Source organism: Salmo trutta, chromosome 14, assembly GCF_901001165.1.
Source record: "Salmo trutta chromosome 14, fSalTru1.1, whole genome shotgun sequence".
Taxonomy (NCBI): Eukaryota; Metazoa; Chordata; class Actinopteri; order Salmoniformes; family Salmonidae; genus Salmo; species Salmo trutta.
The window spans coordinates 32,359,339-32,481,234 of NC_042970.1; the positions used below are offsets into that span (position 1 = coordinate 32,359,339).

Sequence of the window (121,896 nt, forward strand, 5' to 3'; positions counted from 1 at the left end):
TCACTGTATATAACATGTGGACTGTGTGACATTCACATACACATATCAGAGAGGGGAGTGATATCTCTCCTTAAGTCTCTTTTATTTCAGATCCCGCTGTGCAATCTATCCCTGGCCTTCTCAACCTTTATGCTTTCATCTCCATCATATTTATAAGGCTGCAACCGGGAGCTGCAGAGACAAACCCCAGGCTGTTGCCGTTAACTCTATCCCTCCTATCTGCTTCACAGTGTTGAGACCCATCCCTCCATCTGCTCTACAGAGTTGAGACCCATCCTTTCCCTCTCCTCCACAGAGTTGAGACCCATCCCTGCCATCTGCTCCATAGAGTTGAGACCCATCCATTCCCTGTGCTCCACAGAGTTGAGACCCATCCTTTCCCTCTGCTCCACAGAGTTGAGACCCATCCCTCCCATCTGCTCCACAGAGTTGAGACCCATCCCTCCCATCTGCTCCATAGAGTTGAAACCTATTCCTCCCATCTGCTCCATAGAGTTGAGACCCATCCCTCCCATCTGCTCCATAGAGTTGAGACCCATCCCTCCCATCTGCTCCATAGAGTTGAGACCCATCCCTCCCATCTGCTCCACAGAGTTGAGACCCATCCCTCCCATCTGCTCCATAGAGTTGAGACCCATCCCTCCCATCTGCTCCATAGAGTTAGGACCCATCCCTCCCATCTGCTCCATAGAGTTGAGACCCATCCATCCCCATCTGCTCCATAGAGTTGAGACCCATCCCTCCCATCTGCTCCATAGAGTTGAGACCCATCCCTCCCATCTGCTCCATAGAGTTGAGACCCATCCCTCCCATCTGCTCCATAGAGTTGAGACCCATCCCTCCCATCTGCTCCATAGAGTTGAGACCCATCCCTCCCATCTGCTCCATAGAGTTGAGACCCATCCCTCCCATCTGCTCCATAGAGTTGAGACCCATCCCTCCCATCTGCTCCATAGAGTTGAGACCCATCCTTTCCCTGTGCTCTACAGAGTTGAGACCCATCCATCCCCTGTGCTCCACAGATTTGAGACCCATCCCTCCCATCTGCTCCACAGAGTTGAGACCCATCCCTCCCATCTGCTCCATAGAGTTGAGCCCCATCCTTTCCCAATGCTCCACAGAGTTGAGACCCATCCTTTCCCTGTGCTCCATAGAGTTGTGACCCATCCCTCCCATCTGCTCCACAGAGTTGAGACCCATCCATTCCCTGTGCTCTACAGAGTTGACACCCATCCTTTCCCTCTGCTCCAGACTCCTTAATCCCCTCTGCATTTGCTCCTCTGAGACCCCTTGTCTAAATTCATCTGACTCGTGTCGGGTTAGTAAGTGCATGCCAGGTGAGTGCATGCCAGGGTTTAACACTACAGGAAATACAGTTTTACTGCCTATACATCGAAATATCAGCTAACATACAGCTTGATAGGAATACTATCTTCTCTGACCTGCCGACTTTGCAGGGGATTTGATTGGTGTCTCCATAAAAGTGTTTTTGACTGATTCACTGAGAGGCCCAAAGCAGTACCTATATTTTAGAGTAACAGCATGACTCTAAATTGTGATAGAATAGATTGCCTCCCTGGAGATGATGTTGACCTTATCACCTACCCAGGTGACTGGTGATGATGTAGCTCAAAATGTTCTAGGTCATGAACACAGATTTGGAGCTAACAAAACCCTGGGATTACCAATAGTCTGAAGAAGGAGAATCTGTTGCTAATTTCAATGTTTGAAGTTTGCTAAATCATTCTTGCCTTTCATGTATTCTTGCTACTGTGATCCAGTGGTGGAAAAAGTACCCATTTGTCATACTTGAGTAAAAGTAAAGTACCTTAATAGAAAATGACTTGCATAAAAGTGAAAGTCACCCAGTAGAATACTACTTGAGTAAATGTCTAAAAGCGTTTGGTTTTAAAAATGCTTACAGTGCGTTCAGAAAGTATTCAGACGCCTACCCTTTTTCCACATTTTGTTACGTTACAGCCTTATTCTAAAAATGATTAAATAATTTTTTTTCCTCATCGATCTACACACAATACCCCATAACGAGAAAGTGAAAACAGTTTTTTAGAAAATTTTGCAAATGTACAGTTGAAGTCAGAGGTTTACATTCACCTTAGCCAAATACGTTTAAACTCAGTTTTTCACAATTCCTGACATTTAATCCTAGTAAAAATTCCCTGTTTTAGGTCATTTAGGATCACCACATTATTTTAAGAATGTGAAATGTCAGAGTAATAATAAAGAGAATGAATTATTTCAGCTTATTTCTTTCATCACATTCCCAGTGGGTCAGAAGTTTACATACACTCAAGTAGCATTGCCTTTAAATTGTTTATCTTGGGTCAAACGTTTCGGGTAGCCTTCCACAAGCTTCCCACAATAAGGTGGGTGAATTTTGGCCCATTCCGCCTGACAGAGCTGGTGTAACTGAATCAGGTTTGTAGGTCTCCTTGCTCGCACACACTTTTTCAGTTCTACAAATTTTCTATGGGCTTAAGGTCAGGGCTTTGTGATTGCCACTCCAATACCTTGACTTTGTTGTCCTTAAGCCATTTTGCCACAACTTTGGAAGTATGCTTGGGGTCATTGTCCATTTGGAAGACCCATTTGCGACCAAGCTTTAACATCCTGACTGATGTCTTAAGATGTTGCTTCAATATAGCCACATAATTTTCCTGCCTCATGATGCCATCTATTTTGTGAAGTGCACCAGTCCCTCCTGCATCTAAGCACCACCACAACATGATGCTGCTACCCCCATGCTTCACGGTTGAGATGGTGTTTTTTGGCTTGCATGCCTCCCCCTTTTTCCTCCAAACATAACGATGGTCATTATGGCCAAACAGTTCTATTTTTGTTTCATCAGACCAGAAGACATTTCTCCAAAAAGTACGATCTTTGTCCCCATGTGCAGTTGCAAACCGTAGTCTGGCTTTTTTTATGGCGGTTTTGGAGCAGTGGCTTCTTCCTTACTGAGCAGCCTTTCAGGTTGTGTCGATATAGGACTCGTTTTACTGTGGATATAAATACTTTTTGTTGTTGCCCCCAGCATCTTCACAAGGTCCTTTGCTGTTGTTCTGGGATTATTTTGCACTTTTTGCACCAAAGTACGTTCATCTCTAGGAGACAGAACGCGTCTCCTTCCTGAGCGGTATGACGGCTGCGTGGTCCCATGGTGTTTATACTTGCGTACTATTGTTTGTACAGATGAATGTGGGACCTTCAGGAGTTTGGAAATTGCTCCCAAGGATGAACCAGAATTGTAGAGGTCTACAATTTTTCTTCTAAGGTCTTGGCTGATTTCTTTTGATTTTCCCATGATGTCAAGCAAAGAGGCACTGAGTTTGAAGGTAGGCCTTGAAATACATCCACAGGTACACCGCCAATTGACTCAAATTATATCAATTAGCCTATCAGAAGCTTCCAAAGCCATGACATCATTTTCTGGAATTTTCCAAGCTGTTTAAAGGCACAGTCAACTTTGTGTATGTACATTTTTGACCCACTGGAATTGTGATACAGGGAATTATAAGTGAAATAATCTGTCTGTAAACAATTGTTGGGAAAATCACTTGTGTCATGCACGAAGTAGATGTCCTAACCGACTTGCCAAAACTATAGTTTGTTAACAATAAATTTGGGGAGTGGTTGAATTTTTTTTTGAATGACTCCAACCTAAGTGTACAATTGTTGGGAAAATCACTTGTGTCATGCACAAAGTAGATGTCCTAACCGACTTGCCAAAACTATAGTTTGTTAACAATAAATTTGGGGAGTGGTTGATTTTTTTTTTTAATGACTCCAACCTAAGTGTATGTAAACTTCCGACTTCAACTGTAGGTCCTGGATGGCAGGAAGCTTGGTCCCAGTGATGTACTGGGCCGTACGCACTACCCTCTGTAACGCCTTACGGTCGGATGCCGAGCAGTTGCCATACCAGGCGGTGATGCAACCTGTCAGGATGCTGTCGATGGTGCAGCTGTCTAACCTTTTGAGGATCTAGGGACCCATGCAAAATCTTTTCAGTCTCCCGGGGGGAAAATGTGTTGTCGTGCCCTCTTCATGATTGTCTTGGTGTGTTTGGACCATGATAGTTTGTTGGTGATGTGGACACCAATGAACTTAACTGTCCGATAAAGCTCCGTCGATATGAATGGGGGCATGTTCGGCCCTCCTTTTCCTGTAGTCCACGATCAGCTCTTTTGTCTTGCTCACGTTGAGGGAGAGGTTGTTGTCCTGGCACCACACTGCCAGGTCTCTGACCACCTCCCTATAGGCTGTCTCATTGTTGTCGATGATCATTCCTACCACTGTTGTGTCGTCAGCAGACTTAATGATGGTGTTTGAGTTGTGCTTGGACACGCAGTAATGGGTGAACAAGGAGTACAGGAGGGGACTAAGCATGCACCCCTGAGGGACCCCCGTGTTGAGGATCAGCATGGCAGATGTGTTGTTGCCTACCCTTACCACCTGGGGGCGGCCTATCAGGAAGCCCAGGATCCAGTTGCAGAGGGAGGTGTTTAGTCCCAGGGTCCTTAGCATAGTGATGAGCTTTGTGGGCACTATGGTGTTGAACACTGAGCTGTAGTGAATGAACAGCATTCTCACATAGGTGTTCCTTTTGTCCAGGTGGGAAAGGGCAGTGTGGAGTACGATTGAGATTGCGTCATCTGTGGATCTGTTGGGGCGGTATGCGAATTGGAGTGGGTCTAGAGTTTCCGGGATGATGGTGTTGATGTGAGCCATGACCAGCCTTTCAAAGCACTTCTTAGCTATCGATGTGGGTGCTATCTTAGTCCTGTATTGACACTTTGCCTGTTTGATGGTTCGTTTGAGGGCATAGTGGGATTTCTTATAAGTGTCAGGATTAGTGTTCTGCTCCTTGAAAGTTGCAGTTCTAGCCTTTAGCTCTGTGTGGATTTTGCCTGTAATCCATGGCTTCTGGTTGGGATATGTACGTACGGTCACTGTGGGGACGACGTCGTCAATGTACTTATTGATGAAGCCAGTGACTGAGGTGGTATACTCCGTAATGCCTTTGGATGAATCCCGGAACGTATTTCAGTCTGTGCTAGCAAAACAGTCCTGCTGCTTAGCATCTACATCATCTGTCCATTTCCGTATTGAGCAAGTCACTGGTACTTCCTGCTTTAGTATTTGCTTGTAGGCAGGAATCAGGAGGATAGAATTATGGTCAGATTTGCCAAATGGAGGGCGAGGGAGAGTCTCTGTATGTCGAGTAAAGGTGGTCTAGATTTTTTCCCCCTCTGGTTGCACGTGACATGCTGGTAGAAATGAGGTAAAATGGATTTAAGTTTGCCTGCATTAAAGTCCCCGGCCACTAGGAGCACCGCTTCTGAATTAGTATTTTCTTGTTTGCTTATGGCCTTATACAGCTTGTTGAATGCGATCTTAGTACCAGCATCGGTTTGTGGTGATAAATAGACAGCTCAGAGAAATATAGATGAAAACTCTCTTGGTAGATTGTGTGGTCTACAGCTTATCATGAGGTACTCTTCCTTAGGCGAGCAATACCTCGAGACTTCCTTAATATTAGACATCATGCACTAGCTGTTATTGATAAATAGACATACACCCCCACCCTTTGTTTTACCAGACGGAGCTGTTCTGTCCTGCCGATGCACTGAAAACCCAGCCAGTTGTATATTATCTGATTCGTCGTTCAGCCACGACTCGGTGAAACATATGATATTACAGTTTTAATATCCCGTTGGTAGGATAATCTTGAATGGAGATCATCCAGTTGATTCTCCAGAGATTGCACATTGACCAATAGAATGGATGGTAGAGGCGGGTTACACCTTCAACGACAAATTCTCACAGTGCACTCCAACCTCCATCCCATGTATTTCCGTCTTTTCTTCATTGACGAAAAAATCTTCGTCCAGTTTGAGGTGAGTAATTGCTGTTCTGATGTCCAGAAGCTCTTTTCGGTCATAAGAGACGGTAGCAGCAACATTACGTACAAACTAAGTTACGAACAATGCGAAAAAACACACAAAATAGCCCCATTTGGTTAGGAGCTCGTAAAATGGCAGCCATCCCCTCCAGCGGCATTATCAGTTCATTTTCTTGTTTTTATCTATTTATGGATCACCAGAGGCACTCGGACATCATTAACAAACGAAGCAGTTGTGTTTGTGAGTCCGCCAAATCAGCAGCGGTAGGGATGACCAGGGATGTTCTCTTGATATGTGTGTAAATTGGACCAGTTTCCTGTCCTTCTAAGCATTCAAAATGTACCAGGTACTTTTGGGAGTCAGGGAAAATTTATGGTGAAGTAAAAGTTGTCAAAAATATAAATAGTAAAGGACAGATACCCCAAAAACTTCTTAAGTAGTACTTTAAAGTATTTTTACTTAAGTACGTTACACCACTGCTGTGCTGACCAAGTATGAATTATGCACTCTGATGGTTGAATGAAACAGTGTTTGTAAATGAGAAATTATGAATAATATTAAAGGACTTCAAAGGTAGATTCTGTTATTGAGAGGTTTATTAAGTTTCCCCAGAAATCATATTCTGAAACTGTCAATCACTATACATGACGTTGCCAAGATTGTACATTTCCAAGTACCATTTTTTCAGGTTTTATTCCCATTTATCAACCGTTATGAGAGAGTTGAATTATACATACTAATTGTAACCAACTTATCTTGTCAATCATAAAATCTTGGCAATAGCTAAATATCTCACCTATGAACAATCTGATATGTTTATTCCATCAAGAACATGTGGACATCTTGAGCTTGCCTGATCTGACCCGAATATTGGCTTATTTGTATTGGGTCTCTTGTAATTACATTGTAGTACACCACTACTGATGACTGAAACAAAGTCAAAGGAGAGAGGATTGGGGGACAGTAGTAATTGCAGGAATAGAAAAACATATTTATTCTTATGCAACAGTCTAACTTAATCAGTTCTTAGAGGTTAAGAGGGTCAACATAGATAAGCCTGCTTGTATTGATAATTGTTTTACTAGAATTCAGTCATATGAAACTAAAATGTAATGTTTGAGCTGTATGGTGGGTGGGGTCTCTAGATCTGTCCAATTAACCTTGCTAATTAGATTGATGGCATACATAGCTATACCTTTAATAATTGTTATACCTGGTACCAACCAGACTGACAACATAGTGGGCTAAGATATGATCAATTATTGACTCCTACGACCTACACTAGACTGTTACAACCATGACTAATTGAATCTGTGCAAAGAATATTCATGCATTTATTCATTCATCCGAGTAGTAACAACACTGCCATCAAGTGGAGTCTTGCAAATGGCAGGGATTGAAAGATTTCATATGAACTCGCAAAGTGTCAGGTCTAGGATCAGTTTACCTTTCCAGAAACAATTAGGAAACGACGCAAGATCTGACCTTAGATCAGTTTGTAGGGTCAATCATCCTCCCCCTCAGTGTGCCCTTGATTTTGGGATGCCTTGAAGAATATTTGCTTGACATTTTTTTCTCATCACCAAAGACCCCAACCAATGAATCAATCACAAATGTCCCTTTGACGTCTAATCAGTCACGTGGATTTTGCTCATCAGTGCGCACGTGGCTGTTTTACAGTTAACTAGCTACTTTCTGTCATCAGAATTCTAATAGAAGGTATAGTTGTTAAACTAGCTAGCTATATAGTCTCCGATTGAATTGCATTTCGAATAAATGTTTTGTTAATATTTGATCAGTCTTATATCAGATGTTATAATAGGTAATGTACCCATTTTGATGATAACAAAGTGATGTGATCCAAGCTAACATATTAAGCTAGGTATCTAGGTAGGTAACATTAGCTAGCTAGGTTAGGTAGTAACTGAGTTAACGCATGGTAGCAGAACCCTGCAATTTACATGTCAGACCGAGTTTTACTAGCCACAGAATCCAGACCAGAGAAGTGGCTTTAACATGTGAGAAAGAAACCCATGTTGATTTCTGAAGGTTCGTTAGGTAGCTAGCTAACAAGCCTGTCTGTAGTCGAACACTTCACGTCTTAAAACAGAACGGAAACTTTGTTATCTTTTTTCCTTCTGTGATTTCATTAGGGAGAGATGATGCCTCTGTGCTCACCCTCTTGGAAAGACAAATGGAGAACAAAGTTTCAGGTCTGTTTCTACAGAAAATAACATAATTCGTTTGGAAGAAACAGCTCTGCAGGGTAAAACTTAACTTTAACAAATTGTTGTTTATTGGTGTTTTTCAAATTGTGATGTCTGATACATTGGGAAGATACAAATCACTGAACCTCATGCTTGTTCTGAAGACAATTTGAAGGTATTGTTTGACTTGAGTGACTAATAATGCAGACATCTTTTTTACTTGTATTTTTGACTAGGGTGTCTGATATGGACAGCAACAACAGAGAGAAGGTGAAGTTTGACTGGCTACGGACAACACTCGGCTCGCCTACAAAATTCCGCAAGAGCAATGGTGAAACACCCGAGCCCACCCGCTGGAGTGTGTCGCCCAGTGAGGTTTTGACTTCCCCTGATCTGGACGTGTCGGCTGGTCTGGGAGAGCTGGAGGACATCTCCCTAGACACACCCAAGAGAAAGGAGGTCACCTCGCAAGACGACCCCAGCGGGAGCAACCTCTTCACAGGGAAAATCAAGGGGCTCAGGAATCTCTCCAGAAAATGTCTGAAAGATCTCACTCCCTCCGAGTCCAAGGTAAATCATGACTGTGGACTCTGCTAAGCAATTCAATGCACGGACCATTGCTCTGTTCTCCGAAATGTCATCTTTCTTTGCCTCCTCTCCTACATGAACTCAGATGGCCAGTGTTACATGTTATTTACTGGTGTTGCTTCCATTGGATATATGTATGTCAATTTTGTTTTTTCCTTAGGCGGTACTCAAGGACACAACATCCCAGTCAGAAAACCGTGTCGCCTCACCTACACCTTCAGCCTGTGGTCTGAAGAGGAAAGACCGGACACCACAGGAGGGGTCGAAGGCCATCTACCTGAAGGCTTTGACCGCTGCTATCAGGGGAAGAGGAGAGAAGCAATCCCCGGCCAAAGCGACCGCCGAGATAAGCCCTTCTTTTGCCAAGAAGTCATCCACAAAAAAGAACCAGTCTTTGGACACAGCCAACGACGACATGCCCAGTTTAGAACCAGACGACTGCATGGCTCTTGACTTGGACTGCTGCTCAGCCCAGTCAGAGAACGAGTCAGAGGACATGGCTCCCCTCGAGGGCGGAGACTACTATTTCCGCCCAATGGTGTTTGAGGAAACGGGGACACAGGATGAGAACACGGGTCTCAAAAAAGACACAAGGGTGAGTCACAGGAAAAAAGGTTCCAAAGGTTGTTTAGCAGGAATTGACATGTTTAGTATGGATAATTGGTTGGGGGGGTGAAGATGAATATTTTGTTCCGGAACCTATATTATTATTCAATAGCGATATCTCCCTATTCTCTCCTTTTCCATCTCAGAGTGTGGTGCTGAAAAGGGATGACTCCCCTGATTGGTCAGATGTTGAGGACCCTGTGGTGGTGGAGACCTTCTCCCAGGAGGAGTCTCCATCGCATTCCAATGCCAAGGTGGAGCCCAAGAGAGAGGTCAGCAGCAGTGACTCCTCCTTACCTGCTCTGGACTACATTCCTAACTCTCTACTTTACTTCACGAAGCCTCAAACATACCACCCAGACACCTGGAAACTCAACTTTCCTGCTGTGAATGCTCAGAGTGGTAGCATTACAGCGCCTTCTCTCACCTCCCCCTCTACAAACAGACTGAATGATGTTGTTCAGCCACCCAGTGAGAGCCCAGCTCAGCCCTTCCCTCAGTCATGGAGGACGGTGTTAATTTCCTCCAAGCAAATCCCCCCAGAGAAGCCGAACAGTGCACAGCCACCTCCCCCCGGGACACCCAGGACTGGCATGGGGGGCATCGGTGCCCCGCACTCCCCCAGCAGTGTCTCCTCCTCCCCAGACCCCTTTGCTCTGTGGGTGCCTGCTATTCGCTCCAGCAACACTTCGCCTGCTACACACAAAATCCACCCCCTGTTCTCCAGTCCCTACCGCCTCTGTGAACAGACCTTCCGAAGGTACTCTGACGGAGGCCCCTCCTTTCCCTCTTCCTCCCCCTCCAGGTGCTATGACAACAGCACCACCACCAGGAGAATGTCAGTGGGGGTGGAGCCTATCTGGGCATGCGACCTCTCCCAGCGGAGGGCGAGCCAACATGGCTTCGTGGACACCCACTGCCACCTGGACATGCTGTGGGGCAAGCTGGGCTTCCGGGGCACCTTTGCCCGCTTCCGCAGCCTGCACCAGAGCAGCTTCCCGACGGATTTTCACGGCTGCATCGCCGACTTCTGCAACCCTCGGATCATGGTGCGGGAAGCGCTGTGGGAGGGCCTGCTGGCGGAGGAGCTGGTCTGGGGGGCGTTCGGGTGCCACCCCCACTTCGCCAAGGAGTACTCTGAGGCCCACGAGCGTAGTATTCTAATGGCCATGCGACACCCTAAAGCTATAGCCTTTGGCGAGATCGGCCTGGACTACTCCCACAAGAACTCCACCAACACATGCAGGCAGAAAGAGGTATGGTCAGAGCTTCATTTTCTCCCTCTCATTCAACTGACCCATTTGAAGTAGTTAATAAGCTGCTACTTGGTTGAGGTAGTGATGGTGTGTTTGGCGCCCCCTGTAGGTGTTTGAACGTCAGCTGAAACTGGCTGTGGCTATGAACAAGCCTCTGGTGATCCACTGCAGGGACGCAGACGATGACCTGCTGCTCATCATGAAGAAGTGTGTGCCCCAGGACTACAAAATCCACAGGTCAGTGTCTACATGTGTGTGACTGTGTGATACTGTTCATGGGGGAATTCCACAGTAACAGAATTACAATTTGACTGTTTTTTTTGTTTCACTTTTAAAATGTGTGCTGAACAAAAACCATTGATTTCAAAGTTTAACAATCCATACAAGTCTATAGATGGGTGAGCATCAGAAAAACGATGCGCACGCTTCAGTGGGGCAGAAGCCTGTGTAGTGATTCTGGATGGCCAGATGGCTATCAACAATGACAAGAAGCTGCCATGTAGGTTTCTTGTTCTTGATGTCTTGTTTTGACAGATGTCACGTCCATGCTAATATGGCAAAACAATTTGCTAGCTAGATGAGCAACAACTAGCAATGTATTTGAGAAGTGCTCATTCCGCAAATGTATGTTTTCAATAAACACTGGAGACTATCTATAGTTTACATGTTGTCAACAGTCTTAAGCCAACCTCGTCTGTTTTGCCCCATGTCGGTTTTGTTGCTAAACAACCAACCCGTCTATACACAAGGACTACTTTGAACAACTTCCACAGAAAAATTTGCAAAAACAAATTTAGTAGAAGAACTGTGCAGATGATAACTTTGCTAACAGAATTATGGTAAAATCTCCTTCAGTGTTTTATGCGACCACCTTTTCCAAAAACTTAAATATCTGCTTTGTGTTTTAACTACAGTAAGTGAAGTGGATTTACATCATAGGTCCCTGATCTGTACTACACAGAAATGCATATGAATTTCATTCTCCATGTTTCACAAGTTTGGATATTGCAGCACAGTAGAGTAAGAGTACGGTAGAGTGGATTACAGTATAATTTAGTACATTACAATATACTGTACTCTACTTTTTACTGTATTGTACTAATGTATTGGATTGTACTCTACTGTGCTCTCACTGTACTATGCTGTCCAAACTTGTGAAACATATCTATGATAGGTTCAGATTTGGTCCGGTCCATCTGTGGACGTTAACATTAACGTCAGGGTGGACTGACCAAATTTCAACTACTTTTCAATGTCAATGGTCGACCGGTGTCAGTCAGTGCTCAGTGGGTGAGGATGCTGGTAACAATAAATGGAGAAAGAGGGGGCTCATGGGTAGGTGTCGGTAAGAGCTGGGGGAGGTGACATTCACTGGAGAGGGAGTGGTTGTCGAGACAGACGGTTTTAACACCTGGTTTAACACGAAGCAGCCACAAACCAAACAGTTATGAGCTGAACATAACAGTAGGCCAGTGGAAAGGAAAACAGTAGCAGGTGACACAACTTGTGGTTTGTGGCTGCTATGATTTCCCATTGTAGCCAATTCAGTTTCTGTAATTCCATTACTGTTTTGGTAATTCTGTTACTAATTTTGTAACAGAATGACGAGTTTTAATCACGTAATAATTTATAAGAGAATTTGAAATCAGTAAAATCACTAACTAATTGGTAGGTCTACCATTACTTGTTATAAGTCTGAACTTTCATTATCTTCCCTCATGAGGGAGAGAAATAAGAAAATATCTTAAAGAGATTCTCCAGTACTTTTGTATTCTTTTTAGCCAGTAGTTCTGAAAGTAGCGCCCACGAGCCAAAAGTGGTCCCTGAAAAAAATCATATGTGCACCGTGTCATTGCTCTCGTTCTCGATCTACTGTGTGTGATTCTTGCTAGCTGTCACTCAAATGGCGAGGGGCTGGAACTCAAATTGCTAGGGACTGGTCCACATGGGGGGGAAATGTAGGGGAAGTGGTGCAACACAGCTTCCAGAAAACAGTCGCTTTCAAACTAAGGATTTTGTGGCTAATTGAGGTAAGTCAGTAATTCTGCTCATAGATTATGCATGCATGAACTACACATTGTGGCATCCAGCCTAAAGCAGGAGGTAAAAAAAATCTATACTTACTAGTCGCCAAAGTACTGGAGCATGTCTTAAAACATTTGTTTTTGGTAACAGAATCACAAGGCAATGTTTCTTAAACTTAGACTTACATTTGCCTTTCTTTTCCACAGACACTGTTTCACCAACAGTTACCCGGTGATCGAGCCCTTCCTGAAGGAGTTTCCCAACCTGTGTGTGGGCTTCACAGCTCTCATCACCTACCCCAGGGCATACGAGGCCCGTGACGCGATCCGCAAGATCCCCCTCGACCGCATCCTCCTGGAGACAGACGCACCCTATTTCCTGCCCCGACAGGTACACACAAACACCACACGACAACACACATTTGGGAGGTTCGACGGGCACCGATTCACAAGCTAGGCGTATAGAGGTGAAAGTTTAAGGCTGACAGTGCATGTATGTAAATCGTTTCTGTTTTCTGTGTACCGGTAGGTTAGTAAAGATGTCTGTAGGTTTGCCCACCCAGGCATGGGTATTCACACCCTGCGTGAGATCAGCCTTCTGAAGGGAGAAAGCATCACCACGGTGCTCGCCACGATCCGACGCAACACCACCCAGCTCTACGGCATATGACCACCACCACGACAGGGAAGGTCACCACGGAGGCCATGACTACCACCCTTGTAGGCATGGAAAGTACAAGGTGTAGCTGTCGTAGTGACCTGACACACACTCGGTCTCCTCAAACATAGGCAGCCTCATGGAGGAGAGAATTGTGTTATCGACGGTTCACATTAAATAGTAATTGTAAATCAATATATAGAAAAAATCAACTATGTTTTCCAAACTGGTTTTGTTTGCAGCCTGTGGCATTTAACGTCTGAAAATATATTTTTGGTAGTTAACGCATTGCAGACAAATGTATATAAGAGAAAAAAGGATGTAGTTGTCAAGCTTTGTTTTAGCTGGCCCCAAGCCCTTGCATATTTTTAGGAGTTAAGTCTGAAACAGAGGCTAGCAGGCTTTAGGAGCATGAAATGCTCAGTTTGAGCATCACTCTGTTTTAAAAGATCCCAATGGTTCCAGCAACTATGATCTCACCCTGAACATAAGGCTCCATATGCGTTGACTGGAATCCAAATCTTTATTTTATTTTTACATATATATTTTTTATTAGATTTGATGGAAGCTTTAATTTGTTTAATTTTGGTGTTTGTAATCATTTAACTCTACCTTTTTGTTCTGCATTTCTTTTCCTTCTGTCTGCATGTTGTTTTGCTGACTTGTGAAATGGTTTGGTTTTGATTTAGCCAATGTAGAAGCCTTCCTTCCCTTCCTGGTTCCTTCCTCACTATCAAAGGCTGTTATGTACTCAATTAAAAGCTTATTTTTACTTTCTCATGGTTTTTCTGTGAATTGATACATGAGCACATTGGTCCTTTGAATACAGCTCTTTCTCTCCAGCGCCCCTCATTACATTCCTCTCCTGTCAAGAACATGGAGTCTGCTGCATTAGGCCAATTTACTCTCAACAGGTAAATACCTCTGAGGGTGCTGGTGTATTCAGTGGTTGGTAATGGTAGAACAAGCCTGTTATGTGCAAAGGCATTTTTTTTTTAAAGGTTAATACTTTACTCTTGAACTTATACCTTAGTTCCACGGGTGTCACTTCAGTCAGTGTTTATGTGTATTTTGATGGGAAGGAATTGTGTATGCTTCAAGTCTGATACACTATAAGGAAAGATGTTAAGCATGTAAATGGGTTGCAGGGGTTTGTATAGACTAGAGGGAAACTGAGTAGAATGTCCGTAAAGGGCCTTGTCTTATACAGATTTCTGTAGTGTTTTGTATGGGGGGGAACCAGGCTAAACTTCTCCGGCGTTAGGGAGAAATAAGGTTTATTTCCAGATTTAATTGAGACATGAAGTGGCTGAGTGGCTTATCCATTAGCAACTTCCTGTGAGCAGTCAGAGATGGGTTAAGAAAGAGAGTTTAGCTTCAGCACATCCATTTGAGAATGATTGACAGGAGCACCCAGTGACACATCCAGAGAGACACTACCATCACACCAGATCAAGGTGGAAAAGCGGCTAGGACAATGGGTTCAATGTGTGAATGGTACCTCTACTGAACCCAGAGAAACTCATGATTTTGAGTTATTCATAGACACGTCTCCCATGTAATTGTTTTGTGTTCTACTTGAGCCTGTTGTATATAGGTCCGGATATGCGAGTACACTCTTGTAGGAAGGGCAGCCTGGAGTTGCAGAGAGACGAGGCCTTCTAATACAACCTAATAAAACACGTGGCCCACAGTGCACTGCCAGAGGTGCCGTAGTTCCCCAAGTCTGAGTAGAAGCTGTTTCAGCTGACCTGAAACAGATATTAAACAAGACACTAAGAGAGGAGGGTTCTTTCCTTCAATGAATACATGATCATAATTTAGCATGTTTCACAGGGTTATGTCAAGCGTCCTATTCACTGCACTGTGACTAATCTGACCAGAACAAATGAGTTATACTTGCAGGAAACAGCTGAGGGGACTTATAAGAATAATTATTTCTGGCAGATTTAGTGAGCTCGATGGGCTGTTTCATATTCTCCTGACGCTCAAATTCAGATTTTTTTGCCATTATGAGCCGCGACCTAAGAAAGTCTGGTTACTAGAGAACTCTGAAGATTAAGATGAGAGATCTGTTCAAAGACCCAAAATGACCCAGGGAGTAATGAAGCAGTGTTATTTTATTCATCTTTTACAATTCAAACGATGTTCACACAGTAAATCAGGTATAAGACAAATCGGGAAAAGAAAGTTGGAGAACAGGAAATGGGAGGTTCTTTGTATTCCGTGTCTATGCCAAGTTGTGATCATTCTGAAACACAAAAACATGATTTTAAACAATGCTGCTCTGGAACATTTAACGCACTCTGCTGTCTGTCTGATGGTTTAGATTTGACAGATGACTGTTCTTTGGCTCCAAATATGGTTCATTCCAAATATGTGCTAATGAGTTGTTATAGCTACCATCATGAACAGACAGTGTATCTCTATCCAGTGGCAACCTGTCATTCAGGGCAGGTGGCTCTGAGCCCCACCTGTTTAGCAAAAAAATGAATATACACTACCGTTCAAGCAATTTTTTTGTCCATTAAAATAACATCAAATTTATCAGAAATACAGTGTAGACAGTTAATTTTGTAAATGACTTGTAGCTCGAAACAGAGGCCCATTATCAGCAACCATCACTCCTGTGTTCCAATGGCATGTTGCATTAGTTAATCCAAGTTTATCATTTTAAAAGGCTAATTGATCATTAGAAAACCCTTTTGCAATTATGTTAGCACAGCTGAAAACTGTTGTTCTGATTAAAGAAGCAATAAAACTGGCCTTTAGACTAATTGAGCATCTGGAGCATCAGCATTTGTGGGTTCGGTTACAGGCTCAAAATGTCCAGAAACAAAGAACTATCTTCTGAAACTCGTCAGTCTATTATTTTTCTGAGAAATTAAGGCTATTCCATGTGAGAAATTTCCAAGAAACTGAAGATCTCGGTCAATGCTGTATACTACTCCCTTCACAGAACAGTGCAAACTGGCTTTAACCAGAATAGAAAGAGGAGTGGGAGGCCCCGGTGCACAACTGAGCAAGAGGACAAGTACATTACAGTGTCTAGTTTGAGAAACAGATGCCTCACAAGTCCTCAACTGGCAGCTTCATTAAATAGTACCCGCAAAACACCAGTCTCAACATCAACAGTGAAGAGGCAATTCCGGGATGCTGGCCTTCGAGGCAGAGATGCAAAGAAAAAGCCATATCTCAGACTGGCCAATAAAAATAAAAGATTAAGATGGGCAAAAGAACACAGACACTGGACAATTGTTCTGAATTCTGTTGCTGTACATTTTAAAAGTACTGAACAGATAGTTATATTGACTACGTCTGTCTTAGCTCGCTCATTAATGTCTTACTCGAAATTACGCATTACCTCTTATCCGTTCCCTTGTATAATAGTATGTACATCTCAATTGTCAGTAGAAACCACATTTGTTTAAGCAAGTCAGCCATATCAACTGTTTTTAAAAAATATGTAGCAAATGAGGCTGAATGAACTGTTTCGCTGACAGACAAGGCTCAGCTGATAACCAGGTGTAGCAGTGGTAAGGCGTTGGGACTGCTGTTGGGACTCTGCTATTGGGACAGCTTTATGTAGGCACTAACAGTTTGTGGGCACCGTTTGTCACCGTTATAGTGCAATTAATATCTTGTTTAGTGTTGTGTAGTGGCTTTGCTGGTATGCATTAAATAAAAAGTTGAGTTTGCCCCACCAAGATTTACAGGCTAAAATCGCCACTGTCTCTATCCAACTAGAGTAGTAGTGCTGTATGTAAGTTCAAATGTCATCGCATGGCACCTGCAGTGGCAGTGTCTCCCAGGACATCCTGCAGGATCTTCTGCAGCACGGCACCATACTCCTGGAACTCCTCCTCACTCATGGTGATGCCCATCTCAAAAGGAGCCTTGATCTGAGAACAGGGAGAGCTGATCAGTATCCAAATTAAACCTAGCCCTTAACATCCCTTGGCATGTTATGTAGTTTTGAAAGCAATAGATAGGGATAAGCAATATGTTAATAAAGCCATTTTAGACCCTTTTTTTAATTTCACCTTTATTTAACCAGGTAGGCTAGTTGAGAACAAGTTCTCATTTACAACTGTGACCTGGCCAAGATAAAGCAAAGCAGTGCAACACGAACAACAAACAGAGTTACACATGGAATAAACAAACGTACAGTCAATAACACAATAGAATTTTAAAAAAGAAAGTCTATATACAGTGTGTGCAAATGGCGTGAGGAGGTAAGGCAATAAATAGGCCATAGTAGCAAGTAATTACAATTCAGCAAATTAACACTGGAGTGATAGATGTGCAGATGATGATGTGCAAGTAGAAATACTGGTGTACAAAAGAGCAGAAAAGTAAATAAAAACAATATGGGGATGAGGTAGGTAGATTGGATGGGCTATTTACAGATGGGCTATGGACAGCTGCAGCGATCGGTTAGCTGCTCGGATAGCTGATGTTTAAAGTTAGTGAGGGAAATATAATTCTCCAGGTTCAGTGATTTTTGCAATTCGTTCCAGTCACTGGCAGCAGAGAACTGGAAGGAAAGGCAGCCAAGGGAGGTGTTGGCTTTGGGGATGATCAGTGAGATATACCTGCAGGAGCGCGTGCTACGGGTGGGTGTTGTTATCGTGACCAGTGAGCTGAGATAAGGCGGAGCTTTACCTAGCAAAGACTTATAGATGACCTATTTTTAAGAGGTAAATCTTTGTGTCACTTACTGTATTGTGTTTGTCTTCCTGGTGAAGGGGACCCTCAAACAGCTCAGCAAAGCTTTCAATGTCTCGCCGACCAACTCGAGGGGGCTTCCCTTTACCCTGCAGGGCCAGGCCACGACAGTGAGTCACACACTACCTTATTCACACATTTACTATAACATTACTCACACACATTTTACACACAATTCATAGACCTTACTCACAAATACACACGTCTGCTACACCTTACCTGTCTTACCTGTGGTTTCTGGGAGGGGCTGAGGAAGCTGGACCCTCCACTGACTGACTTGGCCCACAGAGCCAGAGTACACAGCATCAGTATCATGAGACCTGTGTTTCTCTTCAGTAGCATGATGAATGGCTGTCTGAGCTTCGTGGAGAGAACTCACCAAATACAAAGTAACAACATTTTAAAGCACTGTATATTGTGATGCTTTTACCCAAAGCATTCCTATGGCACAATGTAAATTACATTTAGCTTGTGTTTAAATTAATCGAGATACCAAACCTAAATATAATCTCCTCTGACATCTTATTTATTGAAAATGAATTGTTATACTCACCAGATATACCTTTGACATTGATATGGTTGGACTATGGCCTCTTTCCACCTTATATACCTATTCTGATGTTTACCTCTGAGACATTTGGAATCCAAACACATATTTGCTTCCATGTTTGCACATTAAAGCAAATACAGTCATGGTTGATGGAAATGGCAATAGATGGATTGTTCAAATGTTTGAATAGATAAAAGAACAAGAATAGCACAGTTGCAACCTGATAACAGAAATGTTCTGGCTGATTATCACCTTTAATCATACTATTATGATGACACCACACTGTCATGTGGGCTTTAGACCCTTTTAGAATGTGTACCCATACCTGAGCAACTGTTTGCTGGTCCATCAACAGAAACATTCTGCATTTCCTGAGTCTACAATAGACATATTCACTGTCCTATGTACTGAAATATGCCAAGAACACATTATCTCAACTTTCAGTTATTCCGTTCTTTGTCAGCTGTAATTGGCAGAATGTTGTGCATCATTATAAGCATCGAAATTGTATATTTATGTTAATAAGATAATATATATATATTTGATCTTTAACTGCATTGTTGGAAAAGAACCAGTAAGTAAGCATTTCACTGTTAGTCTGCGCCTGTTGTTTACAAAGCATGTGACAAATAACATTTGATTTGATACCTGAGACATAGTAAAAGAACAATCTCTGTCTATACTTGCAGTCTGATATACATATACATATATTACATAACTGCATGTTCAAGAGCCTAAATCCATTATAACCAGAAACGAATTATGCCAACATTGAAAGCATCAATATTTGTTTTAAAGACTGCCAGTTGCTTACTCCACACCGCTAGGTGGCAGTCCTGAATCTACTTAGCTAGCTACCCCTAAAATATCACGTGACCCAAACAACATGGCTGCTTCGGAGTTGTAGATTGGTTGCCTTTCGCTAGCTAGCTGACTTTGAGCTAATATATCGAAATCTAACAACCATGGATAAAAAGAAAAAGCAATATGCAGTGACTGCTTCATCGTTGACTTGTTTACAATAATTCATATTGTGACATTTTCTGTCAGCAGTGTGTAAACCAAAGCTAGCTGGTTAGATAACGCCGGTAACTTATCTAGCCAGCACGCTAACACATAGCAAGCTAGGATACTGTACTATACTCTTTTCTCAGCAGCTGGTTGATCTCAAAGCTGAACTCTACAGGAAACAAGAGCAATTCAAACATGAAAAATGCCAAGATGCTGGGACTAGTGCCAAATCCCCCAAAAGCAAGGTATACATTGAACTTTGTACAATACAGAGACACGTAATCAACCTACTTCGCCTCCATAACGTCCATTGGGTTATTGTCACTGTGTAGAAACGTAATGTATGGATCAAACAGAATGAGGGTGTTTAAGCTCAGGCACAGAAAGATGTGGAACAGGTGGCAGAGGAAGAGAACAACCTTGACAAAGCAAAGTGATTACAAAGTGATGTACTTCACACCAACAACATATTTTATACACCATCACTGCCTTCTATTAGAGCTCATTGCTGTTTGCCATGTCTCTCTTTATCCACAGCTGCAAGCTAGAAGAGAAAGCTAAACTGTATGCGCAGATGACCAAAGGAGACTTTCCTGGTATAGTTTTGTAATTCGTTACACTGGTCAATTAATGCTGTCATATTCTGTATGTAAGGTTGACATGTGAAGGCCCTGCATAGACCATATGTATTTCTCACATTGGAATTACAGTCCTCTTTTCTATTGTGTCAGATGAGGAGACACAGGGACTTTTCCTGGTGGATTTGACCCAGAATCATGCCCAATGAGAGAGCAAGAGAACCCCTCCCCCAACCCACCCCCTGAGAACCCAGGCAAGGAGTGGTAATGTCTGCACAGCACATGAAGCCCCAAACTACTGTATCTCTCATCTATAGCAGAGGCAGAGTATTGGACTGTAGATGTCATTGAGTGGTCGAGGGTTAGAAATTGAAGAAGCCGTTGTCTGATTCCTCCTTAGGGTGGACGATCTTGGAGATGCATGAAGAAAGACCTACCAGGGTTCAAGAAAATGGACCAAGACTTTCAGGGAAAAGGTTATATTTTACTCTGATCAAACATGGAAGTGAATGTAAGTTTGTTCATAGAAGAAGATGTTAGTGACAATACTGTTCTGAGCTTCTTTTTTTAATGTTTGTACTCAGACGTGACCCGGCTGAGAAGGACCGACTGTCAGAGGACATGCGTAGAGAGCTGCAGAGGCAAGCCTGGGAGAGGGAGGAGGCCATGAACAGGCCTGTGGGACGAATCCACAACGAGGACATCAGGGAGCAAGGTTGGCATGGCACTGGTTTCATAAATACAGTAATCAAACTGTGTTTACTGTACTTTTTGAACCAAACCCTGAGAGGTGTGTTCTCTGCAGATTGACTTGTCTCTTCTCTGATCTCTCGCCTCTTCCTCCATCTCTCACACTGCTACTTTTCCTCCCTGTTCTCTGTGTCTGTCCATGTCAGAGGCCCGTGAGCTGGGTGTGGGCTACTTTGCATTTTCTCAGGACCAGGAGCAGCGCAGGAAACAGAGACATGCTCAGACACCAGGTGAGTTACTCTCAGCCTCCGCAACCCCTGAGATTAGGATCTTCTTATATTACTTATCAGTTCATTTAAATGACCGAGTTTGAAGCAGATTGTCGACGTTAATTCAATTTTTTATTTAGATTAATTATCTTTCTCCTTTTCTCTCCCTCTCTTTCTCTCAGATGACAGACCAGCGCAGTAAGAGGGAGCAGTTGAAGGAGAAGAGGAAGGCTCTGCTGAACGCTCAGTTGGCCAAGGTGAGGCAAAGGAAGATGAAGACTAAGCTGGACGGAACACAGGACGACCAGGGAGCTGGACACAACCAAGGTTAGAGGAACCTCCCACAATAATACAGCACTGGGGACAATGATACCTGATCACGCTAGATTGTATGGCTATGACTGTATACTGCTCTATGTATATACTTTGGAGTGTAGTGACTACAGGTTTAACCAAGGACTGCTCGCTGTAATCAAGGCCTGTCAGATCATCTCTGGTAATTTCCTCCAGTGAGACACTAAAGAGTGTTATGCTGCCTGGAGGGTTAGATCATTAACTAACTGTCTTCTCTTTTTTCAATGACAACACTCCTTTCCTAGTGGACTAGTTTGGCGAGTGGACGAGTCGGTGGCAGGATGATAGGGAGTCAGAGTTCACTCCTCCCTCTGTGTACTTCAGCGACGATAAGAGACAGGGCTACGGGAAATGGGCCAAACGGGAGCAGGACAAACCCAAAATGGCCTTCAAGTGGTCAGAGGGGCAGCGTGGAGGGCATAAGGAGCCACCCCAGGCCAAGCCCAAAAGTTGTTCTTTTCCCCAGCCCCAGTCAAGTACCCCTGTACCCTCTCAACCCACACCATCCCCTGGTCAGCCCCAAAAATTACCTCCAGCCCCTCAGTGCCCCCGTCAACCCCCACCTCAGTACCCTCCCAACAGCCCCAACCCCAAAACACACCACCCCCACCAACACACCCTCAGTTTGCTTCCCTATTTCAGTCCCAATTTGCACCTCCACCCTTTCACCTTCAGTATCTTTCTCCACCTCAACTTCAGTATGCAGCCCCACCTTACTGCCCATCTCAGTACCCCCCCCACACAGCCCCAAACTCAGCCCCAGTGCCCCCCTCAGCCCCAGCTCCCTTCCCAGAGCCTGGATGACATGCTGTCCTTCAACAAGAACTCTGCTAGATACTCACAGACCGGCCTCGCATAGGTGACACACACACACACCTGTATTAAACTAACCCAAACACACAAACAACGTCGATGTGTGTTAGACTATAGTGACATTACCATGATCTTTAAACCCCTCATAGGGCACCAAAGAGAAGGACCCATTTTCCTAATCTGATCTTGGATTTAGACTGGTGATCTTGTTCATGTGTGGTGATTGTGTGTTTTGAGTGACAGGACAATACCGAGGATCAGCCACGATGCAATAGGTGTTTTCTGGGTAAGTACAGGCATTGAGACGTCTCTGGAAGCTTGTCATTATATTCAAACATGCAATTAATTACCTGTTATCATTTAAATGGATCTATGGAATATATATTCAGGGTTGGACATAGCTTTAAGTGAGGAAGGTTTGACTGACATGCTCTAGATGGCGCTGTGCCCATTTACCATTGTTTTATGAGCCACCAGACTCCGTGTAGGTGTGTTCAGAATGTGTAATGTTGAATGTTTTAAATGTTTTTCAATCCAACTGAGTACTCACTGGCCTGGCATGAACTCCTCTGGTCCATTTCATGCGCTTAACAAGGAGGCAGGTGTGTTTGTCCCATCAGGAAGACAGGTCAGGGAAATGACGTGGAAAATGTTTAGCTTCTTCAAACAGTGAATGAAAGGGAACTTTAATATTTCTCATCATTAGATTGTATTAAAGAGTTATTTATGCCATGTGAGTTTATTATTTATACATATACACACAAACACAGATAATCACAATCATATAAACTTTACCAACAAGGCTTGGTAAGCAAGCCAATGTTTACATTTTGTACCACTTATTCCATGTTTAAACCGTTTTGAATGCACCTCTGAAGTACTGTAGATCAGGTAAAATCACCACTGTTTTTCCTTTTGCAAATAACTTTTTTTCCCCTCCAACTTTTCATATTTTTATATATCTCACCACTAAAAGGCAGTGTAATATGTGCTTACTGCTTACACGTAATTCCTTTAATTTCAGTATGCCAATATGAATTATGAGGACAATTATTTTAATACCCTAAAAATATATTTTACATTTCAATCATTAATTTAATTAAATGTTATCGATGCAAATGGTTCCATATCATTTCAGTATTCATTGAAATTGTGTTGTTACAATAAAAATAATCATATTGCAGTAGCAGGTAGGCCGCTGATGACATCATCATGTAACAGGACTTTCTTCAATGATGGGTGCATTCGTAAATTCGCTCTGCCTGTGTACTCCGATTTCAGAGCACTCTCGTCTGAGTGTGCCAGAGCGTGGACTTAACTGATGAATTGACGAACGCTCAACACCCGTTGAATATGGCCGGTGTCAGTAAGCGTCAACAAAAAAGTGTAATTAAATTGTTGCCAGCAGCACAGGTACAGTCACAACGCTCTGGATAACAGCCTAAACAGCTCTGCTAGGGCGAGTAAAATGGTCAGAGTGATGTGTTCTGTAAATTATAGCCAACGTTAGCCAGTTAGCTTGGGTGCTTGACCGCCGTTGTGAGGTCAGAACGCTCGGATCAACACTACTCCTCGGCCAGCCCAGTGTGCGTTCTGAACGCACCCAAAAGCGAAGCGGTACAACGGCACAGTGCGCGTTCTGGCACTCCAGAGTGAATTTAAGAACGCACCCAACATCACAAAAGTTGTCTCAAATATGATAAGTAAAGTACAGATACCCCAAAACACTACTTAAGTATTACTTTAAACTATTTTTTTACTGAAATACTTTACACCACTGCAAATAAATGGCTTTTGTCTTAATATTGTGCTGTGTTGTTTCAACAAACGAGGGAGCAACATGGCGCCAAGACCAAGAAAGGGGGTGAAAAAAGACCATGCAGGAGGTAGAGAGAAGTTTGTTGGAAGGCCCAAGGAGGAGCATGCCCAAGAAGACCAAGAGAGAGTTTAGTTTATTAGCATCCCCATAAGCTTCTGCACTTTTTTAAAACCTTTTATTTAACTAGGCAAGTCAGTTAAGAACAAATTCTTATTTTCAATGATAGCCTAGGAACAGTGGGTTAACTGCCTTGTTCAAGGGCAGAATGACAGATTTTTACCTTGTCAGCTTGGGGATTCAATCTTGCAACCTTTCGGTTACTAGTCCAACGCTCTAACCACTAGACTACCTGCCGCCCCACATGCAGCAGCAACTCTTCCAGAGGGTCCACATAAAACATACATAACAGACATAAGATATGACATTAAATTCAAAGTAAAAGTTGTACTATTTACACACTATTCATATTCTTATATACAGTACAGTTAAATGAGATTTAGAAAGAGGAGAGGCGCTTTGATACAATTGGTTGTTTTTTAAAGCTAAACTTGCTTTAAAAAACATTAACCTCTGGTGGCAGAGCATTCCATTCCAACTGAGTGACGCATTAAATCTGTTTTTGGTTTGGGTACAGTGAAGAAACCCATTGTGGCGTGTCTGGTTGGGTATATATGTCTGAAGTGTATGCAAATCTACTGAACAAAAATATAAACAACAATTTCAACGTTTCTCCACACAAAAGGGCTTTATTACAGACAAAATACTCCCCAGCATCCCCCCCTCCCCCGATGATCCCGCAGGTGAAGAAGCTGTCTGTTGAGGTCCTAGGTTGGCGTGGTTACACGTGGTCTGCGGTTGTGAGACTGGTTGGACGTACTAACAAATTCTCTAAAACGACAGAGGCAGCTTATGGTAGAGAAATTAACATTCAATTTTCTGGAAACAGTTCTGGTGGACATTCCTGCAGTCAGCGTGCCAATTGCACACTCCCTCAACTTTAGACATCTGTGGCATTGTTTGCGTGACAAAGCAACACATTTTAGAGTGACCGTTTATTGTCCCCCAGCCCAAGGTGCACCTGTGTAATGATCATGCTTTTTAATCAGCTTCTTGATATGCCACACCTGTCAGGTGGATGGATTATCTTGACAAAGAATAAAATGCTCACTAACATGGATGTAAACAAATTTGTGAGAAATAAGCCTTTTGTGTGTATGGAACATTTCTGTAATCTTATTTCCAGCACATGTTGCATTTGTATTTTTGTTCTATATATATATATATATATATATATATATATCAATCAAAATGTCTTACCTGCATGTGACTGTAGGATTTGGAAAAAGTCAAGTTTTGGTGCTTCGGAAAAAGACATGTCCTCTTAAAACTGCTTTAGGACAGTTCGAAATTTACTCGGGTTGGAGTGCTTGTCCAAAAGAGTGAAATTTATGTTCAACATTTTGCAGGTTTTTCTATATAATGTCTTCCATATAGCCACATTTCCTCATCTGCTTGCATGCACCTCCCCTATAAAGGTGTTTTGGTCCCTCCCTTATGCACTACTCTTTACCAGTCAATTATCTATCCTGTCCTCTATCCATAGTGACAATAGTGGTAGGTGGATGTTTCTCCAGATCTGCAGGATGCAAACTAGCAATCATATCACACACAAAGTCATTCAATTCTGCACAAATGTTCTATATAAATCCAAAAGGCCAGGTCTGTCATTGCGCATGAAAGAACAATGAAGACATGCAGCTTTAAAAGGTCCTCAATTGATCTTGTTTAGGGACAATACAATTATCACAAAAGCCCTGTTATTTGAATTTCATTCCATTTGGATTTGTTGTTGGTCTCCTCTGGACAGATTATAGAAAGGCACAGTAGCTGCCCAGTCTGGCTGTATTTTCACTTCTGATGTGCTGTCTGTTGCCAATCATCATTCTCACAAATCGTCCTCTATAGTGTGGCCACATAGGCCTATGCTCCCAGCATGCCCAGTTATTCAGGAAAGCTTAACACATGTTCTGCCTCCTTTCCGATCCAAGTGGCTATTCCTAGACCTAGAACCTAACGCTTCAATATAGACTAAATATTTGTCATTTAACTTTTAAAATGAATGATCTTTTATGTGTGGCATAAACACAACTAACCACAATGTTTTAATCTGATTACTGGTAGGCTACTTAAAAAGTGTCCTGCAGGCTACCTGCAGATCTTCACCCACTGCGCAATGGCCATTCCATTCATGGAAAGGGACAACTGTTACAAAACACCAAAAAGTTTAATAACATTCAAAGATTGTAAAACGTTCGATACTGAGTAGGGAGGGATGTATTTTGTCAAGATTGACATTACTTGATTGTGGTGTTGAAAACTCAAACCGTGATAAGCGCTCAAAGTAATCGGTATGCAGTTATATGTTGCTTATTGTTGTGTGTGATGCATTGCCACAGAAACCTGTTGGTGGAAAATTTGTTGCATATATTTTATATAATTATAAATATAGCATCAAAATGTTGAAAATCTCATTTCCCCCTAGCTGATCATTGCCTTTAGCCGGCTCTGATTGTAGTGTAATCAAATCAAACTTTATTTGTCACATGCACCGAATACAACGAGTGGTCTCCTTACTCCTTACCGTGAAATGCTTACTACAAGCCCTTAACCAAAAATAACAATGATAATAAAAAGTAACACAGTAACATAACAATAACGAGGCAATATACAGGGGGTACCGAGTCAGTGAGCGGGGGTACAGGTTAGTGGAGGTAATTTGTACATGAGGCAGGCAGGGAGAGTGAGCTTGACCGTAGGGGCTGGCAAACCCTCAACCTACTGGCCCGTTAGCCCTGCATGGCATTGACTATGCCACAAAACTATGCTGAAGTGGTGAAATCAATATCCACATATATAAACACAGGGTTCTTACAGTTGTTATTTATGGTAGTACATTTTTGTTGAGGCTGGTGTTTATATAATTTTACAGTACAAGGAGGGTTTTTAACGTTGGAGAGAGGGATACATTTATTTTATGACACCTCGACTTGGACCAGCACCACTGGTAGATAGATGTCTGTTGCTAGGCCTGTTAGGCCTCTCTGTTAGGCCTCACCTGTTAGGCCTCTCTGTTAGGCCTCACCTGTTAGGCCTCTCTGTTAGGCCTCACCTGTTAGGCCTCTCTGAAATGTTGTTTCTCTTTAATGTCTACTTATGGGCAGACAGCCCAGAGGTTCGAACACCTGCAGCATTCCTGTGGATATACTTTTTGGTTTCAAGTATTACCACCATTCATGACACCAGCTATTCTGTTGTTGTTATACAGTATTGTACATTTTCTGTTTTGTCTGAGATTTTATGTTTTGTGTTTCTGATGTTCATGGCTGCTACTTTCAAAGATTGACCTAATGACACAGACCTCCAGCCATCAATGGATGGTCTCTCAGAGAATATCATGAAACGTGGTTTTTATGTTGACTCATAACCGCCCATTAATAAATCATGACTCACCGTTTAACGTGTTCTAGAACTCTTTTCATTGTTACCAACATGTCCCTGTTGAAGAGCCATGGAGAGGGTTAGATCATTGAGGTTTCTGCATTATATCAACCCAGAGCATATCGGACTGCTTTTCTCCACCGTATCTCCCGATTCCTATCGCAAGCTCTAAACCTTTACTCTGGATCATCGCAGTTAGCTAGCTGCTATCCGAGAGGCTACTCCTGGCTAACGTCTCTGTCCCGAAGCAAGCACCAGTTAGCCTGGAGCTAGCCTCGAGCTAGGCCCATTCTCCTGGCTAGCCGAAGAGATCTATCAAGCAATTCCTGGGCTTCAATTGCCTCTTTTGCCAGTTGGCCTGGACCCTTTTCTGTCGACACAGAACCCCGCCAATCTATCACGACTGGTCTACCGACGTAACCGTCTGAGGGGGTTTCTGTCCCGAAACAAGCACAAGTTAGCCTGGAGTTAGCCTCGAGCTAGGCCCATCCTCCGGCTAGCTGAAGAACTCCATCAGATAAACGCTGGGCTTCAATACCTATTTGCCAATTGTCCTGGACCCTTTGCTGCCGAAACGGGGCCCCGTTAGGACATCTACTTTTGTGCATGACACAAGTAATTTTTACAACAATTGTTTACAGACAGATTATTTCACTTATAATTCACTTCATCACAATTCCAGTGGGTCAGAAGTTTACATACACTAAGTTGACTGTGCCTTTGAACAGCTTAGAAAATTCAAGAAAATGATGTCATGGCTTTAGAAGCTTCTGATAGGCTAATTGACATCATTTGAGTCAATTGGAGGTGTACCTGTGGATGTATTTCAAGGCATACTTTCAAACTCAGTGCCTCTTTGCTTGACATCATGGGAAAATCAAAATAAATCAGCCAAGACCTCAGAGAAAAAAATGGTAGACCTCCACAAGTCTGGTTCATCCTTGGGAGCAATTTCCAAACGCCTGAAGTTACCACGTTCATCTTTACAAACAATAGTACACAAGTATAACACCATGGGATCATGCAGCCGTCATACCGCTCAGGAAGGCGACGCGTTCTCTCTCCTAGAGATGAACGTACTTTGGTGCGAAAAGTGCAAATCAATCCCAGAACAACAGCAAAGGACCTTGTAAAGATGCTGGAGGAAACAGGTATAAAAGTATCTATATCCACAGTAAAACAAGTCCTATATCGACATAACCTGAAAGGCCACTCAGCAAGGAAGAAGCCACTGCTCCAAAACCGCCATAAAAAAACAGACTACAGTTTGCAACTGCACATGGGGACAAAGATTGTACTTTTTGGAGAAATGTTCTCTGGTCTGATGAAGCAGAAATGTTTGGCCATAATGACTATCGTTATGTTTGGAGGAAAAAGGGGGAGGCTTGCAAGCTGAAGAACACCATCCCAACCATGAAGCAGGGGGGTGGCAGCATCATGTTGTGGGGGTGCTTTGCTGCTGGAGGGACTGGTGCACGTCATAAAATAGATGGCATCATGAGGAAGGAAAATTATGTGGATATATTGAAGCAACATCTCAAGACATCAGTCAGGAAGTAAAGCTTGGTCGCAAATGGGTCTTCCAAAGGGACAATGACCCCAAGCATACTTCCAAAGTTGTGGCAAAATGGCTTAAGGACAACAAAGTCAAGGTATTGGAGTGGCCGTCACAAAACCCTGACCTCAATCCTATCAAAAATGTATGGGCAGAACTGAAAAACCCTGTGCAAGCAAGGTGGCCTACAAACCTGACTCAGTTACACCAGCTCTGTCAGGAGGAATGGCCCAAAATTCACCCAACTTATTGTGGGAAGCTTGTGGAAGGCAACCCGAAACATTTGACACAAGTTATGCAATTTAAAGGCAATGCTACCAAATACTAATTGAGTGTATGTACATTTCTGACCCACTGGGAATGTGATGAAAGAAATAAAAGCTGAAATAAATCATTCTCTATACTCTTATTCTGACATTTCACATTCTTAAAATAAATTGGTGATCCTAACTGCCCTTAGACAGGGAATTTTTACTAGGATTAAATGTCAGGAATTTTGAAAAACTGAGTTTAAATGTATTTGGCTAAGGTGTATGTAAACTTCCGACTTCAACTGTATATCACTCCAGTATTAATGCTAAGTTGTAATTATTTTCGCCTCTTTGGGCTATTTATTGCCTACCTCCCTACTCTTCTACATTTGCACACACTGTACATAGATCTTTCTATTTGTATTTTATTTTGTGTTATTGACTGTACGTTTGTTTATGTGTAACTCTGTGTTGTTGTTTTTGTCGCACTACTATGCTTTATCTTGCCCAAGTCGCAGTTGTAAATGAGAACTTGTTCTCAACTGGCCTACCTGGTTAAATACAGTGAGGGAAAAAAGTATTTGATCCCTGCTGATTTTGTTCGTTTGCCCACTGACAAAGAAATGATCAGTCTATAATTTTAATGGTAGGTTTATTTGAACAGTGAGAGACAGAATAACAACAAAAAAATAAAAAAAACGCAGGTGCGGGCAGCGATCGGTTGAAGAGCATGCATTTAGTTTTACTTGCATTTAAGTGCAGTTGTAGGCAACGGAAGGAGAGTTGTATGGCATTGAAGCTCGTCTGGAGGTTAGTTAACACAGTGTCCAAAGAAGGGCCAGAAGTATACAGAATGGTTAAATGAGAATGGTCTCATTTAACATGAGACCCGCTCTAAGCTTTACAGGAATGTGGCTCTGAGTGCCTTCGGAAAATTTTCAGACACCTTGACTTTACCACATTTTGTTACGTTAGTCTTATTCTAAAATGGATTAAATAAATAAAAATCTTCAGCAAACTACACACAATTCCCCGTAATGACAAAGCAAAAACAGAATATTCAGACCTTTTGCTAGGAGACTCGAAATTGAGCTCAGGTGCCTCCTGTTTCCATTGATTATCCTTGAGATGTTTCTACAACTTGATTGGAGTCCACCTGTGGTAAATTCAATTGATTGGACATCATTAGGGCTCCTGAGTGGCGCAGCGGTCTAAGGCACTGCATCTCAGTGCTGGAGGCGTCACTACAGACCCTGGTTCGATCCTGGGCTGTATCACAACCGGCCGTGATTGGCAGTCCCGTAGGGCGGCGCACAATTGGCCCAGCGTTGTCTGGGCTAGGTTTTGGCTGGGGTAGGCCGTCATTGTAAATAACAATTTGTTTTTAACTGACTTGCCTAGTTCAATTAAGGTAAAAAAAATGTGGCTAGTTAAATCAAGGTTTTTAACAACACCTGTGCCAATACACCCTCCAGACATCGGCTTCTCTGGCATTATGACTTAATTATGTTTGTGACAGAGTTTTCAGGACCTGTTCAGGCGGGTGAAATACGACATAGACACCACTTCTTGTCCTGGTCCAGAGGCACGGCGTGGGACCGGGAACACTTCTGGTATACGACAGGGGTGGGGGCACAAGGAGCAACAGGGGGTTTGGAAGGAGTTGATTATGGTTGGGACAGTGTATGACATCACTATCCTACTGATGGCTAGGGTGCTATAGTTGTCTCTTAACAATTTTGACTTTCTCTCCTTGTGTCCTGTCCTCCATGATCACTGACCTGGCAACACTTGAAAGGTGGAGGCAATATGGTGAAAACCTATCCAGTTCTCTCATGAAGGAAAGGAGACAAAGAAAATGAGTCTGTGTTATAGTATTGAGACACATTCTGTGTGTGTTTTGTGTATCGCCTGTATGGGGCTCTTCCTGGTTTGGTTGAGGGCCGACTCCCATGTGACCTTGAACGTGTGTTTTCCCACTTCTTTTTCCATTTGCCTCTGGTGAGACCGGCCCAACAGACTGGGAAACACTCACTTAGACTGTGACAGCTCTGTCACCATCTGTGTGTGTGTGCGTGTGTTTGTGTGTGTGTGTGTGTTTGTAATGTTTGTTACTGTTTGTGTGTGTGCAGCAAACAACACTTGCACTTGACCCCCCCCCCCTTCTTGCTCTGACTGTTGATAACTACTTTATTGAGGGAAAGTGTACTTACTATGCCTGTGATATGTGGTTGTCCCACCTAACTATCTTAAGATTAATGGACTAACTGTAAGTCTGCTAAATGGCTCAAATTTCAAATGTAAATGTGTGTGTGTGTGTGTGTGTGTGTGTGTGTGTGTGTGTGTGCGCGCGCGCACGCGTGTGGGACTGTGACTGTCTGTCTGTGTGTGTGTGGGACTGTGACTGTCTGTCTGTCTGTGTGTGTGTGTGTGTGTGTGTGTGTGTGTGTGTGTGTGTGTGTGACTGTCGTGTGTGTGTGTGTGTGTGTGTGTGTGTGTGTGTGCGCGCGCGCGCGCACGCGTGTGGGACTGTGACTGTCTGTCTGTGTGTGTGTGGGACTGTGACTGTCTGTCTGTCTGTCTGTCTGTGTGTGTGTGTGTGTGTGTGTGTGTGTGTGTGTGTGTGTGTGTGTGTGTGTGTGTGTGTGTGTGTGTGTGTGTGTGTGTGTGTGTGTGTGTGTGTGTGTGTGTGGGACTGTGACTGTCGTGTGTGTGTGTGTGTGTGTGTGTGTGTGTGTGTGTGTGTGTGGGACTGTGACTGTGTGTGTGTGTGTGTGTGTGTGTGTGTGTGTGTGTGTGTGTGTGTGTGTGTGGTACTATGACTGTCTGTGTGTTTGTGTGTGTGTGTGTGTGTGTGTGTGTGTGTGTGTGTGTGTGTGTGGTACTATGACTGTCTGTGTGTTTGTGTGTGTGTGTGTGTGTGTGGGACTGTGACTGTCTATGTGTGTGTGTGTGTGTGGGTGGGACTGTGTGTGTTTGTCTGCACTCCCATTTATGAAGATGGGTTTATGGGTTGCTGCCTGGGCACATTTCAGAAAGAGCGGAGGGAGGGGGGATGCAGTGACAGGACCCCACAGAATGATGCAGGGAAATTTAATATGCACATTCATGAAAATATAATGCAGTGCAGGGCAGAACGCACACAACAATAAAGAAAAGGCCACTTAATGAAGGTTATGACTGAATAATTCAACCTAATAAGAGCAGAGAGTGACACACACAATGACCACACTGGGCTCAGATGAAAAACAACAAGCCATATATTTTTTTGTTGATATGTAAATAAGGTGTGTTTCTATGTTATTGTAAAGATAGATAAAGACACAGTGAAATTATTTTCTCTGTACTATTATGTACTAGATTGGCCACGCAATAACACTCAGTATTTTGCCTTAAAGTTGTAGGTTATTACCAAAACCATATTAAAATGTTTCATTTTCCTCTATTTTTATTTCTCTTTACCAACCTTACACGCTTTACTGTCTTCTCTCCCTATGTGTGAAACGGGTCATGTGTCCACAGATGTACGCAGCGGGAAAGTAGATTTTCGGAGACAGTGCCCACATGAAAAAAATACTATAGTATTCTGTTTTTGCAGACTTTACTGTGGTATACTGTAGGATTTACAGTTAACTATAGTAAATACTATAGTAAATGAAAACTGTAGTATATACTATTTACTAATTGAAAAACTGTAGTATATACTATATACTAATTGATATAGTGTTTTTGTGGACTGTATTATACAGTAATATTTACTGTAGTGCTTTTACAGACTGTAGTATACTGTAGTATTTACTATAGTGTTTTGTTTTATTATGTTTGACAAATACTAAAAGAGTACATTTTCCATAACCTGTAGGTAGGTCGATAGGTAGGTAGTTAGGACAGCTAGTTCAGCTCTTTTCTATAATCTGTATGGAACACAATATGGTCTATTCCTGGCATGTAGGTTTCTCACTTACGGGTGGCACAGATTGGGATATGGGGAGGGGAATGGGAAGGGTATCAGCAAATGAAATATTGTAGTATTTAGTATAGTTAAAAAAGTGTAGTGTTTTTGCGTACTGTATTGTTTTTGCGGACATTACTGTAGTATTTACTGCAATCTTTTTTGTGGGTATGATACTGTAGTATTTATTCTAGTATTTTACAGTATATTACAACATTATATAGTATGTACTACACATGATAGAGGGATGCTACAGTGTATAGTATAGTATTCTACAGTATAATAGAGAATTCTATAGTTAGTGCTGTAGTATTCTATAGTAATGTGGGTGCTCTGATTGGCTACGGCTTCAGGAAGACCAACATCCTGAAGGAGATTGCCAAAACCCAGAGTGACCATGCCAAGGACAACTTCCTGCCCCACGACTAAAAACTGGGGTGTCTGGCATAGAACCACATAGGACCCCATCACCTTGCTCACTGACTGGTCAAACAGCCAAGGGCTGTCCCAGATTCTGCATGTGGGTTCACATGACACATTATTCACATTTTTTGGCACAGTCAGTGTGATCATTTAACATGTTTTGCGATAAAATCAATACATTCACATAGGCCAATGGACACGTGTTAACACAATAGCACACTCCCGCTCTTAAAGCAAAGGCATTAACAGGAGAGTGAAGGATAGTGTGTATTGGCAACAGAAAGAGTGTGTATGTGTTTGAGTGTGGATGTATCAGTGTGCTTGTTTGAGTGCTTATAGGGATTGGGCTGTTTCAGATCAATGCTGTGATGGATTAAATGGAAAACAGTACGCGAGAGCCTCCACTTGGCCTGTAAAGCCAGCAGGCCTGTGACCAATGACTTCAAGTGGACTGTAGCGTTAGTTTGTCACTGAGCTCTGCTTGAGCGATGCAGGTGCTGGGAAGCGTCCTGCTCAGAATCAGCCAGCAGGACACAGTAAAGTGGATGGACCCGATCCTCCTGCTCCGACTACAAGGACAAATATTCCCTGATCTGCTGTAAAGAAACACACACACACATCACACACACACACACACACACTTGTTTGTTTTACTATCCTTGTGGGGACCAAACAATTGACTCCGATTCAAAATCCTATTTTCCCTAACCCTAAACTTAACCCGAAACCCTAACCCTAACCCCTAAGCCTAAAATAGCCTTTTTCTTTGTGGGGACTGGTGAAATGTCCACACTTGTCAGAATTTTTCTTGTTTTATTATCCAAGAATAGTAAAACCAAACACACACACAAAGGGCACAGTGGTGTTGGTTTGCGCTTCTTTATTGAAGACACTCGTCGCAGTTGGTCTGTTTTAACGTCTGTCCCATCCGGACCACAACAGGAGCTAATGGGGCCTTTATGAGTGGGGGATATATGGAGATGGGATGGGGGGCAGCCAGTATCTGACACATCTACCCTGGTAATCCCCCTGTCTTATGTCCTCTAGCATTGAGCAGGGACCACAATCAATGGCCTCTTTATTGCTGTGCAGGGAAGATGGGGGCAGAAGGAATATGTTTCCGGTATGGCTGCCCCTCGTGAATGCCATTTCACAGACATGAGACGCAATAAAACTAGCAATATGAAAGTACATGGAGCCAAAATGGCTGAGGTGGTAGTCGTAATAAATGCTGTGAAAGCCAAAATGGCTGATCATGACATGTTGTGTTTTTCCTGAAGGAGTGTCTCCAAAGCTCTTAATAAGAAAGGGGGAAGAGCCCAAACTACAGGTCATCTATAACGTGCATATAAAACATTAAATAGACACAAAAATTATACATGATGTCACCATTGCATACATCTGCCTACTCTTGTTATTGAAATAATGCCCCCGACGGTGCCCCCGACGCTCCCCCCATATTGTGGCACATCTCAGGTACTATCAATACTACAGATTCATAAGAACATTTGGCAGGTAATGTCATAACACTACACAAGGTTGTATTCACTGAAGTGTCAAAGCACCCAGATAAGACCAGAGGGATCCTGATGGACCCAGCGACCGCTGGAGGTAGAGAGAGATAGAGGGATGACTTCTACTGCAATGCAGGTTCTATGAAAGAGCCTGGAGACATGTCTGATGGATTATGTCAGCATTGATCCACCTGACTTAAGCGTTTCCTTGTTTTGCCCTTGGTTTTTCCAACACTATTTACAACCAGGGTTAGCATTGATAAGGCGAGTGGAGCAGGGGCACTCTGGGTTAGTGGTGGTGTGTGTCTTCAGTGTGACCTTGTGTCTAGTTCATCATAGGTCAGTAGAGTCACACCGTAGGCCACATTATCACAACAGGGATCACTTCTTTGATAGACTTAATGGATGTCCAGGATGGAATTCCCACATGCTAATGCAGGTTGATGTTGCAATGTTTTGATAGAGGGGCATGGGTGTGTCAAAGGGCATGGGTCATAAAGTGAGACCCCTGTGTCTAACCAATTTTAGGTTTCTAGGGATGGAATGGGATCCTGTCAAAGTCTCAGAGACATAACACTGGACATGGTGTCAGTGAGATTTCCCATTATATTTGCATGCCTTTGAAAGTTGGCTGGTTAGTTTGTGTTTTAATTAATCTCAATGATCTACTCCTGTATAGTAACTCTTCAGTCATTATCTCCTTGCCAGAAACAGTGGTTACCTCTAGTTGAATCGTCTATGGGAACTGTAAGCTAAATACTACAACAGCTTTGGAGCTAACCTAGCTCCCTGTCTCATGAGGAGGGTGACCCAGAAACACTTGGAGGAGAGACAACCAGGCAGAAATGAAAGGGAGGGCTCAATTAGTGTGACCTGGAAAAACCTGTCCCAAACCGAGTGTGATGGAGGACATTTGTCAACGTCCTATGTTCCATAGGAGCCAAGAGCTTAAGTCAAGTAAGTCATGAGGTGGACGGGCATGGTTTCCTTTTGCAATGCCAACATCCATACATCTGGTTGGGGTCACACCCATTTGACATCTACCGTATCTTAGAGAAGACTATAGGGCATAGGGGAGGATTTCAGTGTTATCATCTAGTGCCACGTATTCAGATAAAGCGAAGGGTATCCTTGCTGACATTGGACATGCCCCACATCATCAGATGATAAGCAGGTGGACAATGGGGACTGATATCTCACTGAGAAAAGGAGAGATAAAGAAAGGGAGAAAGAGATGGTGAATGCAAATCGATGCAGGGTATAAATCAGACCTTTTCAGAGAATGCCCCATGGGAACAGTCAGTCAGGCAGGAGGGCAGTAAGTCGACATAGCACAAAAATGTATGCACTCACTACTGTATGTCGTTCTGGATAAGAGCATCCCCTAAATGACAAAAATGTAAATGTAAGCATGTACACATGCCTTCACATACCCTGCCAATCACACACATCCATTCATCACACTCTTACATAAACAGTCATGGCATCATAAAACGCAAACACGCGTCCAGCGGCAATCAGCCTTGGACAGAGGAGAAGAATAAAAAAGTATTTATCACTACAGATAAGAGTTGCTTTACTAAAGTAGTTTAAGTGTTGTCACAAAAGTTTCTGCAAATGTTCATTCCAGTCATGTCCCACTAAACACAAACTGGTTGAATCAATGTTGTTTCAACGTAATTTGTCAATGTATTGTGACGTGGAATCTACGTGGAAAATACATTGCATTTGAAAAAAGTAATTAACTGTTGTTTTGAGGGTGAAATTTCAAGTACAGGATTATGTCGTCATGGTAACCAAATTTCAGTATAGACAAACATTGTTTTTACCTTTAAAACAACGTCAGCTCTTCAACATTATATTCACTATCAGACAAAAATCTATAGGTTGGGCAGCACCTCCTACTGGAAAATTAATCTATCTACACCTGTTGTATTCGGTGCATGTGAGAAATAAAATTTGATTTGATTTGATGGCATTTAGGCCTATATAGCATTTGCAAGTCATCAACAGCTATTGTTTCAATTCAACCCAGAATTCAACGAAAAATAGACAATACAATAGGCCTAGGGTTTCAAGCACTAGTTGATTTCAAATGTAATTATATTTAGTGATAGACTAAGTCAGTGGCACAGATGGAACTATGCAAGCAGAAGATACATCTCCTTGACATGTTGATATTTGGTTTTATAAAATATATATATATATATATTTTCAGCAAGCCATGACACCCACCATCTCAGATTGTTTGGACATCGTTTTTTTGTAGTTAGAAATGACTAAGATTTGCATTCCTGAAACATTATTTTTCACATTTTATTTGATCTCGGTGAAATTAAGCAAATTGAGCAAATTGGCCATATTACTTTAAATAATGCAAGTGACTTCAATGAGTGATTTCTCTAAACAGGGGAAAAACATCCCCAGATTCATAGGAAATACATTACATAGTATGGAGAAGCAATACTCCAAGTCACAGCTTCATGCTACTTGTCAAACATAGAGAACTAATACTGTATACTGGTTGTTAGGGTTTGATTGGCATGGGCTGTGGGGGTCCGGGGTTGGCTTTTGACAATTATTTTTACTCATTGGTAGTCAAAGAAGTTTGGTCCAAATTGGATGTTGGGTACTTTATTTATTGAATATTATCTGAATTCTATAAATTCAAATGGCCAATTTGGGTGCAATTAATTAGCTTAATTTCCAAATATATATGAAATGATATATCAACAAAATAACGTTTCAGGAATGCTAATCGTATCTGTTACTAATCACAAAAAACTATGAAGAACGATCTGAGATGGTGGGTGTCGAAAACCACTTTCTTGTGCTTTTTGAGGTGGAACGACCCAGAAGATAAACATATACATTTCTTCTTATGTAATCATATAAAACGTGCATGTCCAAGATAGCATGCATAGGTCGTCGCAGGTCTGTGGAGATTTTCACAATTGATGTAATAACCTGCGAAGAATCTCGAACGGCATTGATCACTAGCACCATGTAATCTAAACTGCAATCCAGGTCATTTGGTTCTGCTATTAGATGAAGCACAGTGATAAAACAATCTGTTGTATAAATAAACAAAATATCTGACATTGTATTCTCATTTGAACTTTGCTGTGCTTTTAAATATTTTGAAAGCCCAGTGATAGACATTTGGATGACAACTAAACCAAAAATCAGACATTGTTTTTCCATTGGAATATGGTTGTGCTTTTAGATGGTTGAAAGCATAATGATAACACATTGGAAATTCAACTCACTTTTGGCTGTGTGTGTGAATATAGGCTGAAATATCATTGATCAACGTCTCAACCAAATATTACCCAATTATCCACGTTGAAATGGCATGGTGTGCCCACTATATACTGCAGGTCCTCTAATTACTGGTTCAGCAGGCGGTCCAGACCTTAAGGATCTGTGCCTCCATCACCACACAGAGAGTCATAATGAGTTAGAAAGAGCAACACAGGCTAATTCTCCCACAACCGCTGTGACTCTCCAGCCAGTATGGAGGCTCACCGTAAAAAGACTCTCCTGCTGTGTTGGTGTAAAGCCAACTAGCTCCCACAGTCTGACATCAGAATTAGACATTCATCCATGTTTCTCAAATGTCAAATTTCAGAGTGTTTAAGGTTAAGTTTAGGCATTAACTACAAACTTTTTAAGGTTAGTGTTAAGTTTAGCCATTAACTCCGAAATCTTTAGGTTAGGTATTAACTCCAAATGTTTAAGGTAAAAATTTCAAAAGCAACTTTCTATTGCTGGATTTGAACATGCAACCTTTGGCACCAGAGGCAGATGGATTCAGAGATGCAACCTTTGGCACCAGTGGCAGATGGATTCAGAGATGCAGCCTTTGGCACCAGAGGCAGATGCTTTCGCCCATCCGCCATCCCGTCCACAACACCCTAGCAAAATTGAAACCTAGCTGAACGTAACATCACTCACTGTTGCCCCTAGTGGACAGTTTCATCTACCGACGTCCTCAGACATGAATGGACGTTGAATAATGACTTGTACCACGGGTGACCTGGCTGTGTAAAGCAGCCTAAAATCAGCATATGTAATGCAGGCTGGCACCAGTAGGGCTGATGGCAGATCTGCAGCGGGGTCTCCCCAGTACATCCCAGTAGCAGATGGATCAGAGCGAGACAGAGAGCAAAGGGAAAAGAGGCCCTGTGGATAATGTGATGAATCCATTTGGCTATGATGCAACTCACAGTGTGAGGCTGCTGGATTCATGTAGTAAATAATGCCTTCACAGTTTGATAAACATTTCCTAGTGTTTTATTTCTCCTCACTGGTTCTGTTGTTCCCTCTGTGTGGTGAGGAGGAGCAGGATTCCCCAACCAAGGTACTAGCCTAGGACCTTCAGTTCCTATACTGTGGCTTTGTAAGGAAAAGTGAGTCATTTAGCCCTTTTAAACCTTTGTTGCCCACAAATGAGATCCTGCCCTCGTGGATGATATGGTAAGGACGATTCCAAGAATAAAAACTGGTTTCAATTGATCCCCTAGGTACCTGGAAATCTATCCAAAAGAGAGCAGTTAAGGTGTTTAAACTGAGATGTAACAAATTGCAGAAAGAGCGTTTGTATACTTCTGTGTTCAGCTGAAATGGGAACTCGACAGGCCGTTTCTCTTCCAGGAGGTGTATCTGTCGTCCTTCGCGGCCTGTTCCTCACGCTGGCAGATAAAGAGATTAGCAGAGTGCTGAGCGCTGTGGGCACAGCACGCACGCTCGTAATGGACTCGTAAATTCTGCTGACGTAAAAGAAAAAAGGAAAAGAGAAAGAGAGCAGGAGGGGTTGAGGGAAGAAGAAGAAAACCGTCAGTGCTCTCTCTCTCTCTCTCTCTCTCTCTCTGCCAGCTGGTGTTTCTGGAGAGGCTAAGACCTTGGTTCTATCTTCCTTTAATTAGCTCATGATGTGTCCAAACACAGAGGCCAAGACAAGGAGACATGAGCTGTGTTGAGATGACACGAGGGATTTGATGTTGCAGCAATGTTAAAGTGTGATTAAAGAAAGTTATAGTATACTGTTTTGGGCTCTCTGATGCCTTAGAATGTTTTTGGCACCCTGAACAGCAACATTGCTAGGCTACTCTGGAGGGTCTATTATCCTTTTCACACTATAGGGCCGACCCAAACCAAACTGTGCTGGCTTGGATATTTTCTTTCTAAAGAATTGTCTTTTTGGGCACAGTTCCAGCAGATACGGTGGATGCGTAACCAGGCCAGCTTGGTTTGGCTCAGCTCGGCTCAGTACTGTGAAAAGCCCTTAAGACGAATAGTGATAGATGAATGTTCAATTGCACCAATGACATGACTCAAATGACTGTGAGTTTGTGTTTAATGTAGGTTTAGTGCTACAAGTAAAAGCAGAGTTTAGTCTAATGGTGACATACACTGAGTGCTCTTTATGACAGTACTCTTTAAAGTACTCTTTATGACTCTTTATGGTCAGTACCAGGTGAATCCAGGTGAAGCTATGATCCCTTATTGATGTCACTTGTTAAAATCAGTGTAGATGAAGGGGATGAGACAGGTTAAAGAAAGATTTTTAAGCAACTCAATATTTGGAAGGTGCTCCTAATGTTTGGTATACTCAATGTAGATGCCAGACAGTGGCACTCTCTCATGTTGCTCCCTCTCAGGCAGATGGATGGGAGCCCAGATATTGATCTGCTCTTTATTCCCAGCCTGCATGGCTTTATTAAGGCATTCCAACACGGTTTTCCCAGGGAGAATCCCAAATGAGGTGCAGATGAGGAGGATCCGTGACTAAGACCTCATGGCAGTGATAATGTGGCTCCTACAGGCCCAAAAACAATATTGATTGTGAAGTCTGAAAGCAGTTTTATTGTGGTTTGCATCTCAATGTGTCTTTCAGGGGGAGATTAATGGTGCCTCTATGAAACTAACAACCAAATATAATGATAATGAACAGCTGCACCAACACCGACTAGGACTCCCTGCTGCTCTTCTCTCTCTAATCTCCCTTTCATTGTCAAAACAACCTGAATGTCACTGACAGAACCAACCGGAAACAGTTTAAACATTCGATGCCAGGAAGTTTAAATGGAAATAGTATTTTCCTTATACTGGGTTGGGTGCCATTCATAGTGAAGTAAAGTCGATAACTAATGAGTAAATGGTTGGAAAACATCAGATAATCTGCCAATGTACTGAGTTCTCCTCCGCTTGGCACAGAGGGCATCTCTGATTCAATTAACCCAGGAAGTACACTAGCTGACCCATACCATAACTGATCTCAACTTCTCTAGGCTTACCAACGTAGCCCACTGTCATGGCATTCTACGACTCTGGCGAGCATGGCAACGGGGTTATCTCCTCCAGTGATAAAGCCAGTGAGGGAAGCCTATGAATGCATTTAAAAGTCAGTTTGATTATCTTGTCTCTGTGGTCTCTATGGGAAAACAGTAGGTCTATAGGCTACCGGTGGAACTAACCCCATGGTGTCCTCCGTTGGAGATAAAGAATTTGTAGAACTCACTCCATGAATATGCCAGGATTAATCCCACCTGTCCACTGCTTTTGGCCGCTCAGCTGTACATAAAGGCTGGGCTCTATAGTCCTTATGGAGCAGCAGGGATTTTGATTATCGTCTGGATTGGACATCCATTACTTCAGCGTGATAACTGTCTGGTGCACTTCTCCGCCTCTCTGCATCCCAAACACACACGCACGCACACACACTCAGATACACGTGCACATGTAACCGATGTGAAATGGCTAGTTAGTTAGCGGTGGTGCGCGCTAATAGCGTTTCAATCGGTGACGTCACTCGCTCTGAGACCTGAAGTGGTTGTTCCCCTTGCGTTGCAAGGGCTGCGGCTTTTGTGGCGCGATGGGTAACGATTCTTCGTGGGGTGTCAGTTGTTGATGTGTGCAAGGGTCCCTGGTTCGAGCCCAGGTTGGGGCGAAGAGAGGGACGGAACCTACACTGTTACACACGCACTCACATACACATATGATGAAAGGTTAGCTCTGGTTAATCCACTGCATTTTTATTGGCCGCTGCTCACAACAACATGCTCAAGTCAGAGGCCATATTGTGTAAACGAAGAGTTGTCACTTAAATCAATTGTGATGAATTAGTTAAAAGTGATGTCCCTTGTGAAGATCATACTCAAGGCCAGGTTATGACCCTAGTCACAAGATCCAAGGCCTCGTGTTCTAAAGCAGAACCTTTACCATAGGCTCACCTGCAAATGTAATTAGTATTTTAACCACGGATAATTGTTGTGTGTTGAGAGTTGATGGTGCCGGTAAAGGCTCATCACTCAGCCAAGCACCACAGGCCCAGTACAACACTTATGAGAGGACAGGTCCAGTACAACACTTATGAGAGGACAGGTCCAGTACAACACTTATGAGAGGACAGGCCCAGTACAACACTTATGAGAGGACAGGTCCAGTACAACACTTATGAGAGGACAGGCCCAGTACAACACTTATGAGAGGACAGGTCCAGTACAACAGTTATGAGAGGACAGGTCCAGTACAACACTTATGAGAGGACAGGCCCAGTACAACACTTATGAGAGGACAGGCCCAGTACAACACTTATGAGAGGACAGGCCCAGTACAACACTTATGAGAGGACAGGTCCAGTACAACACTTATGAGAGGACAGGTCCAGTACAACACTTATGAGAGGACAGGTCCAGTACAACAGTTATGAGAGGACAAGCCCAGTACAACACTTATGAGAGGACAGGTCCAGTACAACACTTATGAGAGGACAGGCCCAGTACAACACTTATGAGAGGACAGGTCCAGTACAACACTTATGAGAGGACAGGCCCAGTACAACACTTATGAGAGGACAGGCCCAGTACAACACTTATGAGAGGACAGGTCCAGTACAACACTTATGAGAGGACAGGTCCAGTACAACACTTATGAGAGGACAGGTCCAGTACAACAGTTATGAGAGGACAAGCCCAGTACAACACTTATGAGAGGACAGGTCCAGTACAACACTTATGAGAGGACAGGCCCAGTACAACACTTATGAGAGGACAGGTCCAGTACAACACTTATGAGAGGACAGGTCCAGTACAACAGTTATGAGAGGACAGGTCCAGTACAACACTTATGAGAGGACAGGTCCAGTACAACACTTATGAGAGGACAGGCCCAGTACCGAAACCATTCCAAGGACAAGCAGCTACAACCGTAACTATGGTCTGTGATCTTTCTCTGCCCCCCCCCCCCCCACACACACACACAAATACAGTTTGACCTTTCTTAGTCCATTGTTTATTGTTCAGGGGTTGAAATTGCATGCACACCATGCTGTTTTGTGGTTGCTATTTTAGTACTTTACTTTTCCTGATGCTATTTTGTTTGCCTTCCATGATTTAGTGCAGGAATGTTTTAAATCAGCTTTAAAAATAACATTAATTTGCAATTCGAAGAATGCGCCTGACAGACATATGTGTATGTTTTCACCATAACCGTCATTTATGAGGGTAAGCAATGTTAATAGGTCAGGAAATTGTCTCTGTTAGGTTTCTTGTTTAATTAACAAAGCCCCTTCAAATCAAGTGTCATTCTTATCTGTGACATAGATTATTTCATCCTGATACCTTTTTCCCATGTGTCAGGGGGTCCGCTGTAATTCAATAAGGTTATATTTATCAAAAACTATTCTGAGGCAGCTGTTTTTCTCACCAGTAGCCTAATCAGAAAATGTTTTGAAAAACATATTTGCTGAAAAATCCAGAGAGAAAGAGAGGAAAGAGAGCAAGGGAATGTCCCATGGTCATTGTACGAAGGTCAGGAAGGTATTACACAAGTACAAAAACAACAACCCAGCTGTGTTTTCTTCCTTAGTTAGCCGTGATGTGATGTGAAATTATATTTAGCCCACCATGACACAACTAGAAGTTCAGTCAGCACCCCTTTACTCTCCACACAGCTGACAGGACAGACATCCATGCTACCATTACTATTCCCACTGTAAACCTGACAGGACAGACATCCATGCTACCATTACTATTCCCACTGTAAACCTGACAGGACAGACATCCATGCTACCATTACTATTCCCACTGTAAAGCTGACAGGACAGACATCCATGCTACCATTACTATTCCCACTGTAAACCTGACAGGACAGACATCCATGCTACCATTACTATTCCCACTGTAAAGCTGACAGGACAGACATCCATGCTACCATTACTATTCCCACTGTAAAGCTGACAGGACAGACATCCATGCTACCATTACTATTCCCACTGTAAAGCTGACAGGACAGACATCCATGCTACCATTACTATTCCCACTGTAAAGCTGACAGGACAGACATCCATGCTACCATTTTTATTCCCACTGTAAAGCTGACAGGACAGACATCCATGCTACCATTACTATTCCCACTGTAAAGCTGACAGGACAGACATCCATGCTACCATTACTATTCCCACTGTAAAGCTGACAGGACAGACATCCATGCTACCATTTTTATTCCCACTGTAAAGCTGACAGGACAGACATCCATGCTACCATTACTATTCCCACTGTAAAGCTGACAGGACAGACATCCATGCTACCATTTCTATTCCCACTGTAAAGCTGACAGGACAGACATCCATGCTACCATTACTATTCCCACTGTAAAGCTGACAGGACAGACATCCATGCTACCATTGCTATTCCCACTGTAAACCTGACAGGACAGACATCCATGCTACCATTACTATTCCCACTGTAAACCTGACAGGACAGACATCCATGCTACCATTGCTATTCCCACTGTAAAGCTGACAGGACAGACATCCATGCTACCATTACTATTCCCACTGTAAACCTGACAGGACAGACATCCATGCTACCATTTCTATTCCCACTGTAAACCTGACAGGACAGACATCCATGCTACCATTGCTATTCCCACTGTAAACCTGACAGGACAGACATCCATGCTACCATTTCTATTCCAACTGTAAACCTGACAGGACAGACATCCATGCTACCATTTCTATTCCCACTGTAAACCTGACAGGACAGACATCCATGCTACCATTTCTATTCCCACTGTAAAGCTGACAGGACAGACGTCCATGCTACCATTGCTATTCCCACTGTAAACCTGACAGGACAGACATCCATGCTACCATTGCTATTCCCACTGTAAACCTGACAGGACAGACATCCATGCTACCATTGCTATTCCCACTGTAAAGCTGACAGGACAGACATCCATGCTACCATTGCTATTTCCACTGTAAAGCTGACAGGACAGACATCCATGCTACCATTACTATTCCCACTGTAAACCTGACAGGACAGACATCCATGCTACCATTTCTATTCCCACTGTAAACCTGACAGGACAGACATCCATGCTACCATTGCTATTCCCACTGTAAACATGACAGGATAGACCTCCATGCTACCATTTCTATTCCCACTGTAAACCTGACAGGACAGACATCCATGCTACCATTGCTATTCCCACTGTAAACATGACAGGATAGACCTCCATGCTACCATTGCTATTCCCACTGTAAAGCTGACAGGACAGACATCCATGCTACACTCAGCATAGCTGTGCCAGCCAAGAGCACAGTTCAAGTAGAACAAACATGTTTTCATTCAGTTTGTGTGGGTGTCTGTATTTATGTGCGAGCATGAGTGTTTGCTTACATTGTTACATAAATATTTTCTGTCATTTTCAATACTGCGAAAGTGTGACTGTGTTTTATGTTTAGCGTGGCCCGGTGGGAAAATATTTGAATAGACTCCCAGGCTAACACAATAGTTATGATGACATATTTACAGGAACACACTTCAACCCCTTCACACACTTTTGTCCCCACCTGCAAAACAGTTACTGTTGAATCACGGCTGGTGTGATCCACATCAACTACTTGTCAGAGGGGTTTTAACAGAAGTAGTTTGTTGTTAGCACTGTAAATGACTACTTGTTATTATCTTTCTTTTATAACCAGCACTTCTTTGTGACACTTGAAATATTTAGAAATGTAACTGTTATATCATAGACTGAGGGACCCAATACATTACTGCTCTGGCCATAACTATCACACGTACAAAAGCTATTGGTTCAGATGAAAAGAAAAAGGAAGAGATAAAGAAAATATGTTTACAAGTTTGGAATCCGTACCCTCTCCCTCTTCCCCCGATATGGCCTGATGCAGACAGGAGACAGATAGCCAATGGAGTGTGGTGCTGAGGGAGACACACACACACACAGTGGAGGGATTCCCCCACTTTATCATATATGTTAGCTCTGGAATGCTTCAGCATCAGACCATTGTGCATAGTATGATTAAGCTAAGCCAGAACACCGAGCATGGTGCTCATGTGCCTCTTCGATGCATGGCCTGAAATCCAGCTGAGTGAACGAGTGATTTCGCTGGCTCTTGGTTGGACTGTGCTCTCATTGTTTTTCAGTGGCTCTAAATAACAGCTGTTCCTACAAGATGGTGATTATTGTAAAACCCTCCCACGTGATTGTTCTATAAGGCTGGTTCACTGTAAGTCTTTCCTGCTCTTAACGAGAACAACTCAAAACCATCAATGTAACATTAAAATCCCCTGGTAACATATTGTGCACAAATAAATGGCATTTGGTGGGGTCAGTAGGTCCCTTCCATTACTACCAGGAGAACAAGGCTTTGTAATAAAGGGCAGTTTTATTGATGGGGTTCATGAGCTGTCCTCCCCTCTATCTCTTCTCTCCCCCCCCCTCTCTCTCTATCTCTCTCTCTCTCTATCTGTCTCTCTCTCTATCTGTCTCTCTCTCTATCTCTCTATCTGTCTCTCTCTCTATCTGTCTCTCTCTCTATCTGTCTCTCTCCCCCCCCCCTCTTTTCCTTACTTTCTGATTCTAAATGCTGATTTGCCGGTGTACCTAATCACTGTATGTGGTGTAGCAGCCAGATTGAATAGGTCTGTCCATTAATCACTCTGCTCCTCCCACCTCAACAAGCTGCTCTGTAACAGCACAGCTGGCTGCACACAGCACACCCCCAACAACCTGCTCTGTACCAGCACAGCTGGCTGCACACAGCACACCCCCAACAACCTGCTCTGTACCAGCACAGCTGGCTGCACACAGCACCCCCCCAACAACCTGCTCTGTAACAGCACAGCTGGCTGCACACAGCACACCCCCAACAACCTGCTCTCTACCAGCACAGCTGGCTGCACACAGCACACCCCCAACAACCTGCTCTGTACCAGCACAGCTGGCTGCACACAGCACACCCCCAACAACCTGCTCTGTAACAGCACAGCTGGCGGCACACAGCACACCCCCAACAACCTGCTCTGTACCAGCACAGCTGGCTGCACACAGCACACCCCCAACAACCTGCTCTGTAACAGCACAGCTGGCTGCACACAGCACACCCCCAACAACCTGCTCTGTAACAGCACAGCTGGCTGCACACAGCACACCCCCAACAACCTGCTCTGTAACAGCACAGCTGGCTGCACACAGCACACCCCCAACAACCTGCTCTGTAACAGCACAGCTGGCGGCACACAGCACACCCCCAACAACCTGCTCTGTAACAGCACAGCTGGCGGCACACAGCACACCCCCAACAACCTGCTCTGTACCAGCACAGCTGGCTGCACACAGCACACCCCCAACAACCTGCTCTGTAACAGCACAGCTGGCTGCACACAGCACACCCCCAACAACCTGCTCTGTACCAGCACAGCTGGCTGCACACAGCACACCCCCAACAACCTGCTCTGTAACAGCACAGCTGGCTGCACACAGCACACCCCCAACAACCTGCTCTGTAACAGCACAGCTGGCTGCACACAGCACACCCCCAACAACCTGCTCTGTAACAGCACAGCTGGCTGCACACAGCACACCCCCAACAACCTGCTCTGTAACAGCACAGCTGGCTGCACACAGCACACCCCCAACAACCTGCTCTGTAACAGCACAGCTGGCGGCACACAGCACACCCCCAACAACCTGCTCTGTAACAGCACAGCTGGCGGCACACAGCACACCCCCAACAACCTGCTCTGTACCAGCACAGCTGGCTGCACACAGCACACCCCCAACAACCTGCTCTGTAACAGCACAGCTGGCTGCACACAGCACACCCCCAACAACCTGCTCTGTACCAGCACAGCTGGCTGCACACAGCACACCCCCAACAACCTGCTCTGTAACAGCACAGCTGGCTGCACACAGCACACCCCCAACAACCTGCTCTGTACCAGCACAGCTGGCTGCACACAGCACACCCCCAACAACCTGCTCTGTAACAGCACAGCTGGCTGCACACAGCACACCCCCAACAACCTGCTCTGTAACAACACAGCTGGCTGCACACAGCACACCCCCAACAACCTGCTCTGTAACAACACAGCTGGCTGCACACAGCACACCCCCAACAACCTGCTCTGTACCAGCACAGCTGGCTGCACACAGCACACCCCCAACAACCTGCTCTGTAACAGCACAGCTGGCTGCACACAGCACACCCCCAACAACCTGCTCTGTACCAGCACAGCTGGCTGCACACAGCACACCCCTAACAACCTGCTCTGTAACAGCACAGCTGGCTGCACACAGCACACCCCCAACAACCTGATCTGTAACAGCACAGCTGGCTGCACACAGCACACCCCCAACAACCTGCTCTGTACCAGCACAGCTGGCTGCACACAGCACACCCCCAACAACCTGCTCTGTACCAGCACAGCTGGCTGCACACAGCACACCCCCAACAACCTGCTCTGTAACAACACAGCTGGCTGCCCACAGCACACCCCCAACAACCTGCTCTGTACCAGCACAGCTGGCTGCACACAGCACACCCCCAACAACCTGCTCTGTACCAGCACAGCTGGTTGTACACAGCACACCCCCAACAACCTGCTCTGTAACAGCACAGCTGGCTGCACACAGCACACCCCCAACAACCTGCTCTGTACCAGCACAGCTGGCTGCACACAGCACACCCCCAACAACCTGCTCTGTAACAGCAGAGGTGTTCCACAACACTGGCCTCAGACTAGTTTGTGGAGCTGGCATGTTGACCAGAACACTTCACATCCGTCCCTGTGAGAGGGTTGTGCTCCAGCCCTGAGATCAGCAGCATTGGACTTAGCGGCCTGTTATCCCTCTTTCAGATCCGTTTCCCTTCAGGAGGCGGGGATGGCTGTGTGTGTGTGTGTGTGTGTGTGTGTGTGTGTGTGTGTGTGTGTGTGTGTGTGTGTGTGTGTGTGTGTGTGTGTGTGTGTGTGTGTGTGTGTGTGTGTGTGTGTGTGTGTCTGTGTGTGTCTGTGTGTGTCTGTGTGTCTGTGTGTGTTTTTGTATGAGCCCAAAACATGTTTTCATGCTCCACATCTGCAGCCCCTTGTTTATCAGGAGATCCATCATTATTCTCTCACGCCACAGAGCAGGGCTGCTCTCTGAGCCCACCTCCCTGCCCTTCATTGAGTCAATATAAAAACATACTTATTGGACCAACAAAAGGGGTCAAAGGTAACAACATTTAATGTTTTTAAATGAGCAGAACAATCTGTTCTGCTAGTAACACTATACTTAGCCTCGGTTGGGGGACTTTGAAAACAGAGGTGTCATGCCAAGATTCGCTTCATATTATGTGGACTGGTTGTCTGTGCATGCACGATACCACTGATTCAAAAATACAAACAGGAGAATTCTGCAGATATACAGTTGTGGGGTTTTGGTCATTGGGCACTCAAGGATGTTTTAGTTCATGTGTTAGAGGATCAGTGTGGGTGACATATTTTGGGCAGGTCTAACTTCGTGGAACCCAGCGGTGGTGCCTCCTCTAGTTTGAGCCTGGGAGCACTCGACTGGGCTTGATATCTTTTTTTCTTTACCAGTCAGGTCTAATGTATTTTTTCTGCTGTGCCCTGATGTCTGTCTCGTCTTGTAATGCTTCCAGCAATGGGACTTATTTATGTATTTTGCATGTTGAATTATATCTGCAGAAATCCCCAGGCCGGCTGTGATGTGGACAGATTTTTTTTACCTTTCAGTGTTGTGTGAGAGAGAGAGAGAGAGAGAGAGGAAAGATGGCGCACCATGGCCCTTTCTCAGGCCAAGGCATTTTATCCAATATCCAGCCATGTGCAATGTCACAGCAGGGGGGAATGATTGTTGGGAACGCTGTAATCCTGGTATTTCCCTTTGGTGGCCCTGGGCAGAACCCAGCAATGCCTTCTGTGCAGGCTTAGCCTCTCTCTGAACCGCAAGTAACAGTGAGTAGAGACTGGGATTACCTCTGCAGCTGCACGTGTGTGTGTGTGTGTGTGTGTGTGTGTGTGTGTGTGTGTGTGTGTGTGTGTGTGTGTGTGTGTGTGTGTGTGTGTGTGTGGGTGTGTGTGTGTGTGTGTGTGTGTGTGTGTGGGGGGGGGGTGTGTGTGTGTGTGTGTGTGTGTGTGTGTGTGTGTGTGTGTCTGTGTGTGCGCTCACGCGCTTGCAAGTCCATGTGTCACACTCTTTACCCCTGAGAGATACAGAGTGAGGTAAAGTCAGTTCAGTACACATGAATCAAAATAGCTGCAGTTAAAAGAGATGGTATAATCATGATAATGCTGAATGTGGTTAATAGGTACTCTATATCAATTTGTACCACAATAGGAAAACACATTATTTCATTGTTGTAATGGAAAATACATTATTTTTGGTGTATCCTATCATCAGGTGACTACTTTAGGAGACAAAATATGTTACCTCATCATGTTTTTATGTTTCAACTCTCCAATGGGTTAAAATGTGCCAGTTTTGTCCATCAGTTGCTAAGGAAGTGGAGCCTCGTTGTGCAGGAAACAGGGAGTGCAATTTCCTGTTATGCAGAAATGTTTTAAGGGACTTCTGTCCTCCAATCAGACTTCAGATGTATGGGCAGGAAATCATGTCCGAATAGCAGCAGTCTCTGGGATCCCACACATTCTGTTTTTAGCTGGATGTCTCTGAGCTGCCAGGATTCAAGAAATATTTTATAATTAGCTTACAGTCAAACTAGTCTGGCTAACACATAACTCGAAGTCCTCCTGACTTCAGAGTCTGGAAAGAATATTTCTATGTTGTCTGCATGATGAGTCGATAATGAAGGGATGTGTCTTTTGATTGGTTCGGCTCTGTGTCTTTCTCACTCAATCACCCACATAGACAACCACACACCTCCAATACAACTGTTGCTTTTTAAAATCCAAATAATGTGAGGCCTTAATTAACCCCCAAGGAAACCAAAAGACTTTGAGAGAACCAATCAAAGCTCAGCACATTCACACACGGACAATGTGGTGAAGAAGGCACGACAGCGACTATTCAACCTCAGGATGCGGAAGAAATTCAGCCTGTCACCGTCACCGAGGGCCCTCACAGTGTTCTACAGGAGCACCATCGAGAGCATACTGTCGGGCTGCATCACAACCTGGTACAGCAACTCCACTGCTGCAGACCGCAAGGCCCTCCAGGACAAATACAATACCAGGTGTTGCAGGAAGGCCAAGAAGATCATCAGGGACCCCAGCCATCCAAGCCATGGTTTGTTTTCCTTGTTTCCATCAATCAGATGCGGGCAGTATAGGAGCATCATGGCAAAAAAAAACGTAAGACTGGCCAATAGATTATAGATTAGATTAGATTCTACTCCCAGACCATCAGGCTGCTGAATACACCACTAGTCAGCTTCCTGCTGACTATCTCCCCAAGACTGGTGGAGAACTCTCAACAATCATTTGTATGATATCACATTGGTAATATCATAGCTAAGCAGGGCTTGGTTAAAACCCTGGATGGGAGACCAGAGTGGAGCTGCAGATAGATACATTCTCCAGTCAGAGGTGCTGCCCAACTTATTGTTTATTTTTCTGATTGTGGATATAATGTTGAAGATTTTATGTTGTTTTAAAGGTACAAATTCAACAATTTATACAAGGTTTGTCTATGTTAAAATGTGGTTACCATAATGAAATGTCATCCTCAAAACAACAGTTGCCATTAAAATCCAATGCATTTTCCACGTAGATTCCATGTCACAATACGTTGACAAATTACGTTGAAACAATGTTGATTCAACCAGTTTGTGACAAGTGGGTTCCTCAGGAAACGCCAGGGAACACCTCCTGCGCTCAGCTCCCAGCCTCCTGCATCTGTTCAGTCGCGACTCTCACCACATATGCACGCGCCACCAGTCGCGGACCGCTACAGCTGGAAAGTAACTTGACACAATAAAAATGACATAAAACTGAGGTTATTGTTTTATCATTCTGGTCTTTGAATAGCTTTCCTTTCTGTTTCTACGTGTGGATACGTGTGGTCTGGAATATAGCCTACGGGATGCTGTTTCACACAAGGATTAATGAACGATAAATGGTTCGGATGCTCGCGCGGATGGTTCCTGAAAATGGATACAGGTATGAGAGCACTTTGATTTCAACAAATGTAGCCTACTAATCAAATATCATAATAAAACGCTGCATTGTCTGAATTGTTTTATCCCGACAAAAAAAGGGACTGTAAGAATGTGTCCTACCCATAACAAAACGGGAAAGGGACTCTGTGTGAAGGGAGGGGGGCAGACTTGTGCTGCCTACAATTTGTGGAAGTTGACAAGACCTGTGATCATAATGCCACAGACTGGGATAGCCTATAGGCGTGGTTGGCCAGCCAAATAGAGGACAAATTGTTGTTTAGATATAGAATTGGTAATGCAATTCCAATCTTATTATTTCAATCATTGAAATCCCAAGTGTGAAAAGAGTCACTAGGTCTTTAGTCTGTATCTGAAACTGTGGACAACTACAGTGCAGTAGTTAGGCTTTCTATGAGGTACTGTTAAGGGAAAGGACTGTTGGTGGTCTAAAAATATATCTAATATATAACATAATCGAGTTATCTAATATCGAAACACATGAGTGATTATGAATTTATAGACACCAGATATTCTTTTGATAATGCGCATTATGGATTTTTGACAAGGTTGACAATGGCATTGTTCTGTTGTAATTATGGGGACATTATACAAGGAGTAAGCCTGTATGATGCTTGTCACATTGCTGCTTTGTTGAGAATCTGATTGGTTCTTCAAGGTACAGCCAGTGCTGTTTTCCTCAGGTTATGTTGAGGAGATCATATCACAGGAGGCTGGTGGCACCTTATTTGGGGAGGACTGGCTCATGGTAATGGCTGGTGCGGAGTTGGTGGAATGGTTTCAAATACCATGTGTTTGCTGCCATTCCATTTACTTCGTTCCAGCCATTATGAGCCGTCCTTCCCTCAGCAGCCTCCACTGGATCATATAGCCAAAATGTAATGTCCTTATGTAATGTCCTTCTGTGTCCTGTTTGACCAATTATGTTATCATATGTTTTATTTTGTCTTTAGTTTTTTTGTCCCTTGAAACGCACAACCCCAAAGGAGCAAAAACAGTCTATGAGAGGGGATTCTCTCCAGTGAATTGCAGAAAGTGACTTGGGGAAATCCTTTAGTGTTAACTTGTGTCCCTCTAAGCAAAGTGTCCACTGTCGATACGCTTCCCAGGTGCCCTAGTCCAGCGGATAGGGGAAATAATCATGCATTTTATGATAAAATTATCAAACTTGGTACACTAATTCTAGATACCTTAAAGGGACAATCTGCAGTTGAAATGATAACACAGGGTCCTCTCTGCCCCTGTTTCGATTAAAAGCTGAGGGATGGGGCTGGAGAAATGTAACCACTCTCAAATTCATAGACTGAGCTATGGAGGAAAGGGCTGACCATCCATGAGATGAAAATGATAGTTTTAACTATGTTTGAGCCTATACAATGTTTGTTTACATTTACTTTGTTTACAAACATTGGAGTAAAACAAGCGTATATTTTGGGTTCTGATGGGGTACGACTGTTGAACTTAGCTCACGAGGCATTTATTCATTAATTTAGAAAACAAAAAATGGATGTAGCAACTGCAGATTGCCCCTTTAAGTAAGGAACATTTTAATGATTGGAAGCAGTCTGGGAAGCGGAATTTACATTTGTAGGATAGCCGGAGGCAAAGTAATTAATATTCTTAAGTTACGTTGGGTGATTGGTTGAGACAGTAAGAACCGAACGACTTGAGAAACCTACCTTCAGCTTAATTACTTGGGAAATAAATGAAAGCCTCACCAATCTATTTAAGTTTCACTGTTCGATCATTCATAAGACGAGTTCACTAATCCTTATTTTTACATTTACACAAACTGTCTGTTGCTTGATGTTATCCCAAATGTATCAAAGATTAATTGGATATTAATGGCTACTGCCTGTCCAGTGAGCTAGCTAGCTACATTTATGTAATTTAGGTACCCTAAATGTGGTGGTCAGTGGATAAACTAACTATGACTTGAACATATTTGTCTGAAAACAAACTAGCCAATTATTGTTTCCCATGGTGTTATCATGTTTAACCAGTTTACTATTGTAGCCCGTGTGCCCATTAGCTCCCAAGTCTAGCTAGCGTTGTCATTTGGTGTCCACGATAAGCTAACTGTTAGCTAGCTAGTTGGCTACTGCATGGCCAGTGTGAGCCAGCATGCTAGCTAGCTAGCTACATTTCAGTCGGTAGCTATCCTTCTAAATGCAGTGGTCACTGGATAAACTAGCTATGAGTTGAATATATTTGTCTGAAAACAAACTAGTAGCCAGTTATTGTTGCCCATGGTGGAATCACATCTGCAGCTGGCTCCTGAAGCCTATGATGTGTCCATGAGCGACGGCTTTGTCTAAAAGGGATACAGCTTTTTTCAAAATTGACTTTTCGTAGCAGGTTTAGGAGAACTTACGTAGCAGGTTAGGAGAATTAAGATAGTAGGATAATTAGGTTAGAAAAAAGGTTAGGGTTAGCAAAAAAGCAACAACTTTTTACATCAATTTGACAAAAACTGCATCCCATCTAGACATGACCATGAGCTCCCAAGTCTAGACGCAGTCTAGCTAAGGTTATTATAAGAAAACGGTTGAGGTAATTCAAACCCTGTAGCTAGCTAGCAAGCCCTCCTTTGCGACAATGTTATTGGCATGCGAGAATATTAGATATGTATTTTCACTTTAAGATAACTGTCCTTAAAGTTGTTGGTTACTACTGGTTTTAGATTCGAGGCGAGATAAATTGTCTGCAATGTCTTTTGTGTTTTGGTAAGGGCTCGGAGTGATGTCACACACCCAAGAAGGCTCAGACAATCACCTGGCAGATAATGACTTTGCCTCTGGCTATCCTACAAAAGTAGATTTGCGTCTGGGAAGCCATTGGGGTGGTTAAGATTTTTGTTTTGTCGAACAAGCTCTATTTTGGTGGTCTCTGGTACATTCTAATGCTAGATTGTATTTTCAACCAGTAACTATCAGGAAATAACACTGATCACATTTTTTCACACTTTTACAGTGTTAGTTTCATCAGCTGTTGTACAATTAAGCAATAAGGCCAGAGGAGGTGTGGTATTTGGCCAATATACCATGGCTAAAGGCTGTTCTTAGGCGCAACACGGAGTACTTGGATATAGCCCTTAGCCGTGGTATAATGGCCATATACCACTAACCCCTGAGGTGCCTTATTGCTTTTATAAATGGTCCTGCAACAGCCTTCTCCTGGATATTCAGTGGTCCTCACCCTGGCTTGTCCTTTGTTGGCGCCATCTTGGTTTTTGGTTAAGAGAAAAAAAGTCCTTTAACCTCTACTCAGTGCCCTCTACTGGCCATCCCACCACTGCCAGTGGTGGGATGGCCAGGGGATGAACAAGGAGGCAACGAAAGACAACTGTGTAGGGATGAAAATATTAAGGATTTTATTTTCCCAAACTTTAAGTTGTTTACAAAGTAAGAGAAATCAAAACCATAGTGCATAAAAAGAGTACTCTAAGGTCTGTAAAATATAAACGTAAAACTGTTCTAACACCTCAAACATAGCTAAATGTATAACTGCGGTCTACATTGCTGAACAGGCGCAACTCTCAGGGTTAACTGAAGCCATAAGGTTAGCACATAGAATATAAAGTGAATGTCCAGTTCCACATTTCTCAGGCAGGTAGGCTACAAAGACACACGTAAATGATTAAGCATCTACGCCTTACATTTTTAGCATTAACATGATTTTAAGCATTAACATGATTAGTTGTAAATACAGTATCAATTTTAAATAGAAAATTCTAGCATATTTTAACCTGGGGAAATCCGTTTTCTCTATGCTGGATGCAGGTGGTATCTCCGACACACCCTTCCATGTCAGGATAATAGAATGTGCCAATTAGCAGCACACACTCTAACAAGCACACCTGGCCACTAAGCTGTAGACAAGGCACCAGAAAAGAGTTGAAATGGTAAAAAATGTAAAACAGATTGTTAATAAAGTTGCAAATATAAATCTATGAGCATGCACTCAACTTAGAATTAATATATGCAAACAGTAAATAAACAATGCAACAATTCAATAAAGGTGTGTCTGATATTTGAAATTAAAAACATGTGTTGGGTCATTATTTGATTTGACACTAAATATTTGGTGCAAATTAATGTTACCGTGCAAAGGATAGGGATATTTAGTTCCGCTGCTACATGCAGCCAACAGTTTCCATGTGTTTGATGCCATTCCATTTGCTCCGTTCCAGACATTTTTATGAGCCATCCTCCCCTCAGCAGCCTTCTGTGCCAATGCAGATTTAACCTCACTAGGGGGTGTGGGACGCTAGTGTCCCACCTGGCCAACATCCAGTGAAATTGCAGAGCGCCAAATTCAAAAACAGAAATACTCATTATAAAAATTCATGAAACATACAAGTGTTATACATGGGTTTAAAGATAAACTTCTTCTTAATCCAACCACGGTGTCAGATTTCAAAAAGGATTTACGGCGAAAGCATACCATGCGATTATCTGAGAACAGCGCCCAGCAGACAAATCATTACAAACAATAACAAGCCAAGTAGAGGAGTTACACAAGTCAGAAATAGTGATATAATTAATCACTTACCTTTGATGATCTTCATATGTTTGCACTCACAAGACACCCATTTACTCAATAAATATTAATTTTGTTCGATAAAGTCCATGTTTATATCCAAAAACCTCAGTTTTGTTAGCGCGTTTTGTTCAATAATCCACTGTCTCAAACAACATCCGGTGAAATTTCAGAGCGTGTAACTCAACAAAACAGAAATTCTCATAATAAACATACATAAAAGATACAAATGTTATATGCCAGCTTAAAGATAAACTTCTTGTTAATCCAACCGCTGTGACAGATTTCAAAAAGGCTTTACGGCGAAAGCAAACCATGCGATTATCTGAGAACAGCGCCCAGCAGACAAATCATTACAAACAGTTAGCAGCCAAGAAGAGGAGTAACAAAAGTCAAAAATAGCGATAAAATATATCACTTACCTTTGATGATCTTCATATGGTTGCACTCCGAAGACTCCATGTTACACAATAAATGTTAGTTTTGTTCGATAATGTCCCTCTTTATGTCCAAAAACCTCAGTTTTGTTGGTGCGTTTTGTTCAGCCATCCATTAGAACAAAGAGTGGTCACAACAGACAGACGAAAAATCTAAAAAGTACAATAAAAGTTCATAGAAACATGTCAAATGATGTTTAAAATCAATCCTCAGGTTGTTTTTGTCATAAATAATCAATAATATTTCAACCGGACAAAAGTTTCGTCAATAGAAAAGGAGAAACAAGAAAGGTGCGCTCCCGATTGCGCGCTGTACTCATGTCTGGAAATTTCCACTATCCACTCATTGAAAGTGCTGTATCTCTCTAATTTTTCTGAGTAAAAGCCTGAAACAATGTCTAAAGACTGGCCACATGTAGAAGAAGCCATAGAGATTGTGAACTGGGTCCTAAGTCTTTGCATGGTGGATAGGCTTTCAATGGAAAAACAGCCTTTCAAAATAATAGTACTTCCTGGATGGATTTTCCTCAGGTTTTCGCCTGCCATATCAGTTCTGTTATACTCACAGACATTATTTTAACAGTTTTGGAAACTTTAGAGTGTTTTGTAATTATATGCATATCCTAGCCTCTGGGCCTGAGTAGCAGGCAGTTTACTTTGGGCACGTTTTTCATCCAAAATTCCGAATGCTGCCCCCTACCCTAGTGAAGTTAACCTGTAATACTCTAAAGGACCAATTTTCCAAAATGACTGCCAACCAGCTATATTGGTTCTAATTGGACAGGGTTCACATTGCCATATTGCCATAAATAACTGGTACATAAAGCCCAATGATATCTTAAAAGTTAAGTGATGAGGAGAAGACAATAAAATAACCGAACTATGCCATATACTGTATATCTGTCCTTAAACTTTATGCAAAAATGTGGTAGAAATGTGCTCTCAAATTACTGTTCTGTAATTTGAATTGGCTATAACTTCATTAGTAAATGGTATATTAAGCCTAATGATGGCTTAAAATGTTCCAGGTAGTGTGGAAAACACAATCAAATGGATCATGTATGTTTTTAATGTTTAAAAATGCTGTCCAAGTCACAGATTGTTGTTGATATTTTGATCCCTCCATTGAGAGGATAACATTTCAGGAAGTTTACATACACCTTAGCCAAACACATTTAAACTTAGTTTTTCACAATTCCTGACATTTAATCCTAGTAAAAATTCCCTGTCTTAGGTCAGTTAGGATCACCACTTTCTTTTAAGAATGTGAAATGTCAGAATAATAGTAGAGAGAATTATTTATTTCAGCTTGTATTTATTTCATCACATTCCCAGAGGGTCAGAAGTTTACATACACTCAATTAGTATTTGGTAGCATTGCCTTTCAATTGTTTAACTTGGGTCAAACGTTTTGGGTAGCCTTCCACAAGCTCCCCACAATAAGTTGGGTGAATGTTGGCCCATTCCTCCTGACAGAGCTGGTGTAACTGAGTCAGGTTTGTAGGCCTCCTTGCTTGCAAGCACTTTTTCAGTTCAGCCCAAAAATATTTTATTGAATGAGGTCAGGGTTTTGTGATGGCCACTCCAATACCTTGACTTTGTTAAGCCATTTTCCACAACTTTGGAAGTATGCTTGGGGTCATTGTCCATTTGGAAGACCCGTTTGTGACCAAGCTTTAATTTCCTGACTGATGTCTTGAGGTGTTGCTTCAACATATCCACATAATTTTCCTGCCTCATGATGACATCTATTTTGTGAAGTCCACCAGTCCCTCCTGCAGCAAAGCACCCGCACAACATGATACTGCCACCCCCGTGCTTCACGGTTGGGATGGTGTTCTTCGGCTTGCAAGCCTCCCCCTTTTTCCTCCAAACATAACGATAGTCATTATGGCCAAACAGTTCTATTTTTGTTTCATCAAACCAGAAGACATTTCTCCAAAAAATACGATCTTTGTCCCTATGTGCAGTTGCAAACCGTAGTCTGGCTTTTTATGGCGATTTTGGAACAGTGGCTTCTTCCTTGCTGAGCGGCCTTTCAGGTTATGTCGATATAGGACTCGTTTTACTGTGGATATAGATACTTTTGTTCCTGTTTCCTCCAGCATCTTCACAAGGTCCTTTGCTGTTGTTCTGGGATTGATTTTCACTTTTCGCACCAAAGTACGTTCATCTCTAGGAGACAGAACGCGTCTCCTTCCTGAGTGGTATGACGGCTGCGTGGTCCCATGGTGTTTATACTTGCGTACAATTGTTTGTACAGATGAACGTGGTACATTAAGGCATTTGGAAATTGCTCCCAAGGATGAACCGGACTTGTGGAGGTCTACCATTTTCTTTCTGAGGTCTTGGCTGATTTCTTTTGATTTTCCCATGATGTCAAGCAAAGAGGCACTGAGTTTGAAGGTAGGCCTTGAAATACATCCACAGGTACACCTCCAATTGACTCAAATGATGTCAATTAGCCTATCAGAAGCTTTTACAGCCATTAAATCATTTTCTGGAATTTTCCAAGCTGTTTAAAGGCACAGTCAACTTAGTACATGTACATTTCTGACCCACTGGAATTGTGATACAGTGAATTCTAAGTGAAATAATCTGTCTGTAAACAATTGTTGGAAAAATTACTTGTGTCATGCACAAAGTAGATGTCCTAACCGACTTGCCAAAACTATAGTTTGTTAACAAGAAATTTGTGGAGTGGTTGAAAAATGAGTTTTAATGTCTCCAACCTAAGTGTATGTAAACTTCCGACTTCAACTGTATATAGTATTCTGTTGGTGGCAAGAATTTTATATAATAATTTAAATTGAAAAACTCTAATGGTTGAGTCAAGTGTCGTTTTTTGTACTGGTTCAAAACCATGTGCCATGGTATTGATACATCAAAAATATCATCCCATTTACTTTGCAACCTGTATGGCGCAGCTGTCAACATTTTTGTCCTCAGATGAAACTGGTATATTTTTCTATTTATGCCAATTCCTTTCAGCCAATTTGTATCTGTAATATATGGCAGGCAGACAAGTTCCTTACCTTCTCCCTTTTCCACTTGCCTTATCCATTTTTATGGTAGTGCTGCAATCAATTGGTTGTAAGTTTGGATTGAACAGATATTCGCATATATTTTCGATAACTGCATATGTGACATAACTATTCGTGATATCATTAATAAATATTATACAATTTTTAAACATTTTTCCATGAAGAATGTTTTTTTATTAATCAATATATTTCAGTTTAACCATAACACTTGTTTTTTGTGCTGACCGCTAACCTCACGATTTCCCCCTCTGTACGTTTTGAATAATCCGTTATCTCTTTTGGATATATCTAGTAGTAGCTCATGATGATGTCTTTTGTTTTGTTTTCAGATTTTAAGAAGCCTCCTCTTGCTCCTAAACCAAAACTTGTGAGTCACCTCACCTTCAAGCTGCCTTCCCCCCTCATGTCCCGGCCCTGCTCCTTAGCTAGGGGCCCCAAACCTCCCATCGCCCCCAAACCAACAGTACCACATGACCCTGAGGAGCACGACTCCTCCCTGCTCTGCAACAACACCCAGGAGGGGTACACCAACGGGGACCTGCTTTCCTCAGACTGGGACCTGGACCAGGACAACGAGCCAGAGGACTGTCTGAGTGGAGGGAAGGGGCTAGAGGAGGAGGAGCCAGTGGAACCTCAGTATGACTCATACTCTCTCAGTTCAGGGGCCAACGATCCTGAGAATGGTTATGAAGAGCAGAGGGAACAGGAGGAGGAGGAGGAGATGATGCAGGAGAAAGAGGAGGACTGGAGGTTAACTGACAGCATTCAAACAGAGGAGGTGGATTCTCTGGACACACTGGGGGTCAGTGATGCTGGATTCACAATTTACTCAGTGGACTCGGTGGAGATAATCGACACGGACATCACTGATGAGATTGACACAGAGGGTTGCTACGCGGGCGAGGCGCTGGCCGACACAGATGGCGTCTCTATCACCATCATTGAGGAGGAGGAGGCAGCATGCTACCTCTGTGAAACTTGGCCTGGGAAAGAAAAGAAGGAGAATGAGGAGGAAGAGCACCAAATAGAGGAAGAAGAGGCAGAAGAAGAAGCAGCTGATACCACAGCAGATGCAGTAACAGAATCTCTCTCTGAGGAACCCATAGATCTCTTCGTCAAAGACAACATAGAGGAGGACCTTGTTACCCAAGAGCCTTCATCCTTCAAGGAGGAGGATGAGGGGGAAGTAGAGGAATCCTCACCTTACCCTGGTAGTCCTACCAATGTCCTACAGGAGGACTTAGGATATGATGTCATTGGTCCTTCAGAGGAGAGAGCAGAAAGGTATCAACCATATTCCATAATTGATGAAGAGCCCATGACTATTCAGTACAGTATGGAAGAGGGTGAGCACCAACACAGCAAACATAAAGCAAAACAACTTTTCAACACAGAGGAGGAAGCAGTTGACCCTAGCCTCGAACCCTACTACATCTCAACTGAGGACATTGTGGATCCAGAGCAGAGCCCTGCAGAGGGCATAAGTGATGGATCAGCAGAGAGTGAGATCACACCGAAAGAATCTTCACTGGTCACAACAGAGACCACGGAGCCCAGTGAGTACGCAGCCATAGGTGATGATGACTCGCTGTGTGAGGACATGGGGCATATTGAGTGTGTCTCTTCTGAGGACTACGTCGAGATAGGAGATGACGATGATGACGATGATGACGACAGGGAGAACGTGACAGGTTCATGTCAGAGAAGGATGTCTGTAGTCCAGAGGGTGGAGGCTTTCTTGAACCAGAGTAACAACCAGCCCCGCTTCAGGCTGGTGTCCATCTCAGTGCCAGCAGACACAGACACCTCCCAGGCCTCATTGTTCTCTGACAGCAAGCTACTCTCCCCAGATGACTCTGATGTGTTCAGGGATGAGGAGGACCTAGAGGGCCACATCATTCCCTACCTGGATGAGACCACCGACACAGAAGGTAACCTTAGTGATGAGCATGTCTACGAAGAGGCAGGCCTGGACTCAGAGGGGGAGAATTTCCTGCCTTTTGACAGAAAGTCCATTGTGACCAGGTCCCGGTCGTTGTCAGGGAAAGTGTCTGGTTACGTGCCTGATACGGTTCCTGAGGAGGCGGGCTCCGAGTTCCACCTTCAGAACTACTGCGAGGTGGAATTGGACCGGAGCGGACCCACGCTGAGCAGCAGTCCCATGTTAAACTCAACCCGGGCCAAGAGCTCATCCAAACAACATCGCTTTCTCCTGTACCCCCGCTCCTTCTCCATGGAGGGACGGGACCTGCCCCTGTGTGTGTACAGGGAGGGCCAGGGTTCCCCGGGGGAGAGGAGGGAGGACAGCCTCTCCCTGCCCTGTGTCATGGGTTCGTCTGGAAGCTTTTCCCAGCAAAGTCCCCTGCCCTCCAGCGGCCTGTCCACCCCTACTTCAATGGTGGACATCCCTCCTCCCTTTGAGCTAGCATACATCACCAAGAAGCCCATCACCAAGAGCTCTCCATCCCTGTTCATCGAGGGGGACTCCCCAGACAGGCAGAAGAAGAAGAAGTCCTCCTTCAAGCGCTTCCTGATGCTGAAGTTCAGGAGGAAGACGGAGAGCAAGCTGCTGGTTGACGTCAATGTGTCCTCCTCCAGGTCCTCCCCTGAGTCCAGCCACCACGGCCCCACCAGGGTCCTTGATTTAGACAGGCGCAGCACAGGCAGCTCCCCGCAACTCAAGTCCCGGATGGTCAGTAAGCCCCAGCGCTCTCCAGACTCCCCCTCCACCTTCCTGTTCTATAAGGATGGGAAGAGAAAAGGGGGTTCCGTGGCCTTCCTCAACCGCAGTGTGGCCCGGGTGGAGTCCTTTGAGGACCGCTCCCGCGCCCCCTACACCCCCCTCCCCCTGACCAAGCCCCGCTCCATCTCCTTTCCCAACACTGACATGTCAGACTACGAGAATATCCCTGCCCAGACCCTCAGCTCCGACTATGAGAACATCCAGATCCCTTCCCGGAGGCCTGTACGACCGGGGACCTTTGCAGAGTTCTTTGACCATACGAGTCGGGTGCTGTCCTCTGCCAATGACACTGATGGTTACGTGGATATGAGTAGCTTCCCTGGGTTTGAGAGAAAAGCTCAGTCGCCTGAGCAAGAGCCTGAAAGGTATGGGTAAATTTGAGTTGAACTTAACTTTTACATCTGCCTTAGATCTCAAGGTGTATAGTTTGCACTGGTAACACACTTTTAATATGTGGTGTGTTATGTGTGTACTGTATGAGAGTGAACCACTGAAGTAGATAGATGCTCCCAGTTGTGATATTAGTGATCCCTGCCACCTCTTATACAGAGCACTAGCCTTTTTGATTACTTTGTCCCCGTTGTGTGTGTTTACTACTCCCTAGGGATAAGGGATTTATAACTGTTTCTAAGGGAGGGTCCCTTGCTGCCATGACAACACAGTGGTCTGTCACACACACACACACACACACACACACACACACACACACACACACACACACACACACACACACACACACACACACACAACACTATCCCTATAATCATCATTAAGCATTATAGTCATCATATTGCACATGACATAAAGGAGACCGTGGGGCCGCTGGACTGGTGGAGACTGCTTGGAAGTTGTACTTACATGTTCAGTCACATACAGTATGAGTTAGTTCATCATTGAGGAATACACATATCAATTAATTTTGGCAGATCATAGTTTTTCTGCTTTGGATGGCTACCTAAGGTATTATACAGACCTCCCCGGATGATTCATTTTCAGAACATTTTGGACTCTTCCTTCCAGTCAGCCAATCAGAAAGAAGATTGGGAGATGCAATCTCAGTGTTCCGTTAGCTCTATGATGTGTTGCCCTCAGCAATGCAGTATAGTAGCCATGTTTACTATTCTGGAGGTGTATGGGAGTTAAACACAAGGGTGTTTTGATACACAGGACTCTGGGAATCCTCTGAATTGATGATGCTGTTGCATGTTGTTGCATCACAAGCATCCAAAAGATGTTCAGTTCACATTAACGCAGGGGTGTCAAACATACGATCTGGTCCTCAAGGAGGTCCAATCCGGCCTGCAGGTGGTTTGAGTAAAAAACTCAATATACTTTAAAATGACTAAAACCAAATGGAAACTGTGTAGAAATGATAATGGACCTATATTCATACAGTTTCTTGACTGTGTCCAGCTCGCTAATAATTACCCAAATGAAAGCTAGACAGTCAGGGAGCATAGAAAATTCAAAAAATGACGGATAGAGGACTATTTTTGCAAATTTGTAAGGCAAGGAAATATTTTAAAAATCAGTGCGGCCCTCTGGACCTCGTTGAAAACCGAATGCGGCCCCTGGTGCAAAACTTGTTTGACACCCCAGCATTAAGGTGACATATTGGTGCACTGCAAATTTTAGATTACAATTTGAACACCCTCATTATTCAATTGAACACTTTCTTAGTGTGTATAATATGACCCACCGAAATAGTGTTAAACTAACACTTTTCAGTGTTGATAAACTAACACCCCAAGAGTGTTGAGTCCCTAACACCATGGGTGTTGCAAATTCTGACTTAAATTAACACTTTCTTAGAGCTGATGCTGTTCATAGTGTTAGGGAATTAACACCTGTGGTCTTACAGTAACTCGTTTTGGGGTGTTGTTTTAACACTGTAGGACAGGGATCATCAACTAGATTCAGCCGCAGGCCGATTTTTTTCTTGAGTGGATGGTCGGGGGGCCGGACCATAACGACAAATAATTTGTAGACTGCAAATTGACCGCAAGAAGCCGAATATAATGTTCGACTAAAACAATAATTTCAAACCTTGCTTACCTCGTGCCCCTTTATTATGCATGGGAATACTTTGGAACAGATTTCTTATATTAAAATCACTTGGAGCTGATTTCCTGGTGTTTAAAAAAAATATTTTTATGTCCTTTGGAAAGTATTCAGGCCCCTTGACTTTTTCCACATTTTGTTACATTACAGCCTTATTCTAAAATGGATGTCTAAAAGTTTTTTTTCCCTTTTTCCCTTTTTTTTCCCTTCAACAGTCTACACACAATTCCCCATAATAACAAAGCGAAAACAGTAACTTTTTTATTTTAGCAAATATATTAAATATAAAAAACAGAAATACCTTATTTACATAAGTATTCAGACCCTTTGCTATGAGACTCAAAATTGAGCTCAGGTGCACCCTGTTTCCATTGATCATCATTAAGATGTTTCTACAACTTGATTGGAGTCCACCTGTGGTAAATTCAATTGATTGGACATGATTTGGAAAGGCACACACCTGTCTAAATAAGGTCCCACAGTTGACAGGTCATGTCAGAGCAAAAACAAAGCCATGAGGTCGAAGGAATTGTCCGTAGAACTCAGAGACAGGACGAGGCACAGATCTGTGGAAGGGCACCAAAACATTTCTGCAGCATTGAAGGTCCCCAACAACACAGTGGCCTCCATCATTCTTAATTGGAAGAAGTTTGGAACCACCAAGACTCTTCCTACAGCTGGTCGCCCAGCCAAACTGAGCAATCGGGTAAGAAGGACCTTGGTCAGAGAGGTGACCATGAACCTGATGGTCACTCTGACAGAACTCCTCTGTGGAGATGAGAGAAACTTCCAGAAGGACAACTATCTCTGCAGCACTACACAATAGACTGGCCAGACGGAAGCCACTCCTCAGTAAAAGACACATGACAGCCAGCTTGGAGTTTGCCAAAAGGCACCTTAAGACTCTCAGACCATGAAAAACAATATTCTCTGGTCTGATGAAACCAAGATTGAACTCTTTGGCCTGAATGCCAAGCATCACATCTGGAGGAAACCTGGCACAATCCCTACGGTGAAACATGGTGGTGGCAGCATCATGCTGTGGGGATGTTTTTCAGCGGCAGGGACTGGGAGACTAGTCAGGATCGAGGCAAAGGAGAACAGAGCAAAGTACAGAAAGATCCTTGATGGAAACCTGCTCCATTGCGCTCAGGACCTCAGACCGGGATGAACGTTCACCTTCCAACAAGAGAACGACCCTAAGCACACAGCCAAGACAATGCAGGAGTGGCTTTGGGGCAAGTCTCTGAATGTCCTTGAGTGGCCCAGCAAGAGCCCGGACTTGAACCCGATCGAACAGCTCTGGAGAAACCTGAAAATAGCTGTGCAGCAATGCTCCCCATCCAACCTAACAGAGCTTGAGAGGATCTGCAGAGAAGAATGGGAGAAACTCCCCAAATACGGGTGTGCCAAGCTTGTAGCGTCATACCCAAGAAGACTCGATGCTGTAATCGCTGCCAAATGTGCTTCAACAAAGTACTGAGTAAAGGGTGTGAATACGTAAATGTGTAAATTATGTAAATGTGATATTTCCATTTTTTATTGTAATACATTTCTATAAAATGTATAATTTATAAAATCCTGTTTTTGCTTTGTCATTATGGGGTATTGGGTGTAGATTGATGAACAATTTCATAAATTTTAGAATAAGGCTCTAACGTAAAAAATGTGGAAAAAGTCAAAGGGTCTGAATACTTTCCGAAGGCACTGTGTGTGTGTGTGTGTGTGTGTGTGTGTGTGTGTGTGTGTGTGTGTGTGTGTGTGTGTGTGTGTGTGTGTGTGTGTGTGTGTGTATGTTTGTGTGTGTGTGTTAAAGCATTATTTTCATATTTATTTCCAAGGGTGCCTTTTGAGTGAATTTTAGAAGTAACAGTACCACCCATGACTGTGTTTGCTAGTGACAGAGACATGATTGTTAAAATACTTTGACAGCCTTATTTTTACCTTAACACAGTGGTCTGAAACTCCTGGTTTGCAAGCCATATTATGAAGGCTTGCAAATTGTATCATTTCTACTGGAATCCAGCCAGTATTAGAATATCCAACAATTGAAACTTTTAATCACTGCGGTTAGAATGACTGCCAAGGTAGGGAAGAATGATAAATGAGACTACTTAAACCGTCTAAACTGGTACAACCATCTCAATAACGGGAAAATGTTATTTATCTTTGTGTAGTATAAGATCAATTACTCAATTAATGTGCATGCAGAAACATAGATATTAAAACAAGCTATTTCTAAAAAGCAACCTGCAACAAATCATGCTGGGAAATATGATGCTATAGCCCCTCCCATGTCTTTTTCACTCTGAGAGGTAGCGGAAATTAACTCAACGCAGTCGAGAAACACCTGGTTAACACTTCATTTATTCACCGCAGGTGGCGTCAATATCAATCCCACTGGTGTTAACCCCACTAGAATCAACACTCAGATATAACACTCACAAGACTTGTTACCTCAACACAGAGATTATAATACCTACACATTTGTTGTGTGCTTTTAATTTCCAATGAAATTGTTTGCAAATAAAGGGTCAGAGATCCACTGCCTGTACCAAACACATAGGGTCTTACTGTTTTCTACTCTCACATTTGAATTGATATGGTTTTTGACTGCACATATTGACTGTCTTTACTTTCCATAGCAGGCTTTTGGCTATTAATCAGTTTGTCATGGTCAGGAGAATTACACTGTATGTTGTAGCTGAAGGTTGGTGAGCAGTGGTCAGGGGATCTGCCTGTAGGTGTTGGCTAAAGACAATACAGACTCAAACTTGAATTGATGTTCGACAACTCAGACTCGCGATGCATTTGGCAAGGACTACAGACTATCTGGACACCACCCTGGGTCTGGGCACCACCCTCTACAACTGGATCCCGGACTTCTTGATGGGCAGTCCACAGGCTGTGAAGATTGGCATCCACACCTCCTTCACACTGATTCTTAACACATGGGGCGTGACTTTGCATGACACCAACTCCATAATCAAGTTTGCTGACAACACCACTGTTGTAGGCCTGATAATCAACAACAATGAGTCAGCTTGTAGGGTGGAGGTAAGTTAACTGGCATTGTGGTGCCAGGACAACAACCTCTCCCTCAACGTCAGCAAAACAAAAGAGTTGATGGTTCATTTCAGAAAGCAGAGGAGGGAACATGCCCCAATCCACATCAACAGGACTGCAGTAGAGAGAGTGTAGCAGTTTTACGTTTCTCCGCGTCCAGCCCTATCGTTTCGTTCTGAACAGAACCATAATTTTTTCCGTTGCATTCACTGTTCCAACCAGCAAAATAATGTTCTACACAGGTTCGAATTTTTGCAATTTTTGTGGGACTAGAAAAAAATGCCTGGAACGTGAAAGTACGTTATTAATCAGTTCCCATGCGTTAAAAAGAATTGTTCAGTTCCGAAACAGTACATAATATTTACATTTTCGGTTCGGGTTCTGTTCCTCAAATAATTTGTTATTTTACAGTTTTCTGTTCTGTTCCCCGAGGACTTGACATGAACCAACAACACCACCACTCTTGTCAAGAGGGTGCAACAGCATCTCTACTTCCTAAGGTGGCTGAAGAATCATTCTCCAAATACTACTGCTGCACCATTGAGAGCGTCCTCCTGACCAGTTGCATCACGGCCTGGTATGGGAATTGCTCCGTCCACGACAGCAAGGGCCTCTAGCGGGTGGTGAAGACAGCCCAGTACATCACTGGACCGCGCTCTCACCCATCCAGGACATCTACTCTAAACGGTGCCTGAGGAAGGCCCGCAGCATCGTCAAGTACACCACACACCCCAGCCACGAGCTGTTCACTCCCTTACCATCGGGCAGATGATATCAGAGCATGAGGTCTGATACCAACAGGCTCAGAGACAGTTTCTATCTACAAACCATCGGACTGCTGAACACTTGAACTGGGCTGACCACATATGTACTCACTCACTCACTCACTCACTCACTCACTCACTCACTCACTCACTCACTCACTCACTCACTCACTCACTCACTCACTCACACACACACACACACACACACACACACACACACACACACACACACACACACACACACACACACACACACACACACACACATTCATGCTACATACACATCACAACTGCTGCTACCAGAATCTTATTATGATTGCTAAATACTGCACAATTGAAACACTTGCCCCCCAAATTCCCCTTCCCCAAAATATATATTATACGTATGCTAAAATGTTTATTATATTCTACTGAGCCGTTTACTGTATGTTCTTATTTTTATATTTTCTTATTTCTTATTGTTGTTGCATTTATCGAGAAGGAACCAGCAAGTAAGCATTTCTTTGGACGGTGAATACCATGTGTATCCCGTACATACAACAAATAAAACTTGAACTTGAAACTTGGGGTTGGTCAACAGTGGTCAGGGGCTCTGCCTGTAGGTGTTGGCTAGAGGTTGGTCAGCAGTGGGCAGGAGCCCTGCCCATAGGCTAGGTGTTGGCTACAGGAAGGCCTGGGTGTGGGGCCTGTGAGGTCATTGTCAGGTCATCCCTGGGGAGGAAGTGTCCTGCCTTTGAGCGTCCACTTCCCTGTTTACGGGAAATGCCGGAGAAGGGGTGGAGGACTTTAAAGGGCTTACAGTACATACAGGTCTTGACTTGTTTGTGGTGATGAATGCAGAAACAGTCAAGCATCGGGTTACACCTCTTGTGATAGCATTAGCAGCACAGCACTGAACATACTGAGGCACAATTATTTGTTACCCCGGTCTTCTTCACAGGTATCTTTACTAATTTCGCCACTAGAATAATTACTATCCGAGAAACCAAGTCCTTCAGAATATTTGAGGTCACTGACCAGTGGATACTCACCCTTCCACTATCAGCAGGACAAACAAATAATCTTACAAAGAGCCTGGGGAAGCGGGGAAGTATCATTTGTTATCCCCTTTTGTAATTTGCCACTGTAGATTTGTTCTTTGGCTGTAATAAAGCATTATAGCACAGAGGCTGCAGAGACCGGATGCTATTGCCATGGTTAAGGGACAAAGTTGTAACATGCAGAGATTAAGATGTGTTTTTGGTTGGAAATTATTTGGAAGCTGAAAACTGGGAACTAACTCAATCGGTTCCTGTGTTCCGATTTAGTCGAGGACACTACTATTAACTGCATCCCCTCCCATTGATGCTGGTCCATGGCCTGGGTATGGCTGTGTCGCTGGAGGCACTCTAGGTTTATTGGTGGTCTTTCCCCACACTAAAAATACCTCTCATCTCTTCTCATAATTTCACGTTGTCGCTCTCCATATGTCTGATGTTCCTCCATATAACCTGCTATTATTACTGCAGTATTGAGGCATATAAAGTCAACTCAGTTGAGTGCTATTCTTCTGCATCATATATCTCACAGATAAAGGTTTATGGAGGGAGGAGAGTGGCACTGCTCTCACTAAGAGCCAAATTATGCAGAGAAAACGGAAATATTGGTACAACTTTATAGACTTTGTATACACTGAGAGTACAAAACATTAGGAACACCTTCCTGATATTTAGTTGCACCCCCTTTGGCCCTCAGAACAGCCTCAATTCATCAAAACATGGACGCTAAAAGGTGTCGAAAGCGTTCTACAGGGATGCTGGCCATGTTGACTCCAATGCTTGCCACATTTGTGTCAAGTTGGCTGGATGTCCTTTAGTTGGTGGACCATTCTTGATACACACGGGAAACTGTTGAGCGTGAAAAACCCAGCAGCGTTATAGTTCTTGACACACTCAAACCGGTGTGCCTGTCACCTACTACCATACCCTGTTTCAAAGACACTTCAATATTTTGTCTTGCCCATTCACCCTCTGAATGGCACACATACACAATCCATGTCTCAATTGTCTCAAGGCTTAAAAATCCTTCTTTAACCTGTCTGATCCCTTCATCTAAACTGATTGAAGTGGATTTAACAAGAGACATCAATAAGGGATCATAGCTTTCACCTGGATTCACCTGGTCAGTCTATGTAATGGAAATAGCAGGGAGTCCTTATGTTTTGTACACTCAGTGTAAATGTAAATGCTGTAAATGCTGTATAAAGATAATACTTCATGTTGTGGTCTGTAGATAAAGACATTCATGATGGAAATGCCATACTGTACATTGGAATGGGCAGATAGAATCTTGAAAAATGTCTCTAACAATGTCATTGTTCTCTTCCTGAACAAATGGTTTTTAATTTGTTTCCCTGAGAGACTTTGAGTTTTATTAGCCATTCATCATGGCAGAAGGCCTGACACCGTGACCTATGAGAGATCACTCTGGGGTTGATTAATCCTCCTTTCCATTGATCAGACATGTTCCTCCTCATTTCCTATAAAGAAGCGTTACCAGCCCTCTCTGTGTTGGTTTGGAAATGGACCCTAGCTGAAGACAAGCTGTCTCACTCTGTCTCCCACCTTCATATTCATCTCAAGGATGGTTTTTATGTTTTGTTATTTTTTTTATCTTACTAATGATTAGAGTTTGGGATTTTATGAATTTGATCCACTGCCCATCAGATGAGTTACAGCTTCATAATGCCTCCCTGTAAATGTCCTTTGGTTTAGTAATATCTTTGATGGGTTTATTGTCTCTCCTCTCTTTCCTCTCCTTCCTTCCTTCACTGGCTCACACTCATCATCTGCCAGATTTCAGAAAACTGCACTGACAAAACTGTCACGGTATGGTGTGTGTGTGTTTGTTAACATACATATGTTGATGTTTGAATGTGTATTTGTGGACATGTATGTGTGAACTACAGTAGGATCTTAATTTGAGCCAGATTGCTACAGCAGGAAAATAATCCTGCAGCAACAGGAAATGTGGATTATTATGTGTATTATAACTGATGATACATTTTTCGTAAGAGAAAATCAAGTCTGAAATTTGTAAGTGGAAATTACAAACTTCAGAAGCCTTTTTTAACCTCAAATACACTACATGTTTTACATTTCCTGCATAGCAGGAAAGTTCACCTGCAACAGGGTGATCAAATTAAGATCCTACATCTCTATACTGATGCTCTTATCTGGTCCTGTCCTCTCAGTGCCTATACAGAAGCCTACACCGTGTGCGCCATAGCTGTTGGTTCACCTGGCGGGTCAGGGGTTGAGGCGGGAGGTGGGACAGCGGAGGAGGAGGACCAAGAACAAACCTCTGAGGAGGAGGAGGGAGGAGCAGATAACACATATGACAGACGGGTAAGTTTTCAAAACCAAGATGTTGTTATTGTATTATATGTGCTATTCGATAGATATTTGTTACTGATAATGTTGTTCTTTACAGACCGACGGTCGATCCAGAGCCTTCTACATTGCCAAAGAGCTGGTGGACACTGAGAGATTGTGAGTGACCTGAGCATCACATATAACACTACTTATCAGCATCATTGTAACTCTTTAACTCTGTAACATTGTTGTGTCCTTTTCACCTTGTTTCACCTTAATACCCTGTAAATGAATGCATTTTTACATTCATCTGCACATGTAAACCTGACAGTGCCTCAATTCTTTCTCTGCAGACATGTGAAAGCCCTCAAGCTTCTCCAAGAGGTAGGTATCAAGAAGTCTCTGAACCAGACATGTATTTCTAGATGGATTGGATTTCCTCTCACCTTCATGGAGCAAACTCTGCTCTAGGAAAGCTCTCTGTCATTGGGCGTTTAGTGCCCCTATGATACAGAAGATGGATCGGAGAGGCAGACAACAAGATTTATACAAATCCCCTCTGTTGCAATCCCAATACTAGGCTATAAGCAAGGGGAAATAATGTCTAGATGCTTTTTACAGTGGAGATCAAGTTTATGAATTGCCTGGCTGGGCTAATGGGACAGTGGATGTGCAGTGATTTCTCAGATAGAACAGTAGACAGGCATTTCGCCATCATAGACATGGGTTGTTGTGTATAGATAACAGTTGGAAACTTGGCTTGGGAGAGAGGGAAGGAAGGATGTATCTATAATACAATGTAATTGTATTTATTTTTGTGCCTTGCAAACCGGCTGTAAAATGAATAAGAGTTCTGGACAAATTAGGAGAGAATGTCAAGTCGTTATTATTCCTTGTTTGCCATTATATCCAATGGTGGTTATTGGTGAGAGTGGAGATGGGCTCTATCCGAGGGCCAAGGTGGCTGGGAGGGCATCAGACACTTCCCTGAAGTATGTGTGGTGCCTCCACTCATCTCACTTTTGTCTCTCTGTGAACCACTTTCCCCACGTAGAGCCCCACCAACCACTATACTTTAGTTTAATTTTGAAGGTATTACAAACTGATGTTGTGACTTTACTTTCATTAATCTGATTACTTTTATTTATCGAATCAACTAACTATGTTTAATTGTTACCCGATTAAATTAATAATGTAACAATTAACTCATTAGGAATTTGGGGCACCATGAGAGCAGTTGTTAAAAGAGTTACCATCTGCCGAATTAAACTCTAAATGTCTTTACCTATCACATCCATAAAACAGTCAATGTATTAATGATAACCTCTTATCATATCGTCATTCTGAACAGTCATATCCTTCTTGGATCTGCAAAAACCCCAGCCTTACATATGATTCAATCCTACACAAATTGGTTTAATTATTTATTTTATAGCTAAATAAATAATAACACAGAATAAACATACACACTCAATACATGAGAAAAGGTCCCTAGCGGACTGACACAATATGGTAGCTTTTTACAAAACAACATGGAGAGGGAGAGAGAGAGAGAGAGAAAAAGAAAGCGAGACACATCGTTTATACATTTTAGAAACTATTCCCACAGTAATAATGTACTTTGCACAAGAACCGCCACCCCTTTAGAATTAGAAATCATGAATGTATTTACGTGTGTATGCCTTCGCTCGCCATTTATCACTGTCGGAACCAGCCCTCCTTAGCAAGGTTGTTGGCCTTGCGCACGCTTGTATAGCTCTGATTGTCCGAAAGTGGTCTCCCCTTTCCTGTCTTCTACTGTTGTTCACTCTGAAAGATGCTCCATGGAAGATAGGGTAGCCAGCCGTGTCGACGGTTCCCATTGGCGATGAAAGTAGTAGGATGCGGTGATTTGAGAAGAATAGTAGGATGGTCCCACTTAAATTTGCTTTTATAGATATTTGAGTTAGAACAGCTAATCAGCCGTACCAGTGATTGTCTGGAAGGTGAGCTTCTCGCCTCTTCCGCGTGTTGATATTCAAGGTTCAAACCACTCTGGACGTGAGCTGCAGCTCTACACACCTCTCTGGTCTGGGAGGTGAGTTTATTTTCTTCACCTTGTGTTGAGGTTCAAAGTTCCAACCATTTCGAAAGTATAACTACCACTTCACATTTTCTGGTCTACTGTTAATTACTCCACCAATCCTTTTATGCACTGGCCGAAGGGGATGGCTCCATCTGGCTGACACGCTCTCTGACCACACTCGGGGTGTGGCTACTTACTATTCAAAGATTTTAGGAGACAAATTATCTTATGGCTCCTAAAATCACATTCCTATCTTAACAAAAGTATTTCCATAATTTTTCATATTTCCTATACAACGTTAAGTATGAAGACTTCATATATGTAGTGTATATACTTTTCCAGTTACAGTATTTCCTTTATAACCTTTTTAATAACATCACAAAATAATAACAATTTAACATTAGTTTTCTATAGACCATCTCTGACCATTCCCCACGTTCTGTTAGAAATATTGTTTCGGTGGGAAAAAGTCTGTTAACAAAGCACATTCCTTGGTGGATTTTGGAGAGTGAGATCTCTCTGGATCTCCTCTCCTTTAATTTATGACAGGGTGTGATCTGTCAAACTGGTCCAGTTCCCTCCTCCCCTCTTCTGTGGATGAGAGAAGGACTGGTTGCTGTCATCCATTGCCAAGCTGATCTGACCCATTTGAATTCTCACAGGACAGTCATGACACTGAACACAGTGTTTAAGTTGCAGTCTTTCGCCAATGTATTTACAATGACATAACCCACAGACTTTTGGTACATTAGGAGAGGAGTTGGAGCTTAAAAGCTTAAAAAGCTTAAAAGCTTTTCTCAGCCTACATGTTCACACATTCTATATATGTAATGTATACAATAACTATGTATTCATACTATGACTCTCCCATATCCATGAGATGTCCACCACCCTCATATGACATGTCTGCTAAAATGTTTTATCTGTTTTTTCAATGATAGTCGGATCATACAAGGTTAATGTTGATTAAGTCCAAAAATAATCACATTTATTACATGGAATGTGCACTGTCTCCATTTTGGCAAAAAAAGCATAAGGCTCTTAAACATTTAAAGAGATTGTCAGCAGATGAGGCTTTCCTGCAAGAGATAAACTTCAAAAAGTATAAATGTAATATTTAAAGAGGAGCTGGTTTGGAGAGGCATATGCTGCCACCTACTGTAGTAACAGCAGAGGTGTAGGCATCCTGATAAATAAGAATACACCCTTTTCCCTTATATCCCAGCACACGGACCAAGAATGCCATTTTCTTATTAAGAATTATAGCTTACATGGTGAAAAATACACATTGATTTCATCGTATATGATTTGATTTGATATCCCCCCAGGGGCAAATCTGGTGTTTTTGATAGAATTCAAGCTATATTAGATCAAACCCAGACAGGAAATATTAATTTAGCAGGCGACCTAAATCACACATTCAACAAGTTAGACAGACATAAAAATATAAAAGGCAAATTCAAGGAGCCTCTTAAGAAGCTGTGAAATGTAATATCTACAAATAATTTACAATAGACCTAGAGATTACTGTTCCTAACTTCAAAAGACTACTCCTTTTTTCTCACAGTAAGAAAAGTTATTCAAGAATTGACTATATTTTTATTTCCAAAAATGAACTGAGCACATCTTCAGACACAAAATGTATTACATCCAAAAATAAAGACCTTTACCATTACAAATGTTGACATATAAGATAGAGAAAAGCCGACCCCCAACATAATTTGGGATGCTTTTAAGGTGTACATTAGGGGAATGATAATCTCATACTTGGCTAAAGTTAAATCTGAGTTAGAAATTCAAATTGAAGAAAAATATAAATAAATCACTATCTTCGAAAAGCCCTTAAAAAATCTTTACAAGGTAAAGAAGAAAATACTATTTCTGAGCTTAAGCAGGAATATGATAGTTTACTTTTGAAGAGTGCCAGCAACTACAGCTTAAACTCAAATAAAGCATACTGTTTACTGACAAATAAACCTGGTAAATATCTCAATAACCCTGAAGCAACTATCAGCAAAAAATGTATAAATACACTAAAAATTGAAATCACCCAAAATAAATATTAGACACAGTTAAAACATTCGCACGGAGAAAGCACCAGGTATGGATGGCTTTCCTATTTAATTTTATTTAACATTCTGGACCAAAGTAGAATCCCTATTTACTCAAATGACAACACACGTCACCTGAGTCCCCTGCAGATTACAGACACATACGTCTAATAAATTGTGACAGTAAAATAATAATACAACTCATAAGCAACAGAATGGCAAAAGTCTTACCAGACTTGATACATATCAATCAAACAGGATTTATTAAAAAGACACTTACAAACAAATAAAATAATATGTTTCAGTATAATACTATACACTAAAATACAAGATGTAGATTTGTCAATAATGGCTATTGATGCCAAAAAGGCTATTGACTGTCTTTGGAAGCTTTCAACTTTCCAGCTGAAATAATACATTTCATAAAAAATATTATATAACTAGCCTAAAGCACAAATATTCAAAAATAATACATTATCTGATGAAATTGCTTTAGAAAGGGGTAAGAGACAGGGAGGTCCTCTCTCCCCCCTCTTGTTTGCACTGGCAATTGAACCACTTGCAGAAAGAATTTAACAGGATCCAAACCATTAATGGAAAACATGAATATAAGATAAACGTATTTGCAGACAGTCTTCTGATATGCCTGACTAATATTGAAAACTCTATGCCCCCCTTGTTAAAAATATTTTCATAATACTATCTCAGGATATACAATTAATGTGGAAAACTGGCAATCGGAAAAATTCAAAAAATAATAACTCATGATCTACAGCAATCCTTTAAGTGGACCATAAAAAAATATGAAATGTTTAGGATGCTTAATAAGTGACAATAAACAACAAATATATAAAGATAACTTCATGGAATAATCGTCCCATTAATCTTACAGGTAGAATAAACCTCTTTGGAATGGCATGGTTCCCAAAGCTTTTATATTTCTTTTCGGTAATACCAAAGCCAAAGAAGACATTCTTTAAAAACTATACTTGGCCATAACAGACGTTATATGGACAAATATAACTCATAGAATAAATAGGAAAGTTTTACATATCCCTAAATCTGAGGGTGGTTTTAAGCTTCCAGACTTGGAATTGTATCAACTCGCCACCCAATGCTTTTATTTGCAACATATTGTTAAATGCACTAAAGAGGAACAATGGGTGCATATTGAAGATGTGCATGCTCATCCCCAAAATCTTTTCACATGTCTGTTTTCAAAAGATGGAGCTAAGAACATGAACAACTTCATAGGTAGCAATTTCCTAAACTATTGGAACCGATACTTAAAAATAACTGATATTGGCACTAGATGGAGGGAGTGTTGGAAAATAACTAACAAAATTACAGTTCATGAAAATGTGTGCTTAATTCAGTATAAGCTAATGTACAGAATGTATTATACAAAATAACAAAATTCACAAATTCTACAGCACAACAGCAGAGTCATGTCTTAAGTGTAAAACTAACAGTGACTCAATGATTTATGCCTTTTCGGAGTGCTATAAAGTCCAAAAGTTATGAGCGGAGGTAGAACGTTGGCTGTTTTACAATATAGATGTACGTTTAATCCATCTATCTGCATATTTTAAGACATAGCATATGAGGGTGGGGTGAGATACCCATTGGGTTGGACCATACTTTTCATGTCAATCATTTTGAAAAAATAATTGTTTTAAAACTGGAAATCAAATGACCCTCCATCATTAAGACAGTGGATAAATCAAATACATTATAGCTACATTTTGGAAAAAATGGGCTAGAGAGACAAACAAAATAGTCCAATTTGAAGCCATAAAATATTACAAGCACTGGAGATATTTAAAGAATGAGTAAGGAGAGAAAATTAACGCGTAGGTCTGAGCAAGTGTGGTGTTAATGTTTGTAGAAATCAATGTACATAAATGTTAAGTTGTCTATTGTCTTTGTCCATGTATAGATTTTGTATTTTTTTTTGTATTGTAAGAAAATTAAAATAGTAAAAGAAAGAACACTGTTTTAACCAATCAGCATCCAGGATTAGACCCACCCGTTATATAAAGTGATATGGTTGATACAGTAATAGGTACACAAGCAAAAGCATGTTCAGATCTTGGCAGACATGTTTTTTGTCTGTGGTGAAGTCAAATTGTGTGAATCACTCAGACAAGATAGAATCATTGGGATGGCTTTGAATTATGAAATGGAGGGTTACCTTCAGACTGGAGAACATTAGCTGCATTAGCTGTGTGGAAGCGTTTTCAGCAGCAGAGAAGCCTATCCTATTTTGGGGGAGAGTAGGTGGTTCATTGCACATTTCAGAGAGAAGGCAAGGGATTTGGAATGCAACCCTTCTGTGGTCGAAGTTAATCTCGGTTCACTTCTCGCTGCATTACATCACAAGGCCTTGTCTGTCACCTCTTTCCTGAGAAACCAGGCTTGGATTGGTATGGCGCTTTAAAAAGTGGGTCAGCTCTTCCCTTGGGACTGATTCAACATTCCAACGTGGTTAATGGAATGACACAGCAATTTTACACTGTATTATTTCTAAATTAATGGTTGAGAACAATTGTTGTGATCAATGAGACGTAATTGTAAGATGTAATGAAAAGTCCATCACAGAATGTGGTAATGCCCCTCTCGCAGTCATTGACAGGGTGCTGTACTATACTGTACATAGGGAAGCTGGTAAACATACCGTAGAAATTCTACGTAGTTCTCATGGCATATGGAGATAATCTAATGTTCTGTGCTCTGTACATTATATGTTAACTGGCTACTTCATGCAGTCATTTACAGTCAGTCTAAAAATAGACATCATAACACAGACAGACAGACAGAATGCTCACTGAATTGGAAGTTATCATTTTAGTTATGTGAATGGAGTCGTCGTCCAGCCATAGGACTGGAAGCACTTTTCGAATTCATACGATGAGTGCATATCACGTACAGTTTATTAATAACACATATGACGAAATGATCTTTGTCTCTGTGTCAGGACTTCAGGGAGGCGGTGGGGGCTGCAGTAGGGGATGAGGGGGATCCTGTGCTGGAGGAGGAGAGGCTGAGAGAGATCCTCAATGAGCTGCCCGATGTTTACACTCTGCACCGCAGAATCCTCACCGAGTTAGAGAATCGCATCCGACAGTGGTGAGACATTGACTGCACACCATACACACAAATCAAATCAAATTGTATTGGTCACATACACGAGTTCAGCAGATGTTATTGCGGATGTAGCTAAATTCTTTTGCTTTTAGTGCCGACAGTGCAGCAATATCTAACAAGTAATATCTAACAATTTCGCAACAATTACCTAATACACACAAATCTAAGTAAAGTAATGGAATTAAGAGTATATAAATATTTGTCAGAGCGGCATAGACTAAGATACAGTAGATAGTATAGAATACAGTATATACATATGAGATGAGTAATGCAAGATATGTAAATATTATTAAAGTGACTAGTGTTATATTTATTAAAGTAGTATGCTGGCTACTTTAGTCCACCTCCACTACAGGAGCCTCAGCTGACATATACACAACTCAGGGGCTGACGAATCAAATGTTGTATGTCACATGCGTAAACTAACAGTCAAATGCTTACTTATGGGCCTTCGCAACAATGCAGAGACAAAAATATAGAAAAATATTAGCACAAGAAATAAATACACAGTAGTAACGATAACTTAGCTAACAGGATACCAGTACAGAGTCGGTTTGCGTGGGTACAAGGTAATTGAGGTAGATATGTAAACTGTACATGTAGATAGGGGTAAAGTGACTAGGCAACAGGATAGATAATAAACAGTAGCAGCAGCATATGTGATGAGTCAAAAGAGTTATGGCAAAGAGGGTCAATGCAGATAGTCCAGGTAGTTATTTGGTTAACAATTTATTAACAATTGAGTAATGTGTCTGCTGCATACTGAGCCCAGTGTCTAGTGTGCACTCCATCATTTCACTCCCGTTCTTTCTCTTCCTTCAGGGAGGAGAGCCAGAGGATTGCGGATGTCATCCTATCCAGGAAGTCAGAGTTTGTGGTCTTTACGACTTACATCGGTCACTACGACCGTAGCATGAGCCTGCTGGACGAAAGCTGCCGTACCTCGCCCACCTTCTCAGCAATCGTCCGCCAGTATGAGGTCAGATGTCAAAGTCAAGTCAGAACTGTTTATAGCAGATAGATTGTGTTGAATAAGATCATAGGTGACAAGAGTGCATTTCTCCAAGTCTGGCTGTATGTACAGTGGGGTTTGAAATGATTGACACCCTTGATAAAGATGAGCAATAATTACTGTATAAAATAAATAATTGAAATTCAAGATCATAAGCCCAAGACATGCTAACCTCTCAACATCACCAATAACAAGGAAGGGTAGCATGTTTTGACCCTCTAACTTTCTCACTCATCATTATTCACTATTCAACCAGGATTATCCATAATCATGGTAGCATCCACATTAATGTAGAAGTGTTTAGAAACATATTATATTCTTATTTACAATAAAAGTGACTCCAAAATGACACAATACATTCATTTTTGAGAAAAAAGTATTACTTGTTAAACGAAATCTCTTTCTCTGAGCAATTGTATTAGTATAAAATAATAAGATACTAAGATAAAATAAGATACTCAACTAGTCTAAAGAAGGCCCGTTTTATTGCTTCTTTAATTAGGACAACAGTTTTCAGCTGTGCTAACATAATTGCAAAAGGGTTTTCTAATGATCAATTAGCCTTTTAAAATGATAAACTTGGATTAGCTAACACAACATGCCATTGGAACACAGGAGTGATGGTTGCTGATAATGGGCCTCTGTACGCCTATGTAGATATTCCATAAAAAATCAGCTGTTTCCAGCAACAATAGTAATTTCCAACATTAACAATGTCTACGCTGTATTTCTGATAGATTTGCTGTTATTTTAATGGACAAAAAATGTGCTTTTCTTTCAAAAACAAGGACATTTCTAAGTGACCCCAAACGTTTGAACAGTAGTGTAGCTCAGTATTTGAATTATTTATTTTATACAGTCGTTATTGCTTTATCAAGGGTGTCAATCATTTTAGAACCAACTGTATATATGCAGGCCCTGAAGCTACTGTGAATTATTTGTTAGCCAGTGTTAGATGAGTGTGAGAATGTCAATGCTACTGTATGCCACTTTAACCACATCCTGTTTCAGAGGACCGTAGGCCAAAATGTTGTCTCAACACTGGATAGAATATCATTATTACTTTTAATCAGGTGTATGTTGATTCAATTATGTAATTTCCTTCTATTATTCTATGCACCCATACCCATGGTACAGCCAGCTATAATGAAAAACAACCCAGTCTTACACATAGCCCAGTGTTTACATAATTTACTTGTTTCAAAAGAGCACTCAATACAATAAAAGCCATATGTTTAGAGAAAGTTGATGACAGCCACATAACTTGGGTTAAAAAGGACACATATCATTAAGTAATCTACAAGTACAAAACTGAAGATAGATAAAAACATGGAATACAGTATTATAGAACACAGATAAACATCACATTTAAGACACAGCTTTTTCCCCATAAATCTAAAGAAGCATAAAAAACAGCTAAATATGCAAAATGTAGGCATATTTTAAAGCTAGCCACATTTGTGTAAAAGAGTTCCTTCTTAAATTGTATCATAATGTTCTTATGGAGTGGATATATCATAATGAGTATGAAATGATATACTGGCACTTACAGTGCCTTCAGAAAGTATTCATACCCCTTGACTTATTCCATATTTTGTTGTGTGACAGCCTCTCACCTATCTACACATAATACCCCATAATGACAAAGTGAAAACATGTTTTTAGTAATTTTTGCAAATGTATTGAAAATTAAATACAGAAATATATAATTTACATACAGTGCCTTCAAACGGTATTCACACCCCTTGACACAATACCCCATAATGTCAAAGTGGAATTATGTTTTTCGAATCTTTTACATATTAATAAAAAATGAAAAGTGGAAATGTCAATAAGTGTCAATCCATGTTTACTCCTGAACTTATTTAGGCTTGCCATAACAAATAATTATTGACTCAAGACATTTCAGATTTTCGTTTTTTGATTAATTAGTAAAAAATTCAAAAAACATAATTCCACTTTGACATTATGGGGTTTTGTGTGTAGGCCAGTGACACAAAATCTAAATGTAATCAATTTAAATTCAGACTATAACACAACAAAATGTGGAAAAAGGCATTGTACCTTCGGTTGATGTTGGTGGTTGGAGTTTGGTGGCTGGGGTCCTTTTGGTAAAGTGGTTGTTGGTTGGTTGTTGTTGGTTTTTTGGTTGATGTTGGTGGCTGGAGTTTGGTGGCTGGGGTCCTTTTGGTAAAGTGGTTGTTGGTTGGTTGTTGTTGGTTTTTTGGTTGATGTTGGTGGCTGGAGTTTGGTGGCTGGGGTCCTTTTGGTAAAGTGGTTGTTGGTTGGTTGTTGTTGGTTTTTTGGTTGATGTTGGTGGCTGGAGTTTGGTGGCTGGGGTCCTTTTGGTAAAGTTGTTGTTGGTTGGTTGTTGTTGGTTTTTTGGTTGTGGTTGGTGGTTGTTTGGCGGTTGTTATTGGTATGGGTTGGTCAATTCCTGTGAGATGATCGAGGATTTTACCCAGGGCAGAAACACTTATACAGAGGCACTGTTATAGTAAGTAGGTGTGCACTTTCTAGATGCAATATATTTGAATGCCATTCAAACATATACACTTTGTGATACGTGTTTATGAAGACACTGGTTGTTCTAGCAGGCTACATACAATGCTACTGTCTGTATGTTTGTGTAAATGAATGTAATCTGCAGCAGTGTTTTGTAAATCATAATGTCCTGACTTTCATGAGGAGTTTGTATAAAATGTATTCTCCTAAATGAGATGACTACAATGGAATGTTGAAAAGATGGTAGATCAGAATCAAATGTCTTACCTTTAACAGTGAGGCTGATGTCTCTGTATTCTGTGTCACTGATTTGACACCTGTCCCAACCCTGATCCTCCTCAGTGAGGTGTAAGAGGAGGACAGAGAGGTTCTCAGGAGAGTTCTCAGTAAACAGCTTCACTCCGTCTCTGTAGAGAATACTCTGGGTTCACTTCTGAATTTAGTTCATGTGAGTCTGGGAGGTTTAGCATGGGGGTCAGTCCAGGAGCAGGCCAGGAGCACACTGGCCCGAGTAGGCATTGATCTCCTTCAGAGAATAGTAAGTGCCTGACAGAATACAGCCTATAGAGACACAGAGCACATAAACCTTAGATGTAGTTTTCTTACGAACATTCGGGATTCGTTTTGAATGTACAATATACACCATCATTAGTTTTATTCATAACAAATTTACGCTGACGATCAAACCTACATTTTAAGCTATTACAATTAACCAGTTAACCATAGATGAGGTTCAACCGTTAGGTCATGTTGTTTCTGAAGTACTGACAAACAATGAGTAAGATCTGAAAATGTGATTGTGGTGAATGTAAACAAACTGTAGGACTCATCTTCTTGACCTGCAGTGATATGAAGGACTGAGCTGACATATAGATTCACATGGTGACTGTCCACATCCAGGAGAGAAACACACTACTTATCCAGAGAGTTGAGACACTTGGGTTGTGCACTTCTCTGGGTACAAGCCCAGGGCTGTGGCGGTCAAGGCATTTTGTCAGCCGGTGATTGTCAAGCAAATATCGATTCAAATAACTGTGTTTGTCACGGTAATGGACCGTTAATTAACATAAACACATTTTGCATTTCCTGGCTTCCACACATAGCTTACAAGCCGCTTATGCAGACCTTTGGAACATCTACATTATAAAAAGTCTAATAAATCCATGTAATACAGCCTACACCTGCACAATAAATCCATTAATTATTTTAGACAGCTCTAAAGAAGCATGATATGAAGAAAATGTAGTCTATTTCAAAAGAAAACTAGTGGGCTACACTAGTTCATTTAGCAGACAAGTTTTGCTTTGAATTCCGTGGCATTATTTTTTATTTTTTTTATAGTATGAAGAATACAATTGAACAAAGCTGAATAAAATATAAATATTTTCTCCAAACGATTTGAGGTAGTGTGCACATGCAGCTATTCTGTGTTGAGTGGTTAAGAAAGAAACAGGTACTCTCCTATATGCTTAATTTATAGTTATTAATGTAACTTTTGTTCTTCAACAAACATTGTGCTATATGTGTTGATGTTTAATACATTGTAAGGCTGCATGATGAGACTCTAATGATGATGTTTTTAAAGTTGAGGACAGCCAGTTTATGCCACAGGGAAGATGCCACCAGGTTGTTGATTATCAGCACCCTTCATCTATATGACACTTGGGACAGGAGCCACCTCCACCTGGCCAGTCTTGACACCACTGCCTGTGACATCCCCTCCGTTCTTCCTGACCCACCTTTCCGAGCCCAGATACACCCCCAACACTTTAAGCCCTTCACAACCCCACTACAAACCCTCTGGAAGCAGAGGAGGGGCCCTATCCCCCCATGCCCCACATAACAGAGCTTTGCTCTTGCCCCAGTTTACCTTAGCTGACGAAGCTACCTCGTACATCTTCAGACTAGTCTCTAGTGCCTGCATATCCTGACCATCCCTGACCATCACAGAAACATAATCTGCATATGCTGACACTGCTATGCCTGTCCAGCACACTCCCTGCAGTCTCCTGCGTAGCAGGCCCAAGAAAGGCTCAATGGCTAATGTATATAACTGCCCCGATAGAGGGCATCCTTGTCTAATTCCCCGTCTCACCCAGACTGGCCTACTGAGCCCCCCTCCCACCTTGACCATACATTACGCCCCAGCATACAACAGCTTCACACAGGTCAAAAAACTCTTCCCAAACCCAAACACAGACATCACATTAAACAGATACTCATGGTCCACTCTATCAAAAGCCTTCTCTTGATCTAAAGAGACCAGTCCAAAGTTCACATTAGAACCTCTCGACAAGTACAACATGTCCCTGATTAAGAACAAGTTGTCTGTGATTGAGTGTCCCATTACACAATATGTTTGGTCCTTATGTACTATCGAGTCCAGATGGGACTTCAGTCTGTTAGAGAGGACCTTGCCAAATATCTTGTAGTCCGCACAGAGTAATGCCACAGGCCTCCAGTTCTTAAGTTCACACAAGTCCCCTATTTTGGGCAGGAGAGTCAGAGCCGACCGACAGCAGCTCATCGGCAACTCTCCTACCCAGAAGCATTCACCCGCCCATCAGACAGCCATAGACAATGCATACCCTTGGCTTCACCGCTCTGTCTTTCTAAACCAAAGAAGAAGGAGCTGGGAGCATCCATCTCCTTGAACATGGAGAACCCAGCTCTTACAAGTGCTCCATTTGCTTTAACCTGGAAAAAACTACCCAGGTCCCTATGTAATTCAGCTAAATTAGCCTGGAGGCCTACATTGCCTTGCCCCACCATCTCTACCTGCATCTCACTTATACAACACTCTAGTTCCCCCAATACTCTCCTAGCCTCTGAGGATGAGAGAGCTGTATACTGTTGACAGAAAAGCCGAATTTGGACTTTCCCCACATCCCACCATTGACTCAAGTTTCTCATACTCCTCTCTTCGCTGCCCCCACCTTTCCTTAAAGGTCTGGAAACCTAAGCAAAAAGTGGCATCTTGTAAGAGCTTTACATTAAACTTCCAATAGGATGCCTGCCGGGGCCCTGGTGAAATAGACAGCCGAGCCATGGTTATGTGGTGATCCGAAAACCCCACCGGGAGAATGGTAGCACCCAACAGCCTATTTCTCCGATTCCTGGACATGTAAAACCAATCAAGTCGGGCTGCACTCACCCTAGCCCCAAAAACCTTCACCCATGTATACTATCTTGTGTTGGGATGTTTAGTTCTCCAAACATCCACTAGGTCAAACTGATTAATGATGTCCTTTAACACTCAAACTGACACTGAATGAGGCTCTTCCCCATTTCTGTCTTTCGTAAAATCCATTGTATAGTTCCAGTCCCCGCCGACCACCAGCGTCTCCTCAGGTGCTAACTGTGAGAGTTCCTGTCTAAGACAGCAAATATAACCCCCTCTCTCTCCCTGTGTTAGGTGCATACACATTTATAAAGACAAAACCCATGTTGTTAATTTCTGCTTTTTCAACAAGCAGCCTACCCCTACACACCTCCTTCGAGGAGCACATTTTTACAGACAGACCCGGTACAAAAAGGACACTCAAATTTGTCCCATGGCTCAACACACTTGCCCCTTTCCACCAGAGCCCCCAATCGACTTAATTCAACACATCACTATGCGTCTCCTGCACAAACAACACCTGTACTTTTTTTGGTTTTACATATTCACCCAACACACTCCTCTTCCCCGCATCTCTGGCGCCATTTATATTGAGCGAGCTTACCCGAAGAGTCTCCATAAGAAGTGGGAGAAAAGCCAGCAAAGAAAGCCCCAGTGTCAGAAAGAAACTATACATCGAAACAGTGTCTGAAGGTAGACCCTTACGCACTGTTGTGACCCACTTCCTCAACCTAAACCGTTTCCTGGGTGAGAGGACACCATGCCCCTCATTTTTCATAGCATGTTGTGCTGATCTTACAAACTTTCTCGGATCAGAAAAAAAAGCCTCAAGATTAACTTTTTTCCCCTTGGTCTCATTCAGGAACCTTGTCAGTTCCCTCAACGTGAACTTTGACCCTTCTGCTTGACTGGCTGTCAGCTCCGGACCCATCGAAGAGGAGTCTGAAAAAAAATATCTCCTCATCGTCCTCTTCCTCAAACTCACTTTCCTCCTCATTTCCATCTCCCATCCTGACCACCTGCCCTTCCTCTCTGGTCAGGGCCTCCCCCCCAGCACCAGGCAAAGGTTCCATGGTGCCTTAGACCACTTCCTTTTTCCTTTTCCGCTTGACACCCTCCTCTTCCCCCCCAGTCTCTTACACTTCCCCACTATACAATCCTCATCCACTAGCATAACCTGACTAGACCCAGCCTCATCTACACCACCATCCATAGCATGACTAGACCCAGCCTCAGCTACCCCACCATCTCTAGCCTGACTAGACCCAGCCTCATCTACACCACCATCCATAGCATGACTAGACCCAGCCTCAGCTACCACACCATCTCTAGCCTGACTAGGCCCAGCCTCATTTACACCACCATCCCTGGCACGACAAGGCCCAGCCTCTGCTGTCTGCATCTCATTGCCCCCTGCACGTTGACCTCGATTTCCCCAACTGGCGCTTGTGCCCTCACCTTGTCTATGGCCTTTATGTGGGCACGAAAAGCTCTTACGCCCCAAATCCCCACACTCAAAACACTGTAGACTATATGTGCTAGCAAACCCTGTGTAGAGCTCCTCCCCATGCCTCACTTTAAAATGCACATTTAGCTGTTGCTCATTGTTATTTAGAAACATAAACACTTGCCTCCGGAACGAAACAACATGCTTAACGGCATCTGCCTGAAAACCTGCCGACAGTACACGAAAACCGCTAGCAAACTTACCAAAACGACTCAGCTCTTTCCTGATTTGATCATCCGTAATAAACTGAGGCAAATTTGCAACTACCACCCTTGTCGAAGGGGTAGAAAGAGGTGAAATTGGCACCAACACACCCCTTATAAATATTTCACTAGCAATTAGCCTACCAACCAAATTTGCTCTTTTCATGAACACAACCACAGCTTTGTTCATTCTAGAAGCAGCACCTACCTGTTCACCGACTGCAAGCAGAACCTCCTCCACTTGAACTCTATTCTCAGGAACCCACCTGAATCCATGCCGTATCGACAGCGTCTCCTCCGCGCTAGGCTGAGAAGCCATCGCGCACACCACACCTTACAAACCCCAGGAAACTAACTCTGTCTTCTTCCACCCTAACTTTGAAAAAAACGGTGGATACCGCTAAAACAAATAATGCATTAGCCCTCCACCATAGAAAATAACATTGAAAGAAAAGACAGAGGACAGAATGAAGAAAGATAGTTAGGACAGAGCCCTCCACACCAAACAACAAACTCCAAAACTCCCAGCATGCACTGAGAGAGAGAGAGAGAGAGAGAGAGAGAGAGAGAGAGAGAGAGAGAGAGAGAGAGAGAGAGAGAGAGAGCGAGAGCGCTGATATGGTCTATGTTACTGTACAGTAGGCTATGACTGTGTGTGTGTTTGTCTTTGGTTGTATTGCTGTTGTCTAGCTGCTTGTGAAGACGATGAGAAAAGCTAATTAGCAAACTCCCATCATGCACAGAGAGAGAGAGAGAGAGAGAGAGAGAGAGAGAGAGAGAGAGAGAGCGCTGATATGGTCTATGTTACTGTACAGTAGGCCATGACTGTGCGTGTGTTTGTCTTTGGTTACATTGCTGTTGTCTAGCTGCTGGGGAAGACGATGAGAAAAGCTAATTAGCAGATAGTCAGTCTTTACAACTCCCCTATCAAATCAACATATTGCTCTGCCAGGACTTTGGCATTGATTTGTGACCCATGTTGTATGGGTGGGGAAGTGTGATCGTGGATGTGTGTGTGTGTGTGTGTGTACATGTGCGCTTGTGTGTGTGCACTTGCATGCATGTGAGTGTGTGCATGTGTGTTTGTGTACATGCTTGTTTGTGTGTGTAAAAGTGCAAGTGTATAGGGACGTTTCTGGAGGGCACTGTAGGGACTGGACTATAAGTGCTGACCAGCATTATGTTGAGATATTGGCCCTGGCTCGTCACATAAGTGACTTGTAATTCTTCTGAAACTCTTAGAATTAGTGGTGACTTGAGGAAACCTGGAGATCCTGAAGGAATCCCTAGAGTTCCTCAAGGAACTATTGCTAGTAGCTTCAATGAAGGTATCAGAGGTGAATGAGTTCTTCAAGAGCCTATTCAAATCCCAAAGTTGGAATAGTTAACACTTTATTACTGTATGTACGCAGCAATGTTAATATTATATTAGAATGTTTAATATGCATAAATATTCAAGGAACGTTTTAATTTGCAGTGTACCAACTCAACATGATAAACAAGAATGATCAAAAATAACTCTGCCACACCTCCAATCTGATAGACTGACACCTCTACAATATATTATTAAAGGTCCTGAACAGTCATTCCGATTCCCATCTACAGCTGAAGTGGGAAGTTTACATACACTTAGGTTGGAGTCATTATAACTCGTTTTTTAACCACTCCACAAATTTCTTGTTAACAAACTATAGTTTTGGCAAGTCGGTGAGGACATCTACATTGTGCATGACACAAGTCATTTTTCCAACAATTGTTTACAGACAGATTATTTCACTTAGAATTCACTGTATCACAATTCCAGGGGGTCAGAAGTTTACATACACTAAGTTGACTGTGCCTTTAAACAGCTTGGAAAATTCCAGAAAATGATGTCATGGCTTTACAAGCTTCTGATAGGCAAATTTACATAATTTGAGTTAATTGGAGGTGTACCTGTGGATGTATTTCAAGGCCTACCTTCAACCTCAGTGCCTCAAACTCTTGCTTGACATCATGGGAAAATCAAAAGAAATCAGCCAAGACCTCAGAAAAAAAATTGTAGACCTCCATAAGTCTGGTTCATCCTTGGGAGCAATTTCCAAATGCCTGAAGGTACCATGTTCATCTGTACAAGCAACAGTACGCAAGTATAAACACCATGGGACCACGCAGCCGTCATATCGCTCAGGAAGGAGACGCGTTCTGTCTCCTATAGATGAACGTACTTTGGTGCGAAAAATGCAAAGCAATCCCAGAACAACAGCAAAGGACCTTGTGAAGATGCTGGAGGAAACAGGAACAAAAGTATCTATATCCACAGTAAAACAAATCCTATATCGACATAACCTTAAAGGCCACTCAGCAAGGAAGAAGCCACTGCTCTAAAACCGGTATAAAAAAGCCAGACTATGGTTTACAACTGCACATGGGGACAAAGATCGTACTTTTTGGAGAAATGTCCTCTGGTCTGATGAAACAAAAATAGAACTGTTTGGCCATAATGACCATCGTTATGTTTGGAGGAAAAAGGGGAAGGCTTGCAAGCCGAAGAACACCATCCTAACCATGAAGCACGGGGGTAGCAGCATCATGTTGTGGGGGTCCTTTGCTGCAGGAGGGACTGGTGCACTTCACAAAATAGATGGCATCATGAGGCAGGAAAATTAGCAAGGAGGCCTACAAACCATTCACTGGGAATGTGAAAAGCTGAAATAAATCACTCTCTCTACTACTCTACTATTCTGACATTTCACATTCTTAAAATAAAGTGGTGATCCTAACTGACCTAAGACAGGGAATTTTTACTAGGATTAAATGTCAGGAATTGTGAAAAACTGAGTTTAAAGATATTTGGCTAAGGTGTATGTAAACTTCCGACTTCAACTGTAAATAGCCTTTTGACTGACTAAAATATCACCCATTATGTTTTTGTGAAAAAGTAATTTTTTTCTCATTGCTCAGTACCAGGAAGTTTGAAAAGACAGGCTTAGTGGGCGGGGGGCTTTTATTCATGAGCTCACCTAGTCTCACAGCTCTTTGAAATGCCTATGTCAAGAAACTTGGATGCAGTGTTGCAGTAAAATAATTTCAAGCAAGTTTGGCAATACACAAAGCAACTCAAACAACATTGAAATTGCATCAATTATGTATTTTATATATATATATCTCCTGTTTGGTATGTGTCTTCGGCTGTGGTTCACATCACTGACGGATGTGTTGACATGACAACTCCGTCAGAGTTTTGAATGACCCTCCTCCCATTTTGTTCCATGCTGGCTGGAGATCTAGCTAGCCTGTAACTAGTTAACATTAAACACAGATGAAAGGGGAAACATAAGCATCTTTGCCGTATATGAATAGGGTAAACGTTTAATTATATTTTCTGACACCCTACAGACATTTTTTGGCACCAGTAGAGTAGCATTCTAGCTATATCAGCCCCACCCCTCTGCAAACACGCCTTCTCTGATGTTGGTTACAAGGTGCTACTTATTTTAATTGGGTAAGAGAATATCATGTTACCATTGGTGTATTCACATTTTTGAGTTAGGATTACATCATCCTATCCCCTTAACAACCCCGCCTCCTGAATCAATGTGTTCATACTTTGGTCATCATACTTTGATCTGGTTTCATCCAAATATCATTACGTTTCATGATTTTGACTGTTCATGGCCTGTAAAAAGGTTCAACATTGAACTCCTCCCATCACAGGAAGGTTTGAACCTTTACACAGGGGTTTCTCGAGGATCCTTTTCAGAGGGGTTCTACAAGGAACCTTTTTAAAATGGAAAGGTTCCACCGGTATGGCAACCCAAAAGGTTCTTCCAGGCACCATTACTTTTAAGAGTGTGGAGTGCAATTTACACAGCTCTGTTGTCAAAAACGTGATGAGAGACGGACCAAGGCACAGTGTGATTAGAGTTCCACATCTTTTAATAAACAGTGAAACTTCATCAAAACAATAACGTAACGTGAATGTAGTGGTGCTACCTGCACATACACAAAGCAATATCCCACAAAGCAGGTGGGAACAATGACACCTTAAGTATGATCCCCAGTTAGAGACAACGAACATCAGCTGCCTCTAATTGGGAACCATACCAAGAGCACCAACATGGAAATATATAACCTAGAACACCCCCTAGTCACGCCCTGACCTACTACACCATAGAGAACCAAGGGCTCTCTATGGTCAGGGCGTGACATCTGTCCTCCTCCCACCCCACCCCTCCTCTCCCTTTCTTTTTATTTTCTCTGTCTGTCTACTCATCTGTTGGTGCAAAAACTCATAATTTGGTCAACCTTTCTCTTACTGTAACAGTGAAGACTTTTTGGAAAGATATGGATATAGGAAATAGCTTTGTGTTATGTGTAGGCTATCAGTAACATGTCTGTCTGTTTTTCCCAGCAGCAGAGTCCGGCAGGAGACAATGTCTCTCTCAAACACCAGCTTCTGCAGGTCATCGTACGGGTGGCTCAATACTGCATGCTCCTCAACGGTAAGTGTGTGCGTGCGTGCGTGCGCGCGCGTGTGAATCATTTTGGATTATATACAGTACCAGTCAAAAGTTTGGACACACCTACTCATTCCAGGGTTTTCTTTATTTTTACTATTTTCTACATTGTAGAATAATAGTGAAGACATCCAAACTAAAATAACACATATGGAATTATGTAGTAACCAAAAAAGTGTTAAACAAATCAAAGTAAATGTTATAATTGAGATTAAATAAGCAAAGAGAAATGACAGTCCATCATTACTTTAAGACATGAAGGTCAGTCAATCTGGAAAATTTCAAGAACTTTTCAAGTTTCTTCAAGTGCATTCACAAAAACCATCAAACGCTATGATGAAACTGGCTCTCAGGAGGACCGCCACAGGAAAGGAAGACCCAGAGTTACCTCTGCTGCAGAGGATAAGGTCATTAGAGTTAACTGCACCTCAGATTGCAGCCCAAATAAATGCTTCACAGAGTTCAAGTAAGACACATCTCAACATCAACTGTTCAGAGGAGACTGCGTGAATCAGGCCTTCATGGTTTAATTGCTGCATAGAAACCACTACTAAAGGACACCAATAAGAAGAAGAGACTTGCTTGGGCCAAGAAACATGAGCAATGGACATTAGACTGGTGGAAATCTGTCCTTTGGTCTGATGAGTCCAAATTTGAGATTTTTGGTTCCAACCGCCGTGTTTTTGTGAGACGCAGAGTAGGTTAACGGATGATCTCTGCATGTGTGTCTCCCACTGTGAAGCATGGAGGAGGAGGTGTGATGGTGTGGGGGTGCTTTGCTGGTGACACTGTCTGTGATTTATTTAGAATTCAAGGCACACTTAACCAGCATTGCACCACGGCATTCTGCAGCGATACGCCATTCCATCTGGTTTGAGCTTAGTGGGACAATCATTTGTTTTTCAACAGGACAATGACCCAAAACACACCTCCAGACTGTGTAAAGGCTATTTGACCAAGAAGGAGCGTGATGGAGTACTGCATCAGGTGACCTGGCCTCCATAATCACCCGACCTCAACCCAATTGAGATGGTTTGGGATGAGTTGGACCGCAGAGTGAAGAAAAAGCAGCCAACAAGTGCTCAGCATATGTGGAAACTCCTTCAAGATTGTTGGAAAAGCATTCCAGGTGAAGCTGGTTAAAAGAATGCCAAGAGTGTGCAAAGCTGTCATCAAGGCAAAGGGTGGCTGCTTTGAAGAATCTCAAATATAAAATGTATTTTGATTTGTTTAACACTTTTTTGGTTACTACATGATTCCATATGTGTTATTTCATAGTTTTGATGTCTTCACTATTATTCTGCAATGTAGAAAATATTTAAAAAATAAGAAAAACCCTTGAATGAGTAGGTGTGTCCAAACTTTTGACTGGTACTGTATATCAAAAACATTTATACATAAAAATGTTATATGATGAAAATGTTCTCATTCTGTCTCATCTTACTGTGGTTCAATCAATGGCCATGTATCTTTTCTCAATTGCTGCTGTTTGTTTTCCTCATCCTCCAGATTACCTGAACAACCTCTCCCCAGACTCTAAAGAATACGAAGACACACAAGGTACAGTGGAGCTCTGCTATAAGCACTAGCCATGGTATAGTTAAGCAATACGTCCCGAGAAGGTGTGGTATATGGCCAATATACCACGGCTAAGGGCTGTTCTTAGCTGTGGTATATTGGCCATAAACCACAAACCCTGAGGTGCCTTATTGCTATTATAAACTGGTTACAAAAGTAATTTGAGCAGTAAAAATACATGTTTTGTCATACCCGTGGTATACGGTCTGATATACCACGGCTGTCAGCCAATCACCATCCAGGGCTTGAACCACCCAGTTTATAATACCTCCTTAGTCTGTATTGCATTATTCACAAGAGGGCCATGTCGGCTCTGTTTGTATGTGTTTATAAGGGATTTATTTGGGCTCGTTTGGCATTTTGAGTAACTCACAGGGGAGCCATTTTACCCTATGTTTTTCTTTGTGTGTGGGTAAGTCACTAGGGAGACATTTTGGATGTCTTGTCTCTGTGTACTGTATGTGTAATCCACGAGTGGGTAGCTACTGTGCTATCTCTGGCCCTTCTGGTCTGTGTGTGTCTGTGCACAGCAAATTCTCCAGTGTTAAATCAGGTCCACACTTTTAAGTGTTAAATAACACTGTGCTTAGTGCTGATGCTGTTACACTTTATCAGTGTTCGGGAATTAAACCTTTCAGTGTTGTGCAATAACATCTCATATAGTATTTTTTATTATTACACCCCAAGGTCTCTATTTCAGTGTTGGAATTAGGACAACACAATAATATTTAGTTTGCATTTATGATAGCATTTACAAAGGCATCATCATTTATCTTTATCTTGACCAGGTCACAGTTGCAAATGAGAACTTGTTCTCAACTAGCCTACCTGGTTAAATTAAGGTGAAATAAAATTAGCAGCAAACATACTCGTTCTTTAATTAACACAACCATAGACCACATAAACTGCTACAACACTTCCACTCACGAGTGGCCAAAAATAACTAGTTGAAAGCCACGCCCCCAGTAAGCCACACCTCCAATCTAATTGCCTTGTAGAGTGAATTGTAAAGTTACCACCCATGACTGTATTTGTTAGTGACAGAGACATGGTTGTTGAATTCATTACTTCTCAATTCTGTGGACTTTCCTAAGTGTGTTACTACCTGTAGGTTAATGTTATCAGTAAACTGTTTATAGAGTTTTATGTTCCTTGTTGTCCACATGACCAACAAATGATCATGGTCCAAACACACCAAGCCAGTTGTGAAAAGGGCACAACAACACCTTTTTCCACTGAGGAGACTGAAAAGATTTGCCATGGGTCCCCAGATCCTCAAAAAGTTCTACAGCTGCACCATCGAGATCATCCTGACCGGTTGTGTTACTGCCTGGTATGGCAACTGCTCAGCATCTGACCGGAAGGCGCTACACAGGGTAGTGCGTATGGCCCAATACATCACTGGGGCCAAGCTTCCTGACATCCAGCACCTTTATAAGTTGGTGTCAGAGGAAGGCCCAAAAAAGTGTCAAAGACTCCAGTCACCTAAGTTATAGACTGTTCTCTCCGCTACCGCACGGCAAGCAGTACTGGAGCGCCAAGTCTAGGACCAAAAGGCTCCTTAACAGCTTCTACCCCCAAGCCATAAGACTGCTGAATAACTAAACCAATCAAATGTCCACTTGGACTATTTACATTGAACCCCCCTCCTTTTGTTTTTACACTGCTGCTACTCACTGTTTATTATCTATGCATAGTCACTTTACAAATTACCTCGATTAACCTGTACCCGCGCACATTGACTCGGTACCGGTACCCCCTGTATATAGCCTCGTTATTGTTATGTACATTTCTTGTGTTACCTTGTGATTTTTATTTTTTACTATAGTTTATTTAGTAAATATTGTATTAACTCTACTGCTTGAACTGCATTGTTAAGAGCTCGTAAGTAAGCATTTCACGGTCAGGTCTACACCTGTTATATTCAGCGCATGTGGCAAATTACATTTGATTTGATTTGAAATTTGTTTATGACAATACAGATATCAGGTGTTTTGGTTGTTTTTTTTGTGTTTTTTTTCTTTTACTGGTATTTCCAGCGGTATCCACTTGATTTGCTGTAGCCAAAACATCCTAGGAAATGCTCTTTAATTGACTCAAACTGTCTCCAATCAGTCATTCAATTTCTGGTTGTACCTGAGTATTTGGTGGGGGTGTCGCCTAAGCCAATGGAGGCATAGCTCTACGGATCTTAATTGCACAAAGCCTATTATTTGGCAGGGAATGCTATTTGTAGATCAGTGATTCTACACCACAGTATTCTCAAGCTGATCCTCTCCAACAGACTCAATCTTTGATCATCAGCGGTTATAAAAATGGGGCAAATAGGACAGTTAAAGGGGAGAGACTATGAGAGAGTCTATGAGTCCAACCAGAAAATATAAAAAAATTGAAATCAGAATATCACTTGAAAAACAAGCGTGCCAATGCCCCGCTGCGAAGATCTTTGCAGATTACAACAATATGTTCTGCAAAACCTGCAATTTAGCATTAGATTATAAACGGAAAGACAGGATAGGCAGCCATCTGAAATAATAGCAAATTACATTACGGTGTCTCAGAAGAAGGCTTCTACCAAGACAATTTAGATTTCCTAACGAATACGTTGTGAAAAATATTTCACAATAATACACACAAATCTAAAGTAAAGGAATGGAATTAAAAATGTATAAAAATTTGGACGAGCAATGTCAGAGAGGCATAGACTAAGATACAGTAGAATGGAAAAGAATACAGTATATACAAATGAGATGAGTAATGAAAAATATGTAAACATTATTAAAGTGGCCAGTGATTTGAAGTCAATGTATATAGGGCAGCAGCCTCTAATGTGCTAGTGATGGCTATTTAACAGTGTGATGGCCTTGAGATAGCTGTTGCGACTTCTTCACCACACTGTCTGTGTGGGTGGACCATTTCAGTGTGTCAGTGATGTGTACGCCGAGGAACTTGAAGCTTTCCACCTTCTCCACTGCGGTCCCATCGATGTGGATAGGGGGGTACTCCCCCTGCCATTTCCTGAAGTCCACGATAAGCTCCTTTGTTTTGTTGACGTTGGGTGAGAGGTTATTTTCCTGGCCCTCACCTCCCCCTGTAGGCTGTCTCGTCATTGTTGTTAATGAGGCCTACTACTGTTGTATGGTCTGCAAACTTGATGATTGAGTTGAAGGCGTGTGTGGCCATGCAGTCATGGGTGAACATGGAGTACAGGAGGGGGCTGTTCTGTTAACAATTCTGTTAAGACCACAGTATTTGGAGAGAAATGCTTCTCCACCTTCACAAAGCATGTGTAAAAGCACAGGTACTCGCATAGGCGAAATTGCCATGGAGGATATATTCAGAACAGGTCGATTCATCCCCCTCAATAATTTCTTGAAAAATATGCCCCCCCCCCAGATAGCATATGAACACATCATAAGCAATGGCAAAATGTGTAGAAATTAGCTTTAACGGTTGACATTGGGCACGAAAAACTGTCCAACTTATCCGCTTTCTCAGTTTTCAAAAAAAATGGGGTGTGCCTTTGGTGGTTCATCGATGTGTCATTCTGGTCATACGCACCACGACCAACGTAGCTAGTTTGTTAACTGAACTAGCCACTTGTAGCTAGCCAGTAACTCCTCCAGTATGTGTTGACGTCATTTCACATGATTTGTTTTTGGACGGAAACTGTAGAGATTGGTAAGAAATGGTACTTCTGTAGTCAAATATCTTATTCATAATTTTTTTTAAACATTAAATGACCTGGTATGATGGTGCATTGATCAGTTATATAGTTGAAAGTTATTTTTGCATTTTTGGCCAAAGTTTATCTTTAAAGTATGTGTCCAGTGCCTCCCGAGTGGCGCAGGGGTCTAAGGCACTGCATCACTAGAGGTGTCACTAGACAACCGGGTTCGATCCCTGGCTCTGCCGCTGCTGTCCGCAACCAGGAGATCCATGAGGCGGCGCGCAATTGGCCCAGCATCGTCCGGGTTAGGGGAGGGTTTGGCTGGCCGAGATGTCCTTGTCCCATCGTGCTCTAGCAACTCCTGTGGCGGGCCGGACGCATGCAAGCTGACATGGTCGCCAGTTGTACGGTGTTTTGGCCGAGACATTGGTGTGGCTGGCTTCCAGGTTAAGGTGTCAAGAGCAGTGTGGCTTGGCAGGGTCGTGTTTCGGAGGACACATGGCTCTCAACCTTCGCCTCTCCCGAGTCCATACGGGAGTTGCAGCAATGGGACAAGACTGTAACTACCAATTAAAATGTATTAAGTGTCCAGTGTTTCCGGATTTCTATTAAATATGACTAATAATTAATTACAATATGAGTGAAATAGTTTTCCTTAACTATGTTAAAAAGCAGCTTTTCTTTGTTGGAATGGTGTGGGCGTACCCCAACATCAGAATGGTGTGGGCATATACCGGTCATAAAAAATATTAATGCGAGTAGAACACTGATTGGCCAGCTCATCCTCCTCAGGAGGATGACATCATCCTCTATGAGGAAATATCAAGCATTTTTTAAATGGTCTGTTTGAGATACAAGTTTGAAGTGATTTAAAAAAAAATTATAATCTCCAATTTATGCTTTGGCCACAAATACCAGTATTGGATGAGTCAACAACATTATTTGGATGAGTTAACAGAATATGACATTTTAAAAGTGAGATTTTCACTGGACAGTTACTTTAAAACAAAATGTTTTTTCAGCCTCATGGAAAAATTTGTAGAGTAACAGGACATTAGCTTTGAAAGTGCAAAATGTTCTCTCATCCTCATGGCAAAATATGAAGAATAGTATGACATGAATTGCACATTTGTCTCTCTGTCCCATGGCAAAATGTATAGAATTGCAGAAAATAAATTCTGACTCATTTTTTTTATATAGGAAATGTTGTGAAATCAAGGAAGTTAGCTGTTCCCCCCTCTCCCCCAAAATATATTTTCCCTAATAATAATAATACAAAATATTATTTTTCAAAATACCCCTCCATATACCCCTGAAAACACCCCTCATCCCCCCAAATATCTACATCACAATTTCCCCCCTGATGTACTGACACTGTTGAATAGTACACTGCCTGCAAATACACTGTATCAGCCAGCTCTCCTACAAAATATGGTCTTGTGTGTCAGTGGATTCTTCCGTTATAACGGAGATTCTTTCAGGGTTTTTTACCAGACTGCACCTCTGTTCTACAGGCTGCATTTGTGTTAATGAATGAGTGCATTTTGTCAACGTTTTCGAAAGTGTTGGCGCTTGCAAAATAAATGTACGTTTTTATGTATTTCTATAGCGAATGAAAATGGCTACTTTGTTCTGAAATAGGCTACATTTTCTTAGATAAAAGGGTGGACGACATGTACACGTCATGAAAGATGAGAATGGTCTCTGTCCCTCTGGTTCTCTGTACGTTTTGATTTTTGTTTTAACACCCCTTTACTTCTCTGTTTTCACTGTCTCCTCTCTCTCAGCCGCACTCGGGATAGTATCAGACGTTGCGGATCAAGCCAATGACAGTTTGAAACATGGGGTGAGTTTCAAGTGCGAAGACAAGTGTTTGTGACAGTTCCTCCAACATGGTGTGTGTACAGTATGTGTGCATGAGTGCATTCCTGTCTGTCTGTCTGTCTATGTGCCTATTTGCCTGCCTGTCTGCCTGTGTGTGTGTTAGCGTGTGCAGTCAGTGTTGTGGGATGCACAACGTTTTATCTTTTAGTTATTGTTATTGTTTAACATGGAATGTTGGCATAATCTCTCATACAAGCTCTCTCTCCCTTCCCCCCTCTCTCCCTCTCTCTCTCAGGAGAACCTGCTGCGTCTGGTCAACATAGAGTACAGTGTTCGAGGCCAGAGGGATCTGCTCCAGCCTGGCAGGGTGAGCTCCGTCCTGCCTGATAACACCATTGTTTCTACCCAGGGCTCGGGGCACCCTCCACCTCTCCATCCCACCCGTGTCGCCCTTTATATAATCAGTCAGCTGGGAATCCCCTGGCCCTCTCTTTGTGTCTAGGTGGGGTGGAGTAGAGCAGGCACACACTCTTAAAGGACTCTTTAAAAGCCCTCTCTCCAACTTTCTTGATTCAATGTTAAAACTGACGAATACTTCCCATACGTGGAACACTGACTGCCCCCAATTGCTATTTAATCTACATTGTCTAACTAGGGTTATAAAATTCTCAAAAAATAAATAAATAAATGTTTAATAAATTCCCTGGTTTTCCAGAAATCCTGGTTGGAGGATTCCGGATTTCCTGCTTATTTTCAAAGAATTCCGGGATTCCTTGGACCAGACATTTTTCAACCCTATGTCTGACCATGTGTGTGTGTGTGTGTGTGTGTGTGTGTGTGTGTGTGTGTGTTTGTGTGTTCTCAGGTGTTTGTGAAGGAGGGCACTCTGATGAAGGTCAGCAGGAAGTTCAGACAGCCACGCCACCTGTTTCTGGTAAATGTCACTTCCTGTTTGGTGGGAGGGTAGGACACTCACCAGCACAAACCTATAGATATACAACTGACAGAACAAGCAATGGGGTTTTTACGCTAAAAATACCATTGTTTAACAGAATTTTCAATCACAATTTGCTCTAATTTTAACATGGTCACCACACTTGTCATTATGACTACACAACAATGCACCATCTTCTGCCATGTAAATGTGAAAAGGAGAAGCAGCAGTTCTGTTCTGTTTGCGCTATATCTATGGCCTGGTCCTCCCAGACCCTGCTATTGAGAGAGCAGTTTCCTGGCAGGATGTTTCTGAATGGGCGCTTCCTGAGCTGCTCTTTACTGATGGGACAGGGAACCTCAGGAACACTCCTCATACACCCACATACACACTAGACCAGATACTCATTCTTTTGAACAATGCTGATTCAGCCATACACACTAAACCTGGTAGTTTTTCTGTTCAACACTGCTGATACAGCCACACACACTAGACCTGGAGAAAACTCTATTTAAACCTCTTTATGTTAGTTCGTCCAGTCATAACTGTCTTTAAGAAATAGAGCGAGATAGAAATGTGCAATACTTAGTATGTAGATCAGTAGATGTTCACATGGATGTCCTGCTATTGTTTTACCACACCATGTTAATCAGAAATTGTATCATTACTCATTCCTGTCCCCACCTAGATACTGTCATCTTTCTAAAAAAGAACATCCGCGTCCTAAGCAACCCTACATCTTCACTCATGATATGGTAGTATGGGTCACCTATCTGGGGTAGGAGGGGAGGAGGAGGAGGAGGAGGAGGATAGGGAGGGTGTAATTTATAAAGACATAACTCTAAATAGAGTAACGACTTCAGACAGGCCATTCTTTAGCAGCCTGGCAGCGCTAGCCCCCTCTGTAACCATGCCAACAGAACACTCTGACTGTGCCATCTCAAAGTGAGAGAGAGGCATGTGAGCAGAAAAGAAAGAGCATAAAACAAGGAATGGTTTACTATGACACATAATTACAGAATAAAAGGGGATTTCGATCTTATTTCAAATGTCCAGCCCTCTCAGTGGCGGTAAACGAAGATGGAGAGAAGAGTTACAGAGTTAAAGGGGCAATCTGCTGTTGCTACATCCATTTTGGACATATAAAATAATGTTATATACCTATTGATTCTTGAAGAATATATCACTTATATATAAATGCCTCGTGAGTTTAGTTCAACTGTCAACTCCTCCAGAACCCCAAATATACGCTTGTTTTACTCCAATGTTTGTAAACAAATGAAATGTAAACAAACACTATATCCTCAAAACATTTTGATCTCATGGATGGTCAGTCCTTGCATCCATAGTTCTGTCTATGAATTTGAGAGTGGGTACATTTCCCCAGGCCGATTGCCTTTTACCAACAGAGACGTGGGGTTGGCTTTGTTATTGTTTAAACTGCGGATTCTAGCTTTAAAGAAAGACAAATATAATCTGAAAATGTAAAGCTAATCCCAAATGATGCCTATCCTCGAATGACCAATGACCTTTATTTACATCTACTTATACCCCAGTATTAGTCAACTTTTGTGTTTTATAAGTCACTGTTGTCAAACTCGAGGGATTAGCATTAAGATGATTTACTCAATCATATTTGGAAATATTATCCAACAACATAAAACTTAATTTGAAATGTTATTGGAAAAGCTGTAGGAACGTCTTGTGGGAAATCCCTTTAACATGTAAAAATAAAACACTGAGCTATAAACTGTCAATCCACTCATGATGACACACACAGCTATAATCATCCATTTAGTGTTTTCTACAACATAGTACTCTCGCTTTGTCAGGGAAGTGGAGTTATGGTGTGCTCAGGGTCCTAGTTGAATGATGAGTAGGGCACATGTCATGCGATCAGAAAAACGTACAGTTATGAATATAACTACAGTTCTCTGAAGGAGGGAACCAGGTATAACATACTATGGGGAGTCAACTGCCAATCATATTCACTGGAAGTGTCCAGGTCGGTGCCATAGGCTTAGACACTGTTCTGAGCTGACTCACGCCTTTCAGGAACCGCACCGAACAGAGGATGACACCTTGGGGTAGAGCCGTCAATCCCTACATGACCCCCCCCTCCCTTTCAATTCATCGGGGCATGGATTCTACAAGGTGTCGAAAGCATTCTACAGGGATGCTGGCCCATGTTGACTCCAATGCTTCACACAGTTGTGTCAAGTTGTCTGGATGTCCTTTGGGTGGAGGACCATTCTTGATACACACAGGAAACTGCTGAGTGTGAAAAACCCAGCAGTGTTGGGAGTTCTTGACACAAACTGGTGCAACTGGCACTTACTACCATCAGAGGCACTTACATTTCTGGTCTTGCCCATTCACCCTCTGGATGTCACACATACACAATCCATGTCTCAATTTCCTCAAGGCTTGAAAATACTTCTTTAACCTGTCTCCTCCCCTTCATCTACACTGATTGAAGTGGATTTAACAAGTGACATCAATAAGGGATCATAGCTTTCACCTGGATTCACCTTGTCAGTCTATATTATGGAAAGAGAAGGTGTTCTTATGTTTTGTATAGCCTCTTGTAGAGGGTGCACGTGACGACTGTATAGTTGTATTCACGTTTGAGGGTAAACCCCTAGCCGTCAAATTCAACCTTCAGGGGCCAAACCCACAGATCCCATATCTGCGTTCGTGAGTGCCAAACTTTCCCGTGAGCCTGGGACAATAGATCCCGATGACACGGAACCCTCCATGGGTTCCCGCCCAACAGACGTATGATCTCTAGGAACCAGGGTCGTCTGGGCCAACGGGGTGCCACCAGAATCAACAACAGACCCTCCTAACGGACCCTCTCCACGGTGGCCTGAATCAGGTCCACTGGAGGAAACACATAGAGCAGGGTCCCAGGCCACTGATAAGGGGCCGAGGCGACCAAAGCATTCGTTCCTAACGGAGTGCCAAGATCCCTCATTGAGAAGAACAGACAACAATGCGCATTTTCTCGTGATGCGTAAAGATCTGCGTTGGCCCTGCCGAACTGGCCCCCTATCTGGGCAACCACCCAGGGGTGCAGTCTCCACTCCGTAGAGATAGGACCCCACTGGAAAGTAGAACCGCACCCACGTTGAGAAATCTGGATAAATACTTGACCTGCCCGAGAGGAAATGCGCGCTGCTCCATACGAGCCGATAATGGGCCAGGTTTAGGAAAGAGAGAGACCACGTCCCCACCTGCCTGTTGATGTACACCACTGCTGTCCTGCTGCCGGACCTTACCAACACATGCTGGCCCTCCAACATTGGAAGGACACACCTCAGCGCTAGCAAACCAGTCAGTAGCTTTAGGTAACTGATATGCAGTGCCCTTTGTGCTATTGATCAAATCCCTTTTCCCGAGTAAACCACACATAGTGCTCCACACCACAGTAAGGATGTGTCTGTCGTGATCACCCTTTGGGACGCTATCCTGCCTATAAGAACTTCCTGCAACAGCAGTCGATGGTCCGTCCAATGAGTCAACACCCTTAGGCAGGAGAAGGATACCTTGAGCAGTGGCGAGATGCATCCAGATGTGTAGCAATCACCCAGAGCTGAAAAAGACGCATCAACAGAAGTCCAAGAGGCACCACAGCTATCATAGGGGCCATCAGACCCAATAAACACAGGCGCAAGCGAAACGGCACTGAGTGCCCCAGTTGGAACCGTGGCAGATGGAGCCGGATGCATGATTCAGAACCGAGTCCACAACAAGACCCAGAAACTGAATGCACTGAGCCGGAGTCAAACTCATTTTCTTTTGGCTCACTATGAACCCCAGAATATGAGAAACCAGCGTGGCAGTGTGGAGCTCCACCTGTTCCCTCGACTCCACTACGACCAGCCAATCATCCAGAAAGGTCAATACATCGGTGCCAAAGTCGCCTCCACCACCATACAAAAGGTGCGGGGCAATAGGGAAAGCCCGAAAAGCAGGACCAGAAACACATAGGCCACACCCTCGAAAGGAAACCTCCGAAACGTCTGTAGGGAGGATGTATAGCCACATGACAATATACATCCTTCAGATCTATGGACGTCAACCAATCACTGGGATGCTCCGACTGCAATAGCTGGTGAAGTGTGAACATTTAGAACTTTCAAACTTTGAGGTGCTTGTTTAAAACAAAAACAAAACAATGTGCTTTCGTGGTACCGCCGTTCTGATACCCAACCCACACCAGGTTTGGGGACTTCCGCAACCAGTATCTTTTCCCGATACCCAGGACAGTACAGCGGGACAGACGCAGCACAGAATCAACCATAGCATGGATTTTCTTGAGAAACAATGGAACCGGCTTCGCCACCTCCACAGTCCTATTCAGCTGCAGCAGCAAATCGATATGATACATCTGCATCATTGTGACCACATTCAACGACCGGGCTGCCACACCCTCAGCCTGGTACACTTGTCCAGCTGATCGGCCGGCACACCATGCTAGGATTGGCCCCCTTGTTAGCCTCTGGAGCTAAGTAACTCGCCAGCTTTCCATCCATCGGTGGGGTGCAAACAAGCTCCGTCTCCTTCATACCTTCTACATTCATGAACTTGTCATAACCTGGTAGCACCAGCCTGGCTGAATGAGGGGAATCCCGGGTTACCTTTAGCTCATCAGTGAAATCTTTAAACAGGGGTAAGCAACGCTTCACCGTTACAGGGACAGGAGGTAAATACCTTACACCAAACCTGGAGGACCTCCACTGTGAGGGAGAAGACGGCCCCCAGGTGATCTGCCGCCCTACGACACAGGCGCATTAACCACCAATGGTTCACTCTCCCCCGACAAATCCAAAGCCGTGGCTTTAGGCTGCCCAGTACTGATGTCATCCAATTCACACACTGGAAACCCTCCAGATACAATCAGGGATAGTATATTCGGAATCCGGATTCTGAACACTGCCAGAGAAACTGGAATGAGCCTCACTCAGCTGGGATGACACCCCTATCAACACTGACCACCGCTGTTGCTCTCTCCCAGCCTCAGACAACCCCATTCCCGAGGTCGCTTCACTGGAAGAGCCTTCGCCAGCAGCCCCAATCTTTCTCACAAAGTCAGCTTGACGCCCAATGGAAGTTGAACCCAGCCGGAGACAATAGTCACACAAACTGCTCTGAGCCTTCCACCCCAGGCAAACAGGACATCACTCGTGAGTATGTTTAATTTTCATTGTGAAACCTCATGCCCTTGGGCACGGTTGGAGGTTCAAACTCAGCTGGTTAACCTTTTTGAACTTACTCTTACCACTGACCATCCTACCCAAGCAAGGAAGCATTAGCTACACAAGTAGAGCAGAAAGTAGTTGGCTTTTAGCAAACTCAAAAACTGATACCAAGACCCAAAACTCGCAACATCTAGGGCTCTCAAACTCAACTCTGGACCTGAAAGCCATTTCCACTGCATTTGCCCATTATTCCCCTATAATCATTGTCTGATTTAGACTTGAGACACCAAGCGGGTGCAATTCATTATCAGGTAGAACAGAAAACCAGAAGGCTCCGGAGCTCGTAATAGTTGAATACCCCTGATCTAGAGGGACGGGTACTCTCTCCCCACTAACAGACACCTAAGTCGGAGACGAATCTTGTAGTCTTTGTGTGCTTGAAACGTTTGTAAACTTCGTGACACGTTCTTCCTCCAGGCGAGCTGAAGAATTGAGGAAATGAATGCGAGCCCCGGTATTATAGCCAGGAAGGCAGGGCTTCCGACGGCAGGCTCGGCATCCATTGGCCTGTTGGGCGTGATTTCATTTTTCTTAAGGTGAATGTGATTGGTCGCTTACTCCCCAGAGTATGTTATACCAAGTGACTGACTGAAAGGGAACGGGGAAACATCTTGAGTTGTGACATTGGGTGCGTTTGAGTGGTAAGACCAAAGTAGCCGACTGTAGACGGAAGTCAACAAGTAATGTTGGGGGAGGTACATATGCACAGACAACAAGTCGGACAACTTCTGCTGTTTCTAGGAAATGGCAGACATGGCATTTGCTTTTGTTATTGCCGATGAAGTGGATGCTATTGATATTCCACTTCTCCTACACGAAGCACAACATGATCAACATGGTCGAAGGAATGAATATCCTGATAAGGAAATTAGGAAATCATCCCAAGCTCTTTCTAACATTCACAAGACTTGTTTTGTATTTTTGTGATGGTTTTCTCAAAATATAACCAGCTAGTGCATAGGCTACTAGAATGAGAACATATAGGTGTTTTTGCAGCATATGGAATATGCTCTGTTGTTTGCCATTACTTCATGCCCTTGTACCTTCCTCATTATTATTTGTGATTGTGCAACATGGAATTGTAACAGATGTGATTAAATGGAGTCCACCAAGATTCTTACTATATGGTAAGTGTTTGCATGTCAGCATCACATTATCCATATGCTGCAAAAACAGCCTTTCGGCAGGTAGCCTAGTGGTTGGAGCATTGGGCCAGTAACCAAAAGGTTGCTGGATCGAATGCCTGACCTGACAAGGTAAAAATCTGTCGTTCTGCCCCTGAGCAAGGCAGTTAACCCTATGTTCCCCAGGCACAGAAGACATGGATGTTGATTAAGGAAGCCCCCAGCACCTCTCTGATTCAGAGGGGTTGGTTTAAATGCGGAAGACACATTTCAGTTGAAGGCATTCAGCTGTACAATTGACTAGGTATCCCACTTTCCCCTAATTCTTAACCTGTATGTTGCTTTTGTCATTAAGACACATTCTGTTAAGAACAGAATTTGATTAAATCACATGAAGGACAAAACACTCACTGTACAGAAAAAGATAACACAATACATATACACCAGTTCACATTAGTTACTGGTTAAACAATATGAAAAGGATTAGACTACATGTACATCAGTTCACATAAATTACTGGTTAAACAAAATGAAAAGGATTAGACTACATGTACATCAGTTCACATAAGTTACTGGGTAAAAACTATGAAAAGGATTAGACTACATGTACATCAGTTCACATAAATTACTGGTTAAACAAAATGAAAAGGATTAGACTACATGTACATCAGTTCACATAAGTTACTGGGTAAACACTATGAAAAGGATTAGACTACATGTACATCAGTTCACATAAGTTACTGGGTAAACACTATGACAAGGATTAGACTACATGTACATCAGTTCACATAAATTACTGGTTAAACAAAATGAAAAGGATTAGACTACATGTACATCAGTTCACATAAGTTACTGGGTAAACACTATGAAAAGGATTAGACTACATGTACATCAGTTCACATAAGTTACTGGGTAAACACTATGACAAGGATTAGACTACATGTACATCAGTTCACATACATTACTGGGGAAACAAAATGAAAAGGATTAGACTACATGTACATCAGTTCACATACTGGGTAAACACTATGAAAATGATTAGACTACATGTACATCAGTTCACATAAGTTACTGGTTAAACAATAAGCCAAGCGATAAGCCAAGCAGTCAAATACACTTGGTATTAACCCTACGACTGGTGTCTGGGCTACTTGCTCATTAATATTGAATTCATTTATGTTAGAAATGTAAATGACATGTAGGCCTATGTACATAGATTGTAAGGATGTTAGGTTACAGATGTATTTAAGCTCTAAATAGTCATCCAACCAAAACAGTAAACATGCATCGCTAATAACCAATGACAGGTGGCGACATCAACCATTTATGAGCATGTAGTGCCTTTTGAGTCCAAAAAAACAGAAGGTTGTGTCCCACAATGCTTCAGTTCCTACTTCAAGTTGCAGTTGGTGAGGAGCAACTGCAGAAATTTCCAGTTGACTGCAGTTGAAAGTTTATGACCTTTGATCATTTTACATTTTTTTAATTTTTAGCAGACGCTCTTATCCAGAGCAACTTACAGTAGTGAATACATACATTTATTTTATAATTTTTTTCCCCATACTGGTCCCCCGTGGGAATCAAACCCACAACCCTGGCGTTGCAAACACCATGCTCTACCAACTGAGCCACACGGGATCACATGGTTGTTGTAAAGGTCATGCAGTCGACATGTAGTCGCAAGTGGAAGAATGTGTATACCCATAATGCAACACATTTTGAAAGGCAGTAACCAACATTGGTCAACGTCTTGACAAAAGTGTTCCGCTCGAACGCGCTCAAATCTGATGAAATTATGATCACTAAAACAGCCCAATTCCTCCTTAAGGAACTGATAGTTTCCTCTTAGTTTAGACCGCCATCATGTGGTCAGTTAGCATGCAGGCATAATGTCAATAGGATTTTAGTACTGAGAATAAGTCCATGTATGCATTTCACATTGTTTAATTTCTCCATGTACTTGTTCTATCCAACAGCTGAACCAGTGGAATGTTTGTGTACAGTATTATCTTGTGCATTGGCTTTGAGGATAGAGAATGAGAGTGCGTTTGATTCTAAGGCTTGTCAGTGAATAATGAGTGTGTTTGTGTGTTAACAGATGAATGATTTGCTGCTGTACACCTACCCTCAGCAAGACGGGAAATACAGACTGAAGAACACCCTAATACTGACTGGGATGAAGGTCAGAGTCCTCCTCCCCATCACTCATTCCCCTCTCACCTTTCTTCCCCACTCGCCCCCTCTCTCGAACTATGTCTCTGTCTTTTTCACTCCCTCTCACTTATTTTTTGTCCCTCCCTAATATCTCACTTTGCCACTCACCATCCCCTCTCTCCCTCTCTCCCTCTCTCCCTCTCTCTCGCTCTCTCTCCATCCTCTCATTCTCTCTTCCCTTTTTAAACCTATCTGGCCTCTCTCTCTCACTGATTCCTCATCAGTCTATGTCATGTGCTTTTGATGATTGATGTTCCAGGTCAGTAAACCCATCATAGAGGATGTGCAGAACGCTCTGAGGATCGAGGGAGCAGACATCTCCATCACCTTGGCAGCCAGGTGCGTCACACTAATACATACACCTTGGTCGGTATAATGATTGGGGTTCACAGTTCTCGTGGTCACCAACTTTACTGTCTCAACAGTGAATGAAGTATAGTTACGCCTCTTGTGCCAGGATTCTAGGCTCTTTTACAAGTAGTGTCAGTGTTATTTTCCTGACCACGTATCTAGACCACTCCGTCCATTTCTACCGCTAAAGGTAACGTAGTCAAACACCCCACTGGACACACACTGGTTGAATCAAAGTTTCCATGTAATTTCAATGACATTACGTTGAACCAACGTACTGTAGAATAGATGTTGAATTGACGTCTATGCCCAGTGGGACATTACTGCTAAATGAGACTCCGTACAGTAAGAGGGCTTAATGACCTGTGCTCTGTGTGTCCGTGTGCAGCTCCTGTAGTGAGAGAGAGGACTGGTTCCACACTCTGAGTCGGACAGTGTCTGACCACGCCAGAGGACCTGGAACTTTCAGCGGCTGTTCTGGAGAGGTGAGGAGGACTTTGACTGGGAGACAGTGCTTACATAAAAGTCATGTTAGCAATTTTAGCAATAACAAAGTTATGCTCCCCACTCAATGACAATAGCAAACCAATACTCATACATTTACTAAAGTTACATAGCATTGCAGGTGTCTGTAGGCTACATTGCAGCCTGTTTCCTCAGTGTGACTGTGAAGTCTAGTGTGGTAGCAGCATGTTGAAACTATATTGTCCTTTCTCTTTCCCAGGCCAGAGAGCGTCTGTGGCTGTCCCTGGGGGAGAAGGCTCCTACTCTGGTGCCTGTATCCCATGTGATGATGTGTATGAACTGCACCTCAGACTTCAGCCTCACACTGCGCAGACACCACTGCCACGCCTGCGGGAGGGTGAGTCTCTCTCACACACACACATGGAATGAAAATGTTTTAAAAGAATGGCTATGTTACCTAGAAGCATAGTTTTGTGCAGTATGATGTGGCTGGAGTGTACGGTAGTCTATGGTCTGACCTGTGTGTGTTTAGTGTTCTGACGTGTCCTGGTCTTGCTCTACTCAGATTGTGTGTCGGAGCTGCTCCAGGAACAGATACCCTCTGAAGTACCTGAAGGACCACATGGCCAAAGTGTGTGACCACTGTTACAGCGAGCTCAAGAAGAGAGGTACACTACGCCTCCTGCCTTTTACTGTTTTGTATTGTACTAAACTGTACTATACTATAATGTGTTGTATTGTACTAAACTGTACTGTAATGTGTTGTACTAAACTGTACTGTAATGTGTTGTACTATACTGTACTATACCATACTGTATTGTACTATACTGTACTATACCATACTGTTCTATACCATACTGGACTGTACTATACTGTACTATACTGTACATTGAATGTGTGTGAGTCCAGTATTAAGGTGTTCTCTGTCGCCATAGGAGGAGATGTGTCTGGGGCGAGTGGTACTGACAGTCCTCGTTCTAACCGCCGCTCCAGCCGCCCAATCTCTGCCGTCTTCCAGAACATTCACCCTCCCAGCCTGTGGAGACACCGCAAGGGCACCGCATCTCTGAGCCAGGTATCCACACACACCACTCCTATTCTACCAAATGAACAGGGAATTGGTTGAGGTTGACATTGACATTGCGAAAGCCATTGTCCACATCCTGCTGTCGCTACATTACTCAGTCCTGTACTGTTATCCATTTGAAAAGTACTCCTTTATTATTGGACCCAAATTACGATGTTAGAATTATAAGATAATTGTAAGAATCTATCATTGTAGAAAATTATTATAGAAAATTCAGCAAAAATATCAATCATTTTGGTTTTCAATTCATGCACCTTGGTTGTACTGAGTAAGTGGCAGTATAGGTTTCGCTGTGCACTGTTATGTATCTAACTAATGGCTGTTCCTGTGTTGTCTCCAGGTGAGTGTGTCAGAGGAGGCCTCTATGAGCGGGACTCAACAGCGCAGTAAGAGGAGCAAGAGGAACTGGAAGAGGCTGTGGTTCCAACTCAAAGACAAGGTGCTTTACACCTACTAGGCCCGCGAGGTGAGGGGGAAAACACGTTCCCCTTAAACCTGAACCCTCACACACATCTCACCCCTACAACACCTCTCCCTGTAAATCTGTAACTTACACATACCCAACTCAGATGGAGAAAGAGCATTGGGTTTCTCTAGTATAGCTCTATTTTCTTAGTTTGTGAATGCCCACAAAACTAGGGGACTGTGGTACTTGTATTCACAAAACTAGGGGTGTAACTGTACTTGTATTCACAAAACTTAGGGGTGTAAGTGTACTTGTATTCACAAAACTAGAGGTGTAACTGTACTTGTATTCACAAAACTAGGGGTGTAACTGTACTTGTATTCACAAAACTAGGGGTGTAACTGTACTTGTATTCACAAAACTAGGGGTGTAACTGTACTTGTATTCACCAAACTAGAGGTGTAACTGTACTTGTATTCACAAAACTAGGGGTGTAACTGTACTTGTATTCACAAAACTAGGGGTGTAACTGTACTTGTATTCGTAACGAACTGTTCGGTATGGGGACATCAGTTCGGTCCGCCCTGTGAACCCGAATGAATACATAAAACAAATATTTTAAAATAAAACCCTAGGACTATAGGCTATGGCTAAACTGCTGTAAATCTGATCTGAAAAAAAGAATTAGAGCCTATGCGCACTTTGTAATCAGAATTTCAATATTAATTGCCGGATTTCAAACGATCCTTTTGTGAGGTGGAGCCGGGAACTAGTTCGGTATGATGGAGGGTGGTGGGATCGATAAACCAGGAGGATCCTCCATCATCGTTTAAATCTCCAGTTTGGGAACATTTTGGCCTCCCAGTAGATTACAACAGCGATGAACAGAGAGATTATGTCGCCACTGCTCAACGAGAATAGCCTATGCAGCTACCAACACCTGAAAGATGTTGACACATTTATGCCGACATCACCCCAGTATTCCTACCACCGGATCCAGACGGAAATGCAAAAAAACATCAACATAACATTTTCTCTCCACTCTGCATTCAAGCAGCCCTTCTCAACTGATTCTGACCAGGCCAAAGAAATTACAAGAGAGATAGGTATGTTTATAGCCGTGGAAATGCGGCCATTCTCTTTGGTTGAGAATAGGGGGTTTCAGCACTACTGGCACACTGGACGCAAGGGAGGGGTGGGGGGCGGGGGCTGCCCCCCACCCTTGAGGGGCCCATGCGCCTGTCATTGGTCATAATGCTTCTTAGGTAGTTCTTTATTAGTTTTAGTTCTGCAATATCTTTAACTGAGCCTCTCATTCTCCTTAATTACCGGCCTCAACATGTTACGAAAATAAATGAACTGTATAAGAAGCTCTGGGGACATGTCGCCTGGCTAGTGGACAGCCAATACATTGGCAGATGTAAACAGATTATCATCTTTAGCGGGCAACAGTTCTTGAGGGCTCAAACAAAGAAACCCCAGTTTCGTTCATGCTGGTGAACCAACGTTTGAGTTGTGTGGTTGTAATATCAGCAGTTCCTTATCTCTGCTATAGTTTAAATTGTGTGCAGCACAATGGACATTTAATACACAATGTCTCAGGAAAGACTGTCTGGGTTGTCAATACTTAGTATAGAAAACAGTCGGGCTGCAACCTACGCCTACAGGCCGTGGTTTGCACACAAAAATTCAAGGCACTGCAGTAGCATACTGTAGCTACTATAGCCCTCTACATAGAAAACAAATAGAGAGAGACAAGCACAGAAACTGATCAACTTTTTTTTTTCTTCAAGAAAGAAAGTGAAAAAGAGACACAGACACAGAGAGAGGCAGCTAGGAATACTTCAGGAGAATTGTTAGGCTATTTGTATTTTTTTTTAAGTGTATAAATAGCAGCTAAATACTGTATAGCTATAGGATACACTGCGCAATGAAACAATCCCTAGTAAGCTAATGTTTTGAGGGTGGACTGACTGTACTATTTGGCATTAATAGACTGGTTTTATTCACAACAACTTTCTATCCAAGCTGGAAGAGCGCAAGAGGAGGACTCATGTCATGCAGGTTCATGTAGCCTATACAGGACAGTTGTATATATAATTTAAAAAAATTGATTGGTAGCTGATTAGTTTGCAGTTGCATCGAAAATACATTTTGCAATCTGCATTGTTTGAATTTCCAACTTTAATTACTGAACAAGTAATTACATTGTTACCGCCAGCCAGCAGTCTAAATGTCAGCATTGAGACACCGTGTATAGCTTCGTGAAATGTTAGGCTTAACATGAGAAAATGTGGCAATAAACATTTATCCATTAGCTAAAGCAAAGCTATAGGCTATATGCCCTGGCACTACAGAAAGCCTATCGTCGATTCGATAGGCAGCTACATAGACATGTTGCAATTTCAGCACCATGGACAGCAATCGGTAGTCTATACTTTGTGAGTAGCTGTCTGACTGACACATTCGATTTTGTATTTTAGGAAAGGGGTAGGGTCCAGAGAAATTGCGTTACGCCAGTGTTCAGCGCCTCATGAAAGTGCTCGAGCCACGTAACAAAATTAGCTCTCTCGCACCAATTTCAGCAAACAGATAGTATATAAGCAAGCTAAAGCCAAAGTTGTCAATGAATTGGCCAATGCACCATGGGTTGCGCTTGCTACAGATGGATGAACCTCCAGGGCTATAGAGAGCTACTTAATTAAACCTCTTTAAGGATCGGACCCTTTTTTTCAATTTTCACCCAAATCTAACTGGCTGTAGCTCTGGCCCTGAAGCAAGGAATGCATATTCTTGGTACCATTTGAAAGGAAACACTTTGAATTTTGTGGAAATGTGAAAGGAATGTAGAAGAATATAACACATTAGATCTGGTAAAAGATAATACAAAGAGGAAAACAACCGTTTTTTGGTAATTTTTTTTGTACCATCATCTTTGAAATGCAAGAGAAAGGCCATTATGTATTATTCCAGCCCAGGTGCCATTTATATCTTGGCCTCTAGATGGCAGCAGTGTATGTGCAAAGTTTCAGACTGATCCAATGAACCATTGCAATTCTGTTAAAAATGTTCTATCAAGACTGCCCAAATGTGCCTAATTTATGTATTAATAACTTTTCATGTTCAAAACTGTGCACTCTCCTCAAACAATAGCATGGTATTATTTCACTGTAATAGCTACTGTAAATTGGACAGTGCAGTTAGATTAACAAGAATTTAAGCTTTCTGTCAATATCAGAAATGTCTATGTCCTGGGAAATGTTCTTGTTACTTACAACCTCATGCTAATCGCATTAGCCTACGTTAGCTCAACCGTCCTGCAGGGGACCCACCAATCCTGAAGAAGATTTATTTAACAGTGACAGCCCATCACATTACCCCGGAGTGGTAAATGATAATTACCGCGCTAGAGACACGCCCCTTTATGAGAGTCACACAAGTGCCAGTCTTTTTCTCTTTGTAAAAAAACATTATAGCATAGGCCTATACAATGTCTGAGCCATGTTTACATATTGATTTCACATGCATATTGTTTTTTATTTTTGTGTTGTTGAGTAATCTTGTATTTTCATTTAAGAAAATACAAAGTGTTGATGTTCCTGATTGTGCTCTCATCAGGCATTATATGACTCATGATCATATATGGAATCAGGAATACCAACACTTTGTATTTGATTAAATAAACAACAATTAACTACAGTAACTGTTGGCATTTCATTTTGTACCGAAACCGCGACCCCAAAACCGCAATACGTACCGAACCATGGGTTTGGCGAACCGTTACACCCCTACACAAAACCCCCACAAACTACACCCTGAAGACTACACCCTGAAGACAAACTCTCTCTCTCTGTCTCTCTCTCTCTCTCTCTGTCTCTGTCTCTGTCTCTATCTCTGTCTCTGTCTCTGTCTCTGTCTCTGTCTCTGTCTCCAGGAGAAGGTGGCATCTGAGAGTTTGCCTCTGTTGGGCTTCACAGTGAAGCTGCCTGAGAGGCCAGGTGGAGAGGAGACAACCAACGTCTTTGAGCTGTACCACAAGAAGACCCTGTACTACACCTTTAAGGCCGAGAACAACCACACTGCTGAGAGGTGAGCTCTGCACTGCACCTTTTATGGCCACATGATCTGACCAGGAGAAACTATGGGCCCAAGTTATAGCCTTTATCCTTTTACATAGTGAGGTAAAACTCCTGGCCCCAGTTACAGGCCTCATTCAGTAACCTCATAGGTGTGACTCACATTGACAACAGGATCAACACAACAAACATATTGTTATTACAATGTTATTACAGTCAGCACTTTCTTCTCTATCCAGATGGGTGAATACCATGGAGGAAGCCACAGTTTTATAGCAGTGGCCATCTTGGGTGGTTTGTTGAGACTGTGGTTGCGTTCCCCTGCTCAGACGTTGCATGTATCAACCAATGATTGCGTGCCACGTCATCAACTGTGTCATCGACTGACAGATTACTATAACATATGATGTGGTTAGCTGATACATAAAATACCTTTCTGGCAGGCGTCAGCAACGCCTGGACAGAGGAACGCGCCCTATATCTCACCTTTCAGACTTACCCTGGAGTCCTCGCTGCCACTCTCCTACTACACATAGCCGTCCCTCAGAATGCCTGAATGTAAAACAAAAAGGGAAGAAGAGGAAGAAGGATGAATATGTTCACTTTGCCTTTAGTCAGCTGTGACGGTTGTGTCTTACTGTGTGGACTGGAAGAGGAGAGAACAAGACATGGTGTTCTTAAAGGAGGGGACACGCTCACCTACTTTGTCATCTTCCAACGTCCCCATCCCGCTGCTACAGCAGGTGTGATGCCTAGAGCCAAGAGAGAAGCTGTCCCAGATACGTACCCTTCTGGAAAATTCCACCAAGGCTACCTATGACTCTCCCTCCAGTTTTTCATGGCATTAACCACTCTGGATTACTTATACAAATGGAATGAAACTTACATTCACATTTTTTTGGGATATTTTATTTTATTTTAAGAACACTGTAAAAGCAATGTAGTTGTCTCAACTAGTTATTATTAAATAACAGTTTCCACAGACTTTTCGGGCAGAGTGTTACCTGAACCCACATTTTTTTGGGGCACAAACTTGATTACATTTTGCATGTTCGTTTATACAGGAATTCATATCAAATAAAATAAAAATGTTATTGGTCACATACACATGGTTAGCAGATGTTAATGCGAGTGTAGCGAAATGCTTGTGCTTCTAGTTCCAACAGTGCAGTAATATCTAACAAGTAATCTAACAATTCCCCAACAACTACCTAATACACACAAGTCTAAAGGGGTGAATGAGAATATGTACATATAAGTATATGGATGAGCGATGGCCGAGCGGCATAGGCAAGTTGCAGTAGATGGTATAAAATACAATATATACATGTGATTTGAGTCATGTAAGATATGTAAACATTATTAAAGTGGCATTGTTTAAAGTGACTAGTGATACATTTATTAAAGTGTCCAGTGATTGGGTCTCAATGTAGGCAGCAGCCTCTCTGAGTTAGTGATGGCTGTTTAACAGTCTGATGGCCTTGAGATAGAAGCTGTTTTTCAGTCTCTCGGTCCCAGCTTTGATGCACCTGTACTGCCCTCGCCTTCTGGATGGTAGCGGGGTGAACAGGCAGTGGCTCGGGTGGTTGTTGTCCTCGATGATCTTGTTGGCCTTCCTGTGACATCGGGTGGTGTAGGTGTCCTGGAGGGCAGGTAGAATGCCCCCGGTGATGCGTTGTGCAGACCGCACCACCTTCTGGAGAGTCCTTGCAGTATTGAAAATGTCCTCACCTGCGATTTGAAGTCACAACCTCTTACTGCACTCTAAGCCACCATGTCTGTGTCAATGACTGATTTCACCTGTATTGCTACACTTTGCACCTCAAAGTAAATCTCAGCTCTATTAAAAGTACACTCAAGAAAAAATATTTTATTTATCATAGTGATTAAGTCAAGGTTTCCCAAACTCAGTCCTCGGGACCCCAAGGGGAGCACGTTTTGGCTTTCACCCTAGCACTACACAGCTGATTCAAGTAATCAACTAATCATCAAGCTTTGATCATTTGAATCAGCTGTGTAGTGTTAGGACAAAAAACAAAACGTGCACCCCTTGGGGTCCAGAGGATCGAGTTTGGGAAACGCTGGATTAAGGAGTAACATTAAAACAGAGTAATATACCCCACCAACATTAAACAATGAGACAGAAAACCCTCAAATGGCTGAAACAAGTAAATCAAATCAATGATGAGAGAATAGTCAGATTAACTGAGAACTGACACAGACTTGTTGGTGTAGCAGGAAGATTGGAATGCCATGAACCAAAAGGTTGTGCGTTCAAATCCCAGGTGAGCACATGTTGAATAATGGGGACGTGGGGTTGGCAGGTACCCTAGCAGTTGAGAGCGTTGGGCCAGTAACCGAAAGGTCACTGGTTTAAATCACCGAGCCTACAAGTTGAAAAATCTGTCAATGTGCCCTAAAGCAAGGCACTTAACCATAATTGCTCTGGATAAGAGCATCTGCTATATGAATCATTTCTGTATAAATGAACATGCACAAGGTAATCATGTCAACATGTGTCAAATATGTAAGTTGAAAACATTGCATGTTAAAAGCACTGTGTGTGTGTAACCAGTTGCCCAGCTTTTTTTTTAGTTAAGATGCCCAAATAATAATTTAGATTTAAATTGACTGAATTTTTGCCTAAGTTTTCTCAAGTTCGAGCTAAGTTTGGGCCAACAATTTTTGTTGTTGTTTAGATAACACGAAAAGTTGAGAAAAAAAAAAAAAAAAAAGGCTGTGGAACCAGTTACTTAATAATAATTAGTTGAAACAACTAGATTGTTTTCAGTGAACAATAACGGTAAATGTTATTAAACTGCATGTACTACTAGGGTGTAGCCGACCACATGCCAACGTGACCGTTGTTTTCATGTGATATCAGAAGCATAAGAGTGGCTCTCCATGTATTATTACGTCATCCGCCAAGGTTTGAGATGGTGGGTTTACTCAACCCCCAATATGTGCTGTCATGTTCACAGTCCAAGACAGCCTTTCTAAACCAATATGTCAGTACTTACTGAATGAATTCTCTATTTCTTTATTTTATCAGAACACTTTCCTGCACTCGACTTAGCCAGCTTCACGTACCTTAATGCCTGACATTTTAAAACACAGGTTCTGCTCAGACTATGACTATTCATGGGTGGCACCTCATTCGGTCGTTGGCATTATTATCAACGCTGTTAGATCTCGCAGCATATTGATGTCCAACTGATGGTTAATGGTCAGTCTTTCTGAACGAGGGCTAATGACTGTTTTATGGAAATTACGCTATAGAAGCCTGGAAATACGATGACATTGCTAAAGTATACAAATAATTAGTAGAAAACAACTTTGCCATCATGATGATGTCGTCAAGTTTCCTTTAGAGATGGCAATGTTGCCTTGAGCTAGCAAAGTTTGTTCCCTCCGCCCTATGTTCTCTGGGCCCTATGATTCCTCTACCTATGTTCCCAGAGCCCTATATTCCCTCAGCCCTATATTTCCTCAGCCCTATGTTCCCTGGGCCCTGTGTTCCCTCAGTCCTATATTCCCTCAGCCCTATGTTTCCTCAGCCCTATGTTCTCTGGGCCCTGTGTTCCCTCAGTCCTATATTCCCTCAGCCCTATATTCCCTCAGCCCTATGTTTCCTCAGCCCTATGTTCCCTGGGCCCTGTGTTCCCAGAGCCCTATATTCCCTCAGCCCTATGTTTCCTCAGCCCTATATTCCCTGGGCCCTGTGTTCCCTCAGTCCTATATTCCCTCAGCCCTACGTTTCCTCAGCCCTATGTTCCCTGGGCCCTGTGTTCCCTCAGTCCTATATTCCCTCAGTACCCACTGAACCAATTCCAATCAAAATTGGCATAAATGCTTATTGTCCAAATCATTTGTATTGTAATCAAATACCCAGTGTGCTTTGTAAGTGTTAATTTTCACATAACATTTTGGTAATTTAGCAGACGTTTTTATCATACCATAGTGCCATCACACTTCTGATACAAATGCAGTACATTTGGGGTGATAGGAGCCCACAAAAGTGTGAGTCGCTATGACAAATGGTATAGAAAAGTATTTTGTATTTTGAAATTGTGTAACTTATTGCAAAATACATTTCTTTGTAGTTAAGGCCAGTGGAATACAAATTACACTAAATACTCAAAAGTAACTGAAATACACTACCGTTCAAAAGTTTGGGGTCACTTAGAGATGTCCTTGTTTTTTAAAGAAAAGCACAGTTTTGTCCATTAAAATAACATCAAATTGATCAGAAATACAGTGTAGACATTGCTAATGTTGTAAATAACTATTGTAGCTAGAAACGGCTGATTTTTTATGGAATATCTACATAGGCGTACAGAGGCCCATTATCAGCAACCATCACTCCTGTGTTCCAATGGCACGTTGTATTAGCTAATCCAAGTTTATCATTTTAAAAGGCTAATTGATCGTTAGAAAACCCTTTTGCAATTATGTTAGCACAGCTGAAAACTGTTGTCCTGATTAAAGAAGCAATAAAACTGGCCTTCTTTAGACTAGTTGAGTATCTGGAGCATCAGCATTTGTGGGTTCGATTACAGGCTCAAAATGGCAAGAAACAAAGCACTTTCTTCTGAAACTCGTCAGTTTATTCTTGTTCTGAGAAATGAAGGCTATTCAGACATGGTCCCTCATGCTAATGTTAGCTAGCAAAAATGTCGGTGCTCTCTCCCCAATATTTGCTAGCTAGCTAAAGTTATACTATATCTCAAGTCAATCTGGTGACATCACAATGATGACAAAAGTTTATCCTACTAATTATTTGCCTCCTTTTGAAATGTCATCATGTTTCCAAGCCACAGTAATGCACTTTAGACAAAATCTTAATCAGCACCTACACTTTTTGAAAAAAGGGTTCTAAAAGGGTTCTTTGGCTGTCCCTATAGGAGAACCCTTTTTGGTTCCAGGTTTAACCTTTTTGGGCTTCAGGTAGAACCATTTTGGGTTACATGAAGAACTCTCTGTGGAAAGGGTCCTTCATGGAACCCAAAAGGGTTCTACCTGGAACCAAAAAGGGTTCTTCAAAGGGTTCTCCTATGGGGACAGCCGAAGAACCCTTTTAGCTTCTAGATCGCACCTTTTTTCATAAGTGTGTATTGAGACTGCATTGCATAGAATGCTCAGCTGGGCTTCAGTCCTGAAACGAACAGTCCTGAAACAAACGTTAAAAACAATATTGTAATTAAATGTGCAACCCATGATTTGTCTTTTTCTTTTGTGCATTTTATGTGGTTCTTTGCTATGCATTTTTGTCATGTACTGTATTTTCTGAAATGGCCTTGCATACAGCAACTAGTTAATGTAAATACATATAGATTTTGATAGCCAAATATTGTTTTGCTTTATTTGCACTGATAAAATGAGAATGGAACTGAAAGTGGAATGTAAGTGCACTCTTCTCCTAAATGTTATTCTTTAATCCTGTGTCTTGGTCGACCTGTGCCAAACTTACTAAGCCCAGTGCCTGGAGTTAGCTAACCATGGATATATCAGTTATATTAGATCAATGACAAAAAAGAGACTTCAACATTAACTTACATAACATGTCAAATTCCTATTTGTATCAAGCCACAGCTCAGCCTTATAATGAGGGTGGTTTCCCTGATGTGAAACCCTGCTATTAGCCATAACTACTGTAGTGGACTTTGTACTGGGCGAGTTATTTATTTCAAATCGTGGGGGTTTCTCAGACAAGTAAAGTGACTAAGGTCGGATATCCTTTGCATGTGTCAGTTTGTGTGATTTCTTCTAATTACTCTGTGCTAGGGTTGCAAAGCTACCGGTAATTTACCAAAGTTCCCAAAATCTTCAGTAATTTAGGTAATTAACAGGTAATCTATGGCAATCTATGGTAACTTTGATAATTTGTACTTGAATAACTTAAAAAAATTTCATATATAGTATTAATTTTTTATATCTGTGTCCATATGGCCCATGAGTTTCTAGTGGATAAACCATATGGTCCATGAGTTTCTAGTGGATAAACCATATGGTCCATGAGTTTCTAGTGGATAAACCATATGGTCAATGAGTTTCTAGTGGATAAAC

The 121,896-nt window shown here is 42.5% G+C and overlaps 4 protein-coding genes across 12 annotated transcripts; 3 read left to right on the forward strand and 1 right to left on the reverse strand.

Annotated features, from left to right (window-relative positions):
* The first annotated feature begins 7,468 nt into the window (after nucleotides 1-7,468).
* Nucleotides 7,469-14,037, forward strand: tatdn2 (TatD DNase domain containing 2). Of its 7 annotated transcripts, none has more exons than XM_029775353.1 (8): nucleotides 7,469-7,640; nucleotides 8,075-8,187; nucleotides 8,365-8,698; nucleotides 8,877-9,311; nucleotides 9,469-10,578; nucleotides 10,688-10,815; nucleotides 12,810-12,993; nucleotides 13,132-14,037. In XM_029775353.1, exons 3-8 carry the CDS (start codon nucleotides 8,375-8,377, stop codon nucleotides 13,270-13,272), a joined length of 2,322 nt encoding a protein of 773 aa, XP_029631213.1. In that variant the 5' UTR covers nucleotides 7,469-7,640; nucleotides 8,075-8,187; nucleotides 8,365-8,374; the 3' UTR covers nucleotides 13,273-14,037. The 7 variants fall into 7 exon arrangements, with proteins under 7 accessions (XP_029631213.1, XP_029631218.1, XP_029631215.1 ...); XM_029775358.1 differs by having other exon boundaries at nucleotides 8,075-8,134; XM_029775354.1 differs by lacking the exon at nucleotides 7,469-7,640 and adding an exon at nucleotides 7,658-7,743.
* A 1,325-nt stretch (nucleotides 14,038-15,362) lies between these two features.
* Nucleotides 15,363-18,547, reverse strand: ghrl (ghrelin/obestatin prepropeptide). 2 transcript variants are annotated; one of them, XM_029774092.1, is made up of 5 exons: nucleotides 18,542-18,547; nucleotides 18,217-18,362; nucleotides 17,982-18,077; nucleotides 17,051-17,162; nucleotides 15,363-15,511 (listed from the first exon to the last, which is right to left on the reverse strand). In XM_029774092.1, the coding sequence occupies exons 2-5, from the start codon at nucleotides 18,328-18,330 to the stop codon at nucleotides 15,507-15,509; spliced, it is 327 nt and encodes a 108-aa protein (XP_029629952.1). In that variant the 5' UTR covers nucleotides 18,331-18,362; nucleotides 18,542-18,547; the 3' UTR covers nucleotides 15,363-15,506. The 2 variants fall into 2 exon arrangements, with proteins under 2 accessions (XP_029629952.1, XP_029629951.1); XM_029774091.1 differs by having other exon boundaries at nucleotides 18,208-18,362.
* A 956-nt stretch (nucleotides 18,548-19,503) lies between these two features.
* LOC115147799 (coiled-coil domain-containing protein 174) lies at nucleotides 19,504-22,985 on the forward strand. The gene is given in 12 exon segments (XM_075074228.1): nucleotides 19,504-19,530; nucleotides 19,618-19,794; nucleotides 19,882-19,982; nucleotides 20,087-20,145; nucleotides 20,281-20,333; nucleotides 20,528-20,606; nucleotides 20,714-20,842; nucleotides 21,024-21,087; nucleotides 21,089-21,107; nucleotides 21,269-21,413; nucleotides 21,610-21,629; nucleotides 21,694-22,985. Coding segments are annotated over 12 exon segments (1,479 nt in total). The 3' UTR covers nucleotides 22,300-22,985.
* Nucleotides 22,986-52,453: 29,468 nt separating this feature from the next.
* fgd5b (FYVE, RhoGEF and PH domain containing 5b) lies at nucleotides 52,454-116,908 on the forward strand. Of its 2 annotated transcripts, none has more exons than XM_029775361.1 (21): nucleotides 52,454-52,700; nucleotides 61,070-63,848; nucleotides 72,607-72,760; nucleotides 72,846-72,904; nucleotides 73,081-73,111; nucleotides 79,821-79,972; nucleotides 80,813-80,969; nucleotides 92,732-92,822; nucleotides 94,347-94,397; nucleotides 99,873-99,931; nucleotides 100,205-100,276; nucleotides 100,775-100,843; nucleotides 109,330-109,413; nucleotides 109,705-109,784; nucleotides 110,185-110,281; nucleotides 110,521-110,658; nucleotides 110,827-110,929; nucleotides 111,197-111,336; nucleotides 111,689-111,787; nucleotides 115,689-115,843; nucleotides 116,070-116,908. In XM_029775361.1, exons 1-21 carry the CDS (start codon nucleotides 52,646-52,648, stop codon nucleotides 116,104-116,106), a joined length of 4,662 nt encoding a protein of 1,553 aa, XP_029631221.1. In that variant the 5' UTR covers nucleotides 52,454-52,645; the 3' UTR covers nucleotides 116,107-116,908. The 2 variants fall into 2 exon arrangements, with proteins under 2 accessions (XP_029631221.1, XP_029631222.1); XM_029775362.1 differs by having other exon boundaries at nucleotides 92,735-92,822.
* Nucleotides 116,909-121,896: the final 4,988 nt, after the last annotated feature.

Coding starts and splice junctions, on each gene's coding strand:
- tatdn2 (XM_029775353.1), top strand. CDS start 8,375: ATGGACAGCAACAACAGAGAGAAGGTGAAGTTTGACTGGCTACGGACA. Junction 9,312..9,468: donor GTCTCAAAAAAGACACAAGG/GTGAGTCACAGG, acceptor TTTCCATCTCAG/AGTGTGGTGCTGAAAAGGGA. Junction 10,579..10,687: donor ACACATGCAGGCAGAAAGAG/GTATGGTCAGAG, acceptor CGCCCCCTGTAG/GTGTTTGAACGTCAGCTGAA.
- ghrl (XM_029774091.1), bottom strand. CDS start 18,330: ATGCTACTGAAGAGAAACACAGGTCTCATGATACTGATGCTGTGTACT. Junction 18,078..18,207: donor AGAAACCACAGGTAAGACAG/GTAAGGTGTAGC, acceptor CTGGCCCTGCAG/GGTAAAGGGAAGCCCCCTCG. Junction 17,163..17,981: donor AGGAAGACAAACACAATACA/GTAAGTGACACA, acceptor CCCTGTTCTCAG/ATCAAGGCTCCTTTTGAGAT.
- fgd5b (XM_029775361.1), top strand. CDS start 52,646: ATGAACGATAAATGGTTCGGATGCTCGCGCGGATGGTTCCTGAAAATG. Junction 72,905..73,080: donor CTGGTGGACACTGAGAGATT/GTGAGTGACCTG, acceptor CTTTCTCTGCAG/ACATGTGAAAGCCCTCAAGC. Junction 111,337..111,688: donor GCACCGCATCTCTGAGCCAG/GTATCCACACAC, acceptor TGTTGTCTCCAG/GTGAGTGTGTCAGAGGAGGC.